The following is a 117,628-nucleotide window of genomic DNA, read 5'->3' as shown; positions in this document are numbered from 1 at the left end:
ATCCAATGGGCTATTTTACTGCAATTTACTATGCTAAGCAAGCAGAATCCAAGAATTCAATACGAATTCAAGGGAGACCTTTCAACATCACAGCAATCCAAGTTTTTGCACCAACCACCAATGCTGAAGAGGCTGAAATTGACCAATTCTATGAAGACTTACAACACCTTCTAGAACTGACACCAAAGAAAGATGTTCTTCTCATTATAGGGGACTGGAATTTTAAAGAAGGAAGTAAAGGGATAAAAGGAACAACAGGTACAGTAAGTTTGGCATTTGAGTTCAAAATGAAGCAGGGCAAAAGCTAATAGAGTTTTGTCAAGAGAACAAGCTGGTCATCACAAACACTATTTTCCAACAACACAAGAGGTGACTCTACACATAGACATCACCAGATGTGCAATACCAAAATCAGATTGGGTATGTTCTCTGCAGCAAGAGATGGAGCAGCTCTATACAGTAAGCAAAAATAAGACCTGGAGTTGATTGTGGCTCTGATCAACAGCATCTTATAGCAAAATTCAAGCTTAAACTGAAGAAATTAGGAAAAACCATTGGCTAGTCAGGTATAATATAAACCAAATCCCTAATGAATACTGTGGCGGACACCCCACACATCACTCCTGTCAGCCATTGTAGAGCTCTAGTGCAGGAGCCTATGACAGGACAGGAGGGGCGGAGTCAAGAGCACTGAGTAAGACAGAGAGTTAGTTAGAGAGAAGATTGTGAAGTGTTTAGACAAGTTATTGGAACGCTGGTGTGTTAGAGAATATAAAAGAGTTAAAAGTAATAAGAAATACAGTGGGGTCTCTACTTAAGAACGTCTCTACTTAAGAACAATCCAACTTAAGAACAGCTCCATTTGCTAAATTTTGATTCTACTTGAGAACAGAAATCCAAGATAAGAACAGGAAAAAAAACCTTTCCTGCTCTTTTTTTAACCTTAGGTCATCTTAGGTTAAAAAAAATTTCTCCCCCTAGTGGTAGAGTACGTATTAACCAGCTTTGCATTAGTTCCTATGGGAACTAATGCTTCAATGTACGAACGCACCTCTACGTAACAAAAAAACAGCCAGAACGGATTAATTGGTTTTCAGTCCATTCCTATGGGAAATTTTGCTTCAACTTAAGAACATTTCAACTTAAGAACACCATTCCAAAAGGGATTAAGTTCTTAAGTAGAGGTTCCACTGTAGTTTCTATGGACGGAAAAGAGCAGATACGGATTAAATGGTTTTCAATGCATTCCTATGGGAAATGCAGATTCAACATAAGAACTTTTCAACTTGAGAACCACCTTCCAATACGGATTAAGTTCTTAAGTAGAGACCCCACTGTACCTAGACAGTCAGAATATATTGAGTCCTTGATTAAAGTGAATGAATACGAGCAAGCTTACATGTAATCCATTTATTGAATGAAAAATAAAAGAACATCCATGATTTTTCTTCTGCGATTTACCTACCAACCATAAATAAACCTTGTTATATTTGGCAGCAATAGTCTGAGATTCATAATTGGTACAGTGAGGGTAATACCCTCTGGTGGCAGCGAAAAAGAAAAACATACAGGGGACACTGGGGGTGCATGACAAATACACAGGAGAAGTGAAGGACAGATTTAAGGAACTATATTTGGTGGACAGAGTGCCTGAAGAACTATGGATGGAGGCTCGCAACATTGTACAGGAGACAGAAACAAAAACCATCCCAAAGAAAAGGAAATGCAAGAAAGCAAAGTGGCTGTCCAATGAGGCTTTACAAATATCAGAGAAGAGAAGGGAAACAAAATGCAAGGGAGAAAGGGAAAGTTACAGAAAATTGAATGCTGACTTCCAAAGAATAGCAAGGAGGGACAAGAGGGCCTTCTTAAATGAACAGTGCAAAAATATAGAGGAAAATAATAGAAAGGAAAAAACCAGAAATCTGTTCAAGAAAAGTGGAGATGTTAAAGGAACCTTTTATGCAAAGATGGACATGATAAAGGACAAAAATGGTAGTGCCAAATAATACTTCAACTACCGTACAGTTGCACTCATTTCACACGCTAATAAAGTTATGCTCAAAATCCTACAAGGTAGGCTTCAGCAGTATGAGGACCGAAAACTCCCTGAAGTACAAGCTGTATTTCAAAGGGGCAGAGGAACTAGAGACCAAATTGCTAACGTGCGCTGGATTATGGAGAAAGCCAGAGAGTTCCAGAAAAACATTTACTTCTGCTTCATTGACTACGCAAAAGTAGTCAATGAAGTAGTCCACTCTATGCAAAAGAACAGACCGCAGCAAACTATGGCAAGTTCTTAAAGAAATGGGAGTGCCTGACCACCTTATCTATCTCCTGAGAAATCTATATGAGGGACAGGAAGAACATTTAGAACTGGATATGGAACAATTGATTGGTTCTAAATTGGGAAAGAAGTACAAGAAGACTTTATATTGTCTCCCTGCTTATTTAACTTATATGCAGAATACATCATGTAAAAGGCTGGACTGGATGAATCCCAAACTGGAATTAAGATTGCCGAAAGAAATATCAACAACCTCCGATATGCAGATGTTACCACTCTGATGGCTGAAAGTGAGGAGGAATTAAAGAACCTCTTAATGAGGGTGAAAGAGGAGAACACAAAAAGTGGTCTGAAGCTCAACATTTAAAAAAACTAAGATCATGGCCACTGGTCCCATCGCCTTCTGGCAAACAGAAATATGGTGGTAGTGACAGATTTTACCTTCTTGGGCTCCATGATCACTGCAGATGGTGACAGCAGCTACAAATTAAAAGACTCCTGCTTCTTGGGAGGAAAGCGCTGACAAACCTAGACAGCTTCTTAAAAAGCAGAGAGATCACCTTGCCGACAAAGGTCCACATAGTCAAAGCTATGTTTTTTCCAGCAGTGATATATGGAAGTGAGAGCTGGACAATAAAGAAGGCTGACCGCCAAAGAATTGATGCTTTTGAATTGTGGTGCTGGAGAAGAGTCTTGAGAGTCCCCTGGACTGCAAGGAGAACAAACCTATCCATTCTGAAGGAAATCCACTCTGGTGTGCTCTGGTCCATGGGGTCAAGAAGAGTCCAACACGACTTAATGACTAAACAACAAAAAGCAACAAGAGTTGGATCAATAAATACCAATATAGGGTCAGTCTTAACCCCTTAACCATTGTTAGATCAGAAGTAAACCACACTGTCCCCCAGCCATCCATATTTCTCTTCAAGTTTCATAGAATGATAGAATATGAAATTGGAAGGGGCCTATAAGGCCATAAAGTCCAACCCCCTGCTTGATGCAGGAATACAAATCAAATGATATCTGCCAGATAGTTGCATAAATTATTCCTGAATGCCTCTAGTGCTGGAGCACTCATCACCTCATGAGGTAATTGGTTCTGTTGCCATACTGCTCTAACAGTTGAGAGGTTTTTCCTGATATTCAGTCTAAAACTGGCTTCCTATAGCTTGTCCATAATTACGTGTCCTGCACTCTGGGATGATTGAGAAGATATCCTGCTTCTCCTCTGTATGACTACCTTTTAAGTATTTGAAAAGTGCTATTATATCTTCCCTCAGTGTTCTTTTCTCAAGGCTAAACATTCCCAGTTCTTCCAGTCTTTCCTCATAGGGCTTGGTTTCCAGCCCTCTGATCACTCTTGTTGCTCTCCTCTGAACTTGTTCTAAATTGTCAGCATCCTTCTTGAAGTGTAGTGTCCAGAAATGGACACAGAACTCAAGATGATTCCTAACCAGTGCCGAATAGAGGGCCACGAGTACCTCACGGGATCTGGAGATTATATTTCTGTTAATGCAGCCTAAAATAGCATTTCCCTTTTTTGTAGCCGCATCACTCTTGGCTCATATTCAGCTTGTGATCTATGACAATTCCAAGTTCCTTCTCGCTCATAGTTTTGCTGAGCCAGGTATCCCCCATCTTGTAACTGTGCAATTGGTTTCTTTTTCCGATGTGCAGTACTTTGCACTTATCCCTGTCGAATGTCATTCTGTTGTTTTTGGCTCAGTGCTCCATCCTATCAAAGTTATTTTGAATTTTGTTTCTGTCTTCTAGAGCAGTGGTTCTTAACTTTTGTTACTCGGATGTTTTCGAACTGCAACTCCCAGAAATCCCAGCCAGCACAGTTGGTGGTGAAGGCTTCTGGGAGTTGCAGTCCAAAACTCCTGAGTAACCCAAGGTTAAGAACCAGTGTTCTAGAGTATTAGCTATTCCACCTTGTAACAGTGTTTGATTTCTTTTTCCTAGGTGCAGTACTTTGCATTTATCCCTGCTGAATTTCATCGGTTTTTTTCAGTCCAGTGCTCAAGCCTATTCAGATGATTTTGAATTTTCTTCCTGTCTTCCAGGTTATTAGCCATTACACCCAATTTTGTGTCATCTGCAAATTTGTTTCCCTGCAACCCCTGGTCCAGGTCGTTTATAAAAATGTTGAAAAGCACAGGGCCTAGAATTGAGCCCTGGGCTATACCACTTGTTACAGTATTTCCACCCAGTTCTGTGTTTGTTAGGTCTGCACTAATCAGATGTGGCCTTTAAACTATAATTTTAAACTTGGATTGAAGCGAATATGTAAAATCTCTTTAAGCTAATCATAGAACTCTAGTGGCAGCTTGTGGTCTAAGCAGGGGATGCTCAGTTTCCCATTTACAGTGTTCCACCTCCTGCTTTTCTCATAATTTCAATGCATAACTCAGAATTAAACATGAACAAATAAAGCAGGATTGAACTTATACAGGTGAAATAGGAGAGCAAACACAAAAAAACTGCCACGGAAAGTTGATCTGCAGTCATCCCAGATTATCACATATCAGGCTAAGACTCACTGAACTGTGATAAAAGGCCAGTTTTCATAAATACCTAAATAATGACATAATTTTAAGCACTTCTGTTTAAAAAACAAAAATGACTGAGGAAATTTGTTTAACAAGCAAACCTGCATCTTGATCTCCATCCTTAGCTCTATCATCTCTTCTACAGTCGAACTATAAACATTAAGGGATTGGATTTCCTGTTTTTTTTAAAAAAAAAATACTTGAAGCATGCCAAGCATTTCTTGGATCAAGAAACTAACCAACAAAGAAGCACCAAAGCAACTGGAATCATAAAATGCAGAAAGCTGGAATAAATCAATCACATAATGAGAAACAAACAAACAAAAAAACAGACTGTGGCAGCTGATATCCAAGATAAAAATCCATGGGAAAAGTAGTGTAGGAAGGAAAAGAGTTTATTGACTGAAAAACATTGGAGACTGATCCTGCTGGCAATAGGATTTTGGCAATTTTTAAAAAAGAACCATCAACCTTAGATCACACCCTGTCTCACTGAAGACAGCATCCTCAGTATTATCAAGACACACCCCATCACCATCCCAAAGTAATCACACAATTACTTTTGTCTAGATTCTGGACAAAACAACATGTTTAGAAATGCTACCAAGAAACAAAACAAAACAAGCCTGAGCCCAGGTATGGATGTCTGTGATGTCACAGAGGCAGCAAAGGCAAGATGGAGAAGGAGTTTTTACCATGCTTTGCTATACTGCTGGCCACAGCTTGTGCAACCACAAGGCTCATAAGCCAAAACACTGGTAGTCCATTCCCTGACTTACTCCAAATGGCACAGTGGGCCCAACACTGGCACAAACAGAATGGAGCAAAGAAGAAGCCTGGGAAGAGAACTTGTGGGTGTACTAACTGGAGCCTATGAGGTCATTGGAAGCAACACACAAACAGCCACCTCAAACACTAAAGTCAAACTAGGACTTTCTCCATTGCTGCTCTCATTGAAATGCCTCTTGAACCAGAAAAACACAGCAGTTCCCCGAGAGTTCAGCTGGTGCTGTGAAATGTAGTGTAACCTGGTTCAGGTTAAAAGGATGGAACTAAGAAATAGCAGAACTGTACAATATTTGAATCAGAAAGAGTGGATTAGCTGAAGTCTGGAGCTGCTGTAGCCACAGACTGCTAAGGCCCTTGCCAACTTGGTCTAGGTATAATTCCTATATTTTTGTGTTGGAGGGGTAGCCACCTAGAGTGGTCCATCGGTCCAGACAGGCGGGGTATAAATCAAATAAATAAATAAATGAATAAATAAATAAATAAATAAATAAACCAACATACATAGTGAATTCATGTATATGCAATTGAATTGATATTTTATTTGAGGATTTTGAAAATCTGCTTACTCTGAAAAGGTACTTCTAAAATTTACAAATGTTTTAACACACATTTTGACAATACAGTAATGTTTTCATGTTTTTTTTTCACTCCTAAGGAGTTTTCAATATTATGGGAATTAACAAAAACATGAAGAGCATTGTAAGTAATTACTTAGTCAACAGGTTACTTTACAAACACTATAGCTACTTAATTTTTTAAAATAACTTTCAGAGCTCAGCTATTTGACATACTATACAGAATCACTGTATTAAGTAGCTGGAAGCTGTTCTGTCCATGAGAGGAGTTAATCAAATGCCATTCAGGAATTCCTGATCTCTGCAGATTCATCTGCAGCCCATTCATGTAACAGAAAATGAAGCTTTTGAATTGAAGTCCATTTCTGTCTTTCAACACGGGCTCTAGAGAGACTGGAAATGGCTAGGCCTCTAAAGAAAGTAATTATTTCTTTTTCTGTGTTTACAGACACTATTTGTATCTTGATTAGCTTTTGTTTACATTTGTGCTCTGCCAGTAATGCGGCATCCCTCTCTCTTACACAGTGAACCTTTATGTAATAACTTTGTCATAACACTCCCCTTTCATTGTCTGTCCCTCTGCATTTGTATCTGCCAAGTGAGAATAAAATTTCATGCACGTGACAAAGTGAATCCGATTCACAGAATCTTATGACACAGGAAATGTACTATTCTTTAAAACATGACCACTGTGTTTGTGGTTTTTCAGAGCATGTTTATGTTTTCTTTAACTGTTTAACCTTCCTGTACAGTAATGATAAACCTAACCTTTCTCTCCCTTGGCAAGGACAAATCACAATTCAAGGGTTAAATATACATGTAATCCTCTGTTTTCATAGATCCATGGAATCATAGAATCATAGAATAATTGATTTGGAAGGGGCCTATAAGGCCATCGAGTCCAACCTAATGCTCAATGCAGCTGCCTTGAAAATTATGACTACATTCTTAAATGGTGCTCAGAGAAAGTGGCCAAAATTCCATTGGCCATTAAATCTTTGTATTGCTGTTTAGAAGTCATTTATAAGATGAATTCCATCCAGTGCACAACACTAGCACTTCATAAATTACATCAGAACATCCTAGTGTCAATATAAAACAACAGATGAGACATACAAAAACAATTTGGCTAAAGTCCATTTGTAATAGTCATAGATCTTATATGAGACCAACTATCTAGGCAATAGATAAACAAATCATGGAAGATGCTTATTTAGGTGTTTAATATGCCAATGCACAAACGGATGACTCATATGTTGTTTGAGCTGTTAAAGATACTTTTGATTTTAGTGTGTAGTCTTCATTTGGAGAGCTTTTTTCACTTCCCACTGTTCTGTTTTCCATTGTACATATATGAAGCTTTTCTTCTGTTATTGATTGAAGTATCTTGACTGTGTTAGTACAGTGGTGCCTCAACTTACAAACTTAATTGGTTCTGGAAGATGGTTGTAACTCAAGATGGTTGTAAGTCGAAGCACCATTTCCCATAGGAATGCATTGAAATGCAACTAATCTGTTCCGGCTAAAGAAAAAAAATCATCAAAACCCCCCACCAAAAACACTGCAAGACGCATCAGAAACACAATTAATCTGTGCCGGCTGAAGGGGAAAAAAAGAAAAGAAAAGCAAACAAACAGTGCAAGACCCATCGGAAATGCAAAAAGAAAAACCGAAAAAGGAAACAGAGACTGCAAGACCCATTGGAAATGGGGGGAAAACCTGAACAAACCCTGCAAGACCCATCACACCATAAAAACATAACCCCACCACCCAGCCCAAACCCACGCTGCAAAACTCACCCAGAAGAGCCAGTTTTAAAAAGTAGAAAGCAGCACCTTACTAGGCAGTCTGAAGCCTCCTCCAAACGCACACACTGTAACCACTGGGGCAAAAGAGCTACAAAGAAGCAGTCTCTTTGCCATCAACATTTAGCAATCTGAATTCCCCATCTTCTTCCCTGCCTTTTTTCTGGTTGGAACTGGAAGCTCTGGTTGCAAGTTGAAGCAAAATTTTGCAGCCAGAGCTGGTTGTAACTCGAAATGGTCCTAAGTTGGGATGGTCATAAGGCTCAAAATCCATTCTTAGCTTTGTTGGTGGCTTCAATTGTTCACATACTGAGTTTGTTGATGATGTGACTAGTATGTTCAGGTGGCTGTAGGATTGCACTAATTAATCAATGGTATGCTGTCAGGTCAGTTCCAATTTATGTTAACAGGAATAAAATTCAAAAAGATTTTAATAGGCTTGGGCACAGGCACTGGAACTGAAGCCCTGTGAGGAAAGACTGAAAGAACTGGGCATGTTTAGCCTTGAGAAAAGAAGATTGAAGATCCAATAGTGCTTTTCAAATACTTGAAAATACAGAAGAGGGGCAGGATCTGCTTTTGATCATCCCAGAGGACAGGACATGTAATAATGGGCTCAAGGTATAGGAAGCCAGTTTTAGACTGAATATCAAGAAAAAGTTCTCAACTGTTAGAGCAGTATGACAATGGAACCAATTAACTTGGGAGGTGGTGAGCGGACCAACACTGGAGACATTCAACAGAAAATTGGTAAACCATCTGTCAGACCTGTTTTGATGTGGATTACTGCATCAAGCAGAGAGTTGGATTTGATGGCCTTGTAGGCCCCTTCCATCTCAGTTATTCTATGAGTCTATAATCCATTCTCAGGGATTTCTTGGTGCAAAACGTTTACAAATCCTTCCTAGGGGGCGCTATTTGTTCAGGAGTATTAACTCCTGAACAAAACATAGGCAAGTGTGTGTCCAATTTGTGCCCAGAACATATGTAGAAAGAGTCTAGACACATAATGTACAATGTTTTGCAGACAGGCTGTCTGTACAGGTGCTTTCACAGAAGGACTAGTGGCTACACTCTCAAACTCTTCTCTATATGCTACTCTGTATAGGTTTGTTTCGTTTCGTTTAGTCGTTTAGTCGTGTCCGACTCTTCATGACCCCATGGACCAGAGCACGCCAGGCCCTCCTATCTTCTACTGCCTCCCGGAGTTGTGTCAAATTTATGTTGGTTGCTTCGCAGACGCTGTCCAACCATCTCATCCTCGGTCGTCCCCTTCTCCTCTTGCCATCACACTTTCCCAACATCAGGGTCTTTTCCAGGGAGTCTTTTCTTCTCATTAGATGGCCAAAGTACTGGAGCCTCAGCTTCAGGATCTGTCCTTCCAGTGAGCACTCAGGGTTGATTTCCTTTAGAATTGATAGGTTTGTTCTCCTTGCAGTCCAGGGGATTCTCAAGAGTCTCCTCCAGCACCACAATTCAAAGGCATCAATTCTTTGGCGGTCTGCTTTCTTTATGGTCTAGCTCTCACTTCCATACATCACGACAGGAAAAACCATAGCTTTGACTATTCGGACTTTTATTGGCAAGGTGATGTCTCTGCTTTTTAAGATGCTGTCAAGATTTGTCATCGCTTTCCTCCCAAGAAGCAGGCGTCTTTTAATTTTGTGACTGCTGTCTCCATCTGCAGTGATCATGGAGTCCAGGAAAATAAAATCTGTCACTGCCTCCATATCTTCCCCTTCTATTTCCCAGGAGGTGATGGGACCAGTGGCCATGATCTTAGTTTTTTTGATGTTGAGTTTCAGGCCGTTTTTTGCACTCTCCTCTTTCACCCTCATTACAAGGTTCTTTAATTCCTCCTCACTTTCTGCCATCAGAGTGGTGTCATCTGCATATCGGAGGTTGTTGATATTTCTTCCGGCAATCTTAATTCCGGCTTGGGATTCATCCAGTCCAGCCTTTTACATGATGTATTCTGCATATAAGTTAAATAAGCAGGGGGACAATATACAGCCTTGTCGTACTCCTTTCCCAAATAGGTTTGTTACCCAATGGTAACAATGGGCACAGAGCTGGTACCAACTAGGGATCTGCCATGGGGTGTTGTAGTTCTTTGGGAACTGCCATCTATAGAGCCTAATGGGCAGCAAGACTTTGGCCCCCAGGAAACACTTTGGCAGCTTCCTTTTTCATATATTACCAACAGGGGAAAAAAGCCCAAGATAGCCATGAAGCCTCTTAGATGGACCAGTCTCCAGGTGAGCAAAATGTAGGTGTGTGTAGGTGTGAGTCTGTGAGGTGGAACTCCTATGAACTGTACCTCACTAGTATCAACACCAGTACTAATAGCAGCTAGAACTCTGTGGTGAAATAACTGAATCACACTGGAAAAATAATCATGACAGAAATAATATTTCAGTAAAGTGTTCAGTCATATGTGCCATTAAAATGTCTCATGAAGTTAAGCTATCGAAAATAAATTATTTTATCGCAGCAGCAGTCTCAGTAATTTAGAAAGCCTTTCAAAGCTGTCTCAGCAATTCTGGGGGAAAAGAAAATAACAGTCACAAGCAAAGATGCCAGTCAAGCTATAGGGCAATCTAGTATGGTCTGTTAAGGAACAAATAGGTTTAATGGCCTGTATACTTGAATAGGATGTACACATGTGAGTGCCAAGCATGTTTTCAATGTACAGTATATACTGGCTGAAATCCTGTCATGCAGCTATGCAAAAGGAACAGCCTCTCTTTTTTTGCTGTCGTGCTGAAGCACACTTTTGGAACTGCAACAGAAGGCATCTATCTCCGGACTAGATCAGATGGAAAGCTATTTAATCTCTCTAGATTGAGAGTGAAGGCCAAAGTCCATCGGAAATGTATGCGGGACATCCTCTTCGCCAATTATGCAGTTGTTGCCCATTCTGCTGAAGACCTCCAACAACTTATGAATTGTTTTAACAAGGCCTGCTTTGGATTAACAATCAGCCTGAAGAAAACACAAGTCATGGGCCAGAGTGTGGACTCACCTCCCTCTATTACCATCTCTACACAAGAATTGGAGATTGTTCATGACTTTGTGTACCTTGGCTCCACGATCTCTGACACTCTCTCCCTAGATGTCGAGCTGGATAAACGCATTGGGAAAGCAGCTACCATGTTCTCTGAACTCACAAAGAGAATATGGCTTAACAAAAAGCTGATGGCATATACCAAGATCCAGGTCTATAGAGCCATGTCCTGAGCACACTCCTCTACTATAGTGGGTCCTGGACCCTTTGTGCATGCCAGAAGAGGAGGCTGAACACGTTCCATATGCGTTGTCTCCAACGCATTTTTGGCATCACCTGGCAGGACAAAGTTCCAAATAGTGTAGTCCTGGAATGAGCTGGAATTGTTAGTGAGTATTCGCTACTGACATCTACGTTGACTTGGGCATGTCATGAGAATGGCTGACAGTTGGATTCCAAAAGATCTCCTGTATGAATTAATGCAGGAAAATTGCCCTAGAGGGAGACCACAGGTGTGATACAAGGATATCTGCAAGCAGGATCTGAAGGCCTTCGGAATGGATCTCAACAGATGGGAAACCCTGACACCTGAGCTTTCAGCCTGGAGACAGGCATTGCATTATGGCCTCTCCCAATTTGAAGAGACACTTGTTCAGCAGGCCAAGGCAAAGAGGCAGTCACAAAACCAGCAAAACCAGGGAGCTGGACAGGGGACAGATTGTATTTGTCTTCAGTGTGGAAGGGATTGTCACTCTCGAATTGGCCTTCTCAGCCACACTAAGGTTCCAAAAAGAGAATGTGCCAAGGGTTTTTGGTGTGAGAGAACAACTTTGTACAAATAATTACAGACTGATTCCTAGAGTCAAAGAATGCAGAAATATAACCTTTTTCAAACAAGCTAAACTATGACAAAATAGCTCACATTTGCGTCTTTCATAATTGTGCAAGTACAATCCTGCAAATGCTGACATTATTCAAATGAGTCTCCTGAATTTCAGCACCTCATTATACATTTACATTCTTTCAGTATAATGCTAATTCTGTTTGGTGCACTGTATACTCTTAAAGTTTTGGAGATTTCCATTTTTTTATGCATCCCAATGTAACTCTCCTTCTGAGGTGCCAGGGCAAAATGTTAAAGTCAGAGGACCACCATGTGGAAGGCATATTTAGTGTCAGCACTGAGCATTCACTTAAGTGAAAGCAACGTCTCCAGTGTATATCATTGCTGCCTCCAAAAGCTTTTGCCAGAATAAGTGTTATGTGATAGCTAGGTTAACATTAGGCGGACAGACATGTGGAAATGGTGGGGGCAGGGAGGATATCCTTATGGGTAATACATGTTTTTACTAATTTTAATGCTGTAACACTTTAAAATAAGCTAGAGCTACCCTGGCAGTTATTCACCTAAGGCTCTGTTCATGGTCCAGCAAGCCCCAGAACATGGGACATCTGGTCATAATTCCTATCTTCTTCTCAAGCTCCTCTGAGGCTGGGATGTTGAGTTGAGGAGTTTAGAAAGACCAGCCAATCAAGGATGGAAGTGGGACAAGGAGCAAGGTGTCTTGCTTGGAAGTCTGGAACGCCGCACTTTTCACTCTGGTCTGCTGGGGAAGGATACATTGAATACTCTGAGCACTTTATGTATGTATGTATGTATGTATGTATGTATGTATGTATGTATGTATGTATGTATGTATGTATGTATGGATGGATGGATGGATGGATGGATGGATGGATGGATGGATGGATGGATGGATGGATTTATTTATCTATTTATCTATTTATTTATTTATTTATTTATTTATTTATTTATTTATTTATTTATTTATTTATTTATTTATTTATTTATTTATTTACACTCATCTAGACATTGTCTACTCTGGGCAGCTCATAACACACAAAGTAAAAACAATTGATATATAATAACAATTTTACAACGATTTACAGCAGTTAACAATGGTTCAAGATGGAGAGAGAAAAAGTAAATTAAGTAGTGCCCGGAGGGAAGGCCTGTCTAAATAACCAGGTCTTAAGTTGGTTTTCTCTGGCAATCATCTCTGGGACTTCAGTCAGACAGGTGGATCTCCAGGAGGGATGCTTCCCTGACCTAGCTTTCAAAGTAGCAACACACCTGGACTCCTTCCCTGAGTATCTCTGTAACTTTAGCAGCAAGCAATAATACACTGAAAACTCATTCTTTGGTACTATCAACAATGTGTCCTTATAGCCAGGCTGATGGGGAGTGAGAATGGCTAGCGTCAGAGGTCATGGTCCTCTGATGTCTAGCAACATTAAGGAACAAGAGGCTGGCCTCTAAGACCATGTTCATCCATTTAGTTGTTCTTTGTTGTTTAGTCATTAAGTCGTGTCCGACTCTTCATGACTCCATGAACCAGAGCACGCCAGGCCCTCCTGTCTTCCACTGCCTCCCGGAGTTGGGTCAAATTCATGTTGGTAGCTTCAATGGCAGTGTCCATCCATCTTGTCCTCTGTCGTCCTCTTCTCCTCTTGCCTTCACATGTTCCCAACTTCAGGATCTTTTCCAGGGAGTCTTCTCTGGAAGATCATGAGATGGCCAAAGTATTGAAGCCTCAGCTTCAGGGTCTGTTCTTCCAGTGAGCACTCAGAGTTGACTTCCTTCAGAGTTGATAGGTTTGTTCTCCTTACAGTCCAGGAAACTCTCAAGAGCCTCCTCCAGGACCACAATTCAAAAGCATCAATTCTTCAATGGTCAGCCTTCTTTATGGTCCAGCTCTCACTTCCATACATCACTACTGGAAAAACCATAGCTTTGACTATGCAGACCTTTGTCAGCAAGGTGACATCTCTGCTTTTTAAGGTGCTGTTGAGGTTTGTCATTGTTTTCCTCCCAAGAAGCAGGCGTCTTTTAATTTCAGGGCTGCTGTCTCCATCTGCAGTGATCATGGAGCCCAAGAAAGTAAAATCCGTCACTGCCTCCATGTCTTCCCCTTCTATTTGCCAGGAGGTGATGGTACCAGTGGCCATGATCTTAGTTTTTTTTATGTTGAGTTTCAGACCATTTTTTCCACTCTCCTCTTTCACCCTCATTACAAGGTTCCTTAATTCCTCCTCACTTTCAGCCATCAGAGTGGTATCATCTGCATATCGGAGGTTGTTGATGTTTCTTTCAGCAATCTTAATTACGGCTTGGGATTCATCCAGTCCAGCCTTTTACATGATGTATTCTGCATATAAGTTAAATAAGCAGGGGGACAATATACAGCCTTGTCGTACTCCTTTCCCAATTTTGAACCAATCAGTTGTTCCATATCCAGTTCTAACTGTTGCTTCCTGTCCCTCATATAGATTTCTCAGGAGATAGTGGTCAGGCACCCCCATTTCTTTAAGAACTTGCCATAGTTTGCTGTGGTCCACACAGTCAAAGGCTTCTGCGTAGTCAATGAAGCAGAAGTAGATATTTTTCTGGAACTCTCTGGCTTTCTCCATAAACCAGTGCATGTTAGCAATTTGGTCTCCAGTTCCTCTCCCCCTTCAAAATTGGGCTTGTACTTCTGGGAGTTCTTGGTCCACATACTGCTGAAACCTGCCTTGGAGGATTTTGAGCATAACCTTGCTAGCGTGTGAAAGGAGTGCAATTATATGGTAGTTGGAGCATTCTTTGGCACTGCCCTTCTTTGGGATTGGGATGTAGACTGATCTTTTCCAATCCTCTGGCCACTGCTGAGTTTTCCAAACTTGCTGGCATATTGAGTGTATCACCTTAACACACTCATTTTTTAAGATTTTTAATAGTTCGACTGGAATGCCATCACCTCCACTTGCCTTTTTAGCTATGCTTTCTAAGGCCCACTTGACTTCGCTCTCCAGAATGTCTGGCTCAAGGTCAGCAACCACATTATCTGGGTTGTCCAGGACATCCAGATCTTTCTAGTTTAATTCTTCTGTGTATTCTTGCAACCTCTTCTTGATGTCTTCTGCTTCTGTAAGGCCCCTACCATTTTTGTCCTTTATCATCTCCATCTTTGCATAAAAGGTTCCTTTAACATCTCTAATTTTCTTGAACAGATCTCTGGTTTTTCCCTTTCTATTATTTTTCTCTATATCTTTGGACTGTTCATTGAGGAAGGCCCTCTTGTCTCCCCTTGGTATTCTTTGGAAGTCTGCATTCAATTTTCTGTAACTTTCCCTATCTCCTTTGCATTTTGTTTCCCGTCTCTTCTCTGCTATTTGTAAGGCCTCGTTGGAGAGCCACTTTGCTTTCTTGCATTTCCTTTTCTTTGTGATAGTTTTTGTTGCTGCCTCCTGTACAATGTTATGAGCCTCCATCCATAGTTCTTCAGGCACTGTGTCCACCAAATCGAGTTCCTTAAATACGTTCTTCACAACCACTATGTATTCATAAGGGATTTGGTTTAGATTATACTTGGGTAGCCCAGTGGCTTTTCCTACTTTCTTCAGTTTAAGCTTGAATTTTGCTATAAGATGCTGTTGATCAGAGCCACAATTAGCTCCAGGTCTTGTTTTTACTGACTTTATTGAGCTTCTCCATCTTTGGCTGCAGAGAATATAATCAATGTGATTTCGATATTGCCCATCTGGTGATGTCCATGTGTTTGCGATGACCAGCTTGTTCTCTTGACAAAACTCTATTAGCCTTTGATCTGCTTCATTTTGAACTCCAAGGCCAAACTTACCTGTTGTTCCTTTTATCTCTTGACTCCCTACTTTAGCATTCCGCTCCCCTGTAATGACAAGAACATCTTTCTTTGGTGTCAGTTCTAGAAGGTGTTGTAAGTCTTCATAGAATTGGTCATTTTCAGCCTCTTCAGCATTATAGTTGTTGGTATGGATTACTTGGATTACTGTGATGTTGAAAAGTCTGCTGTTCTAGTCTTCAGCAAAGCTTCTGTGCATGCCAATCCCTGTATATCATTTCAGGCCCAAAAAGCTTGGAAGGTAGGTGGAAGATTTTGCCATCACAGAAATATGGTCATAAGCCCATGAATTTCTGAGAAAACCATGCTGGGTCAAAGTCATCATGGTGCTCTGTTCAGTGTGCTTATAACTTACTATATTACGATCTGTTTCCTTATATCATTGTCAAGCTGATTGATTAATAATTGCTCAGATCTTCTTTCCCCCTTTGGGAAAATGTGAAACAACACTTGCCCACCTCCAGTCTTCATAGATCTATGATGTTCTTTTGTGATTAATATGAAAATACAGCTCTTCCTGCTAAAATAATCTTTTGACAGACATGCACACGAATGAGTCATGAGCAGCCAGCAGTTATAAAACAGCTTAAAAATGTCTTATTATATCTGTTGATTCAGCAGTATTGCAATCAAAATCAGTCTAGGATATGCAGTCAAATGTCAACCTTGTTAATTATTCAGGGAGGGAGATGTTAAGCTTTCGAAAAAAAATTGTGAATTTCAGAAAACCTCACCAAAATTCCAAACTCAATAATAAAAGTATTCATTACAAAAAAATAAAGCATTTTCAGTTTTCCTTCAAAACATACCTGTTTGTATCCCACTTCCCCCTGCCTTTAAAAAATATTTAAATTTAATTAGATACATTCTAAAAAAGCTATTTCTGTGCAGCATAATTTGAAGACGGGAGTGTTTTCATTTTTATACGTACAAAAACAAATTGGCAGCTAAAACAGGACATGTCTATAAGGCAGTACAAAAGCACTATTCTGAGGAAATATGAGTTCATCATTGGCAGGACATTTTCTACCATATTAACAAAATCTCTCTTGTCTGTGGTTTTACAGGAGAAGTCGTCTATTATTACATTGCTGGGGAAGAAATATAGACAATATTCAGTTTTAGCTAAAAGAGTATAATCTGCAATTATTCATAGACCTATAACCTGTAAATAAGGGAGGGGGAGTATGAGTATGCTGTTGTCACCTTCCTGAGATCTATTTGAACATTCAGGATATTGGGTTCACCATAAAGATCCATGTATGCTTATGGAACAATAAAATAAAAGCATCCAGTACATCACAAGAGGTGGAAGAGACTGAAGTATAAACTATATGGTGAACTGAGATACAGATTAACTTTTTTTTGCTATATGACATTAAGTCACTTCTGAGTTATAGTGACTATATAAACAACTGATCTCCAAAGTGGAACTCCTTGCCACAGGATATGGTGATGACATATGTCCTAGATGCCTTTAAAAGGGGAATGGACAGATTCCTGGAGGAAAAGTCCATTGCAGGTTACAAACTATGATGGTTTAAAAGGAAGGTAGCTCAAAATGCCAGATGCGGGGAGAGGTATCAGCAGACAGGTATCTAGTTGTGTGCTCCCAGAGGCATCTGGTGGGGCCACTGCGAGATACAGGAAGCAGGACTAGATGGGCCCTTGGCCTGATCCAGCAGGGCCCTTCTTATGTTCTTATGTCACTTGTTTCCTTAATAGCCCTGCTCACTTCTTGTAAATTCAAGGCTCTGGCTTCCTTTATTCTTGCTGCCCTCAACTTTTCGCAGCACTATTGCCTTTTCCAGAGAACCTTGCTTTTTCATGATGTGTCCAAAGTATAACACCCTCAGTTTCATGATTTTTGCCTCCATAAATAGTTCAGGCTTGATTTGATCAAAGATGTAAGAATGTGTCACTGGAGACCAAAAGCAATATCATCCATACTCTTGTATTTCCGATCACCATGTTAAAAAAATGATTCATTGGAAATATGGTGCTGGAGGAGAGCTTTGCAGATGCTTTGGACTGCCAGAAAGACAAACAAGTGGGTCCTAGATCTAATCAAGCAGGAACTGTTTCTGGAGGCAAAAACATTGAAGCTGCGGCTGTCCTACTTTGGGCCCATCATGAGAAGGCAAGATTATCTAGAAAAGACTATAATGCTGGGAAAGGTGGAAGGCAGCAGGAAAAGGGGAAGACCAAATACAGTTTGGACTGACTCCCTAAAGGAAGCCATAGGCTTGAATTTACAAGAGCTGAACAGGGCATTGAGGACAGGACATTTTGGACAACGGTCATTCATGGGGTCATAGTCGTTCATTGAGATCTGAATCAATTTTTTTTTCCAACCAAAGTCTGATATTTTCTCCACTTCACTTCACAGGCAGGCTACCAAGCTTGCTTGAAATATTCGGATATTTTTTTGCCAGTACTGTGTTTCATCCATAACATTTATTGCTGTAGAGTTTATAGGATTCCTTTAAAGGACTGTGGCTTGTGGAGAAAGAAAGAAAAAATTTAATAAGAATGCTGTTTTAAATACAACTAACACAAAAGGAAAACAAAGCTAAGAGATGGAGAAAGCATGTGAGGTAAAATTCCAATGGTTTTATATCATCAGGACAGTTATAGATGATTGTGCCCTGCACCATACAAATATGATTAAAAACTAACCTACATACAGTTCTTGTTTTCCTTTGTTTCATTTTTGACCAGGCAATTTAACAGGTTGGAGATTCCATTTTGGATTACAGTTTATTTTTAATTTCCATTGAGAATATGAAGCTCTGAGAAACACATGGGGTTCTTGGCTGCTGTAGAAAAGCAAAGAAGAAAGCTCAGCTTGAATATAGAAATGACCAACTGAGGTGTAGGGTTTCTGGTTGCACAACACACATGAGATGGAATGTGACTTCTATTTTGCAAAACACCGTAGTTTGTTTTAAAAGTTAAAACAAACTACTGTTTTTCTCTTCTGAAAAGATTTTTCATGTTTCCTCAAGTAAAATATGGTTTATTGAATAGAAATTAACAGTCAAAAGGCAAAGTAGCCGTGGATAAATTATTTCCCTTTCTAATTTGGTTTAAGATTGTTGATAAATTATTTCCCTTTTTAATTCGGCTTAAAAATAGATTACAGTGTGATAGAAAGAGTGCTTGTTCTTATTTACTTCCACATCTATTTCCCCTCCCTGCTGTTGTTTTGATTGGCTTGTAGCATATGCTTCTTGTAAATGAAAAGAAAATTGTTTTAGACAAATGCCACTGGATTCATGAGAAAACATTTAAAAACAGTTCTGAAGCATCATTTGAATTCCATTGAGCTCACTTTGTGCCTTTTAAAGCAATATGGGGTAAACACATCCAGATGGTGTCTTCATTTAGGTATTGACCAGTAACCAGTATTCTCAGGTGGTGTTTATTCTCATCTGAATATTTACTGATCTTATTAAATGAGCCTTTCTGGGAAGGACATTTAACAGCTGGGGTGCTACCTTAAGAGGTGCAATCAATGGTGACTTGGGCCACACATTTCAGTGCTTCTGTGCATGTATGTTTTCATAGATGTATCCACATTGGTAATACTGAAGTATATATGGTCAGCTTTTAATTTGGCAGTGGTGGTTGCTAGACAACTGCAAGCCATAGGCCAGTCAGCCATGGGCAGTGTTCAGCACCAGGTTGCCAAATGATTCCTTATGTACCATGAACTATGCATCTGGCCATGATTAGCTAAGCTTCTGTCAACATCTCCACATAGACTAGTTTCAGATAACCTGTTTATAAGACCTCATTTAAAAGATAACCACAATCATACTTATATGTGACAAAAAAGTGATGAGGCCAAGCTTCCTTAATGGCTACCCCTCATATCAAATCTCTGAGTGACTTCTCCCAATGTTTTCTTGTTGTCGCTGAAGAAGACAAGGGACAGAATGGGACCCTTTTGGGACTCCGAAGCAAAACTGTGCCTCCCAGAACATCACCCTCTGGAACTGATCAATTAGATAGCAGCATATCACTTCAATGTGATGCCTTCTCTACCAGCTGACATAGCCTATCCAGACAGACATGAAGGTCAGTGGTAACAATGTTTGAGAAAGCCAAGAGAATCACTCTCAGTCAGCAAGTATTTCCTACAGGGTGACCAAGGCAATTTCTGTCCTAAAACTAGGCCTAAAACCAGATGAAATGGGTAAAAAAAATCAACTTCATCCAACAGTATCTGAAGTGATACAGTCAGCTCCTTTCAAACAATTTACCCAAGAAGGGATGGTAAAGGTAAAGGTAAAGGTTCCCCTTGACAATTTTTGTCCAGTCATGTTCGACTATAGGGGGTGGTGCTCATCCCCGTTTCCAAGCCATAGAGCCAGCGTTTGTCCAAAGACAATCTTCCGTGGTTACATGGCCAGTGCGACTTAGATCTGGAACGCTGTTACCTTCCCACTGAGGTAGTCCCTATTTATCTACTCGCATTTGCATGCTTTTGAACCACTAGGTTGGTGGGAGCTGGGACAATCCGTCACATGGATTTGATCTTATAGTTGAAGATCTACAGATCTTACAGCACAGAGGCTTCTGCAGTTTAACCCGCAGCGCCACCACATCCCAGAAGGGATGTTAACAGCCTATAATTACTCATTTCTCATGAATCATGAGAAAACTCTTGACTGGTGGCTTACATTTCTTCCTGCCTGTAATTATTTATATCTCATCACTCACTCACTCACTCACACACACACACACACACACACACACACACACACACACAGATAGAGAAAGAGAAAGAGAGGGGGGGCGGGGCTAAGATTTTTTACTATGACTATCCAACTGCAGTTATTTTAGGGCAAAGTTTATTTTTTTGACCCACAGGTTTTTCCAATAGTTTTTCCAATGGAAATAAATTGTGTTGATTCCCTATAGGGTGAGCTTTCCTAAGAGAAAGGGGGAGAGGAAGATTGGGAGATGTTAATTCTTTTGCACTTCTTAGCAGCTTATGAAACTGTTGCCCACAGTATCTTGCGGCATGTGCTGTCTGATGAGGGCACTACATAGTGGCAATTTGATCTTATGTGGACAGTTGTGAATCTGTCTCTCTGTCAATCCATTTATTCATCTATCATCTCTTCCAAGGATCTCCAGGAGCTGTATATGCTTTCTTCTCCTTTCCTGCCTTATAGGATATATTAGCCATATAGACAGATATGCCTCTATCCTCCTCTATTGAATGTTTTTAGTTGTAACAACGTCAAACAAGGTTTTAAAGTGCTGATATATACTGAAGTAAAGCCTCAGTTCATATTGTGATTGTCATGGATTGTTCTCTTGATGAGAGCCAGTGCAATATTGGACAGAATGTTGGACAGGGCTTCAAATTCCCATTCCGCCATGGAAAATCACAGATTGTGTGTGACAATGGTAAAACCACTCCTTAAATATCTTGCATACCCTGGAAACCTTACTAGTCATAATCAGCTTGATGGCTCACAACACACTCTCTTGATACACACACACAAACAAAATATCAGAAAGTGTCACTAGAGCTTCTTGTGTGGAATGAGAACTTCTTTAGACACGATTTTCTAAACATGGCAGCATAAACAGCAATATTAAATTTTGCTGTCTTTTTTTTGGAATGTGTTATATTCTGTGGCCTCAAAAGAAATAATGAATCCCATTTTATAATAGGTAACTTAAGAGTTGAACCAGAAGTGATGACATAACATATTGCTTATATTCACCAGAATGATGCAAAACACCACATCATGCTGTGCATGTGGCAATACACCCATTTTTTTGGCAATGGAGTCAAAGAAATGTTTGTAGACGTAATCTACCTGAACAGAATAAAAATCTGATTTGTGTCTCTGAAAGAATGCTACACTGCTCCCTCTCATCTTATTTTCTCAGAGGCTGCAATCCTGTTGCTTTGCTGCACATAAGGAAAGCAAATCATGTAATATTCAGTCTCTTCTAGATGGCAATTAAGGAATCTCTGCTGGTATTCTCAGGGGGGCTGTGCACCTGCCAGTTTGGTACACTTTCAAGAATCCCACCACTGTGTCCATAACAAAGTAGCAGAATTTCAGCCAGTGTTTGTTTAGGATTCTGTGATTCATGAGGTAATACCAAAAGGGTAAATAATGGCTGAGGTTCTTGTCCATTTTGAGAAATGCTGGTTTAGAAAGACTTCCCATCTAATCCAGTAAGCCTTTTTTTATGAGGTGAGCAAAGTGGATGTGGCTGTTTTGGCAATGAGCAGTGTCTCTAGAGTGGGCTAAAACTACATGTTCTAGTTACTTAATATATGTTTAAATACTTTCTTTGGCATTACATTATGTTACTCTCCTAAAGTCAATGTGCTGAAATTCTAAGATCATTTGCTCAAATTGTAAGTTCAGTAAACTGGTTGTTCCTCTCCAATGACTTTAAGAATGTGAAAAGTTTTGTCTTTTAAAAAAGCTTAGTCTCATTTCAGCTTAGTGGACTTTCGGTATTGTGCCCATTGACTAGCTGGGCATGAGGGAATTCAATTTGCTGCTCTCATCAGATAGTTGGCATTGAAAGTGAGATACCTGATGGAGTTTGGGAGAGGTCATACATTAGCAGCTGCCAAATGATACCAAGCCTTGAGAGCAGTTGTACTTTGAACATGGGATGTCCTCATTTCCATTTCACATCACAAATGGTTTCTGAAATGACCCACTGTTTAAAAGACACACAGAGAGAGTCATGTAGTGTGTGGAGAAAAACAGAACAAAACACTGAGCTCACAAAAAAAGCGTGGATTTTCCAAGAGTTACAGTAGATTCTATCCAAAGGACCACAGTGGAAGTTGGGAATCCTGGAGGAATGTGTCTCTTTCCTGAACTACAGGGTAGAATGTCAAAACACTCACTCCCAAGTATCCTGCTCATCTTCAAAAGAACATGTTTTGTATACTATAACTCATACTGTCATGTGAAAAAGAAGATACACCCTGTATTTGCGAAGGCTTTCATGGCCAGTATCTAATGGTTGTTGTGGGTTTTTTGAGCTCTTTGGCCGTGTTCTGAAGGTGGTTCTTGCTAATGTTTCACCAGTCTCTGTGGCCGGCATCTTCAGAGGACAGGAATAGCACTTTGTGCTCTGGTGCAGTTTGTTTGAGAGTTGAGTATTTATAGCTGTGGGATCAGCTTTTGTCCTTTTCAGGAGATGGGTGATTATGGTGATCAGTGTGTTTTTGTTGTGGGTGTATTGTTGTGATAAGGAGGAGAGATTATCTGTCACTGTGATTGATGGGTGTCGTTAGCTGGTCTTTTGTGTGTAGTGATCACCAGTCCTTGCGGCTGGGTAGAGTTTGTTGACCTTTTGCAGGCTGTATTTTTCAGTGCTGGCAGCCAAGCTTTGTTGAGGTTTAAACTTTCTTCTTTTTTGTCGAAGCTCTGCTGGTGTTTGTGGATTTCAATGGCTTCCCTGTGCAGTCTAACATAATGATTGCTGGTGTTGTCCAGTATTTCAGTATTTTGAAGTAGAATTTCATGTCCAGCTTGTTTTAGGGCATGTTCAGCTACAGCCGATTTTTCTGGTTGTTTTAGTCTGCAGTGTCTCTCATGTTCTTTAATCCCACAGCTATAAATACTCAACTCCCAAACAAACTGCACGAGAGCACAGAGTGCTACTCCTGTCCTCTGAAGATGCCAGCCATGGAGACTGGCTAAACGTTAAGAAGAACAAACTTCAGAACATGGCCAAAGAGCCCGAAAAACCCACAACAACCAAAATACACTCTCTTTGAATTCTATGGTTTTATGTATCAGGACATAATAAAAATCGTCTGGTCCTTAACATGTCTCAAAATTAGGTAAATACAATCTCAGATGAACAGCAACATATGACCTATTATACCATATCATGATTTATTTTTTTAAAAAGAAAGATACAGTATACCTTATGATTCAATAGTTTGTAGAATCACATTTAACAGCAGTAACATGAAGTCATTATTTTATGTATGACTTTATCAGTAACTCACATGTTTGGGCAGGAATTATGGCCCACTCTTCTTTATAAAGTTGCTGAGGTTTGTGGGCATTTGTTTATGCAAAGCTCTCATAAGGTCCTGCCACAGCATTTCAACTGAGTTGAGGTCTGGACTTCGACTGAGCCATTGCAACATCTTGGTTCTTTTCTTTTTCAGCCATTCTGTTGTAGATTTGCTAGTGTGCTTGGGATCATTGTCTTGTTGCATGACTCAATTTTTGCTAAGCTTTAGCAATCAGACAGATGGTCTCACATTTGACTCTAAAATATTTTGGTATACAGAGGAGTTCATGGTAGACTCAATGACTGCAAGACGCCAGGTCCTGTGGCTGCAAAACAAGCCCAAATCATCACCCCTCCACCACCATGCTTGACAGTTGGTATGACGTGTTTGTGTTAACACGTTGTGTTTGGTTTCACCAAATGTGGCACTGTGCATTGGGGCCAAACATCTCCACTATGGTATACTTTTTCACATGACTTTACATGCTTCCCCTGCATCTCTGCGTTTATAGTTGACAAAGCCTTAGAAAGGATCCTAAAGTATGCTGAACAGTTTCTGGACTCTTGTTGGTCTGAAATTCTTAATCAAAAAAAACTCACCATGCTCCCCTTTGAAAACTTTAGGGCTTGGTGCCTCTAACTGATAAGATGGCCTGCTACACTGCAAAGTAATATTCTAGGCTGTAGAATGCTCTTATGGGTTGCCAAGAAAAGCCCTGCTGATTATGAAAATATTGAGCAAGTCAACTTAAACAAATATCTGGCCAGTTTAATATGCTACTACTTTTCTACTAAGAAAATATTTAACAGTTTAAAGAAAAAAAGAGAAATAAATAAGTCTATTTCCATCTTTCCTCAAATCATGCTAATTAATATATTTCAGACCACCAGTGAGAGACAGCCACAGAAAATAACAACTTATTAAAATTTCTAGAGCACTTTCAAATCAAAGAAAATCTGCAGGCAGGATTGCAACCCAAAAGAATTTAACAGAAGCTACTAAAAAAATCGACGGTGAAGAACGTGGAAGTGAAATGTTGGTGTCAACATTTTAATGGAAAAGATAAGGCCTGTTGAGAAGTATGTTCTTCCCTTATAAGCTTATTTTCATGCAACATCCAATTCCTATGATCAGTTAACTTTATTCTGATTGAAAAGCTTCCTAGTCTCCAGGGTAAGCCTAGAATGTCTGAGTCTGAGGTACTGCCTTTGGTCCACTGAGGCAGTAACATAAATTTCCTGGCTGCAGGGAGAAAACATGATGTGATGCTATGTCCCTTTCTCCCTTTTATGTGGGCAGGGGTTGTGTGAGGGATCAGAGAAAATGCAGCTACCCACTCTGTTCTCTGGGACAGCTGTTAAACACCAACAATGGTGAAGGACATGGAAAGAGACTTCCAAAGAACATGAGGACTATAAACACATTGGGGCACCCCACGGGGCAATGGCAGCACCTTGTTGACTGTTACTTCCACCCCAGAAGTACCACTGGATTGCTTTTGACTCGAACAAAGAGGAAACCACATATATGACTTGAACAAAGAAGAAACTATATATACTGCTATAAACTATGGCACAATGCTAATTTAATCTACACACTCAACACTCATTATTGGTATTAAGAATGCTATTGTCAGTTTTTAATTTCATGCTCCTTGCTTGTATCCACCTTCACTGCCCTCCGAAGGTATGCCTGTATATAAAGCTGTGACTGGAATCCACAAACACACCAAAATAAATTGTTTAGTTTTTAAGGTAGCTCAATTGTTTTCTTTTTCTTTTCCTTTCCTTTCCTTTTTGTTGTACATGGTGTAACTGACTAATATGGTTGCTTCTTTGAAAGCTGCGGAGGAAAGGAGTTTATTTATTTATTTAACTAAAACAAGCACTTTCAATCAATCAATCAATATATTATGGTCAAAGACCAGTAAAACCAAATCAATATAAAATAGATACATATAATTATGGCTTGGTAAGATCAGTCAGGGTAATAAAATTCCATTAAAACATGATAAAACAACCCTTCTTTCCAGTTAATAATATCATGTTAATATAAATAAAACCTCAGCCAGTGTTATATTAAAAACATATCCATCTAAAATCACCTACCCAAACATTTGATTACGAATAACCATTGCTGCTGCACAGAATTTGGCCACTTGTCTCGTAATATAAGGGGTATTGTCAGGATTATTTCACAAATGCTTTATGGCTCTCAGGTATTCGCTTGCACTAATCTACAACCTCTGGAAATTGTCCAGACCAAATTCGTGAGAGCCATTCTTGGAGTTCCACCTTGTACTTCCAATGTGGCTCTTCGCTTAGAGGTTGGGTTAATATCCATCAAAACAAGCACTTTGAATTGGGCCCGGGCAGCAACTGGTAACCAATATAATTTAATCAGAATCGGCTTGATATTTCCCCTAGCGGCCCCACCATTCACCAGCTGCGCAGCTCGATTCTGGACCAGTTGCAGTCACCGGGCTGTCTTCAAAGGCAGCCCCACGTAGGGCACATTGCAATAACCTATACGAGATGTTACCAGTCCATGTGTAACTGTCATGAGACTCTGCTCGTCCAGGTAGGGCCATAGCTGGTACAATTTCTGAAGCTGAAGGAAGGCACCCCTGGCCACCAAGTCCATCTGGACTTCCAGAGTTAGACTGGGGTCCAGGAGCACTCCCCTGTCCCTTAGGGGGAGTGTAACCCCATTCAGGGCAGGGAAATGGCCCTCCAACCTGTCCAGCAAAGCACCCACTAAGAGCACTTCCGTCTTGTCTGGCTTGATGATCCATAGGGGCCCTTGCAGCTCTGCAGTTCTAGGACATTGATGATGGTTAATGCAAGATACAAAGGACAAGCACAGTAATACACTGTCTGTTTGTACCTCCTGTGAGTAATACAAACAGAGACAGCATTGGGTTTAGTTGGGCGGGGGAGGGGAAAAGCTTGATAGAAAAGATCAGACTTTTCCTGTGACCATCAGTTATAGCCATATTTTTGCATACTTGATTTGCAACTGGCCCTGTAGCCTGCTGCCAAATAAAGGCAACTTGGTCTCCCTGAATGTTCCCATGGTGTAGCTTAGATAACTTTTTAATATTACAAAGAGTGCTATTGGTCCACTGTTGGCATGATTCAACAGGGCCCAGAAAGCAGGAGGTCAGAGATAGTTCATAGACTCATTATTCACCTTCATCAGTGCCAGGCAACAGGAAACCCATTCAGGCACCTGATTGTACAAAAATAGTTTGGGAAATCAAAGACTTCTATTCATTGTCCCAGAAGATTCTGACATTTGAAAAGGAATGGATCAAATCACAACAGAGCTGCAGAGCCGGGTGGAAGTCACAGGACAGCTTTTAGGGAAAGGATGGCTTCTTTAGCTTTACAATGACATATTTTGGACGCAGAATTTAAACATTTTAGATAAATATATGCTTGTGTGTGTATCTTCAAAATGGCAATTTAGATGCTCAGAACAGCCTGTTCTGGAATAGCTCCCAGGAGGGTCTACACCCTCCTGGGAACATATTGCTTCTCAGTTGCTCACAGTCACCCTCAAACATTTGTTAAAAGTGATGCAGCTATAATGGATTGCTTTGTTGTTGGTGTTGTTGTTCGTAAGTAACCTGCTTTTTCTTTACCGGCAAAGAGAACTCTCATTGGTATTCTGCCCATTCTAGCAAATGCCTCTTTCTACTTCACTGACAAACTGTTTCCTAGGTTTTTCAACAGTCTCCCCCTGAAGAAGTCTAAAGCATTTCTTTCTTTGCTCTAAAAGAGGCTTGTCTGGTGCTCAGTTCTCCTGGAGACTGAATACACTTTTCCCCCACCCCCACCCAGGTATTTGACACCTACGTATAGAAGTTCAACTTCTTCTGCCACTTTTGTGTTTTATCTTGAGATTAAATGCACTGTAGGCAGCTGGAAAATTCTGAACAGAACAAAAATGCTTCCAACAAATATATATAAAATTAACTAGAATAAACCTTGCTACACCTTAATGCTGCTTTTGAGAACCCAATGGACTGCCAAGCTCTTGCACGCCTCTTCTCCAATATTTCTGTAGTCTCTGTGGGATGTTCTCTGATGTCTGCTCTCCATCGTGTAGCAATTTTATTTTTAAATCTCAGAGTAGTTTATGATAAAAACAGGCAAATTATTAAAACCAATTGCTTAAAATGATAAAAGCTGTAAAACATTTAATCAATTAAAAACAAATTGCATTCTTGAAAGAAAAACAAATTCATTAAAAATCAAGGATAACGAATATATTGTCATTCATAAAAATATTTGGGGAAATGACTTGAGTAAAACATAAGTTTACTTGATGGCAAAAAAGACTCAAGGCTGGAGTTCTTTTTAGTTGTTCAGTATCTGGGTGAGCTACGTAGCGTTCCCCTTTATTAGGTCAACAGTCCATGTTTTGTTAGGTAATTGTTCATGCATATTCATGTTTTTGAGAGGCGGAGTGGAGAGAGATGCTATAAGAGGCGGAGTAAGAGTCAGAGAGTGAGGGTGGAGTGTGTGTGAGAGAAGGAAATAGAGTGTGGAGTTTGTGGAATTCTGAGGTGTGATTAGAGTTAGGAGTGTATTATCAAATAGAAGGTTGTTGTTAATAATAAATTTATCTAAAAAAGATATTAGTGAATCAATATCAATTTCTGTAATCAATAAACAAAAGTTCTATTTAAAAGACCTTGAAGTGTGGACCTAAATCTTCATCTTCCTGAAGTAATGGTGAATTAGAGAGCACCTGGTGGCAGCAGTGTAAAAGAGGGGATTGTTTGCCTTTGTGTGCTCTGAGTTTTGACGGTCAAGAAAGGGGCACGAGGGTGAACGCCACAAGCTAAATACATGAAGAGAGAATATGGGCTAGATCCACACTTCTAGTCTCACTTTGTTAATAAAAAGTGATGGGGTCTGTAGAGACAAGCTTGTTAATTCATGAAGGATTTTCATGAAAGACAGAACACTCACCTCCCTGTGTTCTAGCTCATGGAGAGCCTTTATTATTCTCTCATCACCAGAGCAAAATGACAGAGGGTGTGCAGCCTGCTCACTTTCCTTTGCGTTTTTAGCCCACCTGGATGCTGAATGATGTAATAGTGTTTGTGGGTCTGCATGATCTCAAAAGTGAGACCATTCTACACGTGGACACCATGAAGTCCTCTTCCACAGCACAACCCAATGAACCTTAGTAGTCTGGGACACAGTTTAGAAAAACGAATTGATCAAGAACACTTTAATTTTACTATCAAAATCCACTATAATAATTGACTGTACTACCTGTAGCATCTCTTGGTTATTGCCAGAGTGGCAGACAGCAAAGACTGAGAGAGGCCATGGAGAGATTCTGATTGCTACCAGGCAGCTTCATAATGGGAAGGTGGGACATAAATGTAATTTTATTCAAAACAAACAAACAAACAACCCCCCCCCCAAAAAACCCTGTTTATTCCTTCCATTTTGAAAACTATGATCATAAACCAGTAGGATTTATGAATTTGTTGTTGTTCTTGCCGGAGTTCCAATGGGTATAATGGTAGTTGAAGCCCAACACAACTGAAAGACTAGCATTTCCTCATTAAAACATGGACAACTCTACTAAGTAGGAACATAATGGTAAAAATTCTAAGTAAGCTGAACTACACAATATAATCAGCAATAGTTATCATGGGAAGCTGGTAAGAGCTAAAAATTTTTATTTTAACATGAGCTTGCCCCATCCATATTTTGCAAGTTGCTTGGTTGTGTTTTTTAATTAATCTCTGGGAATAACATGGACTTTATTTGAATGTCTGAAGGCTTTTAAAATCTCCAGGCATGTAGCTTAGAATTATATGGTGTATGGAGAGAAAACCATTGCAAGGGAATAGGATTGTCCCTTAACATCCTGTGATTCTGTATACATACATCAAACAGCAAATGTTCAAGGCTAGTGGTTGCTTTTAACATCAAGTAAATAAGCATGTCCTTGTCATAATCGGTACAGAGTATATCTGACTGAATGTTCATTGGTATAAGACAGAATTAAATTTTACTCCTGTGTGTTTGTTAGAAATCTTTCAAAAAGTTATAGTTGTGATTGGAGCAGAAGTGATTTTTTTTGTTTTTAAAGAGAAATGTCTTAAACTCAGAAAGCAAAGTGTGCTGCTTATATACCAGCCCACGGCACTTCAAATACTGTACTCTCTGGATGGTTTACAGTTTAATTATGCAGGTACACATTTCTTCACCCCACCAGTGAGCTGGGTACTCAGTTTAGCAACCTCAGAAAGATGGAAGTCTGAGTCAACCTTTTGCTGGGTACCTGAGCAGAGTCTTGACTGCAGTACTGCAGTTTAACCACTGTGCCACAAGGCTCCTCCAATAGAAATTATTGTAATGAGGGAAGAAATAGAAGCTGGCTACATTGGATGCATTTTATTGTTCACAAATGGTATTTTTTACTTTAGTAGTGAGATCTTATTGAGAAAAACCTGTCCCTCTCTCCCAATGCAAGAGACAGAGATTCAACAAATGCTTTCAGAGGGTATTATTTACAAAAGCCCCAATTCTCCATTCCTGAGAAATTTAGTTATGCAATAGAAGAAAAGACGTGTTTCTTTCTTCTACTCTGGCTCAAGCTTAGTCAGACTGACATTCACACCTTGGAATCGTTTGAACAATCAGAACAACAGCTTTATTAGAAACAGGAGGATAAAAATGGAGGTCCTTCTGGATCCTAGGGATGGTCTTTCTTGGTAATGGATTCATTTCTATGTCTGGCACTCCATCTAGAGCAACTCTAGACACCAAATACTTCTGTCAGTTTGGACAGGCTGCTGGCTTATTTATTTGATCCAGTACCAACGTACGCATTTGCGTGGCTGATTTCTTGTCTCTTCTGAGGCAGCAAAACAAAGTTACAATGTCTTTACGGAATTTAGAGCTCATGCCAATATAGATGAATGGATTGTAAAAGCTGGCAGATTTGGCAAAAAGGCTGGCAAGGACACTGGTGAGTGCAGACACCTGAAATCCACATGCTGACCACATGGAGATGACCGCATAAGGAGACCAGGCCAAGAGAAAGGCAGAACAAATTACAAATGACACCTAGAGGAACAGAAAAGAAGCTAAAGGCAGCAAATCTGCAAATACCACATTTCACTTCATTTAATATGGCAATTCTGGAATTACTGTAGCTTTTGGAAGAAAACTTTCATTGTGTAACTACAGAAATGCCTACTCTTTCGAGAAAGGGAAAGCTTTTCAAAACATCCCTATGCATTAATTACACAAATGAAAGACAGATTTGTTCTCCTTCTCTGTTAAAAAAATAACAGTGTGAAAAATAAGATGGAAATTATTCTGACTTTGGTTTGTTTTTATGTCCTTCTGGTTATCAGTCTGCTATTCAATAAGAGGGCAACAAAGCCCACATTCCATGGATTTATTTTTGTTTTCCTTCCCACTAGATGGCCAAATCTCTCTTTACTTGGTCTTGGTTTTATGAAACATGGATAATTAAGAGTTATTTATCTGCAACCTCTGTATTCAAGTCTCCTTCAAGAACATGGCTGGAAACTTCCACACTGAGGGAGGCTGGAAAGACATCCGCCAGAAATCAATCCTTCTTGGTTACGGCACCAGCCCTTTGAAATGGGTTGAGTTGTGCCTGGCCTACTCTGTCTTAGTTTTTGAGAGGCTGCTTAAAATCGTGCTTTTTAAAGAGGTTTCCAGTGGCATCCAAATGAATTTGCCAGATTTGTGCTGCCCATCTGACTACTGCTTGATGCTCTTGATGTGTTTGTTTCATGTTTATCGATTTATTGTTTTTCTATTTTTTATTTCTTTATTGTTTATTTCTATGATTATGTATTTTATTTGCCTTGCCTGTATGTTAACCACCTAGAGTAGTGCCTTGTATTAATCAGGTGGCATAAAGGTTGAACCAACCAACCAATCAACTTATGTCTGAGCATCTTCAAAATGGACATGGGGATGGAGTTTGTTTATAAAGAGGAACTAAGCAATATTGATTTTTAGTATCTCAGCCTTCAAATGAAATGTAACATTGCACTTTATTTTGGAGCAATATTTCCCCTGCCACTTGGTTTTTGGCAGTCTCTCAGAACTGAATTGAATTAAACCTTCTTCATGGTGTCAAATGTTTTAAGTTAAATTAGGGTCTTTAAAACATGAATGAAATATTTAGTAACTTGCTTGATCAAATAATAAACAAATACTTGTTTCTGATCAGTGGCAAAAACCTAATAATCTTTGCCATTCTGTTTCTAGTTTACATTGGTTTATACTGAGGTTGTTGAATTGAAAATAGCATAAAAATATATCGGGAGACCAGTTTCAGCAGAAAGTACTAATCCCCAAAAATGCTATTGTATAACACATAGCTTGATCGTCACCTGGGTGATATTTCTTTCCATGATTTGTTGCCTTTGGCTGATTTCCCCACCTCTTGTGATTTTATGAGTGGATCTCACTGTTTTTACTATAGATCCATAACAGAATATCATGATAGTGACTGGAAGAAAGAAGCCACATATAAACACGCCAATTACATAGGACTTAAAAGTGGTACAAAATGTTGCCTTGAGCCAATCAATTTCACATGTTCCATATCTGCGATCTGGAAAAAACAAAGACATGCCACACTGTATTAATTTCACCATTACTCACAAAATGTTAGATAGAAATTCACTGCATTCCTTCACCTTGTTGCTCCATTAAATTAACTTGCAATAAAACTAGGCATTTAGTTTACATCTCTGTGTCCAATGCAAACGATTCTTTGGTGGCCTAATCAGCTCAGAACAAAACAGCATTAAACTATAAGAAATAGAAGATTGCTGCCCCAAGACATGGTGAATATCAGTTATACACAGATATAATTGCACTTAATAATGAGCTTAAAGACCACCAGTAGTGAATAGTTAGTTGGACTGTGTTACTTGGCCTGCGGTGTAGATGTTTGTATTTTTAGTGGGGGACTTTTAATGGGTGGAGAGTGTTGGGGGATTTTTTTTTAGTGGGTGGGAGTGTTTGGGCAATTTTATGTGTGTTCATGTGTCTGGTCTCTGGATGTCTGTGAATTTCATTGTATGGGTATACAGTACTGTGTATATACTTACAATGACAATAAATAAAATAAAATAAAATATATTCCAGACATGACTGATACACATGACTCTGCAAGCCCTTCATGTCTTTGTATATTTTGTCCAGATGTTATTCCTGAACAGGACCATGACTTTCTGACATTGCCATCTCAGTGGTGACACTTTTAAAAAAAAATCATATTATTTTGCTTGTATATGGACTTGCCCGTCGTTATTCACTGTCCCTAATGCTTCCCTAGCGCTAGGAAGTACTTGCTAGCACATGTTGTCACAATAATTGCTGATATTTCTGTATTGGATTTTTTAATCAAATCAGTGTGGAAGGTTGGATTAAACTGTGTCCCATGACAGACAATATTACAGGTTAGATGTTCACCCTTCAGGAAAGAATATTTGTGTGCGTGTGCGTGTGTGTGTACATTTTTAATCTGCTATGCATTACTTTCATTATGAGCTGTCTAGTTCTAACACTAAGGATGTAATTTGTATTTTCATTTAGGTAATGTGCAATTTCTTTAAAAAGTTGGCCATGAAAGATAGTACAAAGAACCCCACAGATAGCATTGAAAGACCGCCTCTCCTATTATAGTTCTTCTGGCAAACACTCACCTGTGTAACTACCCCAACCAAAGAGTGGTGCAATGGACCAAAAAAGAGCTGCTGCCCATACCGTAAGTGTCGATAGTGCAATGTTTTTCCTGTTAACCTTGTGAGCTGAAAGCAAAACATATAAAACATTTTCTCCCTTAGCCAGCTATTTTGGTCTGAAGAATACAAGGCAGTGTTAACACTCAGGAGCAGCACTCTGTAGGGAACTACATTATTGTTAAGTGGTACACTTGTGCTTGTAGCTTTATCATCACTGGATGAGTGTCACCAGCCTCAAATTCAAGACAAGGCAATTTGTACTGTTGACTTTCCTCTCTATTACACAGGTCTAGTTAACTGTCTATAATAACATGTAGTATATAGTATACAGCACTATTGCGTTATGCAAGCACTCCTGAGGGATAATCCCATATAGTACGAAATCTGTCTTTATCTCACAAAATCCAAAGAAACAAAACAAAACAAAAGACAGAAAAAGACAAAAACATGTGGCACCTTAAGGACCAACTATTATATTTTAATGTGAGCTGTTTTCATATGTATGACAAAGTGGACGTGTCCATGAAAGCTCACATTGGTGATTAACACATGGTGATAAAGTAGCCTCTATAAACCTGGGGAAAAGTCTGCTTGTTCAAAAGGAAAAAAATCCATAATTTCTGGGGCAGAACTGTTATAGGAAATACCATGTCCCTCTAAGGAGGACAGTAATTGAATGTGTTTCTACAGTAAGCTCTTCTACTTCCAGTTTTCCACAATCAGAGTCTAGGTCACTAGAAATTTGTGCATTTTTATACCAAATTACTGCTAACCATTTAAAAACCTCCAGATTTAAAATTACTTATTTTTACTGTACGATTAAGGTAGCCAGTAGAATCACATTCCTTAACTTTCAAGTAGACAAAAATGTCAGCATGCAAGCAAAAACAAAACACAAAAACATACAACACTGCAACATTTCACAATGAAACCTACCTTGATGAGGCAGACTTCCTTTAATATATCTGATGACACTGATGGCAGTCAGAGTATTAATGCTGACCAGACCAAAAAGAAGAATTAAAAATCCACTCACCTGACAAAAGAGGGAGGGAATCAACAAAATATAGAATTAATTAAAATAATATTTATTTGCTATCTTTCTCTCCTTTTCAAGTTCCACATGTTGGCCAAAATTCTATTCCTGATTCATGCTTGCACAAGGGAAATCATTTAAGTCTTAGTGACACATTGCTGCTCATTAAAGAGGTGCTGGTTGCATTCCTGGCCATCCACCCACAACTGCAACAAGTGTCTTATGAATGGGCAGCAATTTATCACCAAGATAGATGTGATTTCTCAAGCATGAATTGACAATTGGATTCAGGCCACTATATAGCAGTGGTGGGGAAGCCGTGGCCTTCCACATACCAGACTCTAGCTCCAAATATCTCTAGCCAACAAGGCTAATCAACATTTAGGAGAACACCACAGGTTTGCCATTCCACTACACATCATATTAACAAAATAGTTTAATGGGCAGGCATCCAAACGTCACTAGATGAAATAGGTAAATGTACCTTATCCCCATTCTTGTAACTTTGGATGGCAGGGTGCATACTGTGCGACTCACAGAACACACGCACACACATATATATAGCATGCAAGGGGGCTTTTTCAGTTACAGAAGCATATATATACTGTATATATTTTAAATAAGAAAAATATTTTGGGGAAGTGGAGTTGTCTTTCAGCCCTCCAAACCTCTGGAGACTGCTTATCCTGAGGTGTGCCACAGACCAAGGCTTCTGAGCTTAGAAGGTTTTCAACAGAACAAAAACACTAATTCACCAGCCTTAAGAGAAATTAATTCACAATTGTGTGTGAAAACCTATTTCAGTGTCACTGCTGTTCAAACCGATACATTTAGAGCAAATGCAATGGAACAGTTGTGGCAATAGAATTATCTGTTAAGTTTATTAGTTAAAACAATAAGCCCTGCTTATGACTGCAAGATAATTGAATGGGCATATGAATGGTAAAGGTGATGCTGCTGCAGTGTGTGCCCAACAAATGTATTTATTGTGAATGTGCTAAAGGCTACTTTTCACACATGTTTGGTTGTCTTCAACACATTTGATTAGGCTTTCAGTTAAATGAGTTGATGACTTTTGCTGTTAGCACAACAAAAAGCTGAAAGACTATATATTTGCATTAATGAATAAGTTGAAAGACTACATACTTGCTCTTAGGTGCACTTGTGTGACAGTGACCCATGTTGTTCCCTCAAAAGGTAGTATTCAGTGTTCTCTATTTTAGCCAAACAGAAGTGTTTCAAAGCCTGGTTTCAGGACAGAATTAACTTACATTTTTACTTATTGGGATAGAAAAGTGCTCAATGCTTCCCATGACGTACAGTGGTGCCCCGCATAGCGACGATAATCCGTTCTGCATAAATCGTCGCTATCCGGAAACGTCGCTATATGGAAATAAAAACCCCATAGGAACGCATTAAACTCCGTTTAATGCGTTCCTATGGGGGATAAACTCACCGGTAAGCGGGAATCCTCCATAGGGCTGCCATTTTTGCCGCCTCGGTAAGAGAGGAATCGGCGCAAAAACGCTGCGGGCGGCCATTTTGTTGATCCAGCGGCCACTTTGGAACCGCTGATCAGCTGTTTTAAAACATCGCAATGCGAAGATCGGTAAGCGAAACGCTTACCAATCATCGCAATGCGATGTTTTACCTATTTAAAACATCGCAATGCGATCGCAAAAACGATTGTAAAATCTGCATCGCTATGCGGATTTGTCGTTAAACGGGGCACTCGTTATGCGAGGCACCACTGTACCTTGTTGAGCTGCAATCATACAGGACAGAGATAATTGGTGCCATCTGGCATTTTCATCATGTGATTGCATAGGCTCCACCAACTCAGCTACAATTTTGGACATGAGCTACTTTATTTTTTAATTTGTTATTTAAAATATCTTACTCCACTTTTCTCCTTAAAAAGGACCCAACGTGGCTTACATCATTTAAAAGACAATAACCTGAAACTGATGCTGGCACTGTTTAAGAAGACAGAATTCTTTCTAGGCGTACAGATTTTCTAATCTGTGTGTTATGCATCCCTGGCCTTTTATGCTAATGCTACATTTTGAAAAAAACACAAGAAGAGATTTTGAGAAGCTCAGAAAAACCGCATTACCTGGCATGTCCAAATAGAAGTTACAAGAAAGTCATCATCTCTAAAAACATGAAATATCTCCAGAATGCCCCTTGAATAGCCAAAAATTGAGATGCTTGCATCTGAGATGGCAAGATTGAAGGTAAGGAAGTCATGAGCATCCAGGGAATGTCTTCTGTTGTACAGGATGAAGACGACTGCGCCGTTGCCAAGCCAAGAAAGCCAACCTATACGCAGTGGCAAAGATACATGTCAAAAAACATTCAAGGAACCATCTGAAACTTAATTGAATGTTGTCATTTTCTACCTAGGATCTCACTTTTTCCTTCAGTGATGAAATAAAGTTATCAACTTGTACTCAGCTCCCAGTTCCTTTTCTGTGTTCTTCAGTCTTCATCTTGCCCCAAATGGTTACAGTGCTATTCTGATCTAACTTTTCTACGTGCCTCTTTGACTATATTACTTCTCAACTCCCTTCCTGCTGTTATGCTTTCTTCCCCATATTATTAAATTGTCCTATTTCCTTGGTTGTTTTCATTCTGTGTCCAAGTGTATCACTTTTCCTTGTTTTGAAAAATATAACCTTCCTTAACCTCTCCCCACCCAAGTGTCACCAGCCAATCTTGCATCTTCTTTGGCTTCCACATCTAAAGAATATGTTGGTCGTTCTTCCTTGACACACACTTTTTATTTCTCTTACTCTTCATATGGCTCACAACCCTCTCCTGCTTCTATGACTCTCTTCCTGTTGAAGAGGAAAGATAAAGCAATCCCATGTAGGATTGTTTGACATTTCCATAAAAGAAGTATCAGGCTTTTCATGTTCTCTCCAAGTCTCTCGATATTATGCTATTTGAATTTTCTTTTGCATGGGACATTCTAGTCCTGTTTGCTGATGACTGTATATTTGTCTTGTAGAGCAGCCATTTTCAATGTGGGCCACATGACCCCCTGGAGGGCCTTGGAGCATTTGAAGGGGAGGCCACAGACTGGAAAAAAATTAACATACCACCTTATCGTGTTTATTATGCAACTTATACAATCCTGAGTCGGCCTATATTTCTTTCATATTGTATTCATGGCTGGGGTCAAAAATGGTTGAAAATGGCTGTGTATACACAGATATTGATATAGGCCATTGCATTTGTTGTCACCTTCACAGTCGTAAACAATACCCACACATTTCACTTATTTAACCATGGATAGCTTTTCACTCATTTAAACACACAAAACAGAACAAAATTAGGCGGAACCAAAACATGTCGCAACAATCTACAGAACAAATCTATTTTTGAAATTGGGTACTTTTTGTTCCAGCCAGTGTAATGTATTGGAAGAAAAAAGATCCAGCGCTGGTTCTTGGCACACTATGATGCAGCAAAGCAAAAGTGATACAACACAGTTATCAGTATGCTGGTCCAACATGCAATCAGAATTTCTTCCAGGGGGTGGGGGGAATTCATTGGAGCCAGGAAATACTCCATGGTGCAACAAATGTATATTTTCCTTTATTTGACCTTATTTAATTTTTATTTCACCTTGTGTTTTCTGGCCCAAGGTGTTTGAGTGGAATACTAATGATTCTGCAGACATAAAGACTCCTGTGGACATTTTTGTACTGCATGTAGTACAAAGGAATTCTCATTGGAGTCAGAAAATAAGTATGTTTGTGTGTGCGTGTGTTTTAGCCCAGTGCATGAAGTTCGAAGAATATATTAGTTGTGGGAAATAGCCTGTTTTTATCCCATAGACCTCATTGCGATCTATGTTGCACTTTCCCTAGGAAGCATTAGTGACAGCTCAGTAAGTGTTGCAGGCTTCATGGTTCAAGGAGGACATTACTAAGGGAGCCTTACAACTTGCTCCTTGGACTGTTTTCCTTCTCCTGATGAGACATTTACTGCCTCCTTGATAAGCCTGACATTTCCATCCTATCATTGACCAAGAAAACTTCTGGATAGCTCAATGGTTAAAGTCTCTGGCTGTGTTTTCTTGAGAAGGGCTGGTCTCGATACATAGGGTCTCTTCCAGCTCTGCAATTCAAAGGTTAAAGCCCACAGACGGTAGGTAGTCTGTCCCTACATTGATTTTATTTTCTAAAATAAAACAGCTGGTTGCTTCCCAGATTATAAAATACTTAGTGTTTAGCCAGGATGGGCAACTCTAGCCCTCCAGATGTTGTTGGACTGTAGCTCCCAAGACTGCTTACCATTGGCTATGCCAGATAGTGCTATTGGGAGCAATCATTCATCATCCTGAGGGGCTATAACTGGCTTCTGGTTTAAATCATCAAGGCACTTTCCTTGCATTTCTACTTATGTGTGCAAAGTTTACAAATAGTGCTCAAGACAACCTGAGCATTTGCTAAGCTACTTAAGGGACAGAATCCAGCTGAAAAATTATACCAGTGTAACTCTATTGGGACAAATGTCAACAAATCAATGCAAGCCTTTGCTGTTGCACAGCGAGCTGAGCAGCTGGTATGCAACAGCAAATGCCAATATCAACTTCTTCACATGTGGCCATCCACAGCTGAGATTTACACCAACAAGAGTTAAGCCAACGAGTGTAACTAACATTATCCCCTGGCCAACATGTTATATAGTTGGAAATGTGATTTTAAAATGTTATTTCTATAGTAATAATTTGAAAAGTGAATGAAGTTTTCAGAAGTCGGAAAGATAAAGGCTTTCTGGAATTTATATCGGGCAACTCCTATTCTGAACTTGCATGAATTAGGCAGTTTTCTGGCCTTTAATCTCAGCTCTACTGTAAACAGCATGAAAAGCAGATGTCTATATTTAACTAAGGAATAAATATATCTTCATCAGAGAAGTGATGTTAGTACGATTATGTTGTAGTATATCTGAACACCAATCTTAGCTGAATGTTATATTAGAAACACAGGAGGAAGCAGGAGCAGTAGCAACCGCTTCATACTTATGGTGAACCTCCTACTGGTTTCTGGGTATAAGGTACTCAGAAATGGTTTACCAGTCTTTTCTTCTGGTGGTGCTTTCACACCATGCCCAATGCTGCATATGTGATAGGGCACATAACTCGCATCAGCAACACACTACCTGGGGAATCTTGACTAGCGCCTCTTCTTCCATTTCTGCTTCCGCTGCCAGGGACTCCCAACTCACTGAGCTACACCAGCTCAGATGGCACATACATAGGCTTTGAGCTCAGGCTCAACTTCGCTTTAGAGATTAAATGACGGAGGGTCCTTCTCAAAATGTCTGCTACCTAAATGCCACCAAAGAAGGCTTTCACAAAAAGCGTGCTGCTGTTGGCTCCTGCATTGAGCTTTTCTTCCCAAGTCTCTAGTTTTCTTTTCATGCTAGCTACAGAGAAAAGAAAGTTAAGTCTCTTCCTCCACAACCAGCCCAGAAATGTAAAAGGCTAGAAGAAGGTGGAGAGTGGGAGACTGTTCTACATCTTCACAACTGTCCAATTGGTAAAAAGACCCTAAAAAAAAAAATCCATACCAGCTTGTTATTTCTCTGCTTGATGCAAGGAAGGGGCTTTCCACCTGATCCATGGCTAACATAAAAAAGTAGGTTTCTAACCTCTTTAGGCTATTTGCCCCTCCTGCAAACCTAGTTTCTGAAAGATGGATAATATTGTTGTGTAATCCCTGGCATCTCTAGATGAATGGTTCTGTGAAAAGTGATATATATGAAAAGCTTGTCCTTGAGATGCTTAAAGAGGAAGGAAGGGTCCTCACTGAGCACTACAGCACCAGCTTCATTACAGGAGATTGGAATCCTTAGGTTAAAAAGTGTGTTTAGTCTGGTGATGTACAAGACCTTTGCCTGAGGGCTTGAGGGGACTTCCAGAGTAGTCAATATGGACAAATCCTCTCACTGCTAACAAGGCAGTTTTTTGCACCAGACACTTCCGAATCAAATTTAGACATTACAATTTCTTTTCAAATTTTGAAGGCAAGCAGGGTCAAGCCTGATTGGTTCTTACATGGGGCACTGCCAGGGAATAACTTTGGACAGCCACTGCCAGTCAGGTTGGGCTAGAGAACCAGCGGTCAGAGAGTTCCCTGTGTTGATTTGGGGTCTCTCTCTCTCTCTGTGTATGTGTATCCAGATCTAATTGCCATACAATCCTCCCCACCAGGCTAACTCTTCCTGATACCATGCAAGCTCCTCTATATAACTCTGAGAAAGGAATAAAAGCATTATCACATCCGTTCCTCCTGGAAAACCTTATCAAAATCCCACACAACATAAACCTCTTGCAAACTATTACTAAATGGTCTTCCTTACACTTTTCAGTCCCATAACCAAAGATGCAAATTAGCTAGAATAACCAATGAAGGCATCTAAATATTAATTTCTATTACTCTGTATAAAAAGCAGTATCAGAATAAAATCGCTACCCAGAGAAGCACATTTCAGATTTTCTAAGAATTTTTTAAAAATTGAATCTTATCTTTTTAGAATATAAATAAAAACCAGCATTAGGAATCAGCTATCTACTTACCTAAAGTAATCAAATATATACCAATTACAGTTTTCCAGTCTTCTGAGATGCCCATATCAGAGCTATTGCGCTGCAATATGCTGGAGCTGTCCATCAGCACTGTGCACTTTCTGCAATTTTCAGATGGTGCACCAGCACACCAAACAATGGTCAAATGAGGTCTCCACAACAGTGCAAATGTTATCCCAATTACAACATAGGAACTGCCTGCAGGGATGAACAATGCAATGGCACCTACTGAGCTCCCAGTAACTCTTCTATGTCAATTAGTGTAATTAGCAGCAACATAAATGCTGGAGGTATTAGGTGTTTTCAGGTCTTGCACTCACAACCATGCCTGTGACCCAGATTTGTTTTGCAAGCAAAGCAGAACAAGGTGATTAAGCACAAATGAACTAGCCATTTCAAAAGGATCTTACATTTGCCCCTAGTCTCAGTTGTACTTAAAACTTGCATAATCATAGGCCTGGAAGAGACAAGGGTAATCTAAAGTCTAGTGCAATCTCTGTCTCCAATTTATGTTAATTACACACACTCTGACATACATTAGAGCAATGCAAATTCCCCACATTATAATTAGCTGGTATCCTGTATGGTGTAGTGGACATTGATAGATTAGGAGTATGAAGAGTTGGGTTCTAATCCCCACTTGGTCATGGAAAATCACCAGGCGGTTGTGAAACTGATAAAACCATTGTAGCCCTAGGGAGCCTCAGACCATTAAACAGGGGAATAAGAAGCTTTAATTAATTTAAATAAAATTTTACTAGTGCCAGCTAGTGTAAATTTACACCAACTGGATTTTGCCCAGTTTCATTAGAAAAATGCAAATTCCCTAACCAATAAAAAGAAAAAAGTTGCCAACACCAAAAACTTATGTTGAGATAAAATGGAGAGTTCTAATTTTCTTTGAACAAGCTGAAGTAGAAATATCAGTATTAATTATTTATCAGAGGAAATAGCCTAGCAGTGAATGATCACTTGAATGTAACAATCAAATACACAGAAATACCACAGCAGGCAGTTAATCCAAATGTTGCTTTATTTGAAGTGTTTTATTCTGTATGTATTATGCATAGTGTGTGTGTGTGTGTACAGAAGAACATCCCTCCATAAAAATTAGCAAATTAATGAATCATTTGAAGTTTTAATGTTATGCAGAGGTTAATATGTTAACTGCTGCCATGGTCTTTTCTTCACATTTTGCCAGAAATTCCAGATACCGATCTTTTCCTGTCCTATTTCTGCCCAAGTTGAGAAAGCTAAAATATAAAGAAGAAAAAAAGAGTTTAACCATTATCTTCCAATTTATAAAGGAAACTTTATCATGTGTCAATAATAGGTTATTAATGTATTAATAACCTCAAAGAAAGAAAGAAGTAATTTCATATGCATGGCAATTTATTTTCCTCATATAGTATGAAATGGAATCATCTTTTGACTGATGGCATGATCCTTCCTCATGGGAACACAGAGACTGAGTACAAAGGGAGGTACTTCCACTGGATTTAGATGTACTCTGTTTCTCCTTCTCTCCTCAGTGTGAGTGTCGCGACTGCCACCTCCTCCTACGTCACCACAAGAGATGACAGGCCACGATCCTTCACACACACACACAGTACTTCTTCGCTGCCACCAACCACACATAAACCTGACACTTCAGACTTATTGTGGATTTAAAATGAAAAGGATGATTTATTGATTACAAAAATAAAAAGGAAATCACTAGGCAAATGAATCACATATAAAACTATATTTCTCAGACCTTAACCTTGCACAGTTCTTAGTTTACTTGACACACAGTTACTTAATCACCTAACCTATATCTAACCCTGTCACTCTCCAATTCCCCAACAACAACAACCACACCCTCAACAACCTTTCCCTCCTTGTACACCCCCCTTATATACACAAGCTCCACCCCTATAAGACCCACCTCCTGCCTTGCCATAGGCCAGGAAACTCCAGCCTTAGCCAAGACAGGCAGGTGACGTCATGGCACACGTCACATACCTTCCCCCTTTAATAAGTTGTTTTGTGGGGGAAAGCTAAGGTGCTTTTTCCCCAAAACAACTGCAACAAACACAAAGCATTACATTTATTACACAATTTAACACAACTACAAATATACTTACACTTCCTCTACACAGGTAAATAAAAACATGCAATGTAAACATTTATCACAACACAATACATAACTTTCAAAACACTTTACATTGCCATATACTATACACAGAGTCCATAAGTCCTTTAGATGTCGTCTTCTGGTCTTCTGGATAAGGCGTCAGCCACACAGTTTATAGTCCCTCTGACCACCTTAACCTCGAAATCATAGTCCTGCAAAAGAAGCGCCCACCTCATCAGTTTACTGTTCTGTGATTTCATAGTCCGCAACCACGATAGAGGTGAGTGATCAGTGCACAAGGTAAAATGTCGACCCCAGATGTAAGCCTTCAGCTTCCGGATCGCAAAGATGATCGCCAAACATTCTTTCTCGATGGTAGAAAGATTCTTCTCCCTGGGAAGCAACTTCTTGCTCAGGTACGCCACTGGATGTTGGTCTCCGCTGTCATCCTGTTGGCACAGTACCGCTCCCACACCGGCATTAGACGCATCTGTGTAGATGATGAACTCTCTGTTGAAGTCAGGAGCATGCAGCACTGGATGGTTGGTTAGAGCATCTTTCAGCCGTCCAAACGCCATCTCGCACTCTTCCGACCAGGAAACGCTGTTGCTGCTCTGCTTCTTTGTCAGGTCTGATAAAGGTGCAGCAATCTCACTGAAACCGGGTATAAACCTTCTGTAATACCCTGCCAGACCTAGAAAGGACCTCACTTTCTTTTTAGTGGTAGGTCTGGGCCACTTCAGGATTGCTTCTACCTTGGCCTCTAAAGGTTTGATTAGGCCTCCTCCCACTATGTGACCTAGGTACTTCATCTCCGAGTTACCTAGCTGACACTTACTAGCTTTAACAGTTAAGCCAGCATCTTTCAATCTTTGTAGCACTAACTCTAGATGATGTAGGTGATCTTGCCAGGTGTTGCTAAAGACCCCTATGTCATCGATATAAGCTACTGTGAAGTCACTAAGCCCTTTCAGAGTATGGTCCATGAGCCTTTGAAACGTTGCTGGTGAGTTTCTCAGGCCAAAACTGAGGACCCGGAACTCAAACAGGCCAAATGGACTACCAAATGCGCTTTTCTCTTGGGCCTTAGGTTCACTTCTTCCTTCAATCATCTTACTTATGTCATCAAGCCTAGGCCTAGGATAAGCATCAGGTTTGGTTACTGAAGATAGCTTGCTGTAGTACACACTGAACCTGACACTGCCATCCGGCTTGTCTATTAAAATTACAAGGGCTAACCAAGCGCTAGATGAGTGTACAATAATTTGATCGTTTAGCAGCACTTCGTCTAGCTCTTTGCGAATATTGTCACAGTAATAACCTCTTACTCTATATGGTGTTACAGACTGAGAAGCATTCCCTGTGTCAGTCCTGGGTAGCATTCCCTTGTCAACACCAGGTTTGTTTGAGAACACTTCTTGAGGTTTTGTAACCAGCGCTCCACAACTATTCTGCTGTTCTCTGGATAGAGCAGGGCTGATCTGCACTTCTTGTGGATTGAACTTCTGTGGGCCCCTCCCTTCCCCGAAGGGCAACCCATGTTCCTCCTTATCAGCCTCTTTTATTGCAAACTGCACATGGATGGTCTCTCTGTAATAAGGCTTCAGGGCATTTATGTGAATGACCCCCCTGCCTAACCTTTTCATAAGTTTGAATATATGAGAGGTTCCTAAGTCTGTGATTGTCTCAGAAGGAAAACCCATCCTACTCCTGTAATTCACTAAGGCTTCTGCCACAATCTGGGTCTCTATAGTACGTAATGGGATCGCTTCTGGATATCTCGTGGCATGGTCTACTATAGTTAAAATAAATCTGTTCCCCCTCTTAGTGGCATTGGGCAATGGACCTATGATGCCCACCCCTAGACGTGTAAAAGGAGTTGAAATCACTGGTAATGGGCATAGCTTTGCTCTGGTTTTATCACAATTAGAGCCCTGTCTCTGACAAATATGGCATCTTTGACAGAAACTCTTAATATGTTTACCCATATCAGGCCAGTAAAAGTTTTGGGCTATTCTTTGATTGGTCTTGTTGATCCCCATATGAGCTGAGAAAATGTCTGCATGTCCCTTTTCCAGAATCATAGGGCGATATTTCTCAGGCACCACCAACTGTCTCTTAACTTCAGGCCCCCCTGTTGAAATATTATTCAGTTTTTCCCTATAAAGTAAATCACCCTTAATAATAAAACGTTCAGGGCACTCAGGTGATAAATCTTTATCAGTCACCTTTGCAAAACAATCTTTTAAGGTGGGATCTGCTGTTTGTTCCTTGACAAAGAGGCTTTTCTGAGGTATTTCAACTGAGAATGCCTCAGGTTGTGGTACAAATTTCTCTGGCTCTTGAGAGTCATTCCCACTACTGGCTTCACTTTGTACTGATTGTGCACGTGTTACCACTAGGGCACTCTTAACATGCTTTGTTAAGTCATTACCAATAAGAAAAGGGGTAGGGATCTCAGAAGACACCCCCACTCTCCACAATCCCTTCCAACCTTGATATTCAATTTTCAAATCAGCTACAGGTAGTGAAACTAGTTCTGACCCAATCCCTTTCACAGATAGAGTCTGGTCAGCAATCATACAACTTTGTGGTACTATGTCTGAGTGGCATATGGAAATTTCAGAACAGGTGTCTCTCAAAGCTGAATAGTCATTTTCAAAAACTTTTATCCTGTCCCCAGCAGATTCCAGTAAAGCAGCATTGGTCTGTATGTAATAACAATGGACAACTTCAGCGAGAGGTAGCTCCTTCAATGTATCCAATTCAGAGCTCCTAACTGCCTCTGCCTGGGTTTCCATGACAACAGAGCTTTCACTAGAAGAAGCTTGAGGTTTACTCTGAACACAAAATACAGCCTTTGCTTCTTTTACATTAACTTTCTGAGGTGGAATTTCTTTATTTTGTCTTGTATTAAAACATTGTGAAGCAATGTGGCCTTTCTTTTTGCAAATGAAGCAGATTCTCTCCCCCCATGAGCTTTTCCCATCAAATCTCTCAAGTTTCTCTTTTCCCTCCAAAACTTGTTTACTGTGCTGGCCCTGTTCTGAGGGCTTTTCACTAAAATGGCCGCCCATTTTTGGCGGGCTCTGAACTAACCCTTTGGAGTACTTAGGGTCCCATGTTTCCCTCATGTTTTCTTCAGAATAATTCAGGTTTTGAAGTTGTGCCTTAACCTGTGTGCCTTCTTTTGGTTTCAGAATAGTTTGTGGCTTTATCTTTCTTTCACACTCATAAACCATATCCACTGCCACTTTGGATTGTAAATCTTTTCCCTCAGAAAACTCATCTATGCCGTATGCATCCTTAAAAACTTGCCTTAATAGAGTAAACCCAGACCTCTGTTTCTCTTTCAGTTGTTCAATATATCTATTCTCCATTTGCTTAAATATATTGTCAATATTGTTCATCTCTTCCATATACCTATCCCAGTCATCATCCCTCTTGGATTTTTCCTCATTATTTATTTTCATTTGGCAAGTGGTGCAGCTTTGACAAAATTCTTTTATTTCTTTTCCCATTTTTGGCCAGTAGTACATCTGGGATATTTTCTGCTTAGTCTTTGCCATCCCTAAATGTCCCGATAGGGTGTCTGTGTGACATTTTCCCATTAATTTCTCTCTATATTTAGAAGGAACTACAAGCAATTTTTCCTTCTTGGAGTTTATTAAGATCTCCCTACATAAAAGGCCTCCTTCTTCACAATAATATCTCTCACGGTTCTCAGGGGTTACTGGACAATTGCTAACCATCTTAAAGCACTGCTGCAAGGTTGGATCTAGTTGTTGATCCCATTTGCTAAACTCAATAGAGTCCTCCCCCTTTGAGTTCTCCATTTCTATTTCTATTTGTTTCATTCTTTCCTCCTTTTCTATTTGTCTCATTTGAAATTCATGTGCCTGGGCTAATTGAATTTTCTTAATTTCTGCTAACTGTTCACCATTAGCTCCTTCCTGCACTGAGGCCACTCTTCCCTCACCATTTGACTCATCCCCAGACCAGTCTGACATTGCTTGGTCTCTTTGTTCACTCACTTCTGCCATTTGACTGCGCGTGAGAGGCATTTTAATCACACAGAAGGCTCTTTTCTATTTTCAAGCCTCTGTTTAAAATGTCACTTTTTTTTTTCTTTCCTGTGCTAAGGTCTGACACTCTCTAACAGGGTATACCAACAGATATGGCTAGGCTTGTTACTGTAGTCTCTAATGGCTTCTGCCCCTTCGCTGGGCCTCTTGCCAGATTTAAAGCTACTTTAATTTTCTGCCCTTGGCTCTACTTCCAAATCCACCACAGCTTCACCCTCTCTCAGGTTCTGTAGTTCACTAGAGAGTTCCAAAATCTTTGCTGCCCTTGGTCTGTCTGTCCCTTCCGAGTTCTCCTAACTCTGGACTCTCAGACCAAGTCACAACAGCCTCCTATTTTGGGCCAATCTCCCTTCTAGAGCTCATAAGTCAGTTCCCTCACTCTGAAGTTTAGGTGCCTCTCTACTAGATCTGCTCCCCCCTGGAGACAAATCCTAGAGAGTTACCCACACCCCACTTCAGGTGCTCCTAACTGAAATCCTTTTGCTCTGGTCACACTAGCCAAGGCTTTTCTGGGCAACTGGGCAACTGGACAACTCGTATCCCACCGCTGGCACCAGTTTTGTCGCGACTGCCACCTCCTCCTACGTCACCACAAGAGATGACAGGCCACGATCCTTCACACACACACACAGTACTTCTTCGCTGCCACCAACCACACATAAACCTGACACTTCAGACTTATTGTGGATTTAAAATGAAAAGGATGATTTATTGATTACAAAAATAAAAAGGAAATCACTAGGCAAATGAATCACATATAAAACTATATTTCTCAGACCTTAACCTTGCACAGTTCTTAGTTTACTTGACACACAGTTACTTAATCACCTAACCTATATCTAACCCTGTCACTCTCCAATTCCCCAACAACAACAACCACACCCTCAACAACCTTTCCCTCCTTGTACACCCCCCTTATATACACAAGCTCCACCCCTATAAGACCCACCTCCTGCCTTGCCATAGGCCAGGAAACTCCAGCCTTAGCCAAGACAGGCAGGTGACGTCATGGCACACGTCACAGTGAGTATAGGCAACACATTTGTCCATAACAGCAATGCATTTGTGTTCCATATTCCTATTCAATGCTGCATCTCTCTGTCAAGCTACTTGAGAAGGATTTCCCTTTCTTAGGATTCTGCTGTCTGTTCACTTACATCTCAAGGCAGGAAGAGAACAGAAGAGTTTTGGGAAAGATTTTGGGGATCTCCCTGCATATAGGCTCTTTGAACCCAGGCACAAAGATCACAGAAGCAGAATAAAACAAAACCCAAACAACTGAAGCACAAAGTGGAAGGAACATGCTGTGTATTCCATATTCATGTCTTTTTGAATGAAATATATTTCGTTCCACATACATACTTAAATATATTATTTTGCTCAATACTGATACCATAAAAAGCTACTGATACACTTAAAAGCTTCAGGGCAAAGGGGTTTTATTATAATATGAAGGCTACATAATTAAGCAGGAAGGGAATTCCACCATTACTACATACTTATTTAAACATTCTCCTTTGTGGTCTCTGTGAATACACACTAATGGGTTAATCTGCGCTCGAGGAGAGCATCCTCAGAAACTTCCACAGCTTTAAGCACTTGGTGCCAGGACCTCCCCTATACCTGGCTATATAAATCTCCTCCCCCCCCCCAAGTTCTTTTTTCCACTGCCGCTGTAGAAGCAGTTCTGTTTGGAACTTTGCAAGTAAAAACAAATTATATTTCTTATTTTTCCTTTCTTTGACCTCCCTTGTTCTTTCTTCTAAATAACAAGTTTCTTCTGGGGAAAGAGCACCAGCCAACATTAGTTGTTCTTTGTGAAGGCTTTACAAAGCCTTTACAAAACCAGCTTTAGAGCCTCAGGGCTTTTTCTCTTAAAGACATAAGGTCTCTTTTACCTGCTTAGCAAGGTTACCCCCAGGCTCAAGAGCAACAGCTTTCTACCTGTTTGCAGTCTTCCTCTTTCTATCAAAAAGAGGACAGCATCTGAGCTTTGCCCTTGGAAGAAGAAAAGGCCACCTACAGCTCTGGCCGCCATTCCCGCTTGTCAGTGATTCTCCTCTGTGTGAAGTTGGCGTGAAACAGCTCTCTTGCATCAAGGGCTTGTTCATACAGCTATCAAGTCTGCAGTGAGTTGGGGACCTGTAGTGGCCCCAGGGTTACCCTTGGAAGAAGAAAGGGACCACTGCAGCACTGGCCGCCGTCCCCGCCTGTCAGTGATTCTCCTGACTCAGGTAAAGCCTCTGTGGAGGTTGGCGTGGAACAGCCCTCTTCCATGGGGCTTGTTCATACAGCTGTTTAACCTTCAGTGAGTTGGGCGTCGGCAGCCCTGTCCTTGGAGAAGGGCCTCCTGCAGCGCTGGTCACCTTCCCCGCCTGTCAGTGATTCTCCTGACGTGGGGTAAAAGCCTCTGTGTGAGGTTAGCGCGAACAGCCCTCCTTTGTGGACTCATATGGCTACTAATTCCAGAAAAAGCTGCTTGCTGAGACAACATATGGTAAGCCTTGGCTTTGCCTTTGGGGATGGAACGGGTTGTCAGAATATAGAAATTTTGTAGGCCTGAACCTGAATAAATGTATTATTAACAAGCTGCCATTGTGCACAGATGTGAGTATGCTGAGTCACTCTGAAGATGATGCAATGTCTGGAAATAAGAAGAAACCAGGTGCAGAAGATGAAGTCATGTGTCTTCTGATTGGACTAGAAAAGCCATGTAAATGTATATAAGTGGACAGTGTCTGTGTATCATTCTCTTCTTTCTTCACCATTTGCTGCTATCCACTATGTCAGTTTGTGTAAAGAGTTCCTGCCATGCTGATGTGATGCCTGCCTGTAAATACCTGTAAATACGGTAAATATAACCGTCTTGAAAAAGAAGAAGAAACTTGTGTCTTCAATAACTCTGCGTTTTCCTGTCGCCAAATCCATGACACGGGTACCCTTCAGCTCCCACTGCCAGCCCTATCTGTCGGTGATATGCCTGACTGGGGTGACACCTTTGGGTGGTTTGGCATAAAACAGCCCTCATTTATCAATGGGCTCATTCTCACAGCTGCTATTTCCAAAATCAGCTACGTGCTAAAGCAAGAGTTTTCGGGCAACATTTGGCAGCCCTGGCTTTGCCTTTAAAAATGGGGGGGGGGGCCCTGCAACTCCCACTGCTAGCCCTGCTAGTCAGTAATATTTCTGTTTGGGGTAGCACTTGTTTGGTGGCTCATAATTTGGCACAAAACAGCCCTCTTTATCAATGGGCTCGTTCACACAGTAGCCTGCGGCCCCATTTCAGCCGCCGGCACCTCCATAGGCTCATAAATGACTCATAGGAGTCAACCCTAAAACCCTGCCACTGTCAGGTAGACCCAAGTAATTTTCCTCAGGAGGGTCCTAACATGCCGACAAGTTCGTGCAGGACCAGTCCCTTTTATCTGGTACAGGAACTATGAGCCTTTTCTGCCACCACCGCTGCCCCACTGCACCTGGCACTGTTCTGAGTCATGACCTAAGGAGTGCTTTGCGCCTCCATCTATGCCTCAAAAGTGTAGTGCTCCCTCAAACTCAGTTCCAGCAGCAAAATGTCTGCGGGTTCGACCTAACCCACTGTTAACCCTTTCAGCCTTCTCTGTCACGGCAACTGTATTGAGACTGAGTTTGGTCAGGCTCATAATAAGAAAGACTGCTTCCCTAATTGTCAGAAGGACTTACCTTATTTAGCTGAGACTCACAAGAGTCAGAAGGGGAGAAAGACTTCCAACCAATCTACCTACTCCCATATCAGTTGCAGCAGTTAGTCACCCTCCTTTACCGTTAACAGATAAGGAGTTCTTTGGTCGGCGTTTTTATTTTCTGGGTGCCATGCAGCCAACTACTCCTCTGCCATGGATGCTTATCATCACCACTTACTGAATTTGACATTGCCAATTCTGTGGGTAACTCCTGTGCATCTTTACAATTAAAGCCTCTCATATCACTAGGAGGCAATGGGATGGGCGTTTCACGAGCACATTGCTGCTCGACATGCCTTAAACCAGCATCCAAACAACTGACGGGTTGAAGACCTGCGGTTTGTTGGTGTGCAACTTTCAGTCAGAAAACTGATGTTATTTTTGATAACCTACCCAAGCTCCCGAAGGTGGCATGGTCGTTTGCGGTGGAACAACCGCAAGTACCTGGTGATGCTCCTACCAGCCTAGGGCATACCAGGAACGTCAAAGGCCTCAACCCCAAAGATACCAGCCACCACCCACTAGACATGTGGGCAGGCAGTGCCCTGACCAACAGATCTGCAGGCTGGACCGCAAAAGCGAGCAGTCTCTTTACTGCACCTGACTTCTCTGTCGTTGACCAGTTGGACCATCGGGCCCCTCGTCCTTCCGATTGGTGTTCCTTCATATTTAATACCTGGGTGCTCTCTATCATAGCTACTGGCTATGCTACTGAATTCAATATACCCCACTGTCATAGGCCACATTATGACCCCCTCCAAAAAAGGTAGTCTCTGGCCCATCCTTGATTTTGAAGGCCTGAATTCTTTTATTACTCTACGTAGATTCTGTATGGCTATCTTGGACTCTGTTATTCACATGTTGTGTCCAGAGAGTTGGTCGGATGCTTTTCATGATGGTTGGATGCTTGTTTTCATGATGGTATCCGGTCAGGCCATCAACGTTTTTTCAGGCTTTACCCATAGCTGGATAACTGGGTCCTGGCCACAGAGTCCAAGTCACAAACTGGTAGACACAAGTCCTTGACACTGTCCCTTTGTTAGCGTTAGGACTGAAGGTCAACAGAGAAGTCGACTTGGCAACCTACACAGTGTATAGATTGTATTAATGAGACTTGAATGCTTTCTTGAAGCAGGGAACATGCTCTGTCATATGATGTGCATTGAACGGACACTTTTTGTGCCTCACAGCATCTCCTTGTCACCTTTGCTGGCTCCTTCGGAGCACCAGCTTCCTCTTGGAGCATCTCTAGATGGATAGTCTAGAGCAAAGACTTGGCAAAGACTCCTCTTCCAAAATCAGTGAGAGCTCACTCTACTAGAGTTGTAGCATCCTCAATGGCCTTTCTCCGTGGAGTGGACATTGCGGATGTCTGCCACGCTGCCATATGTGCTACTTAGTCTACCTTCATCTCGCACTACTGCCAGGATGTCCAGCCCAAGGCTCAGGCCACAGTAGGTTGAGCTGCCATGGCTTCTCCACTTTCGTGACGTCCCTCTTCCTGGTTAGTCAGCTTGCCAGTCATCCATTAGTGTGTATTCACAGAGACCACGAAGGAGAAAGAAGTTACTTACCTATAACTCTGGTTCGAGTGGTCCTCTGTGAATTCACACGTCCCACCCTCCTCCCCACTGTTCGTCACATGTGCCATGGCATGTTGGGTAGCACTGCTTGGTTCTTTCGAACTGAGAGGGCTAGGTGCTGGAGGCGGAGTTATATAGCCAGGTGTAGGGGAGGTCCTGGCACCAAGTGCTTAAAGCTGTGGAAGTTTCTGAGACTGCTCTGCTCGAGTGCAGATTAACCCATTAGTGTGAATTCACAGAGGACCACTCGAAGAACCAGTTACAGGCAAGTAACCTATTTTTTATAGATTGCATTATAGATTGCATTACATTTATGTAGTTACGATAACAGATTAAGAGTTAAAATCACAATAATAGATTCATTATCACTACCTATTACCATCCATACTCCTATGCTCTACCCTGACCAAAGCTTTTGCCCAACAGGCTACTGAAGGCGAAGCAAACAGAAGAAGGGTAAGTGAAAGTAAACTTCAGATGCTTCTCTGCTTCCTGGTTTGACTGGGAAAAATGCCAGCCTGACAGGAAGAAGCATATGGAAGAAGCATACAGGTTCTTCAAGCACGTCTGGTCAGGACCAAAAGCAGCATCTAAGAGACTTGCACACAACTTTTAATCTAACTAGTAGACTACTGGCATGAAATTATAATATGACCCAGAGAGCTCTGAAACACAGAGTTCCTGGTGTGAATCCTACCCACTAATTCCTGGCAGAATTTTCTCTTCTTGTCAAACCTTTTTTCTTCTGTGTCATTTACTGCCAATTTATACACTAATTCAGAACACTCCAAAATGATAGTGAAACTGCCATTTATAGCCTTACCTGTTTTAAAAACTGTGAAGCATTAAATAGTTCACTGCATCCATATAAGACATGTTTACCTTGTCTCCCCTGTGTGAGACATATAGATTTCATCAAAACAGTTTCAGTTTTATGTTAAAAGAGAACAATCTATTACAATAAGTCAACAACTTCAGGCAACTGAGGCTATTTAAGACTAGCAATATAACAATTTTTTATAAAACGTTATGTACTGTAATGCTCCTTTTTGCTTCAAATAGTCACTAATATGTATAGGAGAAAGATAAAAATAATGAAGGAAAGAATGTATACATGTACATGAAAGGACATCACTCTATTCACTACATGCAGCATGGTTTAGTGGACAGACTGATGGACTTGGACTCAGAAGACCTCGGTTTGAATCTCTGCTGAGCTATGGAAATCCACGGTGGGGACCTGGTAAAACCAATCCTTAAACCATCCAGAAAGAACAAAGAAAAGGCAGTATGGTCTACAAGATTACACAAATGCAAGAGTGACAGATACCTTTTCTTGAACCACTAAAAAAATCAATCAATCAAATAGCAAGCTTCGTGGACGAAATCCACTTCCTCAGGCTAAACACATTTCTTTCATGGATAATTCAGAAAAACTGTAGATATCCGTGAAGGAGATGAGCTTAGCTTGAGGAAGTGGATTTGCTATTTGATTTATTTTTTGAGTGGTCCAATAAAAAGTATCACCCATTCTTGCACTCCTTGAACATCTTAATTGTTTTGGAAACCCTGTAAGAATTGCTGTAAGCTGACTCCAACATGATGGTTCATAGCACAAACGAAAGCTCAAGTCAATCCATCACAGGGAAGTGTGTAAACTCTTAGGAACACAGAACTGCTCACATTACTCAGGAATGTAGAAACACTTTGGATTTTTAAAGTCAAGTTATATAAATAATAATTGTATGTACGAAAAATGTTGCAATGTGAGAAAGCAAAGCAGTAACATCCCAATACATTCCAGAACTACTAACCTGTCCCCACTGCTTCTGTATCTTCCAGGCTCATAAGGTGGCTACTCAGTCACCTGCATGTTTATCAACATGTTTAACTTTAACTACTCACTTCCATCATCAGAGAATTTGATGGAAATGGCATCTGAAAATGGAGGACAAACTATACATGAAGATTCATAAAGTAATGAGCCTATTGCACAAATCTTTTCCAGAGTCACTAATGAACACATTAAACCAGATGTACTTTCAAATGTGATCCCGAACACATTTCGGTTGTTATTTCCTTCTCATCTGGGCATTTTCTTAAAATTATTATTTTCTCTCCTCTTCCTCTTAAAGAAATACTGAGGACATTATAAAATTTCCTATAAATATGGTTAGTATTTAGCTAACTTGATTTTAAAAACACGAAGTATTCCTGCTGCCCTGAGCAGCTCTATGTGCCTAGTATGGCTTTTAAATTCCTCCCAATGATGGATGAACACATCTCTCGTGTACACTTTCATTCTCTTCTGCTTATCATCACCTCTCTTCTTTTCTTTTTCCTTCTTTAATTTTGCTAGCTATCTGATCTGTTACTTAAAGAGAATCAGCATTAGATACAAAAAATATAGATTTCAAGGACACAAATGTATATAATACATGTAGATCTCACTTATCTATTGCTTATCCCTACTATACAGAAAACACATAGTGAGGTTATTCTAGCAGAAATACATATATTTTGGTGGACATGAAATAAATTACTGGAAAACACTGCATAAATATGCTAAGCCACTAATTTCTTCCAATAGGCACATACTGTCTTCCCATTTGATCCAGTGGGAAGCTCTGTGTGCATAAGGATCTCCTTATGCTCTGGAGAGTGCATCCAGAAAGTTTTGGAGGCAATGTCTCAAAGAACGCAACAAGAGTGACTCATGAACAACTAATCAAAGAAAAGCACAGTGCAAAAAGCATACCTTTATGTAATCAACAAGGTTTTGGTATTCAATGTAATTGCCCCCTCCAACTACAAACACAATTGCCTAAAAATAAACCAACAAGCAAAAAAGAGTTAACATGATTAGCTGCGTGGTGGGTTTAATACAGAATGACATCACAATTTCAGTTTATTTTAAGCATCAGAATGCAGTTTTTAGTGTATACTCTGTAGAGGAAAATCACAATTACTATTCAGGTGAAGTCCCAAACCCAAGTGTGGACTGGAGGGAAAAAGACCCTGAGTATACCCACTCCTTCTCTGTTCCTCCAACAATGGAAAGCACACATTGAGAAGAGGTCATTCTGTTCTGTTCTTGCAGAACATGGATTTCACTGAACCTACAATATTAAAACTAGTTCCCCATAACACAACAGTGCCTTTACAGGAGAGTTATATTGGAACAAATTTACAGGAGAAATCAAACAAGATGTAAGTTGAGCATATTTGTCCATTTTGAAGAATATGGTGAAATGCTCATAGAAGTTATATAGTACACATTAGAAATACTGATGTACATTTTGTATGCCTTGTAGGCTGAAAACATACTTAGAATTCAGATAGATGTTAAAAAGGTTTAAGAGTCAACTTCTCTTCAGCTTCTGTCAATAATTGATGAAGAGGGCTGAAAAGGATGAGTTATACCTTTTGGACCCTTAGGAGATTAAAGGCTCTTACACTCATTCCTAGGTATCATTTAGAAAAATTGCAATCACACTAATTACATCAAATAATGGAATCTGATTTCTTATGAAAAACCACTGAATATTTATTATATTTAAAGTAAAATGTTAAAATCAATGGTTTAGGAAGGAACAAACAGTTCTCACCTCCTGAAATGGATTTTTGTTCCTTGGAATTGAGCTGTAATTTAAAAAGCAAAATGTACAACTTTACTGAAAGCTGAAACACGTCAGACATAAAGGTGCACAAACTCTCAAACAAGGATAAAACTACATTTAGGAGCAATACAGCTTCTGTTTATTCTTCACTAGCAAAATCCATTATATTAAGGATGAGGAACAAAGGGGGGCTAATATAGCTTGCAAAGCTGTTCAGTCAGTCTGCAACACTCTCCCAGGCTCCGTCTCCTCATTAAAGTACGATATGAATCTTTGTCATGCTTCACTGGCAGGAGAGGTTTATAATTCTTTATCTAGTGAATTATAATGGGGATGAAGATCAGTCCCTCTCTGTTTTCCAGCTGACCTACATCATTGGGTGGATTTGTTTAAAACTGCACCAAACAGGAATGGCGTTTTAGCATCCTCTTCAGAATGTTTATCAACTGTGGGTGTAGGTGTAAATGAAACAGTTGTTCACACTCTGGATTCTGCTCCAGTCCACTGTCAACATGACCCCCTGCAAGTCTCCTATGTGGCAATCTCGTCTATGGGCCAAAAAAGATGCTCTGTGACTCATGTATGTGTTATTTAACCCAGCTAAAAACAAGGCTAGACAGCCTACTTTTAGATGAAATTTTGGGACTGATACTGCTGCAAATGATAATGGAAAATAACATTCCAGAGATTTGAAAGGAAAAGTGTAAATCACTTCTTCACTTTCATTAAACATCACCAATCACAAGGTGCTTCTCTTTCTTGTGTGGTAACTTGGTGATCAGCTGTGATCTGCTCCCATGACTAGACAAAATCCAATTACTCCCATTCGTTACTGGGAGAATTCTTTTAGATATTTGACATGCTTGTCAAAATTTTGAAGTCCATGCTCTTGGTATATTTTTCATAGACCCTTGTCTGTGACGAAATTCAGTTGGAGAATTGTCCCCCTATGGTTTACCTGACCTTGTCATGTAATAGAGACTTCTACTAGGAAAGTACCCTATCTTATTTGTTCTGTCACATTTTGTCGTTCACCAGAATCTGTAACTACTGGCAAAATTTAATATTTTAAATAGCAATTTGCTTTGTTTAATCTGTCAGTGGGTTACATCTAATCAAGGCCCCTTGCTTCCATCAGCTGAATGGAAAGGATACAAGTTTCCTGCCCTCTAATATATCCCCATAAACTTTTCCAGAGTTCCTCTGAGGCAGATTTGGGGACAGAGAAGGCATGGGATGGTGGGGTCAGAAAAGAAAAGGTGAGAAAGTTCTGTAAGATTGGTGTGGGTCTATGCTGTTCTAAGTACTCTTGCAGTAAAATGTCAGAGTAGATCTCTATACAGGTTTACATATGTTTAATAAATACTGGGTCAGAACTGCAATAACAGAATATGAAACTAATTAATTTGATCATTCAATTAGGTGATCTGCTAATACTCCAACAGAGGTTCATTTTGCAAAGACATTGTTCTACCTATTTCATATTCTTCCATTGAGATTTTTTAATTTTAATTGTTTGTATATAGTTAGTACCGGTACTTAAATTCAACAAAGTTGGTCAGCTAAGAAACAATAAAAGACTTAAACAGCAGTTATCTAACTAACTTGTGCTTAAATAAGGGCTAATTCATATTTTGAACACATGTCATATAAAAAGAATATTTTACACTAGCTATATACTAACTGGATTTTAAACTGCACAGGAAACTCACCTATCACTTCCTCGTAACATCTTAGGGTCAAAATATCTGTAATCATCTGTCTCCTAAAGAGATAAATATCAGTTACAAATTTCCACTATCTTATATCCTACAGTCTTGATTAGTTGCTTTATTGCATAATACATGTCTAGTAATTATGGCACATTAGACTTCTCCATCAGTTGTTCAAAAGGTTCACATTTTATTGAAATAATTATTTTGAGAATGTTAATTTAGTCACAGTACTAATCTAATCTAGCTGCCCTTGCAGATGAGCCGGCTCATTTGAAGTTCACACCTACCAAACTTTCCAAAATATATTACTTGTTAATCTGTTCTAGCTGCAAAACAATATGGAAAAAGCCACTGAATATGTCAGTAGTTTTAAAACCACATGCTAGTCCTGTTTCTTATTCAAGATTAATTTTTGCAAGGAGTCATCCAGAGCTTCTGTTTTCTTTTCAAGAACGTAATGTCACTGAATGCTAAAATGATATACCAGTCAAAGTGGTTATTCAGCATTAAATATAGACTCCTAATTCATTCCATGATTTATGAGTACCATTAAAACAAAATTAAGTTTGTTTACAGACTATGAGGTATTACAACTCATTTTTTAAGCACTGTTGACATTACTTTAAGAAATATTTTTCCTTCCTCAAAGATATTCAATGTTTACACTGGCAAATATGACCCATTTCTCTTCTCAGCTCTTGCAGTTTAATCAAAGAAACAAGGCAAGAGAGGAAGAAGAAAAATAGAAGCAATTCCCACTTGGTTATATTTTCATAATTACTTCACTTTTTTCCTGCAGTTCTCCCAGAATTTTACAAAAAGTCTGTATTAATTCAATGGCACACCAGTTTTCATAAAAAGAAAACAGTTTATTGTTGTGCTTACTGTTGCATAAAATCTCTGAAGCTCTGATCTTTGCTAAATTAATCTTTGAACCCAATATCTTGTTTTTTTCAGAACCCCAAAATATAGGTGTTGCTTCTATAAAAGCATCTTCCAATTATGTACTTGGATAAAGACTACAGATTTAAAAAGACTTCTGTCTGGTTGATTTGTTTGTGAGCTGTACTTACAGGATTTGACTTCATCTCCATAAGATTGTCTAAAATTCGAGTGACCGGAAGATTCTGTAGGAGAGACAGCTTAATTTATATCAGTTGCATATTTTTTGTTCCTATGCAGCTCAGAACAGAGAGGGGTACAGACACTAAAAGATGACTTTTTGCATAGTCGCTGAAGCCCATCCTCATTTATGGGCTCACTTGAGTATTATTAACTTATTGCATCAGCCTTTGCCATACGAAATGGATTATATACAGTGTGAATTCTCTTTCCAAAAGAGAAAGATGCTTCGCCACCATTTAGACATTAAGATGAAATTAAAGTAATTGAAATAACAAGCATTTGCAAAGAACTAAAATTAAGTTAACATAAAAAACACATTCAGTCACTAGACAAGGTTGAAACCAATGTTTGGAATCCCAGGAATCTATGTGTGTGTTCCTAAGGAGTTTCCACATATTCATGGACATGTCCTCAAAACTTTCGTCGTAGCTCCTGATTTATGCTCCAGCAAATGCTGCTACCACAGATTACACAAGCTTCACAAACAGCATTCTGTTGCTGCCAGTGCAGGTGTATAACTCATCTGCCACAGGTACCAATGAATTAAAAAGATTTCCTCTAGTACTTAGGCACTATCTACTGTCTGAGCCCATACGTTTTACTGACATCACAGCATAAAAGGGCAACACAGAGATAGGAAAGAAAACACTTCATTTTCTGCTTTCCTGTCTCTGGTGAAATGCATAAACATGCATTTGCTCTGAGTGAGCCAGAAACGTCAGTGCAAGCGCAAATCTAGCTTTGACAATGAGAAATCAACTTTGATATTCAGCCTGCTTCCACCTTGTGTACAGTCATCAGAACAGCGAACACACAGAAAGAAGCAAATCAGAGCAAAGAATGGTTATATATATATTTGGAATATATATATTTGGAAAACCGTATTCTCCTACACATGCCTTTCAGGGTTTTAAAATCTTTGGCTGAATTCCTTCTTGCTTCACCACCACCACCAGTGATATGCTTGACTGTGGGTGAGGAAAGATCAGCTCAGTGGCTAGTCTCAGAATCTAGAACTTCCTGCAAAGGGAGGTTAGATTGGGTCCTTGTTTGCTGTCAGCAGATATTTTTATTCAGGCAGACTCTGAGCATATAAGCTGATTTGCTACTAAAGGGGTTTTAACTGATTGAGCAGTGATCATTTTTATTGCTATTTTTAATCGCTTTGGCTTTATAGTCTAGTCAACGTTACGTTTTTATGTGTATTTGTTATTTTTATATGCTTTTTTTATTCTCCTTAGTGGGAAAGTAGGTTATTAAATGAATCAATAAATAAATATCCTGCCTACAACCCAAATTTCAGACACAAAGCATTATTGGGGTAGGGACTGGAGAATAGTGAGGAATGTATAAGCATTTCTTATATATACTAGGAGACATACGAATTGTTGAGGAGTTACAGTGCAGGTTAAGAACAGTTCACTCATTTCTGATATACTCTTTTTACCAATCAAATAAAATTTTAACCTTAGGAATTTAAATTTACATAGATATATTAGCAAGTGCTATTGGTTTTAAAAGCAAGAATAGGAATGTGCTCAATATTTAGCATACCTGTTGCTTTAGTACCAAATTCTTGACTCCTTCCATCACAAACTGGGATCCTGTGTTCATGACACGTGAGAAAAGACTGAAACAAAGTGTATATTATGCATTATTCTGTTTGTTTTCATGTATTTAAAATATACTTAGGATGAACTATACTAAAAACATTAAAATACATTAAAATATGAAGAACTTGACAGAATTATCTGTTTTTCTTATTGAGATTCATGAGTGAAAGAAAGATTATTTCACTGTTAAATTGTGTTTACTGTATTTTTTAAAAATATACGGGTATAAACCTTTCTGGGTCAAATTGTGATTAAAGCAAAGGAGAGGATATAATATAAATACAAGAAGTAGTAACAAAATGTACTTTGAAACTCACCCTAGTGACTTAGCTGCACTGTTTCCATAGGTAGCTGGAGTTGTAGCCATCTTGGCAAAAGCTCTGGAAAACAAGGAAGTTAAGAACTATACACTTAATTCATTTTCATGAATATCACATCAAATTATCTGCATGAAATGAAAGTATTCAGGTTCAAAATCCAGCCTATTTGTGGGCAGAACTGTTGTATGTCAAATCAAAAGGCAATATTGCTAATAATTAATATGCAGACAAACATTTTCCCCCTCCTTTACTGAAAAAAGGAGATAATACTTCAACATTACAATTTACCAAAGTAAACTGTTTCAAGAATGTTTTAGTCATGAATTTCTGCATGTATGGTCGTATTGCGAGAATCGGTTCCCGAAGCAGGGAACCGATCATCGCAAAGCGAAATTCCCCCATTGAAACCATCTTAAAGCGATCGCTTTTGCGAGGCACCACTGTACTATAAATCAGCCTGAATTCATTTTGAACCTTTAAAAGCACCCTCTCCAGTAACTAGCTTGGTTTAGAAGTTTATTGAAATACTTTAATATTTCTACCCAGTTTCCCTGAAAATAAGACCTAACCTGAAAATAAGCCCCAGTTTGATTTTTCAGGATGCTCCTAATATAAGCCCTACCCACAAAATAAGCCCCAGTTAAGTGAAACTCGGCCCTCCACCATTGGGAAGCCACCAGAAGAAGATGGCATGATTGTAATGTAATACAGTGGTGCCTCACATTGCGACGTTAATTCGTTCCACAAAAATCACTGCAGAACGAAAACGATGCAAAATAAAAAAAGCCCATAGAAATGCATTAAAACCTGATTAATGTGTTCCTATGGGCTTAAAACTCACTGTTCAGCGAAGATTCTCCATAGCACGGCCATTTTCACTGCCTGTTAAGCGAGGAATCCGTCCCAGAAAACAGTGGGCGGCCATTTTGTTTACCCACTGGGCATTTTGAAACCGCCAATCAGCTGTTTAAAAATCGTCGCTTTGCGATGCTCGGTTCCCGAAGCAGGGAACCGATCATCGCAAAGCAAAATTCCCCCATAGGGAACATCGCAAAGCGATCGCTTTTGCAATCGCAAAAAATGCATCGCAAAGTGATTTCATTGCTAAACGGAGCGATCGCTATGTGAGGCACCACTGTAAATGTAGTTTGTTGTGTACGAAAAAATTATTTAATTCGATTTACAGTGGTGCCCTGCATAGCGACAATAATCCGTTCCAAAAAAATCATTGCTATACGGATTTGTCACTATACGGGGCAAAAAACCCCATAGGAACGTATTAAAACACGTTTAATGCGTTCCTATGGGGAAAAAACTCAACTTTACGCGAAAATCCTCCATCCTGCCGCCATTTTCAGTGCCTCTAAAGCGAGGCAACACGGCAGGCATCCATTTTGGAATTGGCGCTCTCTCTCTCTCTCTCTCTCTCTCCAGACCTTGCAGGTCCAGCCTGGGCAGGGAGACTGAGGCATCGTGCCGCCACGGCCAGGGTGACTGAGTCTTCCTGCCCAGGCTGGAGTTGCGAGGGGGGGGGGAGAGAGAGAGAGCCGAAGTCGGCGGGGGTTTGCGAAGCTGGCTTCCCCGCTCTCTCTCTCTCTCTCTCCCCTTGCAGGTCCAGCCTGGGCAAGGAGACTGAGGCACCGCGCCGCCACGGCCAGGGTGACTGAGTCTCCCTGCCCAGGCTAGAGTTGCGACGGGGGGAGAGCGCCAAAGTTGGTTTGGGTTTGCGAAGCTGGCTTCCCCATGATCTTTGCAAACACCCGACCATCAGCTGATGGGTGGGTGTTTGCAAATCTCGCGGGGAAGCCAGCTTCGCAAACCCCGCTCTCTCTCTCTCTCTCTCCCCTTGTAGGTCCAGCCTGGGCAAGGAGACTGAGGCACCGCGCCGCCACGGCCAGGGTGACTGAGTCTCCCTGCCCAGGCTGGAGTTGCGAGGGGGGGGGAGAGAGAGAGCACCGAAGTCGGTGGGGGTTTGTGAAGCTGGCTTCCCCGCGATCTTTGCAAACACCCGCCCATCAGCTGAGCTTCGGGGCTCTCTTTGGGGGCCTTTGGGATGATCGAGGGGAAGCGCTTCCCCACGATCATCGCAAAGCAATTTCCCCCCATTTAAAACATCGCAATGTGATTGCTTTTGCGATTGCAAAAACTCTGTCGCTATGCGGATTCATCGTTAAACAGGGCGCTCGTTATGTGAGGCACCACTGTATATCCCGCCCATCTGGTATATTCTACCACTCTGGGGGGCTTCCAATACAACATATATACATTAAAATAGCACAAGAACATTACAAAACAATCAGTAACAAATGCAATGAAAAAATATAGTAAATAATAAATAGCAAGGAACAGAAGAGAGTCAAGTGTTGACAGGAGGGAAGGCCTGAGTGTACATCCATGTTTTTAATTGGCTAAACTAAAAACATCCCCTGAAAATAAGCCTAATGTGTTCTTTGGAGCAAAAATTAATATAGGATCCTGTCTTATTTTACATGGTATTATCAGTATGAAATCCCCAAATCTGGACATGATCAGGTTGCAAAGTAGCAACTATGACTGTTAGCCACCCAGAGTACACTTTGGTCTAGATGGGCGGGGTTTAAATAAAATAAATAAATAAATATGACCTCAAATGCTGAGGCAGGATCACTAATCCAGCACATATTAAAAATAATTTATAGCCTTCTTGGTACTGCCTAACATAATTCATGCTGAATACTTAGGAAAATAGGTTTCACTAACAAACAGATAGAACATTGTATTCTTGAAGGCTTTCATGTTCGGGATCTGATGGCTGTTGTAGGTTTTTTGGGCTGTTTGGCCGTGTTCTTGAGGTTTTTTCTTCCTAACGTTTCACCAGTCTCTGTGGCCAGCATCGTCAGAGGACAGGAATCAGAACTCTTGTCTGTGCTCTGGTGCAGTTTGTAGGATAGTTGAGCATTTATAGCTGTCGGATCAGCTTTTTGTCCTTTTCAGGAGATTGGGTGATTATGGTGATCAGCATGTTTTTTGTTGTGGGTAAGGGGTGATCTGTCACTGTGATTGATGGGTGTCATTAGCTAGTCTTTTGTGTGCAGTGATCACTGCTCTTTGTGGCAGGGTAGAGTTTGTTGACCTTTTGCAGGCTGTATTTTTCAGTGCTGGGAGCCAGGCTTTGTTGAGTTTTAGACTTTCTTCCTTTTTGTTGAAACTCTGCTGGTGTTTGAAATTCCACATGTGTCTACCCTTACCCTACCTTACTTCAGATTCGAGGCTTCAAAGAGATGTGACTACACAGCAGGAAAAAAAGTGAGCAAATATGCTGGGAGGTTGCACTCTGGAAGCTGAGTTTCCCCTAATTTATTCGCTTCAACCAACCACACAGACGTCAGCAGAAAGAGGGAAAGAAATTAGCCTTGCTTGCAGCTTGTTAACTGTTTATAAAGATGAAAGCAGACCCCGGCACCAGGTGTGGGGAGGAGAAGATTCAAATGTCAGTTTCCCCTCTGCCCTGCCTGGTGCTGGCTGGAAAAGAAACTGCTACAAACCACTTAACATGAGCTCAATCACACTCTCTGAAACAATGTGAAGGCATTCAATTCCAAAAAGCCAAAATCCTCATCAGCAGAGAGAAAACTGTATGAGTGGGAGTTGAGAGCTCTGGGCTGATTCACACAGATTTTTGTGTTATGTGTGAAATAATGCAAATCAGACAATCTCAATCCTGAATCATTTTCCACATTATTTGTTAATGTAGTTGCAGCCTTATAGGGCTCTATGGTGAAAACTGTATTTCCAATGGAGCATTTGAAAGTAAACCCAACTGTCCCCAATGTATATAACTTCAGTGCATTCCAGAAGAATATGCTAGGTCTGGACACAGCTTTGAGCAAAATTCAGATGTAGGCTTACACAATATAATTCATTGCTTTGTGAAAACAAATTAACTTACTTCCATTGTTTAATGTAGTTTATGGGGTTTAGGTTACACCCTGCATCTGTCAGTGCTTTCTTGTACTGTTCCAAATCTGCCTAGAATTAAACCAGAAATGTGTTAGAATCCTTTCAAATGAAGCAGCGAAACACCATTTTAGTTAACAATGTAAACCTATTATTCAATTCAAGGGCATGGAAGTGATCAATGTTCTTTGTCTTGTAAACATGGATGAAAAGAACTGTCAACAGACTTGGTTAGTCAACTCTTCCTTCACTGATTCAAATGGACCTGCTCTACTTGCCACTGTTATGAGTAGTCCCATTCGAATAAATGGAACTTACAGAAGAGTTGACTCACCAAATCTCATTATTCAAAGGGCTACTGTAGTGCAGCTTACCATGCTGAGCAACAGATTTTCATTACACAACATTTCTAAAACAATCCCCTGTTCATGCACGAGTTTTCAATCTAAAGAATGTTAATGCAACCCGCCTTGGGCAAAACTACCATGATTTATGCCAATTATTTAACACTGGCAAACTGTACTATCAGGATTTTGGCCATTTAGTCATAGTAACATCTTGGAACTGTCAAATACATTTTCTTATCTAGAGGTAATACAAAACAGTCATTAAAATCCTTTTCAACGCTATATAAATTCAGAGTTTAACTTCACCTCTTACAGCCAGTGAAGAGAGAAAGAAACAGCACTGAAAAGATTTTTCAATATTTTTACAGTAACAAAAGCTTCTGGTTCCTCCTTTAAAATTCTATTTTCAGTACTATATCTACAGAAACCACTGTTTGTGTGCTCCGCTTGGGCTGTCTCTTTGTGAAATTTAATGACAGATTAGTTTGACTAGATATACTTACTACAGGCTTTCATTTGGTTATTTAGAAAAACTGGGAAATATGTATGAAACTTTGCAAATATCTGGTTCACTTAAAAAACATACCTCTGATGGTAACTGTACAGAACTTATGTAATATATAAGAAACAGACGCATCTTGTCTTCTGCAGTTCCCGCTGTACAAAGAAAAGTTTTGCTTTTAAAAAATAATTTTTCTTAATCATAACATTATATAAAGAAAATAATACATACTATACACATGAAGTAAATGTATAAAAAGTTGTTCCAGATCACCCTGATAATAAGCAGTAAAAAGCAAAGTGTTCTGTGTATATACTGTCCTATAGTGTTTAAAACACTCTGTGGGTGGTTTTCAATTTAATTATGCACGCTACACATTGACCCCCCAGCAAGCTGAATATTCCATTTACAGACCTCAGAAGGATGGAAGGTTAAGTGAACCTTGAGTTGGCTACCTGGGATTGCTCCCGGATTGTGAGCACAGTTTTGGCTGCTGTACTGCAGTTTAGCAACTGTGCCACAAGGCTACTTTAAAAACAGTTTGCAAAAGACGCTACATCAAGCAAGTGATTATGTATGAAGCAAGGGAATTTTTTAAGGAGAAATGTGGGGTAAACATATTTAAAATAAATACAGAGATCTGAGATAACGATCCTGCCAAGAAAAGTTGTATGCTATCTCAGTGGCAATGACAGTAAAACTACTCACATTATAATTACACACTGGCCAGAATATTACTGGATATTTACATGTATGCAAAAAAACCACAGCATTTGCTATAGCTAATTTGCTGAGCTGCAGTTAACAAGTCAGCTGTGTCCCTGGTCAAGCTCCTAGTCCTGCATCAGCCAAAATTAGCTATGGCAACCTCTGCAGTTTCTGTGTATTCACGAAGGCTTTCACGGCCAGGATCTAATGGTTGTTGTGGGTTTTTGGGGCTCTTTGACCGTGTTCTGAAGGTTGTTCTTCCTAACGTTTCGCCAGTCTCTGTGGCCGGCATCTTCAGAGGACAGTCCTCTGAAGATGCCGGCCACAGAGACTGGCGAAACGTTAGGAAGAGCAACCTTCAGAACATGGCCAAAGAGCCCCAAAAACCCACAACAACCATCTGCAGTTTCTCTTGGATACAATTAATAAGGCTAAAACCAGTAGTAAGTAACTACTAGAGTGGGCACATTGAATCAATTGGTATCAATGTTACGTTCCATTGATACAATGGACCTACTTTAGTTGTAACTCATCACTGGATTTCAGTTTGCTATTTCTTCACAGAAGGCTAATTTGGAGGACTGTTTCACACTGTAGTAAGAAATTTGTTATTTGTGTCTGTGCTTTAATAAATGCTACAATTTGTACTGAACAGATTTGCATGCACTGCAATTACGAGTTACTTATTTTAATTATATATATACAGTACAGTCTTGATTTTAAACATGATCAGTTTTATGAATATGCCACACATATTATGCAACTGGATTAATTTATTCATAGATTAGCTGATGTGCAGAAGTATAAACTGGGATTATTATTGAGAAAGGCCTTATCATTAAAGCCATGCTCAGTATTTAACTGGTCCTCAAAACATAAGCCTTCATCAAAATACTGACCATGTTCAAATGTAATGTGTTCTAGTTCCATGAGCCAATAAGGCTTAAGACTTATTTGAGAAAACAAGCAGCATCTCGGTGCCTTCTATTACAGTGCTTTTAGAAGCAAGTTCTTAATACAGTAATCCAAAAGCTGTCTATGCTATGGCAGGAAGATCAGAAAGCCACAAAGATGGAAACTCATATTAAGTAAATAGTGTTTACAGCAACAGTAATCTCGCAGCAACAGTATCTCGCAGCAACAGCTTGCATTAAGCTAATGTTACACAGTTGGAAAACATTAAGGCTTTTTGAAAAAAAAGTCAAATATTTATAATAGCAACTTTGGGATGGGCAAGACAACTGGGAAAAATGTTTTACGAACATCCTTTTTTGTCATTCAGTTCTCCTTTCTTTCCAAAGTAAGGCTTCTTCCAACCAAAGAAAACTCAAGCAAGCTAAACTTTGATAATACTGTACCATTTATTTAACTCAGTGTTTGTAATATAGCAATTGGTGCTACAACTGACTATTTTCACTGCCATTTCATTTATCCACTCATCTGACTGAGGGAAGAACTTGTGTTTTTTAATTTTTAAAAAGAAATAGCAAAATTCTGCACTTCTAATGTGAAGAAAACAATTCTGAATGTCACAGACAAAAGGAATTAAATCTGAGCTGAAATGAAAAAGGAAACTGGCATAGCTAAAGTGCACAACAATCAGGCTGGCTGAATCTCTTATTTTAACCCATTCTTTTTAAAGATTTCTGTTTAAAGGGATGTTGTGTTTCTTTCTTATTTTATTAAAATAATATTTGAGATATCTCCCTTCAAAACTGCTATTTTCTATCCTATAAAAACTCTGTCATTTCTTCAATTTTGCTTAACTCCAGATATAACAATGTTCTTTAAAGGACAGGAGCATGACATACATACGTGATGCCACAAAAATGAAATATATAAATATTGTCTCTACCAAAGGATGTGTGCAAGTTACTATTTTTAAACAGCAAACTCCTTCAACAGAGTTGTAAGATCTATACCAATGTAATGGGGAAAAGAACTACTGTGGAAATACCTCTATTCATTTACCATGAAAATTAATTCTCATTACTGGACTGAGGATATTTGGTATGACTACCTCCCTCAACTGTTCCAACAAGCAATATCTACAAAATACATGTGTATTCCTGATGTACCTGCCCTTAATTTTTCATTTATTCATTAATTTTATATCCTACCTTTCTTCCCAAGGAAGCTGACAAAACATTTAAAAGATAGCTCTTAGAACAGGCTTAAACAATTTGAAAGAACATTAAAGAATTTAAAAGGTACAGCACTCTTCATTTAAAAACCTCATTCTTACTAAAAGTCTGCCTGAAGGGAAACTTCTTTGCTTGCTGTGGAAAGAGAGCGGGGAGGGACTAGCCTGGTCTCCTGCTGAAGAGAATTCCACAGCCTGAGAGCAGCCACTGAAAAGGGCCTCTTTCATGTTTTCACCAGGAATTCCTGTGAGGATGGCAGGGCTAAAAGACTATCAAAAATTGCTCTCTTGATAGTTTTAATCAGCATCTTGTTCAATGCTGATTAAAACTTAAAGACACCGTCATCAATAGTTATTTGTGCCCTTCATAGTGATATTGAACCAGGCCTCAGAGATACATGGCAGCAATTATAAACAGTTTATGAGCAGAAAGGAACTTTACTGGAACCACAGTTGCTTAGCTTACCATCAGGATCAGATATCATGTCCAAAAGTGATTTATCCAAAGTAGACTTGCTCATGAGTTTTTCTTCATATTCAAAATACACATCTAGCTTCCGTGTCTGTTAATGAAAGAAAGAAAAATCTATTTTTGTTAAAATATAATTACTATAGATTTTTTTAAAAAAAGGATTAGGTACAGTCAACATATTTTGCTTTATTGGCATACAAATAAATAATACAACAAATACAATGTGAATCACTGACATGAGATAAAGGATCTATATAGCTCCCCCCCCAATAATCTCTAATGAGAGATTGGAAGTCTACCTAGGGTGTGTGTGTGTGTTGTCCTAATCAGGAGATCTCTGATATATATTCCGTTCATTTCACTTCCCCAGGTAACTCAACAGGGGTGAAAGCCACAGATACAATCTGTTTTATTTATCATGCTGTCCTTTCATCAGTCCTCAGAAATATTACCACCACAGACACCAAAAAGACCACTGTTAATGACTGTTAACAACCCATGACAATGGGTGAAGAAGGACTGCAGAAGTGGGATTTTCACTCACTCCCCCATTCATTGTCCACTTAACGCAGGTATTCAGACTAGGGGGAAGTGAAACCAACAGTGGAGGGTATATCAGGGGTCTCCTACTAACTCTTCTCAGACTGAAGAAACTACTTGGATGAGTAGTGAAATGTTTCAGTCTAACAAGAAAGAAGTCCAGTTGCCATTACTCAACTTCCAGATAACCTCACCTGGATGACTGAGAATCTTCACAGATATCTTGCTACAAATCAAATCTACTTTTTCTACTTGTATTGCAAGACTATATTTCATGTCTGAAAGCAATGAATTTATTTAAGAGGAAGAGATTTAGGACGCTTGATATTACAGCCTGGAAAAGCAGTCAAATTAGACCATGGATATTTTCAATACAGTTTTTTTATACTAAAAAAAGCTACAGTGTTTACCATATAACTTAGCAGTTTCATATGATACTAGAATATTTGCCCAATAGTCCAAACCCTACCAAAAAACTCATTGTATTTCTTAAAATGTAATACGAGAACATGAAATAAAGACAAACCTGATTTATTGCATTTGGAAATTGGTACGAATACATTAGAAAAAATCTACTCAAATCAAAACCACAAAGATTAAAATGAGGAAACACTACTCTCTGAAACTATGATCATGTCTCTATTGCTTATGTTTATGTTACACTGAAACCAGTGGGAAGAAAAATGCATAATAATGCCCAGAACAGGAGCATAAAATGCTTGCAATAAAAGTGCAGTTTTTTCCTTGAACTTATTACATTCTGGCTACATTTTTGAGTTGCCAAATTCTTATTAGCGTAAACAATTAACCTAAAATAAGGTTCCATTTCTTCTAAGCTTTACTAATAAATATTTGCTAATCCATCTTGGGAAATATTGTTGTGTTCTTTCCAGTATTCTGCTCACTGTTGAAATATGCCAAAAACCTGCCAGAACCCCTGAGTTGGTAATTAATCTCAATGTTCTTCTTGCTATGTTTTTGAAAGTGATCTAAAGCAATGTAGAAAGCAGCTGCTAAATGGACTAAAAATATGACGGCAACACTAGGGAGATTAAAAAAAAATTTACAAAATAGAAATTAGGAATTATTTTACAATACTGTATATAATACAAAATCCTTTCATATGTGGCATGGGGTTCAGCAGATGTTTAAAAATCCAATTATATGCATTTCCAAGTTTCTGTGAAGTCCAAAGAAGCATTGGGTTGTATATCCAATTCTGTCCCCCTGGTAGATAGAAAGCCCTTCAACTCAGCAGAGGTTTTGATGAATGGAAAAGATAACAGACAAAATTTATGTGGATCCCCTTCCTCTACAGTTGCCTGTGTCTGACCAATCTTTTCCAGACAATTAGGAGACTATGGGAGGTGGCACTGAAGAAAGAGAAATTTCCAAAATTCACCACTCCCTCATTTTTACATACAGAAGTCTCAGATATGGAGCCATTCATGGGCACAGGGACAAAATTGTATTCATTCCAGATTGGGTTCTTATGTGTGCCATGTGCACACACTGTATGAAGTGTACTTTTTTACAACAGGATAAAGCAGTCCCTGAAAACCTATTGCTTAGCATAGTAAGCCACAACTAGAGTAGGCCCATTTGAATCAATGAAACTTACAAAGGAGCTGACTCACCAAATTACCACTGACTTGAACCTACTCTAGTTTGCAACTTACTACCATGTTTCCCCGAAAATAAGACAGGATTTTACATTAAATTTTGCTCCAGAAAATGGAGTGGGGTTTATTTTCAGGGAATGTTTTATTTTTTTCATGTACAACAATCTGCATTTATTCAAATACAGTCATGTCATCTTATTCTGGTTGCTGTACAGTGGTGGAGGGAGGACTTTGACTTAACTAAGGCTTATTTTCGGGGTAGGGCTTATATTACGAGCATCCTGAAAAATCATACTCGGGCTTATTTTCAGGTTAGGTCTTATTTTCAGGGAAATGGTACATTAAGCAACAGGATTCAGCTAACATCATACTAAATTTTTATATTGCACATTTTTAATGTTTGGTTTGTTTTAAAGTAAAGGAAACCTAAAAATACTGATGATCACAAATAACTGGGAGACCAGGAGCTACATATTAAGTTGCTGACAGAGTCTTATCAAAGTATAAATTTCAAATTACTAAACTGTCAAATAGTGGGTCCTGCTCACCCTTTTCAATTGGTCTGTCCACCCTGTGATGACTCATCATTATATCCCTTTTCCCTTTTTTGTTTCCACTTGATCAAAATATCAAGACCAATTATTTTCCTTTAAGCACCTGAGACTGAGAGGAGACATGCTAATCATTTATTCTACATCCATGTCAAAATAATCTGATTCAGTAAGGGCATCTGACTTCTGTGCTTTGGAAAAGCAAAAGTCTGTCAACGATGCATGGATTGCCAAACCACATCCTGCTTTGGACTTCTGACTGAAGCCCAATGCAAAAGGCTGCTGTCGTTGGCTGGCTATTAGTTTCCCAGAAAAGAGAACTGAGGAATAAAGCATTAAGTATTGACTCTACTTTACCTACTGCATTAGTTTCCATGAAAATGCTACACTATTACTCAGTTATCTAATGAAGTTGTCACAAAATGTTCCATGTCAAAAATAACAGGGGAAATGATACGGCTCACACGTCCAGAGGAAAACAAGTGTTGATACTAAGTAAATAACTGAAAATGCTTTCAGTTAAAATCTCACTTTCCATCTCATTACATTAGACACATTACAAATGGCAAACTTAATCCTTTGTACTGTTTTCAGTTGTAGGTACAGGGCTACTGGTTAAACTGCAGATTTTCATATTTCAACCCATATACAATTCCGCTCAATGAAGTTTCATAAAGCCCAGCAGATTATTTTCGTAAAAACAGTGGAAGAAAAGCAATTGTATTATATACTTTTGCTTATAATTACATAATTTTGCTTATAAATATATATTTATTTATGTGATTTGCACCCGTCCTTTCTTCCCAAATTGGGACTATTTGTTCCCTTCTGGCTTGCCCTTCTGATTTTTCCCTCCCTTGCTGTTCAAAACCTGGAAAGAAGGGGTTGTTTTATCATGTTTTAATGGAACTTTATTACTCTGCTCGACTTTTCTAAACAAGTATTATATGTATCTATTTTATACTGAATTGATTTTACTGGTCTTTGACCGTAATAAAGTATACCTACCTACCCTTCTGATTTTTCCCTCCCTTGCTGTTCAAAACCTGAGGATGTGATCCAATAAAACATCAACCTAAGCCTAAGCAAAATCTCTACATTACATAAAAACAATAGCTCTATCTCTCCCCTTTTTAATCAGTTATAAACTGCTGAAGTTATTTTACTTTTTGTCACTCCTCATGCACCACATGGATCATATTACCTACATTTCAGGTACTGATTACAGCAGAAAGGCATTCTGCATGGTTAATTGGTTGTGCTTTGAAGAATGAAATCCAGGCTCCAGCATGGAACTGTTATGTTCCTCAATAGTACTGAGAAGTGTACCTTCATTGTTCAAGTGCTGCCACTTTCATTTCTCAACTGAAACTAAGAAACAGTATTTACTTAAAATATTTTTACTCTGACTTTCTCCCTTAAAAGAACCCAAGGTGGCTTACATAATTAAAAGACAATGATTAAAACTAAAAATAGTAAGGGAGAAGGCCCTCTTCTGTATCCCTACTGAACGCTCCCGTGAAGGTGGTGGGACCAAGAGAAAGGCCTCTCCCAATGGTAACATCCAAGCAGGCTCAGGGATCTGTCAAAGAAAAAAACTTCTCATTCTTCTGGCAGGGAAAAACCATTGAACGAGACCAGGGAATATGGTGTTGGCTTTGCGGTCAGAAATACTCTGCTGAGATCCATTGTTCCACCTACTGTGGGGAGTGAAAGAATCCTGTCTCTGCAGCTCCACTCATCAGCGGGACTGGTCACCCTCATCAGTGCATATGCACCAACACTGTCATCCACAACAGAAGTCAAAGACAAATTCTATGACGATTTGGCAGCTACTATCAAAAAAGTCCCTGAGAGAGAGCAGCTGTTCATTCTAGGAGACTTTAATGCTAGAGTTGGTGCTGATCACAACTCTTGGCCCACCTGTCTAGGCCGTTTTGGCATTGGGAAGATGAATGAAAATGGCCAACGTTTGCTGGAGTTTTGCTGTTATTATGGTCTTTGTGTCACCAACACATTCTTTAATACAAAGCCTCAACACAAAGTTTCCTGGAGACATCCAAGATCGAAGCATTGGCATCAGCTTGATTTGATCCTCACTAGAAGTTCTAGCCTATCTAGTATTACGATTACACGCAGTTACCAGAGTGCTGATTGTGATCATTCCCTGGTGTGTAGCAGAATAAAACTGCAAACAAAGAGATTGTATCACACTAAAAAGGAAGGAAAACCACGTATAGATATCAACAAGATTCGCAATCAAAGAAAAGTGGAGGAATTTGCCCAAGCGCTTCAGAAAACCCTTCCAGGCCCAGCTGATGCGAATGCACCTGAACGATGGGAACACTTCAAGAACGCTGTTTATAACACTGCCTTGTCCACATTTGGCAAGAAGACCAAAAAGACAGCTGACTGGTTCGAAGCCCATTCAGAGGAGCTGATTCCAGCCATCGAGGATAAGAGGAGAGCTCTAGCAGCATACAAAGCCTTTCCTAGTGAGTACAACTTGCAGGCTCTTCGAGCTGCTCGTAGCCAAGTCCAACAGACTGCCAGGAGATGTTCCAATGATTATTGGCTTCAGCTCTGCTCTCAGATACAGATAGCAGCGGACACAGGTAACATCAAGGGAATGTATGATGGTATCAAGCAGGCTTTAGGTCCAATACAGAAGAAATCTGCTCCCTTGAAGTCTACTACAGGCGTGATCATCCAGGACCGAGCACAGCAGATGGAACGCTGGGTGCAGTACTACTCTGAGCTATATTCTAAAGAGAATGTAGTAACGGAAGAGGCACTAAATAACATTGAGTGCCTGCCTCTCTTGGAAGAGCTGGACAGTGAACCAACTTTAGCAGAAATAAAAGCAGCCTTGGATTCCCTTGCCTCTGGCAAGGCACCTGGAAAGGACAACATCCCCGTTGAAGTTTTGAAGTGTTGTAAAGAGATCATCACCACTGAGCTGTATGAACTCTTTTCTCTTTGCTGGAGAGAAGGTGGAGTACCACAGGACATGAAGGACGCAAACATCGTCACATTGTATAAGAACAAAGGCGACAGGGGCGACTGCAATAACTACCGTGGTATCTCTCTTCTCAGCGTTGTAGGGAAGCTGCTGGCCCGTGTTGTGCTGAAGAGACTTCAGGTGCTTGCAGACAGAGTGTATCCAGAATCACAGTGTGGTTTTCGAGCTAACAGATCCACCACTGACATGGTATTCTCCCTCCGACAGCTGCAGGAGAAATGCAGGGAACAACAACAGCCACTCTTTGTGGCCTTCATAGATCTCACAAAGGCCTTTGACTTGGTTAGCAGGGACGGACTTTTTTAAATACTTCCCAAGATTGGATGTCCACCTCAACTCCTTAATATCATCAGGTCCTTTCATGAGGAAATGAAGGGCACTGTAGTTTTTGATGGCTCAACATCAGATCCCTTTGACATCCGAAGCGGAGTAAAACAAGGCTGTGTTCTTGCGCCAACCCTGTTTGGGATCTTCTTTGCTGTCATGCTGAAGCAGGCCTTTGGAACTGCAACAGAAGGTGTCTATCTCCGGACTAGATCAGATGGAAAGCTCTTTAATCTCACTAGATTGAGAGCGAAGACCAAAGTCCAAATGAAATGCATGCGGGACTTCCTCTTTGCTGATGATGCAGCCATTGTTGCCCACTCTGCTGAAGACCTCCAACAACTCATAAATCATTTTAGCAAGGCCTGCCAAGACTTTGGACTAACTATCAGTCTGAAGAAAACACAAGTCATGTGCCAGGGCGTGGACTCACCTCCCTCTATTACTATCTCCATGCAAGAACTGGAGGTTGTTCATGAATTTGTGTACCTTGGCTCAACAATCTCTGACACTCTCTCCCTAGATGTCGAGCTGGATAAACGCATTGGGAAAGCAGCTACCATGTTCTCTAGACTCACAAAGAGAGTATGGCTTAACAAGAAGTTGACGGCATATACCAAAATCCAGGTCTATAGAGCCTGTGTCCTGAGCACACTCCTATACTGCAGCGAGTCCTGGACCCTTTGTGCACGGCAGGAGAGGAAGCTGAACACCTTCCATATTTGTTGTCTCCGACGCATTTTTGGTATCACCTGGCAGGACAAAGTTCCAAATAGAGTAGTCCTAGAACGAGCTGGAATTTTCAGCATGTATACAATATTGAAACAGCGCCGTCTACGTTGGCTTGGGCACGTCGTGAGAATGGCTGATGGTCGGATTCCAAAAGATCTCCTGTATGGAGAATTAGTGCAGGGAAGCCGCCCCCGAGGGAGACCACAGCTGCGTTACAAGGACATCTGCAAGTGGGATCTGAAGGCCTTAGGAATGGACCTCAACAGATGGGAAACCTTGACGTCTGAGTGTTCAGCCTGGAGGCAGGCGGTGCATCATGGCCTCTCCCAATTTGAAGAGACACTTGTACAGCAGACCGAGGCAAAGAGGCAGTCCCGAAACAAGCAAAACCAGGGAGCTGGACAGGGGACAGATTGGATTTGTCTCCAGTGTGGAAGGGATTGTCACTCTCGAATTGGCCTTCTCAGCCACACAAGACACTGTTCCAAGACCTCCATACAGAGCACGATACCATAGTCTCTTGAGACTGAAGGATGCCTAGGTTAGAACTCTGAACTGTATTTGAATTGTGCCTAGAAATAGATCAGTGACTAGTGGAGCTGCTGTAACGGGGAAGGGTGGTTATGTGATCCTTGTGAGCAGTAAAACTAGTTTAATTATGCAAATGCACTCCTGGCTACTGCCAAAATGTGGGCATCCAGGATCAAAGATGAATCCAAGAGCATCCCTAAACTGCACACCAGTGTTTTCAGAGAGAGTGTAATCCCATCCAGTACAGGCTGCATCTCTGTTCCTTGATCTGCTGTTCAACTGACCAGAAGCACCACTGTCTTGTCTAGTAAGATTGTGTAAGGTCACCTAATCATTAGAACAGAATGTCAGAGTGGCCCAGAGACAATTTGAACTAGCTCAGACTCTTGCTTAGCTCCCAACAACTCTAAAAAATCTTGTAGATAGCAGCTCAGAAAGGCACACCAAAATTTGAGAACCAGGAAATAGGATTATGTTACTGAGCACATCACTGATTTCCACATAGCAGCAATCTTTTCCCTTACTGACAGCCTATTATCTACTTTTCCTCTTCCTCGTCTATTCAAATGCCAAAATCCACATAACGAAAAGAAATTACACAATGAATTGCGTGTCTCTTGAATCAGTCCCAAAGTGTAAGATCCAAGTGGTGTCTGTTTACTGAAGGAAAGTTCTTTGATTCACCCAAGACTTTCATCAGAGGAACAGTGGCATTCAGCCCCATCCTACGCTGTCCTGCAGGATCATCATTTCTCTGGAGCAACCTCAGAGGCAGAGTATGAGAGAAGAACTCACCAATAATCACCTAGTTCTCTTTACAGATCACTTCATTGAATCAAAGAGCCCATCAGCACAGGAACAACAAACAGGTGCAACACAATGCATTTCTGATTATTTGTTTAAGTAACTGTACATTCTAACAAATTTAGCTTAATCCTCTGAAAGGGGAAATCTCATAATCCAACCAGTTAAATAAAATGGTATAGTGTATCCAAACAATTATGTTTCATACCTTTATGTGTTCTAGAACAGCAGTTGCCACATTTGTGTGAAGATCTATCAGCCTCTTTTTTTCTAGAAGCTCTGGAAGAGAGCTGAAAAAAATTACATACAAGCTAACTGGCCACACCGGGTATTCCAGTTCAACTCAGTGTTTCGCATTAAAATACAAATATGGCTGAAAGCAACATGGGAAGCAATCAAAGTATTCCAGATATACATTATGCACAAAAGGAACCAGATGTATGAACATTTTCCACAAACTAAAATTTGGCACCTATAGGTGCATTCTCAAAGCAGTAGCAGCTGAGATATGGAAGCTGCACTTCACCAACAATCGTTTCACTGATTTAGGACCTCTGAGCTGGGACACTAGATTCTATCTTGTTCTCATCTGTTTTACTTTCAGTAGAGTTCTCAAATGTGAGACAGGGAAGAAAGTGAAAACTTGAATCACTAGCCACTGAAGACTTTGTGAAGTATCTCTAATTGGAAGTTTCCGTGTATTGCAATCTGAGCAGTGCTATCAGGGAAAAGATGTGGAGGCTTATTAGAGATCCCATTTTAAACACAAGGCCTCACTATTTTTGGTAGAAAGATAATTGGTTACTAAAGTTCTTCAGTGCAAATCCATCTGACTCAGTTTTCTACTCTACTGAATCAGTCTTCTACCCCATTCATTCCGCCCCACTCTGATTCTACTCTGTTGCCATGAGAGAGGATACCTCTTGGTTCTTATGCTTCAGGACTGCACTGATATATCTGTAGTACAGAATCACGATACTAGCCATTATGTCCCACAATAAATTTTGCATAACGTAATATCTCATATTAATCTAAGTTCAATAATCAAACTTCCTATTTTCCCCAAACTATAATTTGGTATCACTTTAGATCAGTTAGGTTACACCAATGTGCTATGTATCATTTAAATATCAGTGTTATCTTTCCAGCATGGAACCTCTTAGAAGAATCAAGGACAGGTCTGTAAAAATGAAAAAAGAAGAAAAGATAATACTTAAAAAGGCTTCATGAATATAATTACCTAACAGCTGATGTTAGTTTAGCTGTGTTGTCTGAAAGCATGCTTATTGCACCTTCATCTTCACCTTCTAGGCCCTGGAACAAAAAAGAATTTGTAAAACGAAAACCATATACATTGGAATAAGAGAAGTATCATTAAAATCTAAATGAGCATTTTAATATACAGTGGTGCCCGCACAGCAACGATAATCCGTTCCGAAAAAATTGTCGCTATACGGATTCGTCGCTATGTGGAACAAAAAAGCCCACAGGAATGCATTAAAACACGTTTAATGCGTTCCTATGGGCAAAAAACTCACAGTTATGTGGAAATCCTCCATACGGCCGCCATTTTCGCTGCCTGGTAAGTGAGGAAAGGGCGCGATAACACTATGGGCGGTCATTTTTCCCCCTGGTGGCCATTTTGGAACCGCCGATCAGCTGTTAGAAAAAACATCGCTATGTGGAAATCGGTAAGCGAAACAGCTTACCGATTGTCGCAAAGCGATGTTTTACCATTTAAAACATCGCAATACGATCACTTTTGTGATCACAAAAAACACATCACTATGCGGATTCGTCGTTAAACGAATCGCTCGTTAAGCGAGGCACCACTGTATACGAAAAAGGTATTTTTTCCATAGGCATTCAATAAAGCGTTTAAGCTAGGTTAACCAAGTCAGTTGCTACAAACTTGAAACTAATCCACAAAAGACATTTCATGCATAAGGAATCTCTTCAGGAATGCTATGAGAAATTAATCATACACACAATTTTAATACCAACAAATTTAAACATTCTCTAAGAGTTTTGTAAAGTACAATAATTTTCAAAAATGTCATTAGCATCTTAATGGTTGAAATCCTGTTGCACGACATAAGCAAAATCAGAAGTTCTGCTCCATTCTTTACTGGTAGATAAAGAGCGCTCATTGTTCTTGGGGACATGCATGTATCTGAGAATCATAGTGGGGGCTCTCTACTTACTAGCAAGAAATTGATCAAGACATACACAAGAAGATTTTGGCAAATGTTGTCAAATCTAATCCCCTCCCCAAAACACAGATACTGTATGTGCCCTTCTAAGCAATTCCTAGGAGTATAACCGTGTCTGGTTTAGGCTTCTAATAATACTATATTTTAATAATACAGTGGTGCCTCGCATAGCGAGGTTAATCCGTTCTGGATTAACCTTCGCTATAGCGAAACATCGCTGAACGGATCAAAAAAACCCATTGGAATGCATTAAACATCGTTTAATGCGTTCCAAATGGGCCGAAAACTCACCGTTCAGCAATGTTCCGGGATGACCGGCAGCCATTTTTGCGCCCTCCCCTTGCTTAACAAGGGCGCGAAAACGCTGCGTGCGGCCATTTCGGGGCTTCCGGAGGCCATTTTGTCCGCCGAACAGCTGATCGTCGGGCTTCGTTTTGCGAAGATCGGTAAGCGAAACGCTTGCCGATCTTCGCAAAGCGAGTTTCGCCCTGTCTAAACAACGTTGAGCGATCGCATTAGCAATCCCAAAAAAGGGATCGCTATGCGATTTCGTCATTGTACGGTGCGCTCGTTAAGCGAGGCACCACTGTACTGAGGCCTCCTATCCCTTTGCCTATATATTTCCATCCTGGAAACAATAGCTTTCCCTGAAAGATTTCATCCCAGTCCTATATCTCCATTCTTCCAAGACATGCTTAATATCCTTTCTTGCTTGCTTTCCAGTCCTCTGTCCTATATCCATGCCCTTCCCCATCACTTGCTGCCCCTGTGAGACACTGAATTTTCTCAGGCTTCAGTTCAGAGTTACTTCCCCTTTCAACTTGCCTTCTTGTGTTTCATTTCACTAATTACTCTATATCCTTTCCTTAGTCACCTCGCCTTTTAGCTCCCTCAGTTCCTAAACTCCAAGAGCCTTTTTCTAGCCACCAGACTATTCCACAAAGCTACTCATGCTGCGCTGCCCTGTGTGGGATTTTAATGTTAATAAAATTGGGAACATTTACTTTTTCAAAGAAGACAGAGCCTAGGTCTTTGGGCAACTGGAAGTCTGAAAATTGTTTCAAGCCACGAGGCCAGTTCGCTCACAGCAAAGCAAATCTATGGCACAAATTTCTTTATAACAAGTATAGTCCAATATACTTTGCAATGAAAATACTTGGAAACTTGCTGAACCCTACCAAATGTCGTAAATATTTAAATTTATACTTTATGCATATTTGTTAAGTTCTTGTACATGTTTGTTACCACACATTTAGTAAGTGGCATTCTTGCATTTCCTTAGTCCAAAATGTATTTATTCTGGCTCCATCCTGTGTGGAAATGTAAGTATAATTCCATTTAATCCTAGAATTTCCATTACATTAAAATTAATTAACAGCAGGCTGTCAAGTCAATTCTGACTTATGGTGACTCTTTTCCAGGGTTTTCTAGGCAGAGAAAACACAGAAGTGGTTTACTGTTCCCTTCTTCTGGGGGTCACCCCAGGACTGTGCAGCTTGCCCATGACTACACAGGCTAGCTCTTCTGCCAGGAGGTACAGAGGAGAACTGAACTTTCAACCTCTGCCTCCACAGCCAGAAGCCTAAAGTTATCCAGCCAACTTTCCAATATTTTCCATCCATTACGTCCAGCACATTTCTTCAAATGCCAATAGTTTTATAGCACTACATAAACTCAAGAGGTAATATTTTTAAGTTAGATAGTAATAATAAAAAACTTACCATTATACTTTTAAGTCTCTTCACCTCATCTTCTTGAGCTCTGTAAGATTCTAGCTCTTGTTGAACTGACTCTGCTACCTCTGGGAAAGGACTAAAGAAACATATTGTGTACCTGTTTAAATCTGCAATGTATTAAATACACCTTTCTTGCATTCCTCTGCCCACATTCTATAGATATTTGTATTACAAAGTGATATTAATATAAATGGAAAAAAAGTAGTTACTTGTTTAATTTTAAATATTGACCTTACCTTCCTTTATGTTTCTGCCAAAATTTATCAGCTGCAGTTAAATCGTACGACTTTTTATTTTTTTTCTTTGGTCTAGCACCTGCTGGGGAACTTTCCATTCCTGAAGACTCTTCTAAAATAACTCTGTTTAGCTGAAAATCCTGTAAAAAGATTGTTTTGATTAAGCATCTTTACTTGTGTTTCAGTATTTGAAAGTAGAATATTTCTAATACAAAATTAGGTAATAACAAGCACCATTGGTACACTGAATGTAATTTTGAATTATAAAACATATGCTTCTACTTAAATATATGACTTTAATTCCATCCTCTCTTTCTCAAACAAATAAACAAACAAATCTTGAAAAAACCCTGGAACTGAAGAAGGGGGAGGATATGACAAATATACCAATTGGAGATTAGGAAATTTCATTCCAGTTGAAATCAGTAAGACAATTTAGCTGTCACAAAATTGCTTCAGCGGTTTCAGCGGGTTTTAAGTACAACAAGTACTCTAGAATTTATTTCTTCATTTATGTGTGAATAACCATCAACAGTATAAGATATCCAAAACTGAATGTACAATTTGTCTCTGGAGTTCCACTTTGCTGCCAGTTCATTCTGGGACAGAAGAACTTTGTCGTTCTGCTTATTTTTCAAGAATCATCACAAAGACATCACAGACCACCAGAAAGACAAATAAATGGGTTATAGAGCAGATCAAATCTGAACCCTCAATAGAAGTTAAAATAACTAAATTAAGGCAATTGCATTTTGGACATATCATGGTAAGACAATGCTCAATGGAAAATACAATAATGCTACAAAAGGTTGATAACAGTAAAAGAGGAAGGCCTAATAGGATATTTACTCAATTTAAAGGACACAATAGCCTTTAGTTATACAGAGCTTTAATGTCAGGGCCTTGGGAATCTCTATAATTCAGAAATGACTTGATGGCACACAACAGTTTTAACTGCTGCACCCAAAAAAACACACACCTCTATCTGAGGTACACTGATGACATTTTTCCGTTCCATGGAAAGGAATTCCTAAAAAAATTCCACCAGGATTTTAATAACTTTCACCCAAACATCAACCTCACTCTGGAACAATCTATGCGTTAGGTGAATTTTCTGGACACCACTAGGAAACTACAACATGGACATCTTAACCCCATGCTGTACCAGAAACCCACTGACCGATATACCTATCTGCACTCATCAAGCTTCCATCCTGAACACATGAGAAAATTTACTACATACAGCCAAGCCCTAAGATACAAACATCTGCTCTGACCTACAGCATAGAGATTCCAAACTTAAAGAACAACAAAATGCATTCCTCAGACTACAACATCCATCCCATATGATTAAGGAACAAATCAACAAAGCAAGACACATACTCAGAAGTAACTTACTGCAAGACAGAGCCAGAGGACAAAATGACAGAACACTGCTAGGTTGTCACTTACAGTCGACAACTGAGACCACTCTCATGCATCTTAAACGATCTCCAGTCCATCCTTGACAAGAACACCCCACTCTCCAACACCCTTGGTGGGAGATCCACACCTGTCTACAGACAACTCCGCAACTTCAAGCAAATGCTTACATACAAACCACAAAACAGCAACACAGACAGGGGGACTAAATCCTGCCACAGATCCAGATGCCAACTCTGCCCACACATCTATTCTCACAATTACAGGGCCTAACAATGCCACACACGACATCAAAGACAGCTTCAGTTGCTCCTCAGCTAATGTGATCTATGCCCTCTTTCATCAACAATGACCCTCTACATAGTACAAGTCACAGGACAATCTCTACGAAAATGGGTCAACAGTCATAAATCTCATATAAGAAACCACAATACACAGAAAACTGTCTCCAATCATTTCAATCTACCAAGACACTGTGGAAGATTGGAAAGTCACTATTTTAAAACAGAATCTGATACAAATCTAGAATACAGAGGGAAACAGTTGAAATAAATTAATATGCATGATGGACATGCATATAAATTATCTGAATATAAGCCTGAGTTTTTAAAGTCATTACCAAATGTAATATTTCTGTTGTCATCTACTGCCACTGTTATTTTCTTCACAACTAACAAGCCTGTATCTCATCACAAGGCTCAAAGGTAAAAACTGTCAATACTGCCTACATTAAGACCTGTGATTTCTCTGTCATCTTCTTTCATCTTTATACAATATTCTCTTTTTCTCTCCCTCTCAGGTTTTAGTGAATCCCCAATCTTCAACGCTACCCCACATTCCTCCTAACCCTTCTCTTCCCGCACCAGTCTTTGCCCAGGCCTGGAGTCTGTTTTCAATCTCCTGAGGAATTTTTACAAAAGAGCCCCAAAACAACACAAACCATAAATTAGTGCACATAAATGGAACATACATCCAAGAACCAACGAACGTTAGTATGAGACTGATATTTAATTCAATATTTCATTCTGTTTTCATATGTCTGACAAAGTGGATGTGTCCACAAAAGCTCACATTAAAATATAGTTAGTCTTTAAGGTGCCACATGTTTTTGTCTTTTTTGGATTTTGCCTATGCTTGCACAGACTAACATGGCTACCTCTTTCAAAACACCAATTGTAAACATATATTTTCCTCAACAGAGCGGCTAATTTAATATTTGTTTTAACATTTTAAAATATATAGCAGAGTTAATACAGCAGAAGTACTTACACTGGCCGGAATTCTCTTTGCACAGCACCATGTGTGCAAAGCTAACAATGTCATCAGCCACAGACTTTTATCTTTAATTAAAAGTTTCTTATTAACCCCCTCAGGTTCCTAGGCTCCCTAGGAGTCCCTTTTTGTTTAATGTCCAAAAATTGCCACCACCAAGCCCAGTGGCAATTTTTGGACATTAACGGTTCCATCCCCTGTTCTGAGACTTCCAAAGGCTTTCTCAGGTCAAACAACAACAACAACAACAATAATAAAATCTCTAGGAAGCTTCAGAACCTGGAGGGTGGATGGGAGAATATGCAACTTTTAATTACAAATGGAAGGCCAAGACTGTGCCAACAGGATAGTAAACACTGAATTCTAAATGGAGTTAAATTTTCAAACATTCATTTCACTAGCAGTAGTTTGTTTTGCTTGTACTGTATTATGAAAAGAATAAATCACTCTTTCTCTACTGTGGGATCCTAGCTAATGAGCTTGTTATCATCAGCTTTTGAATAGGCCAAAATAATTCCGCTGTTTAATTATTAATGCTATATTTATTCCTATACTATAAATTATAAAAGTGCCATGGAAGAGAGCACACAGATGCGGTAAATATATTTATTATATTTGTAAATTAAATCTATTTTTCAAACAAACAAACAACAACAAAATGATTACAGAACCAAGACTACTTCACTGACTGCTACAAGAGTTCAGTTCCAGGTGAATAAATGACATGGAAATGCCTCATATCTGCTCCTGCCCCAAACAGTGTCATCTGTACTTTCACAGAGCATAATCCTGCACCAGATCTACTGCCTTCCTATGAGCAGAGACCTAAAAACTCTGTACAGATCATTTACTGTATTATTTGTAAATGCCAGTACTCGTTGTTTTTAGCTTTAAATAATCTCTTTTCATGATGTAAGCCATTTTGAGTCCTTTTCAAGGAGAAAGGCAGGGTAAAAATATTTTAAATAAGTAAATAAGTAAATAACCTAACAAGATGAAAGCAAGCACTATACATTTGTGTTTGGGATGCTTTTTAGTTCAGCATAACACAATGCCTCCAGAGTAAAGCAGCTGAGAAAAAAAACAGCTTTACAAGGTAACATGTATGTAATTATCACTGTAGTTAATTATTTTCCCATTACATTCTAGGATTTCTGTAAAACGAATAAAAACCTCAAAATCAATTGGATTAATTGCATTAATTTTATGGAGTATCATTCAAGGTTTTGTCAAACACAATTCACTAAATTAAATTCATCCTTCTTTATAAAATGGATTATGAATTCTGTTTACAAATGGTCCCCGAAGGTTTTGAAACAATAACACATAAAACTGTAAATGTCACATTTAGAATTGTCACAGATGCTTTTTAGTTATAATTAGAGATGGAAATCTTCGTATTTGTATATGAATATCCCCATTCCAGCTGGCCCTAATGAGGGTCCAGCTCCCAGGACTGGACTATTTCTCTCTGCTACTGGGGCTTCTACTTTTTGTTTTGCAAATGAATGGATTCACAACAGTTCAGACAGTGTGACTGCTTGTGCCAATGTGAGTGTAAAACCTTGAGGGTTGCTTAAGTCAGTGGTTCCCAACCTTTTTTTGAGTCTCAACCCTTTTCATCATAGCCAAGTAACCTGCAACTCCCCCTGCAAGATTTGCATAAAAAGACATTTTAAGTAAAGTAATCCCTCCTCAGAAAGTAGAAGATTCTTTCTCAATAAATAAAAGCATTAAAAATTATTCTGATAATTCCTTTAACAAATTAACATATTCAGACAATCTTAAGTATTATAAACGTATTACAAACCAGTATATGATAGCAAAGAGATATTAAACTACTTTTTATGTTTATTACTATAATTTCTTTTTGTTAGTCAAAATACCTTTTTGCTAGTTAAAAAACCAGCCTTCACAACTGCAACAGCTTATTTCTCCCTGAGGTTTTTTAATATGTAACAGCTACACCATCTTGTGGTGATGAATTTTATTTTGGCCTTAACTATTTTAGGAGCTGAATAGAAATCATAGAACAGAACAATTTTTTTTCATTCTGACAAATCAATGTACACATTTTACAAACATTCATGAAATGATAAATGCCTGTTCTCTGACAACTAATGAATGGCTTTTCAAGCATTATTCACCCTGCTTTACTTAACAACAAAGCAGGGGAGCAATTTCTCAGAATTCTTGCTTGTATGAAGATTCTTTTGTGAAATAAAAATCCACCTAAGCAGACATGCTGCTTTTTCCACATGAAGAAAGCAATGAAAGGAGGTGGTTCTAAGCTCTCCACTGTTTACCTGTTGGATAAACAAGGGTGAAAAATGCCTGAAGAAGGTGAAAGAATTATGTGATCTGAAGAGAAATTCCATGGTAACTAGATAATAGATTTTAAATTGTGTTTTAAATGCCAAATGTTTTTTTACAAAGTACCCAACATTTTGAAATGTTATGGTAGCTAGATACTAGATTTTAAATGGTCTTTTAATGTCAAATGTTTGTATAAGGTATTTGGAATTTTGGAAACTGTAAATGTATGTTTTTCCCCTGTGTGATTGGTCTAAGGACCATAACATCAATGCTTGAACAAGGCTAAAATAATTTCAGTCTCAATGAGAAAGTAATAAGGACAAAAGATACGAAGAGTTCAAAGTATGAGGCAATTTTTATGAAATTGTACTCTTATTTTAAGAAAGCCAAGTCTATGTATATGCATTACTGTCGTCATAGGCAAACCTGATCCTCTCCAAAAATCATGGACTACATACTCTATACTCTTTCATAAGACTTGCCATACTGGCTTGGCTGGTCGGAACTGCAGTCCAAAACACATGCAAGGCATTAGGCTGCTTAACACTGTACCATAATCAAGTGACATATACAGAATAAGTAAGGGAGTTACTGTTAAGCAAAATAAAGCATCAGTAAGAGATGTCTATAATATAGTCAAGAGGAAACAGCCAAGAGCACCTCCTAGACAGGATTTCAGAAAAATGCAACACTGAATGATCACTAGTAGAAAAATGCCCCAGATATGGCAAAATTGTAGAATGGGAGAGCCAGAAGGGATACCTAGGGTCACAGAAGTCCAACCCATTGCTGTTGCAGAAATCCACAGCTTAAAGCATTCTTCACAGACAGCCATCCAACTTTTGTTTAACATCTGCCACCCCACCTCCCCTATCCTGGAAAGAAAAGTTACAATCTTACAAGACAGTCTCTTCCATTGTTCAACAGTTGTTACTGTTTGGAAACTTTTCCTAAAGCTCAGTAAAAAATCTCCTTTCCTGAATTTAAAATGCATTAATTTGGGCCCTACCCTCTGGAGCTGCAGAAAACAAGCTTGTTCCATGTTCCATATGACAACCCTTTAAATATTTGAAGGTGGCTGACTATTACACTATCTCTTAGCCTTTTCTTCTCCAGGGTAAGCACAGCTAACTCCCTCAAAGAGTTTTGTTTCCAGAGGTCTAATCTTCTTGATCAGACAATTCAGTAAATGCATGTCTCTACTCTGGATTGCTGTAGGTAATTTCCTGACAGTAGGAATCAAGAATATTGTAGCAAGTCTACTTATTTTCTTCTCTGTTGCTATGTGTTACCATTTACACTGATCATATAACAGAGTTTCTGAGATATATGAAATGTTTAACATTGTTTTCCCTCAGTGAGTTTCTGTGGCCAAGCGGGGATGTGAACCCAGATTTCCTGAGCCCTGCTCTGGCACACTCTCCACTACAGCACACTGGCTCTCCCCTTTCTCTCTACCTGGCCATATTCCACAGGCTCCTTTTACCTCCTAGTGTCCTCCCAATCTTTTGGACTGTAACTCCCAGACTCTCCCCACCAGCGTATCATAACAATTTGGGGATTCTGGGAGACGTAGACCACCAAAACCAATATATCCATTTTCTTTCCCCCTTTAATTTTTTAAAAATTATTTTCTAGTACACACAATACCAAAATAATGATCATTGTTTATTTCCTCCTCCCCTCCCTATTTCCTGCAACAAAGGTATGTAATAACTTCAAAACGTAATTAACATTGAAGATGGGGGTATTTGGATACAAATATCCCCAAACAGCTGGAGTTATTGAGGGTCCACCCCCTGCGGCTGGACCATCCATCCACTCACATGTGCGGCAGTGATGGCCTCACTCATCCTTCCAATCACTCCTGGGGCCCCGCTCTCTTCCTGCTTGGCTAGCCACTCCAGGCAAGGGGAGGGAGGACAAGCCTCCCTGCATGGCTGCCGAGTCACTAGCCGAGCAGGAAGACAGTGGGGCTCTGGGAGTGATTGGAAGGATGAGTGAGGCTACTGGTGCCGCTGGATGTGTGAGTGAACAGTGTGGGCAAACCCTCATTAACTACAGCTGCGCAGGGATATTCGTATTTGTTATGCAAATACAAATATTCTCATATCTGATTAACATATTAACATTTCAACTTGACCCAAATATTTTTGGAGGAGTCCATGAGACTGAGACTAGCCTTTCTGCTCATAAATGCTATGAAAGGTTGCCACTCCTCAATAAATAAATTTTGAGATTTCATTCCTGAGGTTTATGTGTTAATTTTTCCAGTAGGATTTTAGTTTTCTGTTCTTCTGAAAAAAACTGGCTTACAGCATATTTAAGGCACATAGTTTAATGGAATACACAGAAATAAACATTTGCATTAGGAAGTGAGTAGGAAAGGGAAAAATAAAAAAAATGTATTATCACAATAAAGCATATCGCTTACCAGTACATCATGCACTAAGGCTTGGTAAGTCCAAGAATGGTGCAGAGGAGTTGCTAGATCTATGTTTCTGTCAACAAGTACTAAGAGAGGTCTTTGAAAACTGTAAAAAAATGTTTAAAGAATATTTATTATCTTAGTGTTGTCTTTGCAAATTATATTTGCAGAAGTGGGCAGTTACAATGGTATATTATTTATACATTCATTAAAGTATTTATAATCTGCTTTAAATCTGCCTTCTTACTTTATCAATGGATTTTAGGGAGGAGGAAGACCATTTATAAAAACACTGTAACTTCTCAAAAAGCAGTAACAAACTAACAGACTGGAAAGCAAACTACATTTTAAACTTGTGCTGAAATGAGGACAGTATCAACACCTATCAGGCCTCCAAGAACAGGCCTTTTCACAAATGGTGGGCTACAACTAAGGTGGACCGCTCCGAGTTCTCTGCATGGTCCACTGTTCCCAGTGGTGAGAAACAGAGGAACCTCCTGCCACCAGAGATTAACAAACAGACAGGCATCCAAGTTCAGAAGAATGCTGTAAAGAATCATGAAGCATTTCCCCTTTAACATCACATTTTCAAATCTTATAAAAAGTTTGTGTTTATGCACTGAAACTAGAAGTCTTCCTACAAAAAGTGCAACCCACAAGATTATTTGTAAAACAATGTGCTTTGTGTTTAAAATCTTCAACCAAATCCAGTTGGGTGTTCTTTAAGCATGTAAGTACCCAGCTCACCGGGGGGGGGGGGGGGAGGGAGACAAAGGCTGCATAATTAAATTGTAAACCACCCAAAGAGTGCTCTAAGGACTATGGAGTGGTATATAAGCAGCACACTTCGCTTTGCTAAGTGCAGTCACACAACCATTTTTCCCCTCCAGCAGCCTCTTAATCATGAAACCAGTCTCATGTTAGATTTCACAACCAGTGCAAGAACAAACATTGCCCTATTTTTAAAATACCTAAACCTTGTTTTCTCCTATAAACGCACATACTGATATTGCACCTACATTACTACAAGAGGCTATACTGAATTAAAATATTTAACAAGATGTTGATACCTGAACTGCCCAGCCCCAAGTGTGTCACCTGTGAAAAGGCTATTTCTGGCATCTCTGAGGTTTTCTCGGAGCTTCTTATCAAGTTTCTGGAAAAGATTTAACACAGTTTTTGTACATCTGCAAAATTAGCAAAAAGCTAAAACAAAGAAATATATACAGATCTCCTTATAATCTACATGGGGTCAAATAGGGAAAATAATCAAAAGTTGAACGGGATGCTTTTCCTTCTGGAAAGATGTTTTATAGATAAATAAAAAACAACCTAAAACAAACATATCCAAACTGCCTTTACTCTTTCACTGCTGGAATATTTCATGTTCTTAGTTATTAAACTACCAGTTAGTGCTGGGGGCTACATTTCATATTCCACCCAGTCCACATTTTCACTGCTATTCAGCGGAATGTCACAAACACTTGCTGTACAGCACCCATGAGACTATTAATTAAAAACAGCCCCTTTATTGCAGTTGCATCAGAGGTGAGGGAAATTCCTGAGTCCATGACCATTCATGTAACATTAAATGATATTTTGATGTGATGCCTGATTTCAGTCACATTACTTTCCAAGTAATGTGGAATAAGATGGATGGAAGACAAGAACCTTAGAATGGGTTCTTTGGTTTGAGACATAACTATGATGTTATAAAGATACTATATAGCTTGTGCTCTCTTCTGAAATAAAAATAAGAGGCTGCATCCAATCTACAACTAATCAGAAAAGTACAAGAGATGGCAGTATTCTGCAAGTGGCTACATGTTCCATTAGTACTTGTGCAGGCACTAATGAAACAATTAACTTGACTAAAGCAAGGAACACCTAGCTTAATGAAATTATAAATAAGCTGTGAAAGCTCTTGTGCAAAAAACATACGTAAGTGGAATTAAAATACTGTATTGTGTATTACACTTGCAGAAGAATGACAATGGCTTCCACAAGAAGCAGCAAATGACGGCATGTAGCACCAGCTTTTCTTCAACAGAACTGTACCTCTGGATGTATCTCATGTGTTTCTGTTTGTGGTTTGGGTGAGACAGTGGTCTCATTTGTATCCAGGTTTACTGGTTGTAAGTATGGAGCCAGTTAATGCTATCTGGTTTATCCTGCTTGCAGGAGGAATAACTCAACTTTTCTCTCTTGTTGTTTTAACTTCAACAAACTAGAGAAGAAAACCTAAAAGTGCAGTAGGAAACCTAAAACAAGACCTGGATCCCTTCTCTGGTTTCTCAGGAGAGGAGGAAACTGGAGAGGAAAACTATGCCCATGTTCAAATTATAGGTAAAATAAGTAGCAAAACTCTGTGATATTTCCTGCCACAGGTTCTACAGTTGCTACTGGAATTCAGGCAACATTCATCAGCACATGCTTGTAATAATAAACCAGTGATTCTACACAGTCAGGGTTAATTATGCTGTGCCATCACAGCCAACATTCCCCCCCTTCTATTTTCTATTACCACATTTATTTTAATAATTAATTTAGCTACAATATTTCACAACTCACCACTGCCACCATTTCTGCTGCTGTTCCTCTTGAACATCTGATTATTGGAATAGCCCCTGTTAAAATAACAGGGGGGTTTAGGTAAAGTTGCTGTTTATAAAATCTAACAAGCATTCCTTTTAAGGTGGGTAAACATTATATTTTTATAAACCTGTAATTTTTTATTAAAAATACATGGGTTGCTTACATTTAAAATACTCAAAAATTCTCTTATTTTTAACTGGATTGTTTTAAAATGCAATATAAGACATGTTCTCTACGTTTCACAGTGATATGTTACAGACATAGATTTTTTAAAGTAACATATTAAAACACTGCTGCTTTTTTCAGACTACCAAAGGTATGGGAAACATGCAAGCTTAAGTAGGAAAGATTATTCAGATTCTTATTATTCTGAATTAGTTTAGAGCAGGATTGAGCAACTATGGCCCTTTGTATGTTCTCAGACTTCAATTCCTATGATCCTTTACAACATGCTATGATGGTTAGGAGTACAGGAGTTGTAGCCGGATACTATCTGAAGAAGCATTGTTGTCCAATTGTTCTAAATCTTCTGAATTATTTTGAGGTTTCAGACAAATGGAAAAGAATAGTGACATCATAAATTCAAATAATTTGTAATAAACATGCCATACAGCTATAAGCTTCTTTTGCTCACACAAATGATTAAATGTTTCAACAAATAAAATGAAATTATTTTATACTGCTCTAACAAAACATCAGAAAAAGCTTTGTCAATTTTTATGGAATACTTTGTGTTGTATAAAGTGCAACCCAGTACAAATATATTTTCCTGTCTTTTAGCCATGGACTTGCACATCCCCTCCTCCTTCCTTTGACCTTAAATCCTTCAATTCCCAATATTCTCTATGGCACAATGTTTTACCTGCACCAGTGTTAACATTCATATCATAAAATGTAAACTCAAATTTGAAACTGGGGTGTGAACCTGATTTGCAAACTCTGGGAAATGTATTCGCAACGTATTCATCTGGGAAATGATTACCATTGGTGGGATTGGCGTCAGTGGAGATGTGACATGGACAAGATAGTTAATGTGGAAATGGGAAGAGATGATGAGGCAGAGGAGAATGAAAGAAGAAACAATGTTTACACACTGCTTATGTGAGGAAGACCTGTTTTGTCCTGCTTCTTCCTCCAGATGCTATTTAAGACCGAACATAGAAGAAATGATGCCATTTTCCATAGGGAAGTGTAGTTTTTACATACTTACCAAGTGTAACAAAAAAACAGAAAAGACTGTCGACAATTGTGTCCATAATGGTCTCCACATCTGTGTCTGTTACATCAGGTCTGTTAATGGCTGTATCAAAGAGGGAAAATGGTTCATGCTACCATCATTCATAGAGTATGTAAAATGCATTCCAAGCATCCCATTTTAGATACACAACTGTCAATGCTGGTAAGTCTAAAACAACAATATCAGCAGCTTGACTTGTTTTAGACTTCTTGTACTTATACTAAAGATACATTTAATATCCTGATTTCTACCAAGTTACTTTCACTGGATAGTAAACAGGGATAGGGCTAGCCTGACCTCCTTTACAAGGCTGATCTAATCAGGAAGCTCTGTTTCATATTAAGAAACCAATCCTCTCACAGTAGCCAGTTGCACAATAGGGCCCTCACTGATTGCCACCAATTCAAGGTAGGCTCCCGTGGAAGGCAGTCTTTCAGATATCCTGCCTTTTAGCTATTCAGTGCTCCATAGGTCAATCTCAGCATTTTGGACTGAGTTTGGAAGCAAATTAAAAGCCGGTGAAGCTGGCTCAGCATCAGTGGTATGTGGTTTCTGAAAGGCACACCAGTCTGGTCACCAAAAAAAATTGCATTAAATATTGCTTCCAAACACATTTCAAGGACACCTCCAGTAGAGTAATTAATGCATTAATTACTTCAGCCAAATTTGCCCTCCTTAGGAAGGGAGAGGCTCAAGAGGTAAAGGCACTCTTGGCCATGGAAGCTACATGGTCTTCCAGCAACGTTTTATCCAAGAGCAATCCCCAAGTTGCAAACCTCATTCCCCATAATGAGTGAAGTTTACAATTAAGGATGGATTTAAAATAATTTAATAAATAATTAAATAATGTAATGATAGACATTAATGTTCTTAGAACAAGCCACCTACCACGATATGAAACAAGCTCCTTATTTTGATTGCACAGTACAAACATATCATCTTCCAAAGTAATGAAATTGAGATATTGGTCAAAAACCTATACATCAAGACAAAGGGATCATTACTAAGAATCATACATAACCATGACTGGTTTAGATCTAAGTGATAAGAAATTGTCTCAATGTGAACACTTTAAAGTTATAAGGAATTGTTTCACTTCCATTAGTTGTAACATCTGACAGCTGGCAGCCCTGCTAAGCTATTTGGCCTCCCTCTCCCCTAAAATAGTGCTTATGAGAGTTGATGGCCCTTAAAAAGAAACGCATTAAGGCATAGAAAGCTGTGGTAGAGGGAACTGGAAAAACCTGGATTCCCCAGACTGTACAAGCAGAAGTGCTTTCTGCTGCAACAAAACTACAGAGGAATACAACTGTAGGAATACCTATATATAAATATATTATCACCAGGTCTTTAGAGCCTATGTCCTGAGTACACTCCTGTACTTCAGTGAGTCCTGAACCCTTTGTGCATAGCAGGAGAGGAATCTGAACATGTTCCATATGTGTTGTCTCCGATGCATTTTTTGTATCACCTGGCAGGACAAAGTTCCAAATAAAGTAGTCCTAAAATGAGCTGGAATTTTTAGCATGTATGCATTACTGAAACACCAACGTCTACGTTGGCTTGGGCATGTTGTGAGAATGGCTTAGAGTTGGATTTCAAAATATCTCCTGTGTGGAGAAATATGCAGGGAAATTGCCCCAGAGGGAGACCACAGCTGCAATACAAAGATATCTGCAAGCGGGATCTGGAGGCCTTAGGAATGGACCTCAACAGATGGGAAACTGTGGCATCTGAGTGTTCAGCCTGGAGGCAGGCGGTGCATCATGGTCTCTCCCATTTTGAAGAGACATTTGTCCAGCAGGCCAAGGCAAAGAGGCAGTCCCGAAACCAGCAAAATCAGGGAGCGGGACAAGGGACAGTTTGTATTTGTCTTCAGCATGGAAGGGATTGTCACTCTCGAACTGATCTTGGTGGTGCATCATGGCCATGGGAGACCATTTTGAAGAGACACTTGTCCAGCAGGCCGAGGCAAAGAGGCAGTCCTGAAATCAGCAAAATCAGGGACCTGGACAGAGGGCAGGTTGTATTTGTCTTAAGTGTGGAAGGGATTGCCACTCTCAAATTGGCCTTCTCAGCCACACTAGAGGCTGTTCCAAGTCCTCTATTCAGAGCACATTACCACAGTCTTCAGAGACTGAAGGATGCCTAATGTAATCTAATATTATCACAAAATTATGTAACTACAAAACTGAGATCTCAACTACCATCCCAATTAGGTGCAGAGTATCTTGTTTATAAAAGCATTTCAAAGAGGGAAAAAAAAGAAAAAGACAAAGAAAAAAGAGCATATATATAATTATGTGAGGAAACACAACTGGGTTAAAATGCTTCTTGCCATTAATGTTGCAGTAAAAAGCAACTAAATAATAGCCTATTTGTGTAATCTTTCTTTCTTTGTAATGTATTTTAATGTAAGTCACAAACAACTTATTGCTAGGAAGGGCCTCAATTCAGTGTTAAACTTTCTGCTTTGCATCCATGTCTCCAGGAAGGTCTTTAAAGTCTCTGGTGTCTCCTCCAGGTTGTGCTAAAAAAAAAAAAATACTTACTGAACTCCTGGAGCAATACTAGACTACAAGAACCTGTAGTCTGGCCCAGTATACTGTAAGGCAGCTCTCTATGTTCTTTGAAACCCTTTTCTTATTCTCCAAAATACGAACAGTATAATAAAGTAGTGATGAATCAGGCTGGTGCAATGATTGTGTGTACAAATAACCTGACTGCAACTCTACAATTTGTATTGCCATCAGTTAGGGTCCTGTGTTTCCAGCAGACAAATGGTGGACAAATTACAGAATTTTGAAAGATGGGAGACTGCAAATCATTATGAAGTTGACTGTCAACTATAAATTTTGAGCTGACAAGTTCAACAATTACATCCTGAAGTTAGGTGTATATTAATTGACAATGTAAAATGCCTGCCAACAAACGATGCATTTTATACGTTGGAACATGTTATGGTTTCAGAACGTTGCCGAATGTGCATATCTCTGTGCTCTAATTTGTGATCTGTAATAATTTACAATGCACTATTCTCCATTATGAATTAATATGTAGATAATACAGACAATTAGATCAACATCTCTTTAAGGAAAAAGGTGGGGTAAAATAATTTAAATGAAGTAAAAATAATTAAAATAATTGTAGCAACGCACTATACCTTAGCCACTTGTGCTACTGCACTGGCACCCAAAGCAGCATTTGCAATATCTTCTAGTTTACTTCTTGAAATGGCAGAAATAAAATTTAGATAATAAGTTTCATAAAGCTGACTTCTAAGATCCTGAAAATAATTAAAAGATGGGAATTTTCAACTAACAAGAATTCATTAAAGTGAAAGCATTGAATACAAAGTAACATTGCTAAATCTTGCTGCCTTATGGAAGATGCACCACAATGTTATATTCTGTCAAGCCTTTCATTCTGACCCAGAACACTGTAAAGCATGATACCCCTAAAGTACAATGAGCAAAGAGTGGCCAGTGGGCCACATGCCCCCCCCGGTGCCCACATCTTTTTAAAAAACCACTTTTATGACTAAAAGTGTGATTTCTGTCCTCCGTGAGCCCTGTGAAGGCGGGCCGGGGCTCCACAAATCAGATTTCTAAGCTCCATGAGCTTGCCCACCCCTGCTCTAAACCAACAGCAACAAACATACTGATGAATGAAATAATTCGAAGGTAAACGGGCCAAACTAAGTTTTGTACATTCCAGTCAATACACAGATGCAACGATCAGGAGATGGTGCTGTTCTTAACATCCTAGCATTATGTCCAACATAATGGTTTGCTTTAGTGTGAAATACCTATGCAAGTTCATTTCCACAATTATTATCCTATACAGAATAATATAAATTAAGAACAGAGAGGAAAATACTCAAAATAAGCTTTGAGGATACTTCAGATCATGTATTTACACCTGCAAAAATGCTCTATAAAATTGCTTAATATTCAAGGCTACCCATAGGACACGGCCATACATGCTGCCACTATGCCAAAATTAGTCAATATACATATGACTGGAAAAAGGAAACTAGCAGTGCTATGCTGATGTAAGCTGTGGGGTATAGTTTGATATAACCAGGCAATCATTTCCCCTGTGCTGCTTTAGGCATTCTGCTCAGCTAAATACTTTCTTGCTGGGCAAGATGCTATCAAGCACATAGCTCCTTATCCCGATAACAGCCAATATATGGAAAATGATGGCAGCACACCTGAAAATATCTTACACTGCAAAGAAGTATTGGGTGTGCTGCCAGCCATTCCACAGGTGATGGTTGCCTTCTAGTATAGATCTGCTATCCTGGGGTGTCATGAACTTCCACATTCCAGTTCATTTCCTATGTATAAAATGCTCTTAAAAGTGCCTTATATCAAACATTAGGCCAATGATAATGTTTTGGAACCTCACAGGGAACACTCTTTGGGTGGAGCCTCATTGCACAGTGGTTAAACTGAAGTACTGCTGTCAAACCTCTGCTCATGACTTGAATTCGATCTCAGGCTCAGGTAGCCGGCTTGAGGTTGACTCAACCTTCCAAGGTTGGTAAACTGATTACGCAGTTCATTGGGGGCAGGGGACAATGTGTACCTCACATAATTAAAAAATCCTGTAAACCACCCAGAGGGTGTTTAAGATGCTATGCAGTGGTATATAATTAGCACAGTTTGTTTTGAGTTTCGCATGGATGTGGTGGCCAAAAATGTGCTCTGGGATGCAAAATCTTCAATTCTTTTTATACAGGTATGAGCTGGGTTAATCATGCTTTTCAGTGCATTCTTCAAAAATAATGCTTTTAATTAGACACTAGAAAGAATACTTTTATATCTATAAGATGACATCTTCTGACCATGGAAAGGTAAAACATGCAGTAAACTAACATTTATTGTGGAATGTATAATTCTCTAATTAATTTTACCACAGTACCTAAACCTCAGCATTACATAATATGCAATTAACATTCCTTCCAGAAAGGTTTCCTGTTCATTTTTTTTCATGCACTGTAGTACAAGAAAAAAATATTTTGCAATTTCCCGTAAGTCGCATTGTTTCCATTTTGAAATAGATTTTCCTAGAGCTTAGTCTGCTGCTTGATTTAAGAGAGGTGGGATGGAGGACTGTAGTGTCCTTGTGTAGCCTGCAGGTGTCAGCTATGGTATACCTTTACATTCCACATCAGATTAAAAAAACCTTAACTTGCAATACTTCTTAATACATGTACAATACCTCATGGACTGACCCATGTGGGTTTTCATGGGAAAAGATTAAATCCACAGAACCCAATCATCTATGATTCTACAAAGCGCATCTACTTTACAAGAAAGCTATGCAGATCGGCCACAGAGCAGTGACAGCTGCTAATTTCTACTGTGGGGGCTGTGTATCCATTGTAGGTTTTAGTCTGCAGGTTACAGAAGTTATCTGAGGTGTTAAATCCTATCCTCCAAAAGGTCCAGCCTCTTGGACAACTCTCGTAAAGTGCTCACTAAAACATGGACTGGGTTCACAGCCCACACCTTAAAACTGAACCAGCCTCTACTGGGACAGTGAACCATTTCCAATCACTCAAAGAGGACTGTCTGATTTGGAAAATGTTACTATGGAACTGCTTCACAAGTTTAATTAAATTGAAAATCATATAAGCCTTGTCAACCCTGCTTGAAAAGCAAAAGCATGCAGGTGATGAGAGTGGAAGTGATTTTTCTATGTGAAAAACTGTTTGAATACATACTTAGTGTGTCAGTATATTGTTTTTAAAGAAAAAAAATTGGGAAGGAGCATTTAGCCTGGTTCTTTCTCCCGGCCCCCACTTTCAGGCATTAAAGTAGGCTGTTGGGGTAGGGGAACACACAGAATAGTTTGGTTTGCAAAACTGTTGCAGAAAACAATGCAAAATATACCTGACACAGCCTGTCAATATTTTCTTCTGTTGGCATTATAAAATATATTGCTGGGACATCTGGAATAGGATCTCGATCTGAATGCAGAAGACTGGAAAAGGAAAACCACAGTTTGTTTAAGAATAATTTTACTGTCCTTAAACAGGGGAAAAAAAGAAACATTAAAGAACAAAGAGTTAAATCAACTTTGGCCCCCAATAGAGCAGAAGGACTGTTACAATTAATTGTTAAGTAAGCAGTAATGAGTTCAATTCAGTGAATCTACTCTAGTCTAGAGTAATATTAGATTTTCAATTCAGTGAATCTACTCTAGTTGAGAGTAATATTAGATTTAGTTGAACTACTTTAGTTTCAAGCCTATGCACACTTACATCTATGCTTCAGTGACATCAGACAAGCTTACTTCAAAGTTCAATATGGGTAAGTAGGATATAAAGCTGCTACGGAAAGATGAAAGCAGCAGCAAAAGAGGAAGACCAAATAAGTGGTGGATTGACTCCAGAAAGGAAGCTGTAGTCTTGAATGTGCTGATTAAAGATATTTGGAAATCACTCATTCATAGGACTGTCATGGATCTGAGCAAATTTGATAGCATGTAACAGGATACAAGGCATCTTCTATGAAATCTGGCTTCTGTCCCCTCAAGTTTTCAAAACCAAAGTTAAGTAGTGTGTTATATATTAAATGTTGTTAATACTAAACACTGTATCTTTGGAGAACATCCTCATGTTCCTTCATACAGTCTGCACAACTGATCTGAAATAAGGGAAAAGCTGATGTATTCAAAGTACTTCAGACTGTATGATCTGAAAATGGCTAATGATTAAAATATATTTACAGTGGTGCCTCATCGCTCCATTTAACGATGAAATCGCTTAGCGACGGGGTTTTGCCCATCACCAGAGCGATCGGTTAGCGATGGCCCCTATGGGGATAAATAGCTTTGCGATCATGGCAAAGCGACCCTTGCACATCCGGGAGGAGGTGGGAGGATCCACCCAAAGGAGAGCAGAGCAGCGGGCGGCTAAGGGGGAGCCTCTCATCCCGGCCAAGGGATCCCGTGGAAGCCCACCCTCCACCGGGAGCCCCCCCCACCGGCCGCTCTCTCCTCCGCCGGCTTTCCCCCCTTCGCCTTCTAGCCCGGAGTCCGTCCTCCCCCCCTCCTTGCGAACATTGCTCCTTCCCGCTTTTGCAATGCAAACAGTTTAAAAAGGGTCGGGGAACTTTTCTTGAACAGCTGATCGGTGGTTTCAAAATGGCCACCCGCTGTTTTGCCTCGCTTAAGAGGCACCGAAAATGGCCACCCCTATGGAGGATCTTCGCTTAAGGTTAGTTTTGAAGCCCATAGGAACGCATTAAACACGTTTTAATGCGTTTCTATGGGCTTCTAAAAATCGCTTAGCGATTAAATCACCTAGCAATGTTTTTTCTGGAACGGATTAACGTCGCTAAGTGAGGCACCACTGTACTAGGTTTTCTGTTGCTATATGCAAACATACCAATACTGGATAAGGAATTGGGAGACGCCACCAATTTCATGGAAGCAGGGTAAAAAAAATAGTGATCCTGGTTCCCCCCAGCTGTGCCCTAACTCAAGTAGCCTAAATAGCCTTGACGGTAAACCACCTGGGTTGAAGGTACTGATACTAAATGTCAGGTCAGTAAAAGATAAGGCAGCTAATATCCAGGATTTGATTCTAAATATGCTGACCTGGCTTCCGTTAGAGAGACCTGGTTAGCTGGGGCAGTTGTCTTTTTCAGCTTTGTCTACCTGAGTTCTCTGTGCAGCAGCAGGTCAGATCTGGGAGTGGCTGGGCAAGAGTTGCTTTCTGGGTGCCTTGTCCCACAGACTGCAGGGTCTGAATGCATGTACCTGAGACTGGTCTTCTTGATGTAACTCTTGATGTAACTTTACTCACAGCTTGTCCTATTATAATGGATACATTTCAGTGGGTGCAAGGATGTGGACAGGATCTTTGGAGAGGTGAAAGCCACCACATGTGTGCTGGACCTTTTCCATTCTTAGCTTATAAAAGCAGACAGAGGAAGACTGGTTGAGTGGGGCAGGGTACTAGTGAATGTCTGTTTGCAGCAAAGCAGGGTATCAACATGTAGGAGGCAGTAATAGAACCGTTGTTTAAAAAGTCTTCCTTGAATCCCAGTGTATTGGACAATTTTCTGCTTGTCTCCAATGTTCCATTTTTGAGCAAGGTCTTGGAGTGTGTTGTGGTGCTTGGATGAAGCGGATTATCTAGGTCCACTTCTGTCTAGCTTCAGGTCTGGTTATGGAATAGAAACAGCGTTGTTCATCTTGGTGGATGACCTCAACTGGATGGGTGAGTAGTCCCTGTTGATTCTGCTGGACTTCTCAGTGACCGTTGATACCACTGACCATGGTATCCTTCTGGAGCACCTTTCTAGGATGGATCTTGGGGGTACTATTTTATACAGGTTCTGAACCTTCCTGGATGGCCAAACTCAGAAAGTGGAGTTGGTAGAATCCTGTTTGACACCTTGGCCACTGGTCTGTGGTGTCTCTCAGGGCACATACCTTTCCCCCATGTTATCCATGCTGGGAGAGGTTGTCTGGAGTTTTGGGGTTCGATGCCATCAGTGTGCTGATGACTTCCAACTCCATCTCTCCTTCCTACTGGATCCCAAAGAAGATGCTCTGTGCTTAGACTAATGTCTGTTGTCAGTGAAACTGAAACATAATCCAGACAAGACATAAATGCTCCTGGTCAGTCAAAAGGCAAATCACAGGATAGGGATTCAGTCTGTACTGCATGGGGCTATCCTCTCCCTGAAAAGTCAGCTCAACAGCTTGGGTGTACATCTTGTTCGGACAACTGCAGTGTGTTCTGCATGGGGCTGCCTTTGAAGAGTGTCTGGAAACTTCAGCTGGTTCTGAATGCTGCTAACTGACGCTAGTTACAGGGAACATGCAACTCCCTTATTACAACTTCACTGGTTGCCAATCTGTTTGCATGCCTAATTCAAAGTATTGATTATTCCCCATAAAGCACTATAAGGCTTGAGTTTAGGCTACAGTGGTGCCTCGCTTAACGATGATAATCCGTTCCAGGAAAATCGCCGTTAAGCGAAAACATCCTAAAGCGAAAATAAAAACCCCATTGAAATGCACTGAAACCCGTTCAATGCATTCCAATGGGGTAAAAACTCACTGTCCAGCGAAGATCTTCCATACAGCGGACATTTTCTCTGCCTGTATAGCGAGGAATCCGTCCCTAAAAACAGCGGGGAGCCATTTTAATCACCCAACGGCCATTTTGAAACCGCCGATCAGCTGTTCAAAAAATGTCATTTTGTGAAGAATCGGTTCCCGAAGCAGGGAACCGATCATCGCAAAGTGAAATTCCCCCATTCAGACCATCGTTTTGCTATAGCAAAAAGATCGTTGTTAAGCGGATTCGTTGTAATGCGGGGCAATTGTAAAGCGAGGCACCACTGTATTTGAAAGATTGTATCACTCCATATGAGCCTTCTTGGCCTTTCAGATTTTCTGGGGAGGCCTTTCTTTCGGTTCTACCACCTTCCCGAGCTCATTTGGCAAGGACATGAGAGAGGGGCCTTCTCAGTGGTGCTGGAATGTGGTGCCCGAGAAACCAGGCTGGCCTCCTCCCTTTTGTCCTTCCATTGTTAGGTAAAGACTTTCCTCTTCAGGCAGACTTTTAAGTAGTGTCTCAAGAGGTGCTGTTTATTAACTTTCAGATTTTTAAATGCTTTCTAAAATTGTTTTTAAAAATCAATAGAATAGACCTCAAGTCATACTGTTTTATGTGGAGACTGCATGTTTAGGCATGCCAGATTTTAAGTGTATTCAGCATCCTCTCATTCTCCTATATTGTTCAATCACACACCAAAGCGATGCAACCTGATCTTCTTGACTATGAAATTACACAAACATTTTCAAACAAAATATAAAGTCACATAAGTATTATAAATAAACAAAACAAACAAACACACAAATATACATACAGATGCAGAGTAATACCCATGTCTCTTAACTCTTTCACTGACAATAATGGAGATATTATATCTTGACCAAATCTGTCGTAAATGAGAACCTATAACACACAAAAAAATCCTATTAGCATAGACAGTAGGGTTACAGTTCCACAAATCTTTGTTCTAACTCTATCTATTAGTCTCTGCTAAAGCAGATCCACTGAATGAATGAGATTTGTTAAAATATTTCCTATATATGTCCCATTTATTTTACTGGTCTATTGTAATTAGGACTACTAATTGGATATAGCCCTTTATCCTAAATTTTCCTTCCATTAAGTCCTATTACTTTAAAGCCACTGCTTGTTTCAGTTATGCTTGAAGAAAGGCTGTGCTGCACATTTCTGCTTTTGGGCTTTGTAGCTATGAAACAAATGAAAGGTAGTTTTGGTTGCAAGCCTATGGCTCCTGGGACAAAATCCAGGGTCCACAGGACTGACCTGACCACCTCCTTGAAGGACAGTAGGAGAGGCAGCTCACCCTCAGACCTTCCCCTTCGAGGAGGTGCAGAAATGTCCACAGCCAGTTCCCTATTGAGGGAGAAGCAGGCTGCAAATAGCATGCTGAAAGAGACTATGGCTGCACAGCTTTCCCAATCCCAAGACATGCTTAGGAGATCCATGCCAACTTCAGAACTAGGAAGCATATACAGTGGTGCCTCGCATTACGATTGCTTCGTTTAATGACGAAATCGCATTACGATGAACTTTTTGCGATCGCAAAACAATGTTTCCTATGGGGGAATTTCGCTTTGTGATGATCGGTTTCCTGCTTCGGGAACCGATTCTTTGCAAAATGACGATTTCCCAACAGCTGATCAGCGGTTTCAAAATGGCCACCGGGTAAATAAAATGGCTCTCTGCTGTGTTTAGGGGCAGATTCCTCGCAAGACAGGCAGCGAAAATGGCCGCCCTATGGAGGATCCTTGCTGGACGGTGAGTTTTAAACCCATCGGAACGCATTTAACAGGTTTTAATGCATTTCTATGGGCTTTTTAATTTCGCTTTATGATGTTTTCGTTCTACAGCGATTTTGCTGGAATGAATTAACATCGTAATGCGAGGCACCACTGTACTAGTTCCAAAGAGAAGAAAATTTGCTAAAAGTAACCTCTGACAAAGAAGATGGACAAAAACAATGATGTTGCAACTTCCCGCACTCTCAGCAAGATTGCTGAATGTCATGGAGAGTTTTGACATCTAAGCTCTTCAATACAATGTTTGGGATTGCCCTGTTAATTTTCAAATTTGAAGAAACCTGTCAAATCTTTGACCAGAATTCTATCGATTAATTACACTGACATAAGTGCAGTGCTGTAAATTGCAGTGGCACATTGCCACTAGTTAATGAATTACTGCATGTATCCCTTTTTACAGATCCTTAATAACTGCTAATTCACCTCTGCAATTGCACTTTTGCCAGGGTAACTAACCAACAGGATTCTAAATTATATGTTTTGAAATCCCTTAGCTCTTTTAATAATTAATAAATATACGTTTCTCTGAAGACTATGTCAGACATGCTACAGTATTACATAAACAAATATTTCAATACAGGTCAGTCATACAAAAATAGTCATTAGGATGAGAGAACATTTATGTGCAAAAACAAATTAAAAGGAAAACAGGGACATGCATCATAGCGACAAAAATAGCTGTATATTAGAACATTTTTGCAAATACATTTTCTTAAACTATCAGAAGAATGTTGTTCCACCATAAATCCCAAACCACAATCGCAGACCACTTTGAATCTGCTAATCATAGCAATTTTCTCTACCCCCTTACATATGTTTACTTCTTTCCCTTGGAGATTGCATATTTAGTTCTATTTATTTCCTCTTTATGCACTCCATTTCCTTTTTTTTTTTTTTTTTAATCACCAGCAATCGGTCTAAGTTACCTACTATCTATTAACACTGAAAAATCAGACTTTCAAAAATTTGGCAAGAACTTCCTCTGAAACTATAAATTATCATGGATGTAAAAACAGATGTATAGTTTGACTTACTTTCCATACTGGTTCACCTGTACTGTTTTTAACAGGTGGCACATTAAAATTCAGCATACGCTTCAGAGCAGCTGAAAAGGAGAGAAAATATTTCCATCATTGTTATACTGTTAGTTTTCTTTTGCATAACAACAGTGATCAAGAGCTTGAACAGCTTTTGAAACTGTGCTGTTGATTATTTAAAATATCCCAAGATACATGTTCTGCAAATTAAATGGCAAATGCAATGCACATTCTGACTATGTTTTTACAGGTCAAATTTAAACAGGACACCAACCTGTGTTATGGTATCTGAATTTTTTTTTTTTTCCCTTGATGATGGATTGGAGGGCCTGCCCTCCCAGCGAGGGGTCTCAAAACATCTCAGTAGTCACGGGTAGGGGGAGATATGGCGTTGGCCCCGTCCCTGCTCGTGTAAGAAGAACGATGGGCAGATGCCTAAAAGCTGTTCATTGTTCTGAGACGGGGTCCAACCCCCAGTATCGAGGTAGCCAGTCCAGTCGGCCATCCACTCTACGCCTGGTGTTGTTGAATGCCAGGTCTGTATCCAACAAGGCCCAATTAATTTACGATCTTATTTTGGAGCAGGATGCAGACCTGGCATGCATAACCGAAACTTGGATTGGCGGAGAGGGGGGTCCCCCCCTAGCATTCATCTGTCCGCCCGGTTATGCCGTCCAACACCAGGGTAGACTGGAAGGTCGGGGGGGGGGGAGTAGCCATTGTCTATAAGTCCAGCTTAGAGGTTGCTAGGCGCTCTTCAGTGGTAAAACCGGGTCTAGAGGCTCTTCACGTGTCGATTGGGGCTAGGGATGGTATTGGGATTTTGCTGGGTTACCGTGCTCCCCGCGACCCAGCCACTTCCCTACCGGAGCTGGTGGACTTTGTCTCCGCGGCACTGCTGGGTTCCCCGAACCTATTGGTTCTGGGGGATTTCAACGTGCATGCGGGGGCAGAGATTTCTGGGCCAGCTCTTGAGTTCTTGGAGACCATGGCCTTCTTGAACATGTCCCAACATGTTAACGGCCCCACCCACGTGGGTGGCCACACACTTGACCTGGTTTTTTCCACAAATGGGAGCGAGAGTGGTCCGATGGTGACTGACCTTGAGTCGGTACCCTTGTCATGGTCGGATCACCACCTAATAAAATGCACCCTCAACATGGCTCTTCCCCCCTGCAGGGAGCAGGGACCTATTGTTATGGTCCGCCCTCGAAGGCTACTGGATCCGGTTGGATTCCAGGAGGCCATGAGAGGTGTCACGACTGACCTGGCTGACGCTCCTGTCGAGGCTCTGGTTGACGGCTGGTTCTCAGCCGCGGCTAGGGCTGCAGACACGATCGCTCCTAAACGCCCTCTCCGCCGCAGAGATCGCCCGGCACCTTGGTTTAACCAGGATCTCCGGGCATTGAAGCGGGCCAGGAGACGGCTAGAGCGCAAATGGAGAAAGGACCCGACGGATTTGAATTGGATAGCTGTTAAGGTCGCTACTAACCTTTACCTGGCTAAGGTAAAGGCTGCCAGTCGAGCATACTTCGCTAACCGGATAAGCGAAGCTTCCAACCAGCAGGCGGAGTTATTCCGTATAGTACGCGACCTATCCGGAGTTGGTCTGAGCAATGGGCCTCCCTCTAGTTTTTCGCCAGACCAATTTGCAGCATTTTTTAAATCAAAAGTGGAGGCCATCCGCCGGGACCTCTCTCCTTTTTTGAACACAGTGAGTCGAGCAGAGATGTCCAGCGCTCCGTCTTGCCCGGTGATTCTTGATACCTTTCAGTCTGTTACGCCTGACACTGTGGCCAGGGTGCTTGATCGCTGCCGTGCCACCACCTCCTCCTTAGACCCTTGCCCGGCCTGGCTAATCAAATCAGCCAGGCCTTTAACAACGGAATGGGCCACGGCTATAATTAATGGGTCTTTCCTTGAGGGCAGATTTCCATCTGCCCTGAAGGATACACTCATTAGGCCCATTAGGAAGAAACCTAGTTTGGCGGCGGACGAAATTGGCAATTACAGGCCCGTCGCCAATGTTTCTTTCCTAAGCAAAGTGGTGGAGAGGGTGGTGGCCGATCAGCTGCAAGCACTCCTGGATGAAACAGATGCCCTGGATCCGTTCCAGTCGGGCTTCAGGCCGCGCCATGGTACGGAGACGGCATTGGTCGCCCTGTGTGATGACCTATTGAGGGAGGCCGACAGGGGCAAAGTGTCACTGTTGGTCCTCCTTGATATCTCAGCGGCCTTCGATACCATTGACCACGGTATCCTCCTGGGGAGGCTCTCCGAGTTGGGAATAGGCGGCCTGGCATTGTCCTGGCTCCGTTCCTTCTTGGAGGACCGTCCTCAGAGAGTTCAGCTTGGGGAGAGTGTCTCGGCCCCGTGGATCCTCAATTGTGGGGTTCCGCAGGGGTCGATTATCTCCCCAATGCTGTTTAACATCTACATGAGGCCGCTGGGAGAGGTCATCAGGGGGTGTGGAGTCAAGTGTCATCAGTATGCTGATGACACCCAGCTCTATATCTCCTTTTTGCCAACCACAGGAGATGCCGTTCCGTCCCTTCAGCGCTGCCTGGAGACTGTACTGCAATGGATGCAGGAGAACGGGCTTAGGCTGAACCCGGACAAGACGGAGGTGCTGAGGGTGGGCGCCCCCGCAGCTCGGGATTTGGGAAACCCCCTCTCTTTTGGGGGGGTGACCCTGCCCGTCAGGGATGTGGTTCGCAGCTTGGGGATCCATCTGGACCCGGCGCTCACTATGGAGTCCCAGGTGGCGTCAGTGGTCCGTTCCGCCTTTTTTCACCTTAGGCGGATAGCCCAGCTGCGACCCTACCTTGATGTGGGGGCGCTCACTACCTTGGTACATGCGCTCGTAATCTCCAGATTAGACCACTGTAATGCGCTCTACGTGGGGCTACCTTTGGGGTTGCTGCGGAAACTACAGGTGGTGCAGAATGCGGCGGCCAGATTAATCAGTGGTGTGAAAAAATACCAACATATTTCACCCACTCTGGCCGCCTTGCATTGGCTGCCCATCCGTTTCCGCATCGACTTCAAAGTGTTGATGCTCACGTACAAAGCCCTAAACGGTTTAGGGCCTCGATACTTGGCGGAACGCCTTCTCCCGCCAAGATCTACCCGTGTCACTCGCGCGAGCCAGGAGGTGAGGTTGAGGAGCCTAACGCCGAGGGAGGCCCGGAAGGAGAAGACAAGAAATCGGGCCTTCTCGGCGGTGGCTCCTCGCCTCTGGAACAACTTACCTCCTGTGATCCGCAGGTCTCCCTCGCTGGGTGCCTTTAAGAAGCAATTGAAGACTTGGTTGTTCCGGCAGGCCTTTCCATCATACTCCTCTTGACCCCCCTTTTTTTTGTTTTTGTTTTCTGTTTTGTATATTATATGATGTAATGTAGTGCCTTCTTTTTTTAGAATTGTCTGTTTTCGTTGTTTATATTATCTTTATGGTTGTTAGCCGCCTAGAGTGGTCCGTTTGGACCAGATAGGCGGGATATAAATCAAATAAATAAATAAATAAATATGTCTATAGGAGGAATAATCATCTTAACAAAAGAATGATTAAAAATTGCAGTCGGCATAAAGGTATACATAATAGAGTACACAGTCTCTAAAAAGTACCATCCCTTTGCTGGCAACATGCGCATATCTACACTGACTGTCTACACAGGACTGTGGCTGTCTTCTTCCCATTCTCTTATCAGAGGCTGGGCATGACTACAGCTATAGTGACTTTGGGTTGAGCAGCCATAATTGAAGTTCTACTGCATTTAAACCTAATGTTCTGTTTTATGACATGGACTCATGTGCTTTAACACAGAAAATGATTAAAAAGATGACATCTGAAATGTGAATTTATCGTAGGATACTAAAAATTTCTTGGACCAAAAGGATGGCTAATCAAGTAGCACTAAGGTGAGTGAAGAATGACCAAGAAATCATAAAACTTATAAAAGGAATAGAATACTTTGGTCGCAGAATGAGAATTAACAAGAGCAAATTGTTACTACTGATCATTCGGTGAAAAAAAGCTGTAGGGAAGAGAAGCACTTACATGCTAAAGAACCTGGGAGACTGATTTGGTTGCAATACATCACTGTTGACATATTGTAGAGCTACTACAACTATAAAATAGCCATGATGACATCCAAAAGAGAGCAACAACAACAAGAAAATTACATTTAAATATTTTAAGAGTATATAATAACAAATCTTGCAAAGGACAGATGAGAAGGGTTCTACAAAGGGAAATTCTGTCTCCTTTTCAACAGTTGAAGAGGCTTTTGAAATTAATTAGCAGTGCTCCTAAACTTGCATCTAATGCCCTGTCCACAGTGGCATATAGTTCTAGTACATGCATAATTGATGACACTGTTTGGATCAGAAAAGAAAAAGCCTCATCCACAAGTGTTTCCACTTAGAATGAGCCATCCTCCCCTTTAAGAGCTGTCATGCACCTTTCTGTTACAGGGCTAAGGCATGCATTCTTTTAAGCAGGATTCAAAAACCACTTTTATTTTCACTGGAAAACCTTTTTTTTTTTAGGATCAGGTGAACAACACCTTCCAGAAATTAGGCCCTGTCTGGCACCCCTGTTTTCAGCCTTGGAGTCTGTGCTGACAGCAAGTCCACCCATGTCTCCAAGCAGGCTCAGAGAAATGGCAGTGATACAAGCCCAGAATGGAGACAGGTGTAGGCAGGGAAGAGCAACTCAGGAAGCTGGCTGAGACTAGTGAAGGCTCATCAGCAACCACTTCCTTGGAGGCAAATGCTGCAAAAAGGCTCGCCGCTGTGTGGTGGTTGCATCACACCCTGAATGCTGCCATTGCATCCACCACTGCAGCTCAAGAGGTCACCATTTCCATCTTTTCCTGGACTCCTGGAGCACTGGCAGTGATCAGCCAGGAAGCAGACAAGAAAAGCTGAAAAGTGGTGAGTAGACATGGGGATGAATATAAAAATCAATCAGGATATTTGTTAAATATCCCTGATTCGTCAGATATTTGTTGCTTCATGTCCTTGGGGTCCAGAGACGAGAACAAATATGAAGCAATGAATATAACCCTTTTATATTTGTTCCTTCATTCCATATCTGCTTATGCCCCAGCAGATCAGCTGTTCCTTGGGGGAATAAGCAGAGGGGTTTTCCTTTCAGGCAGCTTGCTAAAGCCTGCCTGAAGGGAATCCCACCCCCAGGGCTTGATTCCCCTTTCCTCCTCTTCCTATGCTCATGCGGCATAAGAACAAGAGAGAAGGGATCAAAGAGGGATCAAAGGGATTCTCCTAGCCGCTGCAGGATTGCTTTGATCCCTGCTTTCCCTTCTCGCTAATCCCCTTGGGGCTTAGCAAGAGGAGGGGGAAAGGGATCAAAGCAATCCCACAGCAGGGGCTGCACAATCATTTTGATCCCTGCTTTCCCTCTTCTTTCTAAGCCCTGTGGAGCTTAGCAAGAGCAGGGGGAAAGGGATCAAAGCGCGATCGCTTTGATTCCTGCTTTCCTTCCACTTGCTATGCTCTGGGACATAGCGAGAGGAGGGAAAGTTTTTTTTAAAAAAAGACCTGACAAATGACAAATTGATTCATTGTTTGTCGGGTCACTGGGGGGAGTATTTGTTGTTCATGGGTCCCCATCTCTAAAGGTGAGCCTAGGCTGTTAAGCTGTGAGCTACTCTGAGCGTCCCGCAGCTGGCTTCCCAGCTCTGCTGATCAACTGGGGATCAGAGAGCAGTGGTGTGATCAGCTGGGAAATGAAGACGAGAAGCAAAGAGATGGTGAGCCTCTCAAACACCACTGCCAGCTTCCTGTCCCCGTTGATTGGCTGGGAAGCGAAGAGCGGCCACACAATCAGCTGGAAAGTGAAGAGCAGCAGCAGGGAGTCAGCAAGCTGCTCTAACACTGGGCTAACTGGGTGTTAAGTATACTGTGTATAACTATCCCGAGGGTGGATAAAGGAGAATAGTATGGCAGAGCAACAAGGCAGGATGAGAGAAGAGAACCCATGGCACGATCTCTATATTGCACTGAAGATAAGGATCTTTTGAACACGGTCTGGGTTGCACCCAATTTTACAGTGTAGACATGCCCTAAGTGCTCTATTCAGGGATTTATTTTAAGTGACTGAAGCACAGGGAATGGGAGAGTGGTGCTGTGCCTACCATACCCTTGCTCCTGTTGCTCATGCACAGGATATGACTTGTGTGAAGGGGAGCTTGCTGTATGTGTACAGGTTACCAGAATCTTAATCACCAGAAATCACTTCTACAAATAAAGCAATTTCTCCTTTACAAATCCTCTCCAATTCATGGGGAGAGGAGATAGGGAGGCTGTGGAGGTAGCAATACCTGACTGATATATGTAGATTCTGCAACTACTTGGCAGAAGATCCAAACCAGGGCTAGGGGTGATCTTCCTGGTCGTTATATTCTGGATCGGAGTCGACAGGAAAGGATTATAAAGAAACTTAGGACTCACAGAATAAGACAATGGGTTGTTCTACAAACTGGTAACTGATTAGAGACCTGGAAAGAAGGAACTACAAATAAACTGAGTTTTTGCAATGTGATGCAGTAAAGATTGGGCCTCCCAAAGATGTGTACTAGGATTCTTACTTTCCTAAGTATTCATAAATAATCTACAGTGGAGATCAGCACTGAAGTAGGGAAGTGTGCAAATGATACCAAATTATCAAAATAATAAAAAGCAGAGATTCAGAAGGTGCCAAAGTGTCTCTCCTGACTTTAAGAAATGAAAATAGGAAAATAAATTAAGTATAGGGTAGTCTAATGATATGTATTTGGGGACAAATCCAGTTACCATTCACAGGATACAACTTGTATGTGTACAGGTTACCAGAATTCAGACGATTATCATATCTAATATTGTGGGCAAGAATCCCATAGAAGAAATGAAGTAGCCCTCATAGTCAACAAAAGAGTGGGAAAAGATGTACTGGGATGAAATCTCAAAAATGATAGAATGATTTCAATACAAATCAAAAGCAGACCTTTCAACATCACAGTAATCCAAGTTAATGCACCAACCACCAATGCTGAAGAGGCTGAAACTGACCAATTCTATGAAGACTTACAACACCTTCTAGAACTGACACCAAAGAAAGATGTTCTTCTCATTATAGGAAATTGGAATGCTAAAGTAGGGAGTCAAGAGTTAAAAAGAACAACAGGTAAATTTGACCTTGGAATTCGAAACAAAGCAGGGCAAAGGCTAATAGAGTTTTCTCAAGAGAACAAGCTAGTAATCATAAACACTCTTTTCCAACAAAACAAGGGGCGACTCTTCACATGGACAATACCAGATGGGCAATATCGAAATCAGACTGATTATGTTCTCTGCGGCCAAAGATGGAGAAGCTCTATACAGTCAGCAAAAACAAGACCTGGAGCTGACTGTGGTTCTGATCATCAGTTTCTTATGGCAAAACTCAAGCTTAAACTGAAGAAAGAAGGAAAAACCACAGGGCTAGTCAAGTATAATTTAAACCAAATCCCTTCTAAATACACAGTGGAAGTGAAGAACAGATTTAAGGAACTAGGTTTGGTGGACAGAGTGCCTGAAGAACTATGGATGGAGGCTCATAACATTGTACAGGAGACAGCAACAAAAACCATCCCAAAGAAAAGGAACTGCAAGAAAGCAAAGTGGCTGTCCAACAAGGCCTTACAAATAGAAGAGAAGAAAAAGGAAACAAAATGCAAGGGAGATAAGGAAAGTTACAGAAAATTGAATGCAGACGTCCAAGGAATAGCAAGGAGAGATAAGAATGCCTTCTTAAATGAACAATGCAAAGAAATAGAGGAAAATAACAGAAAGAGAAAAACCAGAGATCTGCTCAAGAAAATTGGAGATGTTAAAGGAACATTTCGTGCAAAAAGGGACATGATAAAGGACAAAAATGGCAGGGATCTCACAGAAGCAGAAGACATGAAGAAGAGGTTGCAAGAATATACAGAGGAATTGTACCAGAAAGATCTGGATGTCCCCGACAACTCAGATAGCGTGGTTGCTGACCTTGAGCTAGACATCCTAAAGAGTGACATCAAGTGGGTCATAGAAAGCATGGCTAACAACAAGGTCAGTGGAGGGGATTTAATTCCAGTCAAACTATTTAAAATCATAAAAGGTGACACTGTTAAGGTGCTACACTCAATATGCCAGCAAGTTTGGAAAACTCAGCAGTGGCCAGAGGATTGGAAAAGATCAGTATTCATACCAATCCCAAAGAAGGGCAGTGCCAAAGAATGCTCCGACTACCGTACAATTGCACTCATTTCACACGCTAGCAAGGTTATGCTCAAAATCCTACAAGGTAAGCTTCAGCAGTACGTGGACCGAGAACTCCCAGAAGTACAAGCTGATTTCGAAGAGGCAGAGGAAATAGAGTCCAAATTGCTAACATATGCTGGATTATGGAGAAAGCCAGAGAGTTCCAGAAAAACATCTTCTTCTGCTTCATTGACTATGCAAAAGCCTTTGACTGTGTGGACCACAGCAAACTATGGCAAGTTCTTAAAGAAACAGGAGTGTCTGAGGGCCTTATTTATCTCCTCAGAAATCTATATGTGGGACAGGAAGCAACAGTTAGAACTGGATATGGAACAACTGACTGGTTCAAAATTGGGAAAGAAGTACGACAAGGCTGTATATTGTCCCCCGGCTTATTTAACTTATATGCAGAAGACATCATGCGAAAGGCTGGACTGGAGGAATCCCAAACCGAAATTAAGATTGCTGGAAGAAATATCAGCAACCTCGGATATGCAGATGATACCACTCTAATGACAGAAAGTGAGGACTTAAAGAACCTCTTAATGAGGGTGAAAGAGGAGAGCACAAAGATATGTAGGGAGTCACAGATTTTACTTTTTTGAGCTCCATGAGCACTGCAGATGGTGACAGCAGCCACAAAATTAAAAGACGCCTGCTTCTTGGGAGAAAAAAAGACAAACCTAGAGAGAATCTTAAAAAGCAGAGACATCACCTTGCTAACAAAGGTCCGCATAGTCAAATCTATGGTTTTTCTAGTAGGATGTATGGAAGTGAGAGCTGGCCCATAAGGCGGCTGACCGCCAAAGAATTTATGCTTTTGAATTGTGCTGGAGGCAACTCTTGAGAGTACCCTGGACTGCAAAGAGAACAAACCTATCCATTTTGAAGGAAATCAACCCTGAGTGTTCACTGGAAGGAGAGATCCTAAAGCTGAGCCTCCATACGTTGGCCATCTCATGAGAAGAGAAGACTCCCTGGAAAATATCCTGATGTTGGAAAAATGTGAAGGCATGAGGAGAAAGGGGCGACAGAGGATGAGCTGGTTGGACGGTGTCACTGAAGCTACCAACATGAATTTGACCAAACACTGGGAGGCAGTGGAAGATAGGAGGGCCTGACGTGCTCTGGTCCATGGGGTCACAAAGAGTCGGACACAACTTAACGACTAAACAACAACTAATAGGTCTAAATGGTTGCTAACTTTTTTTTCCTGTGGGTGAAAGCTTTAGTTTCAGTTTATTATTATCACAGTCCATGATCAGCTAAAGACATTGAACGTTATACAGACTGAATTTATATGACAGTCACAACACTAATACAAGGGGGAAGAGAGAAAAAGGAAAGTTATAGTTTAAAATCACCATCCATTAAATCCTTATGTATCTTGCATGCATCTATGAGAAATGTTTGCTTAATATGTGGTTCATGATAGAACTGGCAGTGTAACATAAGGTGTGGAGTTGATTCTACCTCATCATCATTGTAAGGGCAGATCTTCTCTACCATAGGGATATTTTTATATTTCCCATTGGTAGCCTCTTAGGGAACAGCATGCCATCTAACTAGTGAGGATACGCTATGGTGAGTTGGCAGGGCAAAGAGAGGTAGGCAGCTGGAGTTACAATATATCTGGAGTTATCTGCTGTGAGAAAATTGGAGGTTCTGCTAACATTGTCTCTCTAAGTCAAACACCCTCTGTTTGGAAAGTGCAGTTGCCAAGGGACTGAGGGGAAAAGCCTATAGATGTTAACTTCTGATTTGTTTTTAGCCAAGGAAAGCAGAAGCAGTCTTGAAGAATTAATGATGTTAATTCTTAGAGGTGTTTAAGCCAGAAACTGATGGAGGTAAGACATTTTGGAAAACTGCCCTTACGAACTTTGATTGGGTTCTCTCTAATGGGGCAAAACTGTCTCATGCAAAAGCTGTGAGAAAGTTTGGCTGAAAGCAACAAACTGCAATAAACATGGCAAGGGGACTGGAGATTCAGCAACTCATTTCTGCTTTCAAACCAAATAACACACCTGCCATCATGATCATGTGTAGAGATTGTACACTGCTTTGCTGCATGTCTCCCCAATTTGTTCTACAAACGATGTTTCTTGCGGGAGACACACTTTTTGTTCAAAACTTTGGCAACTGCAGATCTTTGTGATCTTATTATCCACTAGATAAAATGGACAAATCCTTTGACGACAGCGTAAAGGACTGCACTTGGGCTATAAAGACTGGGTTTATAACAGGAAAAAGCTTTAAAGGACAGCAGTATATTGCATTTTAGGATTCCTTTCTCTTTCGAGTAACTCTGGGCACAAAACTCCTTCAAGTCTGTCCCCGTGAAACGGGGACACAGCCATTCCTGTTCAGACTGCAGTTATTTCTTTCTCCGTCTATTTACTGAATAGCCCCATGAAATACCTCATCAAAGCAATGTTCCTCGTAGGATTTCAAAACCAACCAAGGAGGCGACCAAAGGAGGACTACAGGGATGCTGGGCAGAGGATGTCAGCATGGAAAACCCACAACAACTGCGGTCCTCCTAGATTCGGGAACCAAGAACGGAGAACGCCGACGCCTCATAAGCCCGTCCACACGACGGAGAAAAACACCCTTTCCTCACAGACCCAAAGGTAAACAGACCATAAAGAAGGGCCCCACAACCCACACAGGGTGAGGGAAGGAATGAGCCAGAAGTCATCTCTTTATTCTCCACAGGATCATCATCCTGGACGCCGAGGCAGCCCCGGCTCAAGGGCTCCCGAAGAAAAGGGGCGAAGGCCCGCGTGAAACCGCCCGCGAGGTAAAACCGACTACTCACCCGTTTGCTTCTCCCGGATGCTGGCCGCCATCTTCCCTGCCGCTCAGGCCTACTCCGCCCCCTTCACCGCAGCCCCATCATCGCAACCCGGCAGACGTGGCGTCGCGGGCGGGCGGGCGCGTTTCTCCGGCGAAACAGAGGCGGCGCGACGGGCGGAGCTCTGGCCTCTTTGTAGTCTCCGAAGGACTGCGGAAGATAGACGGCGGCCTGGTCGGGTCATGATGGTCGGAGCCTTGCTTCCTGAGAAGTGCGGCGGGAAGACTCTTTGTTTACCTCGGTCGGTTTCGCCTGAGGCGACGTGGGGAAAACCGTTGGCCATCAGTTGGAAGATATGTTGTGATGGATAGACCCGCTTCGTAGCCTTACCAGCATCTTGGCGTCTTCTCGACGCTCCCTCCCTCCTTCTCTCTGGAAACCACCTGCATAGCTGTTCGTTCGCTCTATTAACTGGCATGAATCCCCCCCCCCCTTATTCCAGTATTTGCAACCTCGAAGGATCAATTTATATATATTTAAAAGATGATCGTAGTGGAGCGCGAAATGTTTTGGCTGGACAGGTAAAGCACGGCCAGAATTGCTTTCGAGGGTCTAGCTGCTCCCTAACATCTGCCTTACGTTTGAGAAATTGAAATAATTGTTTAAAGAGGCAGTTTTTCTTTTTAAAGGAGGAAGCCATGAATGAGGCCTTCATCACATTCCCGTTGGTGTGTCCTTTCTAGGTGACCTTTTAAAATAGGGTTTCAGTGCCAGAGACAATAGGGATTAATTTTACACACAAAAACAAATCACGTGCGCGGTAGCAAATGCCATTTGGTGGCGATTTATGTTGGAGATGAAAAAACTAGATGTAACTCCACTGAGAATAGGTGTAACAGGCCAACAAAGTCAGAGAGACAGGCAGTGATTAGGTGTCAGTTTCTATTCCCAGAGCCAGAAACGTAGTCCTCTAAAAAAAGTTGAATTACAACACCCATCATGCTTGGTTATAAGTGGGATGAATGAATTTCAGCTATATTTGTCATTTATATACCACCCCATTAGTGTGAAATATTATTTTGGGTGGTTAACAGTATTATAAAACACAGCAGAACATAGCAAACAAGCCATGAAATAATAAACAGACAAAACAAAATTAAGTCAGCATTAAACCACAACAGTACGTTTTCATATAAGGTGGCAGGGTGTGAGGCCCCCCCAAAATTCAGGTGAGATTGCATTGGAAGGCGGAAGAGCAGCATCTTCAGCAACCTCTTAAAAATGGAAATGGGGGGGCAGGTGCAGCTTGCCGGAGAGGAGGTTCCAGAAAGCTGGTGTCACTGCCGAGAAATCTTAATGATTTTCTGGTCTCTTTCAGGGTGGCCAACTGGAAGAGCCTGGAAGGATCTGGGGGTGTGGGTAAACAATTGTGGGAAAATACACTCTGAAAAGGGTCCCAAAACATTAAGAGCTTTATAAGTATTTCCAATACCCTTGTTGCCGATGGATTAGGAGAAAGCATAGACAAGTTTTCAGGAACTAAAATATTGGTCTGGTTCCCCGTAGTGTTTAACATTTTTGCCACTGATCCTTGGTTGTGTGTGTTGAATAATCTTACTCAAGCATTTTGTACAGGCTTTCATATATAACTCCATGTTTCAAGTTCTTGGGTTTGTTACGTTATCACTTTAAACACATAAGCTTATATATTCCTTGTTTTCAGCAAGTATAGCAGTTAACCTTGAGAAAAAAGACTCGGTGAGATCCTATCATACACAATTTTTAGATAAAGAATCTTTATCAGTGTATTTCACCCACCATAATTTCCTGGTTGTGTTACTGAACAGTGTAGG

At 40.4% G+C, this 117,628-nt stretch overlaps 2 protein-coding genes across 2 annotated transcripts; both read right to left on the bottom strand.

The window, feature by feature from the left end:
* Window positions 1-30,160: 30,160 nt before the first annotated feature.
* LOC110076375 (rhodopsin, GQ-coupled) lies at window positions 30,161-41,355 on the bottom strand. Its single transcript, XM_072991008.2, has 6 exons — window positions 41,154-41,355; window positions 36,675-36,880; window positions 34,459-34,558; window positions 33,484-33,588; window positions 32,161-32,384; window positions 30,161-30,850 (listed from the first exon to the last, which is right to left on the bottom strand). The coding sequence occupies exons 1-6, from the start codon at window positions 41,245-41,247 to the stop codon at window positions 30,560-30,562; spliced, it is 1,020 nt and encodes a 339-aa protein (XP_072847109.2). The 5' UTR covers window positions 41,248-41,355; the 3' UTR covers window positions 30,161-30,559.
* An 822-nt stretch (window positions 41,356-42,177) lies between these two features.
* SCFD1 (sec1 family domain containing 1) lies at window positions 42,178-115,957 on the bottom strand. The gene is made up of 25 exons (XM_072986323.2): window positions 115,800-115,957; window positions 104,693-104,763; window positions 102,653-102,741; window positions 98,654-98,744; window positions 95,914-96,036; window positions 93,639-93,726; window positions 92,724-92,813; window positions 91,490-91,545; window positions 89,989-90,074; window positions 88,925-89,024; window positions 81,481-81,620; window positions 81,230-81,320; window positions 78,536-78,609; window positions 77,504-77,585; window positions 69,164-69,260; window positions 65,931-66,001; window positions 64,990-65,069; window positions 61,059-61,121; window positions 60,683-60,758; window positions 59,077-59,130; window positions 58,001-58,053; window positions 56,277-56,310; window positions 55,427-55,492; window positions 53,492-53,560; window positions 42,178-42,415 (listed from the first exon to the last, which is right to left on the bottom strand). Exons 1-25 carry the CDS (start codon window positions 115,828-115,830, stop codon window positions 42,392-42,394), a joined length of 1,899 nt encoding a protein of 632 aa, XP_072842424.2. The 5' UTR covers window positions 115,831-115,957; the 3' UTR covers window positions 42,178-42,391.
* Between the last annotated feature and the right edge of the window lie 1,671 nt (window positions 115,958-117,628).

The sequence above is a fragment of the Pogona vitticeps genome, chromosome 1, assembly GCF_051106095.1.
Source record: "Pogona vitticeps strain Pit_001003342236 chromosome 1, PviZW2.1, whole genome shotgun sequence".
NCBI classification, from domain to species: domain Eukaryota; kingdom Metazoa; phylum Chordata; class Lepidosauria; order Squamata; family Agamidae; genus Pogona; species Pogona vitticeps.
This window is presented reverse-complemented; position numbering and strand designations above follow the sequence as displayed.

Coding starts and splice junctions, on each gene's coding strand:
- LOC110076375 (XM_072991008.2), bottom strand. CDS start 41,247: ATGGACAGCTCCAGCATATTGCAGCGCAATAGCTCTGATATGGGCATC. Junction 34,559..36,674: donor CTTCTATTTGGACATGCCAG/GTAATGCGGTTT, acceptor CTCTTTTGTCAG/GTGAGTGGATTTTTAATTCT. Junction 32,385..33,483: donor TGGTTGGGGTAGTTACACAG/GTGAGTGTTTGC, acceptor TGTTTTTTCCAG/ATCGCAGATATGGAACATGT.
- SCFD1 (XM_072986323.2), bottom strand. CDS start 115,830: ATGGCGGCCAGCATCCGGGAGAAGCAAACGG. Junction 60,759..61,058: donor AGTGCAGCTAAGTCACTAGG/GTGAGTTTCAAA, acceptor ACTTTGTTTCAG/TCTTTTCTCACGTGTCATGA. Junction 53,561..55,426: donor ACCTTGTTGATTACATAAAG/GTATGCTTTTTG, acceptor TGTCTCACACAG/GGGAGACAAGGTAAACATGT.